Consider the following 126,966-nt stretch of genomic DNA (forward strand, 5'->3'; position numbering starts at 1 on the left):
GATCTTCTCATGACCAGCATCCAAGGCGCCTCTATATCGTTGGGTCTTAGAAAAAGATGTATAAACAGAAGCGTCAGTGTCCATTTGCCATGTAAGATTCATCAAAGCCTGGTCAGTACTGCATCTTCAGCAGTTGTTCACCTCGACCTCTGCCTCATCTTTCGTCTTTTACGCTTCAGCCTGCGCATACGCTTCTTCCGCCACTTTGCTCTCATGTCGACAGGGATCTCAAGACCCCAAAACCGAAAGGCTCCTAACCTTTTTTGGTCACTAAGGGCAATTTATCATGGCCAATCCTCCTAACCTGCACGTCTTTGGACTGTGGGAGGAAACCGGAGCACCCGGGGGAAACCCACGCAGGCACGGGGAGAACGTGCAGACTCCGCACAGACAGTGACCCAGCAGGGAATCGAACCTGGGACCCTGGCACTGTGAAGCCACAGTGCTAATCACTTGTGTTACCATGCTGCCCACAAAGAGGAACAGGAATTAGAGGAGTGCAGATATTTTGGAAGGTTGTTGGCCTCAAGGAGGTTACAGAGATGGGGAGGAGTGAGGCCATGGAGGAAATAATAAACAAGAATGAGAATTTTAAAATCAAGACGTTGCTTTAACCAGAAGTCAATGTGGGCAGCGAGCAGAGGGGTGACAAGCAAAGGGGACTTGATGTGAGTTAAGACATGGGCAGCAGAGCTTTGGATGTACAGCAGGGTTAACTTCAAAGTCTGGTACATCCCTTACCACTTGATCACTATCAAGTCAAGAGACCAACCTTGATTGGGTTAGGGTAGTAGGGTTAGAGGAGTATCAAAAAGTGTGCCAGTGGCCATTACATGGGAAAACCTGGAAATGAAACACAAAAAGAGTATAGTTCGAGTTAGACAGTTCCACAACTAAAATGTAACCCTACACTACGATGTATACATCCAGACAACTAACGTGAACATCAACATCACAATCACCATGGAATCCAGAAAGTGTGCAAGAGATCAGTCTTTGTGAGGAACTTCAGCCAAAATGTTTCAGTGGACAATCCTACTTTGTGCCTGAGAGGTCTTCACTATCATGGATGCCACTGTCCTGCCAATTCAGTCCACTCCAAATTACATTGTATTGACTGAGTGTGCTGGACATACGGAATAAGACATAAGCTCCTAACAACATTCCAGCTGAAGTGTTAATGACCCTGTGTACAAGAACTAGTTTCTCCCTCGGTCAATCTGTTCCATTATAACTGTGATGTGCGGTATCTGCCCAACAATCTTAAAGATTGCCCAGGTATGTATGATCCGCAAAGAAACATGGGATAAATCTAATCTGGCCAATTACTGCTCCATTGGCCTCCTAATTATCAGGACATTGATGATGCAAACTATCAATAGTGCTTGTAGCGCAACAATTCAAGTCGAGAAGCGATGAAATCAATCGAGGCTTTGTTAAGCAAGACTTGTTCCCCAGCAGCTCAGTTACAGAATGCGGCTGCTGGGAGAACTCGAGCTCTTATACTCCGCCTTCAGGGCGGAGCCAGAAGGCGGCAGATCCAACCAGGACCCGGGACCTGTCAGCCAATAGCCTCTCGGCTTCACAGGTACCGTATTACCCCTAATACATACCACCACATTCACCCCTTGTTAAAAAAGAACCCGGCGGGGTGGTGGTTCGCATGGTGGTAGGGGTTTACAAGGCTGGTCCTTGAACAAATTTCGAACAGTGGCTATGCATTTAGCCCAACCGTTAACTATGTACAGGTTTTGTCAGAATCATTATGTACAGGTTTTGTCAGAATCATTATGTACAGGTTTTGTCAGAATCATTATGTACAGGTTTTGTCAGAGTTATTTACAAGTTTTTCTGGTGTCACGCGGATTCCACGAGTCGAGCGGGTGCTCTGGTCGTCCTTGTCAATCGCCTCAGCCCCGGTGGTGGTGCAGGTGCTGGCTCGGGCACTGTCGTCTCTGGGAGCGTTGCGCTGTTCGTTCCTGTTTCTTTACTCCTGGGCGGGCACGGGAGGAGGACCGATCCACCCGGGAAGTGGGCGGTCGTGGGGTGCGCCGGTGGCAGGGAGGGGGTGATCGGTGTCGGGAGTGTGTGTGTGTTTCCGCGGGCGCCAGGTCCCGCAGGGAGACCGTGTCCTGTCGGCCGTCGGGGTACACCACGTAGGCGTACTGAGGGGTTGCGTGGAGAAGGTGAACCCTCTCGACCAATGGGTCCGATTTGTGCGCCCGCACATGCTTTCGGAGCAAGATGGGTCCTGGGGCTGCCAGCCAGGTTGGCAGCGAAGTTCCGGAGGAGGACTTCCTAGGGAAGACAAGGAGGCGCTCGTGGGACATTTGGTTAGTGGTGGTACACAGCAGCGACAGGATGGAGTGGAGGGCATCCAGGAGGACTTCCTGCCACTGGGAAACTGGGAGATTTCTGGACCATAGGGCCAGTAGGGCGGTCTTCCAGACCGTACCGTTCTCCTTCTCTACCCGACCGTTCCCCCGGGGGTTGTAGCTGGTCATCCTGCTCGAGGCAATGCCCCTGCTGAGCAGGAACTGACGCAGCTCGTCACTCATGAAGGAGGACCCCCTGTCGCTATGGATGCATGCGGGGAACCGAACAGTGTAAAGATGGTGCCGAGGGCTTTAATGACTGTGGCCGCTGTCATGTCGGGGCAGGGGATGGCGAAGGGGAAACGGGAGTACTCGTCCACCACGTTCAGGAAGTATGCGTTGCGGTCGGTGGAGGGGAGGGGGCCTTTGAAATCCAAACTGAGGCGTTCAAAGGGACGGGAAGCCTTTATCAGGTGCGCTCTATCTGGCCTGAAAAAGTGCGGTTTGCACTTTGCGCAGATTTGGCAGTTCCTGGTGACTGTACGGACCTCCTCCACAGAGTAGGGGAGGTCGGGGGACTTCACAAAATGGTAGAATCGAGTGACCCCCGGGTGGCAGAGGTCCTCGTGGAGGGCCGAGGCGGTCTACTTGTGCGTTGGCACATGTGCCGTGGGATAGGGCATCGGACGGCTCATTCAGTTTTCTGGGACGATACAAGATCTCATAGTTATAGGTGGAGAGCTCAATCCTCCACCTCAAGATCTTGTCATTCTTGATTTTGCCCCGCTGTGCATTATCGAACATAAAGGCTACCGACCGTTGGTCAGTGAGGAGAGTGAATCTCCTGCCGGCCAGGTAATGCCTCCAATGTCGCACAGCTTCCACTATGGCTTGGGCTTCCTTTTCCACTGAGGAGTGGCAGATTTCTGAGACGTGGAGGGTTCGGGAGAAAAAGGCCACGGGTCTGCCCGCTTGGTTAAGGGTGGCCGCTAGAGCTACATTGGATGCGTCGCTCTCGACCTGGAAGGGGAGGGACTCGTCAATTGCGTGCATCGTGGCCTTTGCGATATCCGCTTTGATGCGGCTGAAGGCCTGGCGGGCCTCTGTCGACAGGGGGAAGGTAGTGGACTGGATTAACGGGCGGGCCTTGTCTGCGTACTGGGGAACCCATTGGGCGTAATACGAAAAGAAGCCCAGGCAGCGTTTCAGGGCTTTGGAGCAGGGGGGGAGGGGAAATTCCATAAGGGGGCGCATGCGTTCGGGGTCGGGGCCTATCACACCATTGCGCACTACGTATCCCAGGATGGCCAGACGGTTGGTGCTAAAAATGCATTTTTCCTCATTAAAGGTGAGGTTCAGGGCATTAGCGGTCTGGAGGAATTTGCGGAGGTTGGCGTTGTGGTCCTGCTGGTCATGCCCGCAGATGGTTATGTTGTCGAGTATGGGAACGTGGCCCGCAACCCGTGCTGGTCAACCATTCAGTCCATCTCCCGTTGGAAGACCGAGACTCCGGTCGTGACGCCAAATGGGACCCTTAAAAAATGGTAGAGCCGCCCGTCTGCCTCGAAGGCCGTGTACCTGCGGTCACTCGGGCGGATGGGGAGCTGGTGGTATGCGGACTTGAGGTCCACGGTGGAAAAGACCTTGTACTGTGCAATTCGATTGACTATGTCAGATATGCGGGGGAGAGGGTACGCATCTAGCTGCGTGTACCTATTGATGGTCTGACTATAGTCTACGACCATCCTCTGCTTCTCCCCGGTCTTCACAACTACCACCTGGGCTCTCCAGGGACTATTGCTGGCCTGGATTATGCCTTCCTTCAGCAGCCGCTGGACTTCGGACCGGATAAAAGTCCGATCCTGGGCGCTGTATTGTCTGCTCCTAGTGGCGACGGGTTTGCAATCCGGGGTGAGGTTCGCAAACAAGGAAGGCGGTTCAACCTTGAGGGTTGCGAGGCTGCAGATAGTGAGTGGGGGTATTGGGCCGCCGAATTGGAACGTTAGGCTCTGGAGGTTACACTGGAAGTCTAACCCCAATAGAGTGGGAGCGCAGAGTTGGGGGAGGACGTAAAGCCTATAATTTTTAAACTCCCTCCCTTGCACTGTTAGGTTCGCGATGCAGAACCCTTTGATCTCTACTGAATGGGACCCCGCTGCCAGGAAAATCTTTTGGGTGCTCGGACGAATGGAAAGAAAACAGCGTCTTACCCTATCCGGGTGGATAAAACTTTCCGTGCTCCCAGAGTCGATCAAGCATGGCGTCTCGTACCCATTGATCAGCACCGTTGTTGTTGCCGTCTGGAGCGTCTGGGGCTGCGATTGGTCCAGGGTCACCGAAGCCAGTCGTGGTTGTTGCGTCGCAGCGTTTTCTTCAGACCCCATGGAGCCGTCTATGCTGGGGTCCTTGGCTATCAGCCAAGATGGCGGCGTCCCTGGATCGCACGCGGTCGGGGGTGGACAAAATGGCCGCCCCCATTGATCGCACGTGGCCGGTGGGTTGCAAGATGGCGGCGCCCATCCTCCCCGCGTGGTGTCCAGGACCCAAAATGGCGGTGCCCGCAGGCCGCACATGGATCGTTGGGGGGGGGCTGAGTCTGCTGTCCCCGTTCTCATCCAGGGATTGCGGCAACCCCCCGGGACTGGCACACCGCTGCGTAATGCCCCTTTTTGCCGCAGCTTTTACAAATAGCTGAGCGGGCCGGGCAGCGCTGCCGGGGGTGTTTAGCCTGCCCGCAAAAATAGCAGCGGGGCCCACCAGGATGGTCTGGTGCTCTAGCCGCGCAGGCTTGCGGGGGATGGGGGGGTGCCGGGGAGTCGGTCGCAATGGGGGTCCATGGAGCCCAAGGGGCTGCCGCGCGGTCGGGGCCGTAGGCGCGGGCGTTTTGTGAGGCCACGTCGAGGGAGGCCGCAAGGGCCCGTGCCTCTGTGAGTCCTAACGAGTCTCTCTCTAACAGTCTTTGGCGAATTTGAGAAGAAGTCATACCTGCCACAAACGCACCTCTGATTAGTAGCTCCGTGTGCTCGATCGCGCTCACCGGCGGGCAGTTGCAGTTCCTCCCCAAAATCAAGAGCGCGCTGTAGAATTCAACGAGCGATTCTCCGGGGATTTGCTGTCTCGTCGCGAGTTGGTGGCGTGCGTAGACCTGGTTTATGGGCCGAAAGTAGGCTCCTTTCACCATGGCGAGCGCCGTCGGGAAATCCTCCACGTCTTCGATGAGTGTGTTGATCTCCGGGCTCACCCTGGAATGCAGGACCTGCATTTTCTGATCTTCCGTGGTCCGGCCGGGGGCCGTTCGAAGGTAACCTTCTAAGCATGCTAGCCAGTGTTTAAACACGGCCGTCGAGTTTGCTGCATGGGGGCTGATTCACAGACACTCCGGGGCGATCCGGAGCTCCATAGTCTTTTAAGCTTGCTTAATAAATTGTAGCGCAACAATTACTCACTCAAGTCGAGAAGAGATGAAATCAATCGAGGCTTTATTAAGCAAGACTTGTTCCCCAGCAGCTCAGTTACAGAATGCGGCTGCTGGGAGAACTCGAGCTCTTATACTCCGCCTTCAGGGCGGAGCCAGAAGGCGGCAGATCCAACCAGGACCCGGGACCTGTCAGCCAATAGCCTCTCGGCTTCACAGGTACCGTATTACCCCTAATACATACCACCACAGTGCTTGATCATCAATAAACTGCATACTCATGCTTAGTTCCATTGGAATCACTTTGTTCCTGATCTCATCATGGTTCTGATTGAGATATAGAAGGGGGATAGAAAAATAGTAAATAAGCAGGAGGAGGCCAATCACCCTTTCAAACCTGTTACCCCATCCATTATGATCTTGGCTGATCATCCAACTCAATAACCTATTATATAATGATATAGATATAGATGGGAGGAGTGATTGTCTAGGATCAGATAGGTTAAAGTAGAGCCAAGTAGGATGGTTATACTAAGAGGACAGTGGAAGTAGATAATGTGAAAAATGATGTCAAAGACTGCAGAGGGATTGGTGTGATAATACACCATGGTTCTAGATTCAGTAAATCAGCCATACATTCTCTTTGAGCAATTGATTATAAAAGCTCAAAGGAGAGACATATTCAAGTCTATAGAATGTTAACTTGCATAAATATCAAGATCATGGGAGAATTGAGGCAGCCATAATAATATCAGCATTTGCTGCAGTATGCAAAAGGCAAAAAACTGTGCACAAGATTGGAAAGTTAAATCATCGCCAATTATTCCGTTCTGAACAGCCACTGTCCAGAATCACAAAAAGGGAAACAAATCTTTGCTTGTCAAATTTCATAAGATAAATTTTAAAAGCTTCAGCATCAAGCACCCAAGTAACTCCAGCACTAGAATGATGAATTCTCTTACTCCAAAGTTGGCTTTGACTGACAGCTGAACTCAACGTTATGGATATATATTATGAATTTGTTGTCAGCTCAGGTCAGGGTAGCAGCTCCGTTTGAGAAAATGTCAAATATTATTATGTGGCTTATCCCACTCCACAAAACAGTCCTTTTGTCCAGTAGTACAGAGCAGCATTGATGGCATCCAGGTACAGTCACCCAATTTTCCATCTGAAAAAACAGAAGCACACATTTGGAAAGGCAGAAGGGGCGACAGAGAGATAAGAGGGAAATGTGTCATTTAAAAAGAATGGGCATGACCTTATACATTGTAAATACTTACAAGATGAATTCTGCATTCAATGGGGAATCACGTTTCTTGCACAGACAGTGGCAATATGGTATCTGAGTCCAGTTCAGTAACATCATTATTACTCTAATTGGACCAAAGTATATAATTGTTACCATTGTAGGATTGAATCCAAGATCTTTTGACTCTCGTGCTATCAACTGAGGCAAGTTGGCATTTTAAAGTTTGAAATGTAATGACATTATGGTTATTGTACTTCAAACTTAAAATGTCCATGTACATCTGAATTTACTTTGTTTTCTTTCAGTCATAGGATGATGCAGACTTTCGAAATATTTGTAGCTGCTGGACTGGAATGGGAAACATTCTTTCTCCGGTGATGTATGGATTCATTTTGTGTGTGGACTATCTGTCCTCTCACTCTGCTGAGAGACTGATGGTTTAACAGCTCGTCTGGCTGCTTCTTCACTTCATCTTTTGTCTCAGTAGTTTTCGTACATTGGGACAGTTGATCCATCAGCTCTTTTATCTTTTGTTCGTTAATGGCTTGCTGAAACTCTAACTCTGTAATTCTCGCCCTTAAATGAATTGCAGTCTCTTTGGATTCCTTAAACTGGAGGAAAAAAACAATTACTACAATTAAATGTGCTTTGTTTAACTTTGCTCCTGAAAATGTTTACTCCTGTGATTTGTTGCAAACTTTGCTGGCATATCCCTACAGGCTATGCCACTATTAACTTCCATACTTTATAGAATCCCTCCAGTGTAGAGGGAGGCCATTTGGCCTATCGAGTCTGCACTGACCCTCTAAAAGAGTACTCTACCTGGGCCCATTTCCCTGCCCTATCCCTATAACCCCACCTAACTTGCACATCTTTGGACTGTGGGAGGAAACTGGAGCACCCGTAGGAAACTCACACAGACACAGGGAGAACATTAAAACTCCACACAGACAGTTACCTAAGTCCGCAATTGAACCCAGGTCCTGGCACTATGAGGCAGCAGTCCTAACCACTGTGCCATCATGCCGTTCCGTATCATATCTTCCACAATCACAGAAATGCAAGTAGGTCTGGGGAAAGGTCATTGACCTGAAACACTAGGCTGAAATTTTATTCTGGTGTTGGGACCAAGCAGGAGGCCAGCAGAGATTGGAAAGTTCCTGCCCCACTAGCCTCGAGTCCCACCCTCTCAGCTGAATGAAAGTTCTGCCCACTTACCTGTTTCTCGCTCCATGGTGGACACGGGGTACTCGGCGATTACAATCGCAGACCATGCTCCGCACTGGGTTGACCTGCAGGTTTGTAAAGACAGTAACCAGCGGCCGCACTGGAGGTTGGATGTGGGACTTTTGGCTGTTTCTCGCTCCACAGATTTTTCACGACCCAATGAGTATTTCCAACATTTTAGGGTCTTACTGCAAGCAAGTATCTTTTTTTTTTAATTTAAATTTTTTTTTTTTAAATTTAGAATACCCAATTTATTTATTTTTAATTAAACGGCAATTTAGCATAGCTAATTTACCTAGCCTGCACATCTTTTGGGTTGTGGGGGCGAAACCCACGCAGACACAGGGAGAATGTGCAAATTCCACACGGACAGTGACCCAGAGCGGGGATCGAACCTGGGACCTTGGCGCCGTGAGGCAGGAGGGCTAACCCACCGTGCCACCGTGCTGCCCTAGCAAGTATCTTTATTGATATTAAAAAACAAATATTGTGGATGCTGAAAATCTGTAAAATGCTGGGAACACTCAACAGGAATCTTTACTGCTACAGTATGAATATGGAGAGAAGGCGAGCAGATTGCTGGCACACCAATTGAGGAAAAGGGGAGCAGCGAGGGAAATAGGGGGGGTGAGAGACGAAGATGGAGAGACGGAGCGGGGAGCGGAGAGAGTGAATGAAGTGTTTAAGACATTTTATAAAAAATTGTATGAAGCTCAACCCCCGGATGGGAGGGGGAGAATGATGGAGTTTTTGGATCGGCTGGAAATTCCCAAGGTGGAAGAGCAGGAAAGGATGGGATTGGGAGCACAGATCACGGTAGAAGAAGTGGTGAAAGGAATTAGGAACATGCAGACGGGAAAGGCCCCGGGACCGGACGGATTCCCAGTTGAATTTTACAGAAAATATTTGGACTTGCTCGCCCCGCTACTGACGAGGACCTTCAACGAGGCAAAGGAAAGGGGACAACTGCCCCCGACTATGTCAGAAGCAACGATATCGCTTCTTTTAAAGAAGGAAAAGGATCCGCTACAATGCGGGTCCTACAGACCAATCTCCCTCCTCAATGTAGATGCCAAGGTCTTGGCCAAGGTAATGGCAATGAGAATAGAGGAATGTGTCCCGGGGGTGGTTCATGAGGACCAAACTGGGTTTGTGAAGGGGAGACAGCTGAACACGAACATACGGAGGTTGTTAGGGGTAATGATGATGGCCCCACCAGAGGGTGAAACGGAGATAGTAGTGGCGATGGATGCCAAGAAAGCGTTTGATAGAGTGGAGTGGGATTATCTGTGGGAGGTGTTGAGGAGATTTGGGTTCGGAGAGGGGTATGTTAGATGGGTGCAGCTGTTGTATAGGGCCCCAGTGGCGAGTGTGGTCACGAATGGACGGGGATCGGCATATTTTCGGCTCCATAGAGGGACAATGCAGGGATGTCCTCTGTCCCCATTACTGTTTGCACTGGCGATTGAGCCCCTGGCGATAGCGCTGAGAGGTTCCAAGGGATGGAGGGGAATACTTAGGGGAGGAGAAGAACACCGGGTATCTTTATATGTGGATGATCTGCTACTATATGTGGCGGATCCAGCGGAGGGGATGCCAGAAATAATGCGGATACTTGGGGAGTTTGGGGATTTTTCAGGGTATAAATTGAACATGGGAAAGAGTGAGCTGTTTGTGGTGCATCCAGGGGAGCAGAGTAGAGAAATAGAAGACCTACCGTTGAGGAAGGTAACAAGAGACTTTCGTTACCTGGGGATCCAGATAGCTAAGAATTGGGGCACATTGCACAGGCTAAATTTGACGCGGTTGGTGGGACAGATGGAGGAAGATTTCAAGAGATGGGATATGGTAGCATTGTCAATGGCAGGGAGGGTGCAGGCAGTTAAGATGGTGGTCCTCCCGAGATTCCTTTTTGTGTTTCAGTGTCTCCCGGTGGTGATCACGAAGGCTTTTTTCAAAAGGATAGAAAAGAGTATTATGGGTTTTGTTTGGGCCGGGAAGACTCCGAGAGTGAGGAAGGGATTCTTACAGCTTAGTAGGGATAGGGGGGGGGCTGGCACTACCGAGCCTAAGTGAGTATTATTGGGCCGCTAATATTTCAATGGTGAGTAAGTGGATGGGAGAGGAGGAAGGAGCGGCGTGGAAGAGATTAGAGAGGGCGTCCTGTAGGGGGACCAGCCTGCAGGCTATGGTGACAGCCCCATTGCCGTTCTCACCAAGGAACTATACCACGAGTCCGGTGGTGGTAGCTACACTGAAGATTTGGGGACAGTGGAGACGACATAGGGGAAAGACCGGAGCACTGGGGGGGTCCCCGATAAGAAACAACCATAGGTTTGCCCCGGGGGGAATGGATGGGGGATATGGAATGTGGCAAAGAGCAGGTATAACGCAATTGAAAGATCTATTTGTGGATGGGAAGTTTGCGAGTCTGGGAGCGCTGACCGAGAAATATGGGTTGCCCCAAGGGAATGCATTCAGGTACATGCAATTGAGGGCTTTTGCGAGGCAGCAGGTGAGGGAATTCCCGCAGCTCCCGACACAAGAGGTGCAGGTCAGAGTCATCTCAAAGAAATGGGTGGGGGACGGTAAGGTGTCGGATATATATAGGGAAATGAGAGATGAAGGGGAGACTATGATGGACGAACTAAAAGGGAAATGGGAAGAAGAGCTAGGGGAGGAGATTGAGGAGGGGATGTGGGCAGATGCCCTAAACAGGGTAAACTCGTCGTCCTCGTGCGCCAGGCTAAGCCTGATTCAGTTTAAGGTATTACACAGGGCACATATGACTGGAACACGGCTCAGTAAATTTTTTGGGGTGGAGGATAGGTGTGCGAGGTGCTCGAGAAGCCCAGCGAATCATACCCATATGTTTTGGTCATGCCCGGCACTACAGGGGTTTTGGATGGGGGTGACAAAGGTGCTTTCGAAAGTAGTAGGAGTCCGGGTCGAATCAAGCTGGGGGTTGGCTATATTTGGGGTTGCACAAGAGCCGGGAGTGCAGGAGGCGAAAGAGGCCGATGTTTTGGCCTTTGCGTCCCTAGTAGCCCGGCGCAGAATATTGCTAATGTGGAAAGAAGCCAAGCCCCCGGGGGTGGAGACCTGGATAAATGATATGGCGGGGTTCATAAAGTTAGAGCGGATTAAGTTCGTCCTAAGGGGGTCGGCTCAAGGGTTTACTAGGCGGTGGCAACCGTTCGTCGAATATCTTGCGGAAAGATAGATAGGGGAGAACAAAGAAGGCAGCAGCAGCGGCCCAGGACTTGGGGGGGGGGGGGGGGGGGGGAGGGATGGGGGGGGGGTGGCCTGAGACAAGGCAGTTGCCAATTAGGGCTAGTTTTTATTTTTTGTTATTTAATATTTATTTATTTGTTGTTGTTTTTGTTTAAATTTAAAAAAGGTCATTATTATCTGTATTGTTACAATGTTGTGTAAAGGATGCACAATGTACTGTGTTGGTTGACCAAAAATTACAATAAAATATTATTTTTTTAAAAAAAAGGAATCTTTACTGCTCTTGCATTTCTGACTAACTCAAACTTCATACAGCATTGGAGAATCAATAATTCTCTTCATGTAATAGATGCAATATGGCATTATTGATAAAGATTTGAGACACTAACACATCAGCCCAAAATGACGAACTTAGAACATGCAGTCAGTACTATTCTTAGAATGGTCAAGGACAGCTCAGTGATTTCAATCAAAATACTTCTATGTTTATATGTGGCCGTTTGAACAGATAGATAGAAAACTAGTGAGCAATTAGAGTTAAAGATTTGGAAACCAAATTCCTGCTGTGCAGGTTAAATTTCAGTAAGAAAAGATTACAATGAATATACCCCTCAATGTAGAAATTCTTCAAATCTTGACAGCTATTGATAACTACCTTTTGGAACATTTTAAAATCCTGATTTTACTACTTAAAATGAACAAAACGATCTCCTGCGCTCTTTAATTTGAACACCCCCAAAACCCAAAAATGTGCAGGCTAGGTGGACTGGCCACTCTAAAATTGCCCCTTAATTGGAAGAAATGAATTGGGTACTCTAAATTTTTTTAAAAATACGAAGAAATTCGACGATACATTTAAGTAATTTTAAAATCTTTATTATCAGCTTCCAATGATTATAAGGAAAAGGTTATTGTATAATTCACTTCAATGTGAATGAAAAGCCTGTGAAGAAGAATCCTGCAAATTCTTGAACATAATCAGTGTTTCTGTGATTTTATTAATGATCCTGGATCATGGGTTTTTTCAGTACAGGTTTAACTGGAAACAACAAAATGCCACTGGCTCAACTTTCATCTTTATTTTTTAAAGAAACAGCTGGGTAAAATGAGCTCACAATATTTTGAAAAGTGTAAAGTAAAAATAATAATTGTTTTGGAATAAAACAATATTTTAGTACCAAAATGTCTTTAATGTAGAAATGATTTTTTTTTTCACTAAGGAAATCCAACTCCACAGAAAACCAAGTCTGAAAATAATGTAATAGTCTTTAAAATTTGACAGATGATATTACTGATACTGACTTGAATAGTTCATTTTATTCATAATTGTTCACTGACAGAATGAAAATCCAGATAGATACATTTCCATTTATTTTACCATTGATTCCCTTTTTTGTAGTATTTAATTCTCAGATTAATCTTTGTTCGATTCATGAAAGCATTATCAGTGTTTTCATAAAGGCCTGAAAGAAAAATCTACAGAAACACAAATAACCAATAGTGTTAAAGAATACATGATCTTAACAATAAAAAAAGTCATTGTGCCTCACTAAACTTATAACTCACGCAATCATTCTCTTTTCTTTCAAACTTGGTATCAATCTTTTGGGTAGAATCTTGCCAGGAAATGGCAAAGTGTCAGTCTCGGTGAGAAAAGCAGAGTGAATCGCGCCGATGGTCATGGAATCTTGAGCCTCTTAGAAAAAAAAAGTGAGTGGGGTGTAGTTAACACCATCACTCTGGCGAGACTGGGCCTCTTCGAACCGGTAATCCGTTTCAAACAGATAGAGGCTCCATCTTTAAAGAGGGCCCCGACCAGCGCTACAGCCAAATGGCACCCAGGCCACATCTCAGAGATCTCAGGGTTCTCCCCCGTCAGTGATCGCTGGCCGATTTTCACCCCGCGCCCCCTCGAAGTCTGCTCCCCCACCCTCCCCCTACCGTGGCCTTTTCCGGATTCAATTCTGGCCTTGTCTGACTGTGCGGAGTTGGCACTCTCTCCCCGTGTCAGCGTGGGTATCCCTCTGGGTGCTCCAGTTTCTTCCCACAGTCCAAAGATATGCAGGTTAGGTGGATTGTCCATGCTAAATTGTCCTTCGTGTCCAACAATGCACAGGTTAAGTGGGGAGAGATGAGTGGATGTGATATGTGGGTTTTGTGGGTCTGTGGGCATCGGTACTGTTTTGCAGGGGCTGGTCCCCATGTGCGAAGGGGGGAGGGGGGGGGCAGGAGGACCTGGGTCGTGCGGAGCTGGAGTGAGGTTGTAGGAGAGAGGAGCTGCGCCATAGGGGGCGGGGCCAGCCCAGGTGGAAACGCAGGCTTTTTCCCACGTTGAGGAAGGAGGGGTGGGGGTAGGGCCTGAGGGGCGAGGCAGTGCTGGAGGGGTGCTCACATCGGCCTGAAGGGGGGAATGGGATGGGGATTCCACACGGGGGGCCGTTGGCAAAGGCGGGAGCGGCTGGGGTCAGCAGGAGTCAGCTGTCTTACAGGAGTGCAAGGGGGGAAGCAAGGGGGCTAGACGGTGGTCTAGCTGGGGGGGGGGGGGGGGGGGGGGGGGGGGAAGAGAGGGGGGACTGGGTTGCTGCTGTACTGACCGAAGGGGAGCTGGAGGTAAAAGGGAGAGTCGGGGCAGGGGTTCACCGCCTGGGGGACCTGAGTGTGCGGGAGGCGTGGGCACGTGGCTGGCCTAAGAAAGGGGATAGATAATCGGCAGGAGGGGGGGGGGTGAGTAGCCCCCTGATCCGGCTGATAACATGGAGGGGCCTAAATGGGCCGGTGAAGAGGGCCCGGGTGTTCACGCACTTAAAGGGACTGAGGCAGAAGTTGTTATGCTTCAGGAGACGCACTTGAAGGTGGCAGATCAGATCAGGCTGAGAAAGGGATGGGTAGGGCAGGTCTTTCATTCTGGGCTGGATGCGAAGAACAGAGGGGTTGCAATACTGGTGGGAAGCGGGTGTCGTTCGAGGCGTTGAATATTGTGGCGGATAATGGGGGTCGATACGTGATGGTGAGTGGTAGGTTGCAGGGGACCCGGGTGGTACTGGTGAATGTGTGTGCCCCGAATTGGGATGATGCACGGTTTATGAAGTGCATGTTGAGTCGGATCCCGGATCTGGAAGTGGGGAGCTTGATAATGGGGGGGGGGGACTTTAATACGGTACTGGACCCAGCATTGGACCGATCCAGGTCAAGGATGGGTAAGAGGCCAGTTGCGGCCAAGGTGCTAAGGGTTTTATGGACCAGATGGGGGCAGTGGATCCGTGGAGGTTTGCCAGGCTGGGGGCCAGAGAGTTTTATTTTTTCTCCCATGTACATAAGGCCTATTCACGGATAGACTTCTTTGTGATGAGCAGGGCACTGATCCCAAGAGTGGAGGGAACGGAATATTCAGCTATAGCGATTTCGGGCCAAGCCCCGCACTGGGTGGAGTTGGGGTTGGGGGAGGAGAGGGACCAGCGCCCGCTGTGGCACCTGGATGTGGGACTGTTAGCGGATGAGGAGGTTTGTGGGCGGGTCCAGGGGGTGCATTCAGAGATACATAGAGGCCAATGATAATGGTGAGGTGCAGGTGGGTGTGGTTTGGGAGGCTCTGAAGGCGGTGGTTAGGGGAGAGCTAATTTCAATTAGGGTTCACAGGGAGAAGAGAGAGAGGATGGAGAGGGAGAGGTTGGTGGGGGAGATAGTAAGGGTGGACAGGTGCTATGCAGAGGCCCCCGAAGAGGGGCTGCTGAGGGAGCGACGGAACCTCCAAACAGAAATTGATTTATTGGCCACATGGAAGGCAGAGGCTCAGTGGAGGAAAATGCAGGGGGCAATGTATGAGTGTGGGGAGAAGGCGAGTCGGATGCTGGCGCATCAGCTACGTAAGAGGGAGGCGGCGAGGGAGATTGGAGGAATCAGGGATGGGGGGGAATACGTTGCGGAGTGCAATTAAAATAAATGAGGTATTTAGGGATTTCTATGGGGACCTGTACAAGTCAGAGCCCCCGGACGGGGGAGAGGGGATGTGGCGGTTCTTAGATCAACTGAGATTCCCGAGGGTGGAGGAAGAGCAGGTGGCTGGCCTGGGGGCCCCGATGGGGCTGGAGGAGCTGGTTAAGGGATTGGGGAGCATGCAGGCGGGCAAGTCCCCGGGACCGGATGGGTTCCCGGTTGAATTTTACAGGAAGTATGTGGATCTGTTGGGCCCGATGCTGGTAAGAACCTTCAATGAGGCGAGGGAGGAAGGGACTCTGCCCCCGATAATGTCTCGGGCGCTGATCTCGCTGATTCTCAAGCGGGATAAGGACCCACTGCAGTGCGGTTCGTATAGGCCGATCTCGCTCCTTAACGTGGATGCCAAGTTGCTGGCGAAGGTCCTCGCTACGAGGATTGTGTCCCAAGAGTGATACATGAGGACCAGACGGGGTTCGTGAAGGGCAGGCAGTTAAATGCGAATGTGCGGAGTCTCCTGAACGTGATTATGATGCCCTCGGTGGGAGGGGAAGCGGATGTGGTGACGGCTATGGACGCGGAGAAGGCCTTTGATGGGTGGAGTGGGAGTACCTATGGGAAGTGCTTAGCAGGTTTGGGTTCGGGGAAGGGTTCATAGGGTGGGTCAGGTTGCTATACAGGGCCCCGGTGGCGAGCGTGTCTACGAACCGGCGGAGATTGGAATATTTCAGATTGTACCGGGGGACGAGACAGGGGTGTCTTCTGTCCACTTTGCTGTTCGCGCTGGCAATTGGGTCGCTGGCCATGGCATTAAGGGAGTCTAGGAACTGGAGGGGGTTGGTCCGTGGAGGGGAGGAACACCGAGTGTCATTGTATGCTGATGACCTGTTGTTATATATTGCAGATCCAATGGAGGGGATGGCGGAGGTCATGCGGATCCTTAGGGTGTTTGGGGACTTCTCGGGCTACAAGCTCAACGTGGGGAAGAGTGAGCTCTTTGTAGTGCATGCGGGGGCCAGGAAAGGGGGCTGTGGAGCTGCCGTTGAAGAGGGCGGGGAGGAGCTTTCGATACCTGGGTATCCAGGTGGCTAGGAGCTGGGGGCCCTGCTTAATTTGACACGGTTGGTGGACCAGATGGAGGAAGACTTTAGGAGATGGGATGTGTTGCCACTTTCCCTGGCGGGTAGGGTGCAGTCGGTCAAGATGACGGTCCTCCCGAGGTTCTTGTTCGTGTTCCAGTGCCTGCCCCTCCTAATGCCCAAGGCTTTTTTCAAGCGGGTAAACAGGAGTATTATGGGGTTTGTATGGGCGAGCAAGACCCCAAGGGTGAAGAGGGTGTTTCTGGAGCGCAGTCGGGACAGGGCGGGCTGGCGCTGCCAAATCTGTGTGGTTATTATTGGGCAGCTAATGTGGCGATGATCCGTAAATGGGTAATGGAGGGAGAGGGGGCGGCGTGGAAGAGGCTAGAGGCGGCGTCTTGTGTGGGTACTAGCTTGGGGGCGCTGGTGACGGCACCGTTGCCGCTACCGCCGACGCGGTACACCACGAGTCTGGTGGTGGCAGCGACATTGAAGATCTGGGGGCAGTGGAAGCGACATAGGGGTGAGGTGGGGGCCTCAATTTGGTCCCCGATACGGGATAATCATAGGTTTGTGTTGGGCAGGATGGATGGAGGGGTTCCTAAGTTGGCATCGGGCAGGAATTAAAGGGCGCATATGACAGGAGTGAGGATGAGTAGGTTTTTTGGGGTGGAGGGCAGATGCGTGAGATGTTCAGGGAGCCCAGCGAATCACGCCCATATGTTCTGGACGTGCCCGGCGCTGGAGGGGTTCTGGAGGGGCTTTGCGAGGGCTGTGTCCAAAGTTGTGAACACCTGGGTCAAGCCGAGCTGGGGGATAGCACTATTTGGGGTATCAGACGAGCCGGGAGTGCAGGAGCCGAAAGAGGCTGGAGTTCTGGCCTTTGCGTCCCTGGTAGCCCGGCGGAGGATCCTGCTAATGTGGAGAGATGCAAAGCCCCCGAGCGTGGAAGCCTGGATCAATGACATGGTGTGGTTAGGTTGGGTTACGGGAAAATTGAGATGGTTGACAGCTTCAAATTCCGAGGTGTGCACATTACCAAAACTCTGTCCTGGTCCACTCACGCCGACGCTACCATCAAGAAAGCACAACAGCGCCTTTACTTCCTCAGGAAACAAAGGAAATTCGGCATGCCCACACTGACTCTTACTAACTTTTACAGATGCATAATCGAAAACATCCTTTTAGTAGGTTCTTTTCCTACTATGCTCAGTGGGTCCCAAACTATGCGGACAAGGCCCGCCCATTCATTCAGTCCACCCAATTCCCCCTTGCGGCCGAGGCACAACATGCTTTCGCCCGCATCAGAGCAGACATCGCAAAGGCCGGGATGCGCGCAGTGGACGAGTCACTGCCTTTCCAAGTAGAAAGCAACGCTTCAGACGTCGCCCTTGCCGCCACTCTAAACCAGGCAGGCAGACCCGTGGCATTCTTTTCCCACACCCTTCATGCCTCTGAAATTCGACACTCATCCGTCGAGAAGGAGGCTCAAGCTATCGTTGAAGCTGTGCGGCATTGGAGGCATTACCTGGCCGGTAAGAGTTTCACTCTCCTTACGGACCAACAGTCGGCATCCTTCATGTTCAATAACACACAGCGGGGCAAGATCAAACATGATAAAATCTTGCAGTGGAGAATCGAGCTCTCCACCTATAATTACAAGATCTTGTATCGCCCCGGTAAACTCGACGAGCCCTCAGACGCCTTCTCCCGAGGTACATGTGCCAGCGCACAAGTGGACCAACTCCGCTTTGTCACCCGGGGGTCACTCGATTGTACCATCTGATCAAAGCTCGCAATCTGCCCTACTCCATCGAGGAAGTAAGGACAGTCACCAGGGACTGCCAGGTTTGTGCGTAGTGCAAGCAGCACTTCTATCGGCCAGACCGTGCGCGCCTGGTGGAGGCTTCCCACCCCTTTGAACGCCTCAGTGTGGATTTCAAAGGGCCCCTCCCCTCCACCGACCGTAACACATATATTCTCAGTGTGGTCGATGAGTACTCCAGATTCCCCTTCGCCATTGTAGTCACCTGGGTTGGCCACTTCCCGACTTAAAATGGAGAACCGCAAAGGCTGAAGGGAAATTCAGCCAACACAGGCAAAGACTAGTAAATACAGAAATCATGTGTATTGAAACCTGTAAGGAACCAGACAGCACTGAAACCAGCATCCATCTGCATAGTAATGAGTGATTCCAGGGCACAATCGCAACAGTTAAAGTGAATAAAGCCAAGCCAGACTCCTCGGCGCCAGCAGGAGCCAAGACAAAGGAAGGCCAACGAACATTTAAAGACCGCCCAATGATCAAGGAACAACTCCAGTATTGAGGAAATCGATCCCAGTGATCGTAAAGCAGTCCAATCATTTGGAAGCAGGTACAGGGTCCGCCCCGAAAGGCGGGAAGCCCCTGGGGACTATAAAGTAAAGCCCCCAAGTTCAAATCATCCTTCTTTGGCAGGGTCACTCAGCAACTTGAACCAACCCTTGACAGTGACCTGTCTTGTTGCCTCCAAGCAAGTAAGTCTCAAGTCAACGCTCGCTACGAGATAGGCGCTCCTAGCTACCAGTCCATACCAGCTTTTGAATCCCGCAGACTCAGGACCTGAACGAAAGGCCATTTGTTCCCCTGACCTGGTGGGCCAGTCCGAAGTTAAGTATAGGCCTGTTAGTGATAGAAATAGCCTGGAAAGTAGAGTTTATGCATGAGTAGTGATTTACTGTGTATAATAAATGTGTTTTGATTTGAATCTTACTAATTGGTGTGTTGAGTTATTGATCATTACTTGAACTTGAACCTCGTGGCGGTATCATAAAGATACCTGGCGACTCTAGAGCGAAGGTTATAAAACAGAGCCAATTGAACCAACCAAAAGTTAGCAACATATTACTGGCGACTCTGGTGGGACCCGATCTAGAAGTGGCTTAACCACTCCAGGAGAATCCAAAATTTGAATTAGAGATCCAATTGGGAACAGAAAAACCACAAGTGTTCAAGCAGTTCTGATCAATCCTCATAATTCGGAAGTGTGTTACTGCATGCGTAAATAACAGGGCTATAAGGTAAACTGATAGATTTTTTTTTGTTGCGACAAAACTGTCGGGAGTTTGTATTCCGGGAAATTGCGAAAGCCGTACCCGTAATTACAGCACCACCTTAATACCCCTTGTTCCAAATTTTAAGAGAAGTATTCAGAGAGGAAAGATGACAATGTAGGCACTGCAACGCCTCATGAACCCCGAAGAATTTGTGGTCGCAGCGACCAGCAGCAGAATAGGACAGTGTCCCGTTTGGGAAGAGGAAATCAGAAAGTACTTCAAAGGGAAAGGATGGCTCACAAATGTGAGGTAATCCATTTTGGTAGGAATAACAGCAAAAGGGATTATTATTTAAATGATAAAATATTAAAACATGCTGCTGTGCAGAGAGACCTGGGTGTGCTAGTGCATGAGTCGCAAAAAGTTGGTTTACAGGTGCAACAGGTGATTAAGAAGGCAAATGGAATTTTGTCCTTCATTGCTAGAGAGATGAAGTTTAAGACTAGGGAGGTTATGCTGCAATTGTGTAAGGTGTTAGTGAGGCCACACCTGGAGTATTGTGTTCAGTTTTGGTCTCCTTACTTGAGAAAGGACGTACTGGCACTGGAGGGTGTGCAGAGGAGATTCACCAGGTTAATCCCAGAGCTGAAGGGGTTGGATTACGATGAGAGGTTGAGTAGGCTGGGACTGTACTTGTTGGAATTTAGAAGGATGAGGGGGGATCTTATAGAAACATATAAAATTATGAAGGGAATAGATAGGATAGATGCGGGCAGGTTGTTTCCACTGGCGGGTGAAAGCAGAACTAGGGGGCATAGACTCAAAATAAGGGGAAGTTGATTTAGGACTAAGTTTAGGAGGAACTTCTTCACCCAAAGGGTTGTGAATCTATGGAATTCCTTGCCCAGTGAAGCAGTAGAGGCTCCTTCATTAAATGTTTTTAAGATAAAGATAGATAGTTTTTTGAAGAATAAAGGGATTAAGGGTTATGGTGTTCGGGCCGGAAAGTGGATCTGAGTCCACAAAAAATCAGCCATGATCTCATTGAATGGTGGAGTAGGCTCGAGGGGCCAGGTGGCCTACTCCTGCTTCTAGTTCTTATGTTCTTTGGAGCGAATTCTGTGAAAATGAGGAAACAGGTCCCGGGAGTATAGGACATGCTTAGTGGGAGAACCTGAGCGAAATCGATAAGAAAAGCTTGGGAAAGGCTCGCAAGCCGATGGCAATCGTGTCCTGTTTGGCACAATTGCGAGGCACAGAGGAGGTCGTTCGGACGCTTCGTAGAGAGATAGAGGAGGCACATCGAATGAGTACGGTTGATGTGAGCGAGATAAAGAGAATCTAGAATTAAGAAGGAAGTTAGCAGCAAAGGACGGAGAGGTGGATGATGCCAAGTGGGCACACCAGTCTTGTCTGGCGCACTTAAGCAGCTTCCAATCCCAGTACGAAAAGGCCTATCAGGACACGCAACGTGCAGTCCTGGTACGAGTGGAAACAGAGAAGCAGGTAGAGGCATTGCAGAGGCAGTGTAGTCACCTGAAGGCAGCGTTAAGAGCACTCCATACGACCACCACGGAGCACAGACAAACCTCACTAGATCACGCAAAGTGCCGGAAGCAGATTGCAGAACTGCAATCTTTGCTTTCAGTTCAGAAAGGATTCCAGAACACCTTTGGATCCCAGTTAGATGAGGAAGACGGCCCTGATTGGGAAGAATTGAGTGAGACAGTGCAGAGATACGTTCTGGGAACATGTGCGCAGGGAAAGCCCCAGAAGAGAAAAGCGCCCCAACCCCCCCACAGAGCAGATAGTTCAGGCTCCAATGAACCCAGTCACCACCCACCGCACAGCCACATCGGACGACACAGAATTTCTGTACACCACCCCCTTAACAGTGACCCAATTACGGGACGCGTGCGATAAAATCAAACCGTTCCTCCCCACCTCAGTGTTAAGTAATGGGTTAAGGGACATTGCAATTAGTTGTCTCATTTATGTTAAGTATCCATTACTTGACACTGATATGTAGAGGGGCTTCAAGTGGCCTCTGTCAGGTGGTGTGTTGTTAAGAGTTTTGTGCAGAGGCTGTGGAAGTGAAATAAATGGTGTTTGGTGAAAAGGGACAAGAACTTTAGACTCTTCATTTCACAGCAACTAAAACGTCTAACAATGGTAGCAGAGGATGGTTCCTGTGCAAATGTGAAGGTTTGAAAGATATAACGTTTCCTGATCAAACCAAGGAGTGAGTGAGAAGGAAAAAAAAAGATACATGGCTGAACCCAGGATAAAGATGGCTGGATATGACTATCCTCCCTTATTTTCTGAAAGGGAATCGTACGACCAATGGAGAACTGCAGTAGTTATGTGGACTAAAGTAACTGCTTTGGGAAAGAGAAAACAAGGTATGGCATTGGCTCTTTCTCTACCATATGGCAGTAAAATCCAAAACAAGTGCTTTCTGAGCTGGAATTGGAAGAGTTAGACTCAGAAGAAGGTCTGGGGACTTTATTACATTATATGGAAAAGATTTATGAGAAAGATGACTTGTTAAGTGCGTATGAAGCATGGTCGGATTTTGATAAGTTCCTGAAAATGGAGGATATCTCCATGGAAGCCTATATAATGGAATTTGGCAGACTATATAAAAGGCTGCAGAAACACAATTTGGAATTTCCACAGTCTGTGTTGGCCTTTAAATTCCTTGACTCTGCTAGAGTGAGCAACATGGATAAGCTCCTGGTTTTGACAGGAGTTCAGTTTACTGATAAGGATACCTTATTCGAACAGATGACAAAAGCTTTACAAAAGTTTCTGGGGAAACATTCGATTCCGATGGCTCTGATGACCCAAATAGGTCAGCCTGCAATAAGGCAGAATATGGAAGATACACTAGTAACAGGATGGCGAAATCGTATGGCTACGAACAGGGCTCAAGACTACAGACGGAGACCGAGACAAGGAAATGATGAAGACAGAAACCCAGTTAGAACCTACAAGAGGAAGATGAACCCCAGAAATGCACGGGGCATGATAAATCGATGTTTTCGATGTGACTCTCAATACCATTATGCTTTCAACTGTCCAACTCGTTATGATAGAGTGTTTGAAGCCACACATGACACGGAAGAGTCAGAAGAGGAAAAAGATAGTGACCAGAAAGAAGGCATTGTCCTATTGACAAGCAGTTTTACGCCGGTAATGAGGGTGTTGGTTGCAGAATCCTTCAATTGTGCTGTATTGGACAGTGGCTGCACATCTACTGTGTGTGGAATTGACTGGTTAAAATGTTACCTGGACTCTTTGAATGCTGAAAATCATAACAAGGTTAAGGAATTTGAAAGTTCCACAAGTTTCACGTTTGGGGATGATAATACTCTGAAGTCGCTGCAAAGAGTGGTGATCCCTTGCAATATTGCCGGAGTGAATCATTTCATTAGCACGGATGTTGTATCAAGTGAGATACCTTTGCTTCTGAGCAGACCATCGATGAAGAAAGTACACATGAAACTGGATATGGAACAGGATAAGGCAACAGTTTTTGGAAAGACTGTGGACTTACAATTTACACAGTCGGGACATTTCTTTCCATTACTGACAAATAATTTTTCAAGTAGAGTGGTTAAGGATGTGTTAATGGCAGTTGAAAATGGGACTTTAGCTGATTAAAAGGCTTGTGGTATTAAAACTGCATAGGCAATTTGCACATCCGTCTCCTTGGAGGCTGAAAAATGTATTAAAGGATGCAGGGGTAAGGGATGACGACTATACTCAACTGATCAAACAGGTTAGTGACCGCTGTGAAGTTTGTAGGAAGTACAGAAGGACACCAGCACGACCGAGAGTAACCCTAACTCTGGCCAGGGATTTTAACAACATTGTGGCCATGAACCTTAAGATCTGGGATAAAGCAAATAATATATTTATTTTGCATTTTGTAGATTTAGCAACCAGATTTAGTCAATCAACGATTGTACGAAGGAAAGAAAAGAGAGTAATTCTGGATCAAATCGTGGAAAAATGGATAGGGACAGGAATGGGTCCACCGGCAAAATTCCTTACGGACAATGGGGGAGAATTTGCTAATGATGAGTTTAGGGATATGTGTGAAAACATGAATATCAGAGTTATGAATACGGATGCAGAAAGCCCATTTAGTAATGGTGTCTGTGAAAGAAATCATGCTGTCATCGATGACATGCTTCGGAAAATTTTGGCAGATCGACCAAATTGCAGACTAAATTCAGCTTTAGCATGGGCAGTACATGCAAAGAATTCATTGCAGATGGTTGGGGGCTATAGTCCTTATCAATTAGTGTTTGGTAGAAATCCTAAAATTCCGTCCATTTTGGATGACCAGCCTCCAGCTTGGGAGGGGATTACAATTAGCTCTGGTTTTGCTGAACATTTAAATGCTTTACGTAGCAGTGGAAAAGCTTTTTTGGAAGCAGAAGTCTCTGAAAGAATTCGCAGAGCTTAAGACATAACGTACGGCCATCAGATGCCATTTTTCAGCAAGGAGGCATGGTATACTATAAGAGAGACAATTCTAATGAATGGAAAGGCCCAGGGAAGATCATAGGCACAGATGGCAAAACAATTATTTTGCAACATGGTAATCAAACTGTTAGGGTCCATTCATCAAGGATAATGGGTACAGATTACAAATTTTCAAATTTAGACAGAGCAGACAGACATGACGAGGAACCAGAGTCATCTGGTACGCATGTGTTACAGAACTATGAGGACCAATTAACTGATATAGACAGGGTTTCTGTGGAGGAACACAACACTTCTGGTGAATTAAAACAGGCCATTTTTCCGAAAGGGCAACTGCCAAAAGTTGGTACAAAAGTGACATACTTGCCTGAAGGGTCTAGTCAATGGAAGGATGCAACTGTTATTAGTAGAGCAGGGACGGCCACTGGAAAGTATAAAAATTGATTGAACGTACAGCATTCAGGGGAAGGAGTCAAGACAATGGATCGGGAAAACAAAGTTCAAAAATGGAGGGCACAGAAACGCAGTGCCAGTTCAGATAGTACATCGGATAGTGAACAGGTCCGCAGGAAAAGGTCAAGAACTATTGAAAGGACATCCCACAGCAGAAAGGAAAGATCAAGCAGTAGCAGTACAGAGCGAGATACCAGGCAGGAGAGGGGACGTAGTTTGCCAAGATCTCGGAACATGAGTAAGACTATGAATACTAATAGTAGAAGCCCACCTGCACGTGAGATTTTGGTGGCTTCAAATAAATTAGATGAAAAAGTTATTAAAGAAGCTAAACAGCAAGAATTGCATAGTTGGTGTGAATTTGGGGTATACACGGAAGTACCGGATAGGGGACAAAGAGCTCTCTCCCACAGATGGATTTGCATGGAAAAGGTTCTTCCGGATGGAACTTATAAGGCAAAGGCCAGGCTCGTGGCAAGGGGAGTTGAAGAAAACTTAGAAGATCAGGATTTAAGGGTAGATTCACCTACAGCAGGAAAGGTTATTTTAAAGATCTTCTTGGCTCTATTAGCCACAAAGGCATGGGAATGCAAATCTATAGATATAAAAGCTGCCTTTTTGCAGGGGCATCAGCTCCAGAGAGACATTTTTCTCCGTCCTCCTAAAGAAGCAGCTAACACAAAAAGGGTACTCTGGAAGTTGAACAAATGTGTATATGGATTAAATGATTCATCTAGAGTCTGGTATTTTTCGGTAAGGTCAGTTTTGTTAAAGTTAGGCTGTTGCCAGTTGAAAGCAGATCCTGCAATGTTTTACTGGCACTATAAAGGAAATCTTTCTGTCATTTTTATGATGCATGTCGATGATTTTTTGCGGGGTGGGACTAGTGATTTTGAAGCTATTGGAATCTCTGGTTTGAGGAAAGAATTCAGGGTTGGAAGTCAGGCTTCCGGTGCATTTAAATATATTGGACTGGAAATTGGACAGACTAAGTTAGGGGCAACATTACGTCAGCATTCTTATTTGGAAAGCATCACCCCAATAGCAATTAGTCGTGGCCGAGTTTCACAAAAAGACGCAATGGTTTCAAAGATAGAAAAAGAGCAACTGCGAAGTTTAATTGGGCAACTAAGCTGGTTAGGTAGACCGGACGTGAGTTTTGATGTCGTAGAGTTGAGTACAAAAATGAATGATCCCAAAGTGGAAGACATAATAAGAGCAAATAAAGCGTTGGCCAAACTAAAAATGCAGGAGTGTGTTTTGAAGTTCCTGGTTTTAGGTGACCTTAAGCACTTGAAACTCATAGTTTATAGTGATGCGTCCTATGCAAATTTATGTGATGGGGTTTCAAGCGCAGGAGGTTTTATAATTTTCCTTTTGGGAAACAATGGTAAATGTTGCCCACTTGTGTGGGAAACAAAGAAAATAAGGAGAATGGTAAAAAGCACTTTGGCTGCTGAGACGTTAAGCCTTGTAGAGGCGGTGGATATGGCTTTTTATATAAGTATGATATTGACAGAAATTTTGGGATTAGGGGATTTGGGTAATATACCTATTGACTGTCACATTGACAATAAATCCCTGTGGGAAAATGTGCACTCTACAAAAAGTGTCAATGAAAAGAGGTTACGGATAGACATCGCAAGTTTGAAGCAGATGTTGGACAGAGGGGAAATAACAAAAATGGGTCGACAGGAGCTATCAACTGTCAGACTGTTTTACGAAAAGAGGGGCGAGTTCACAGAAACTTTTGGATATTGTTAATGAAGGGCGCTTGTTTCTGTGACTGTTTTTTTTTCTTTGTTGTCCAAACAAAACAAAAAAAAGGGGGGGGCATCATGTGTGTGTTTTTGAGTTTCTTGAAATTTTGTTTTCACCTAATTATTTTTTTTCTCCAAGGAAGGGGAAACTGTTAAGTAATGGGTTAAGAGACATTGCAATTAGTTGTCTCATTTATGTTAAGTATCCATTAATTGACACTGACATGTAAAGGGGCTTCAAGTGGCCTCTGTCAGGTGGTGTGTTGTTAAGAGTTTTGTGCGGAGGCTGTGGAAGTGAAATAAATGGTGTTTGGTGAAAAGGAACAAGAACTTTAGACTCTTCATTTCACAGCAACTAAAACGTCTAACACTCAGACCCCCACCACTTCTTTGCCAGAGTAAAACAGCAGGCTACCATGTACGGCCTGGATGAGCGAGAGCAAGTAAAGCTCACAGTTTTGAGTTTAGACCCTTCGGTCGTAGCAGCCCTTCCCGACCCACAGAATGTATGAGGAGGCACCCTTGCAGAAATGCAGACCGCGATCCTAGACGCGATCGGGTATAACAGGGTGACCCCGTAGAAGGCCTCAATAAGTGCAGGCAAAAGAAAACCAAGCACCCCACAGCGTTTGCTGGACGCTTGTGGATCCATTTCGCAGCAGTTTTCGGAGACTGAGACCGCGCCCATTTGTCCCCAGACAACATGACCAAGTGGACCCACGCCCTTATCTCCCATGCCACAGAAACAGGACAAAAAGCCTGTACAAATTATGAACCCTCAGAGGAAGCTCATAATGAGAAATGGGTTGTAAAAAGATTGCCCCGCGCCTGGGAGCAATCTGTTCAAAACAAACCCATGAACAAAAATCCCGAAGAACAGCAGGCAGAAGCAGACATACACACAGTTAAGGCACACCAGAACCCCGCATGGGTAAATAAAGGCAGGAACAGCCCCCCACAAAAGCCACAGGAGTGTTACAACTGTGGACAGTTAGGACACTTTGCACGAGAATGCAATGCCCCACGAAAGCCACAGAGAGCCCAGCAGTCAGGCACTCTGAATAAGAATAGGACAGAGCCCATACGTAGTGTGAGCACCCGTTCAGACTAGACGGACCTGAACGGAACAGACTGACGGTGTTCGGGCTCCCCTAGTTGGGTCTGCGACACCCTTTGGGATAGGTCCGGCCGACCAGTAGTTGCAGCAAAGATACGGGGACAGCCCATCGAATTTCTCTGGGACATAGGAGGGTCCCGCACCACAATCAATTCCTCCACCATATTCCAGAAAGACACGTGGCCCACTACAGCCACCATCACCCTCAGCGGCTTTACAGGCCACTCACAGCAGGGATACGTCACAGCCCCTGTACCCATTCAGATTGGCAATATAATGACAAAGCACCCCATAGTTTTAGTCGATCTACCCCACACAGCAGAACACATTTTGGGCATCGATTTTATGAATTCCCACAACCTGTCCTTTGATCCAGTCAACCAGTGTGTTTGGAGAATGGCAAAATCCGCAAGAGCCCCCGCAACGCTCACCAACGCTTGTTGGTGAATACGCCAACAAGATTAGCGCAGTAGGCGAATTTTGGTTTGACCCGACCACAATTAGCACACACAAGCAGGTTAGGGCAGTTCTGCAGAAGCACAGGAATCACAGGACCTGACCCTAGACCCCAAAAGCAATACGGACTGGTTGGCTACTGCCGAAACCACATTTACGGTTGCGCCAGCAAGGCAGCACCCCTCTTGGAACTCCTAAAGAAAGGAGCCCCTTGGGAATGGCTTCCGCAGCATACGGATGCTGTGGATGCTTTGAAAAGAGCCCTCATTGCAGCCCCCGCACGACAGGTTCCAGACCCGCTATCCCCTTACGCTATAGCGATAGCTAGCACCGACCGCACCCTTCCGGCCGTGCTCCTCCAGGAACGGCACGAACAGCTAAGACCCATGGCTTATGCCTCCAGACTTTTAGATGCTGTGGAGCAGGGATTTTCGGCCTGTGAAAGGCACCTGCTCACAGTTTTCTGGGCAGTTCAGTATTTTTCTTACATAACCGGACTAAACCCCATCACAATCCTCACAGAACACACCCCCACCTAATTTTTACTTGACGGACAACTCAAGGACGGTACAGTTAATCAGATTAGAGCAGCTAGATGGACCCTTCTTTTGCAGGGACGGGACATCACTGTTAAAAGGACCAAGACCCACACTTTCTTAGCAGACAACCTTCAGTACTCAGGCACCCCCCATGAATGTGAAATCATCTCACCGCACCACAACACAGGCCCCTTTATTGCAAAAACAACCCCCAGAAAGATAGGTAGTTCATCCCAGAGCCCCCAGCACACAGACACGTGCGCACCTCTAAGGATATATGTGGACGGTTCTTCCACGATATTAGAAGGGAAGCGCATTACAGGATGCGGCATTTATGTTGAGGACGCACAGGGACGCGCCCTAGAAGAAATATCACTAAAGCTACCAGGCCACTTAGGCGCGCAGGCAGCATAACTAGCAGCCGTTGCGTACATTGTGGATCACCCAGATTCCTTCCCCAGCCCAGCAGACATATACTCGGACAGCCTCTATGTCTGCAATAGCCTTACAGAATTCCTACCCCTGTGGAAAGCAAGAGGATTTGTTTCCGCAGACGGAAAACCCCTCCCTTCAGCCCCATTGCTCCACCACATTTTAGAAAAAGCACAGAACAGGACATTCGGAATCGTTAAAGTTCGAAGTCACCACCGTTCCTCCCCCACTAGAAATGTAAAGGCCGACGCACTGGCAAAAGCAGGTTCCAGGCATGGATATTTTTGGACATCCCCCGAAAGCGCACCAGTGAATGCAGTTCAGGCCTCGCAGACTAATATCGATGATTTAGTGCAGGCCCAGAAGCAGGATAACAATCTCAGGGAGATTTTGAAAGGAACATTTACGGCACCTTACGATAGATTCAAAAATGCACTGACCACATACGACGGTGTGGTGTTAAAAGACACCCTTTATGTGGTTCCTGAACAGGACAGGAATCAGCTCATTTGTTTATTCCATAACAGTCATGGACATCAGTGAATTGATCCCACTGTAGCCCACCTCAGGCAGCTCTGTTGGTGGCCAAGTTTAAAAGAAGACGTAACGTACTACGTTGAGAATTGCCTTATCTGTGCCCAGAACAATCCGGACAGATACGCAAAGAAAGCTCAACTTAGTCACACCCCTGGACTAACCTCCAGATTAATGGCCCCTGGACTAACCTCCAGATTGATTTGATAGGACCCCTTGCAGGAATGGTTATAAGTATGTACTCGTTGTGATAGACACGTTTACGAAATGGGTAGAGGCATTCCCATCCAGAACTAACACGGCAAAGACCACAGCCAAGATCCTAACCCACCACATCTTTACGAGATGGGGACTCCCCCGCAGCATTGAATCCGACCAAGGTTCCCATTTTACGGGACGTGTCATGAAGAACGTCCTCACGATATTTGGCATTACCCAAAGATTCCACATCGCATACCACCCCCAGTCAAGTGGTATCGTGGAGCGCATGAATCGGACCCTAAAATCAACCCTCAGAAAAATGGTCCAGCAAAACAACACCACTTGGGATTCAGTCCTCCCTTTTGCGCTGATGTTTTTGCGAAATACAGTTTCAACATCCACAGGTTACACCCCACACACTCTCATGACCGGACACCCCATGAAAGGCACATAGTTTTTATTAGGATTGGACTTGACCAGCCCCGAAGTGACGGCCCTCACACACGAGAACGTAGTAAAACAGCTAGTGGAAAATGTTAAAACGTCTCAGCTAGCAGCCGCAGTAAGATTAGGTACATGGAAGAAACAGAGCAAGGCCTGTTTCGGTAAGACAGTGCATGCGACTGAGTTTGAGGTAGGACAGCAGGTCATGCTCTCCATTTACAACCCCAGCACATTCCTGTCACTGAAGTATTCGGGCCCGTACTCCATTGCAGACAAAGTAAGCCCCTCCGTCTACAAAATCAAGTACCCCAACGGAAAGACAGCGTGGTTCCATATTAACCAGCTTAAGGCATATGGCCCACAGTCCAACCACGCACATCACGTCATGCTCGATGCAGCAGACCACGCCCCACCCACAGCCAACGTAGCCCTACCCTCCCCCAACACGCCCACCACATCCACGGACTCACCCTCGACTCCACCCCCAAACTCTAGACTCCGCCCCAGAATGCCACAGACAGCAGCAGCACCGACAGCGACTGTGACTCAGACAATAGCCACAGCACGCCTCCCTACTATCCCCAGGCAACAGGACCCACACCCAGCGAATCTGACCACGATTCGAGTGATCCCTTCCTCATCACATTTCTCAACAACCCCACCAAAGACCACCGCCCTACAATGACGATTCTGTCCCCACAGAACTAGACACCACCTTTTGGCACCGAGATAACTCATACAGACTCGTCCGGAACGATGAAATGGACCCCAAATCGCACCATGCAGCCCTATCAGCCCTAATACATTCGAGAGTATGGCATCCGGGAGAAGATGACGACTTTGAGTCTGACTCCCAAAGCGAGAACCCCTTTGCGACCCTGTTCGCAACTGATAACTGAGGTGTCCAGATGGTGTTTTAAAAAGGAACCGCTTGGGAGAAACGGTGTCCTTTCTGATGGAACCTGCAGCATGTTGTTTAATGTTGTTTGTTACTGTTAGTGTTAAATGTTGTTTGTAAGATCGGAAATATTTTCCATGGCCCCACACCTTATTGTCGGCCGAAACCTATGAGAACTTGCCAGCACGCTCATCGGCAGAAACCGCTGAGAGCTTGCCAGCCCCCCGTTCATAACTGCTCTTCTGGTTCGAAGGTAGAACCAATACGGCAACCCTCCCACGATGACTACATTTCTTGCCCGTTCTTGCCGGTTGCTCAGACAGTGGAGAGACGGCATTGGTCTCCACCCTGCCTGAGGACCCCCCTCTGGTCAACTACGCCCGGATAGAGCACACACGGCATTGATCACCGTCCTACCCAGGGATTCCATCCAATTCTTACCCGAACGGTTTGGTTCAAAAAGTTGTTTTGTTTTCCGGCGACCCTTAGGTTGCCATCCCTATGCTATTTACATCCTCAAACATTTGGATGGTAAATCGCACAGCCTGCGAGACGGCTCGCACTGTTTCAGTATTTTTAAGTGTGTCTTGTCCTGAATATTCAGTTTAAAAAAATAAAAAAATGAGGGAGTCACACATGGTGACAAATTGTAAGGGGAGAATTGGCACTGAAGGACAGACATACTAACAGACGAGATATTAAACCAAGATAGTAACAGACACTATGCTTGATCCCGCAGAACCCCAGAAGCTCCAGGAAAAGAGACGAAACAGAAAGGAAAAGAGAAAGAAGAAAACAACGAACACGTCATACGTGTATTTCGTCGTTATTGCAATGTGTATTAGGTTGCGCGCGAACGCGAACCCCCTGACCCCAACCCCCCCCCCAGCCGTTAAGGATTCACTTCCCCATAGCACCCAGAGCCCAGTAACAGGCAACACCACACCATCATGGTGTGATAAGCTCATAACGTGGTACTCCCTTTCCTACGTAGTCAAATCCCTATTAGCATTGGCGATACTCTGCAGCATCGTGCAGACTATCCGCATGAAGAAATGGAGAAGGAGAGCCTTCCGCGCTAGCACCCCGGTATACAGAATGAAATCCCTTATTTTCAGTTTTCACCAGGACCCCGAACACCTTGATTTATAATAGAGGACATTCGGTTGCGTCCTTTTGTAAATAAAGAAATGGAAAGATTGTACACCCCTGTGCTTGACTGCCAAGCCAGGAAAAATGTGAATGCTGCATTTATTTTTGTATTGTTTAGGAAGTTAGTGTGATTGAACGTTTAGTGAGTGTAGTGTATTGAGGACAGTTAGAGGTACCGTTTTTCTTTTCTTTTAGTAATGCATGCCCCTTTATCATTAGGATCACAAGGAGGTAGTGTAGCCACCTGGGTTGACCACTTCTCGACTTAAAATGGAGAACCGCAAAGGCTGAAGGGAAATTCAGCCAACACAGGCAAAGACTAGCAAATACAGAAATCATGTGTATTGAAACCTTTAAGGAACCAGACAGCACTGAAACCAGCAGCCATCTGCATAGTAATGCAGCAGCCATCTGCACAGTAATGAGCAATTCCAGGGCACAATCACAACAGTTAAAGTGAATAAAGCCAAGCCAGACTCCTCGGCGCCAGCAGGATCCAAGACAAAGGAAGGCCAACGAACATTTAGGGACCGCCCAACGATCAGGGAACAACTCCAGTATTGGTGAAATCGATCCCAGTGATCGTAAAGCAGTCCAATCACTTGGAACCAGGTACGCTGTCCGCCCCGAAAGGCGGGAAGCCCCTGGGGACTATAAAGTAAAGCCCCCAAGTTCAAATCATCCTTCTTTGGAAGGGTCACTCAGCAACTTGAACCAACCCTTGACAGTGACCTGACTTGTTGCCTCCAAGCAAGTAAGTCTCAAGCCAACGCTCGCTACGAGATAGGCGCTCCTAGCTACCAGTCCATACCAGCTTTTGAATCCCGCAGACTCAGGACCTGAACGAAAGGCCATTTGTTCCCCTGACCTGGTGGGCCAGTCCGAAGTTAAGTATAGGCCTGTTAGTGATAGAAATAGCCTAGAAAGTAGAGTTTATGCATGAGTAGTGATTTACTGTGTATAATAAATGTGTTTTGATTTGAATCTTACTAATTGGTGTGTTGAGTTATTGATCATTACTTGAACTTGAAACTCGTGGCGGTATCATAAAGATACCTGGCGGCTCTAGAGCGACGCCAATTGAACCAACCAAAAATTAGCAACACCATCCCATGCCACGATATGACGGCTGCCACCGTCATCAAGGCCCTCAGCACCATCTTTGCTCTGTTCGGTTTCCCCGCCTACATCCACAGTGACAGGGGATCCTCATTCATGAGCAATGAGCTGCGTCAGTTCCTGCTCAGCAGGGGTATAGCCTCCAGCAGGACGACCAGCTACAACCCCTGGGGAAACAGGCAAGTAGAACGGGAGAACGGGATGGTTTGGAGGGCCGTCCAGCTAGCCCTATGGTCCAGGAACCTCCCAGCCTCTTGCTGGCAGGAGGTCCTCCCTGACGCTCTGCACTCCATCCGGTCACTATTGTGCATCGCCACTAATAACACACCCCATGAACGTGTTTTTACCTTCCCCAGGAAGTCCACATCCGGTATGTCGCTCCCGACTTGGCTCGCTGCTCCAGGACCGGTCCTTCTCCGTAGGCACGTCCGATCCCACAAGGCGGACCCCTTAGTGGACAGGGTTCACCTGCTCCACGCCAACCCTCAATATGCCTACATTGAGTTCCCCGACGGCCGCCAAGATACTGTCTCACTCAGGGACCTGGCACCGTCAGGTTCCACCCGAACACCCCCCCCCCCCCCCAACAATGCGCCCCCCCCCCACCTTCCACCATGCCCCAATATTGACCCTACCAGACCACCCTTCCCTTTTCCACACAAGAGGACTTCTGCACGCTCCCGGAGTTCCCCGATGACTGGCCAGCATCAAAACTGCCACCACCGCCATCGGGGCCACCTCCACCACTGCCAGCACCGACTTCGCCGCCACCGTTACGCCGATCCCAACGACGCACCAAAGCACCGGACCGGCTGAACCTTTGACAGACTCCGGACCGTCAACATGGACTTTTCTTTTGCTACCACTGTACATAATTGCACTAATTGTATATAGTTTCATGTCACCCCCGCCGGACTCATTTTTAACAGGGGGTGAATGTGGTGATCCACTGTAATTGGAGCTGTAAGGTAGGACCTGAACTACAGGTTCGCCAGTAGCTCCTGCCGGCTGGCTCCACCCAGGGAGAACTGTATAAATATGCATGACCTCCAGTGCCCTGCCATTTCGCCAGCTGCAGCAGGAGGCCTCGCATCTGACTGTAATAAAGCCACAGTTGTACACAACTTTAGTCTTTGTGCAATTGATCGTGCATCACCGGAGGAGGCTATTCAGCCCATCGAGTCTGCACCGGCCCTTACAAAGAGCACCCTACGTTTCTACTCTATCCCCGTAACCCAGTGACCCCCACTTAACATTTTTTTGGACACTAAGGGCAATTTAGCCTGGCCAATCCACCTAACCTGCACATCAATGGACTGTGGGAGGAAACCGGAGCACCTGGAGGAAACCCACGCAGACACAGGGAGAACGTGCAGACTCCGCACAGACAGTGACCCAGCCGGGAATCTAACCTGGGACCCTGGAGCTGTGAAACAACTGTGCTAACCACTAAACTACCATGCTGCCCTTCAATGAGTCATAGTGGCAGGTATGAAGATTGTAAGTCAAAATGTGCAGTGGAATAATCTCATAGCAACTGCACTGGTGGAATCCATGAAATTTATACAACTTTCTAGAAAATCAGCCATCATGGGGGTGCTATATTGTCGATTTTGTTGGCAAGTGTCTGACAGACAGGAAGATCCTAGCTGCAATGGGAATCAGAATCAGGAACACATTGGAGGCTAGCAGAGCAGGCTGGATGTCACCAGGAGCACTGGCTGCCAGGTTTTTGTGCTATTTATTCCTGTAATCCAAACCACTTAAGACGCTAAATGTTCAACAGGGCCCTGATTCCACTAGCTGTGGTGAGGAGGTTCAAGCTCATGAAAGGGATTCTGTCCAGACTTGCCCCTGTTTGAATGAAGTTGCTCAGCATCGTGCAACCATGAAACCTCCTTTGGGAGCCTACACCTTCACCTAACGGGGCCTTCTCCCCGAAATCCCAATCGTGCATATGAATGGCAGGGTGGATCTCCACTATTGATCTTGCACACTCTCCACTTTCTTGCTTTCAGCTTCTTTCTGGCATTGTATTGGTGATCCTCCTCTGCACCATTGAGAGTGGCGCAGCTAGTTGCAAGGGCATGCCCACCATCTTCCTGCCACCATACCATTTTGCCAGCAGCGGGCAAGGTGGCAGATTGGCCACCTTCCGGGAGGCCAGTTGAGGTGGTCAGTTAAGGGATGTTCCCTTCTCCATGTGGAGAGACCACTGAGTGAAACCTGATGGTCTCCAAGTGGATTCAGGTGGGGTCCATCCTTCTTTTGGGCATTCCATCATGGCCCATGTAGTCAATGACCAACATTCAGGCAACAACATCACAATGTCTCACACCACCCCTACCATTGCTAGGACATGCTTCCCCAATTCTGGCACCCTCACAAACGCACTCCCTCCCCCTCCTTAGCCAGTGAGGAGGTCGCTCCCTGGTGTTGTGCCCTTGCCATAGTCTCCTCAGCATGGTCTCTGCTGAGTTGCTGGACCTCCACTGTCCTTAACATGCCCCCCTCCCGGTTTCCGCTGCTGGTGGGAATGGGGTCACCTCCTGCTATGGACTCTGGCAGTGGCAATGCTGCTGCCTCCACAAAATTCAGTCCTATGACTCTGCATAAAAATCCTTTAATAATGTGTAATCTTAAAGAAAGAGAGAAATCTGCAAGAACTTTGTAAGGGCTGACAACTGAGAAGATTTTCAAAAGCAGGTGGGTAGTATTGGGTTTGACAAGTGAATCATCTCACGTTAGAGGCGGTGCACAGGAGGTGGGCCGAGAGAATCGAGTTCCTGGAGAACAGGTCGAGGAGGAAGAATCTCCGGATTCTGGGTCTCCCCGAAGGAGTGGAGGGAGCTGATGCCGGGGCGTATGTGAGTACGATGCTCCAGTCACTGATGGGTGCGGAGGCCTCTCCGAGCCCCCGGGAGCTGGAAGGGGCTCACCGGGTCCTGGCGAGGAGACCCAAGGCTGATGAGCCGCCAAGGGCGATAGTGGCAAGGTTCCATCGCTTCGCGGACAAAGAAAGTGTTCTGAGATGGGCCAAGAAGGTGCGGAGCAGTAGATGGGAGAATGCGGTGATCCGTGTTTACCAGGATTGGAGCGCGGAGGTGGCAAGGAGGAGAGCTGGCTTCAACCGGGCCAAGGCGGTGCTGCACAAAAAAAGAGTCAGGTTCGGCATGCTGCAGCCTGCGCGACTGTGGGTTACTGATCAGGACCGACACCATTATTTTGAAATGCCAGAAGAGGCATGGACCTTTATTCAGACGGAAAAATTGGACTCGAACTGAGGGTATGTGGTTGTGGGGGGAGATGATGGTTGTATACGGGGTTGTAAATATGGGTAAAGATTACTTCATGGGTGGGATGATGGATGGGGATGTGGGTAGAGTTCCGGTTAAAATTCCCCTTTTGTCTTTTCTTTTCTGCAGACGAGACGATGGGGAATGTGGGCGTCGGTGCTGGAGGGAGGCGAGACTAAGGATGAGGGAACTGGGATAATGGCCGCAACAGGAGCTGCGCCATAGGGGGCGGGGCTGGTTCAGGAAAGCACGGGCTTTTTCCCGCGCTAAAAGGGGGGGGGTTGGAGGAAGGCAAGGAGGAGGAGAGACTCCCACACGGGGAGATCAACGGGAAGGCGGGGGAAGCCGGGGTCAGCAGAAGTCAGCTGGGTGTGATTGCTGGGAGGTAAGTCTGTGCTTTAAAAACACTTGTCTTTGCAGGGGCAGGCCAGTCGATTTCGTCGGGAGAACAGCTGGTTTGTCAATTTCAGCGGGGGCAGTGCGGAAGTGATTGCTGGGAGGTAAGTCTGTGCTTTAAAACCACTTACCTGGTCCCGTTTTCGGTCCCTCTTTTCTGTTTTTTTTAAATATTTTAGTATTTAAGGCGGGAACAGGAAGTTCGACCCGCGGACCTCTGGGAAGACCCTCACCAATAAATTCTGGTGGAGAGGAAACCCGACACACTACACGTGTAGTGTCTCCCACCCGCCCTCCTCCTCTAACCTAATAATAAAACCCATTGGTGTGAGGTAAGTACCATATTTTATTATTAACACGAAGAAGGTAAGTAAGTGATTTTTACGCATTTTTACTTTTGTACCTTTTTCAAATTGTGTGTGTGTCGGGGGGGAAACTGAAGTGAAATCACAGAAAAGCTGTGGCCTGAGTGGCTGGTTGGGATTCTACACTAAATTAAAAAAACTGAGCATTGGTAACTAATTAAACATAATTACTTAATTATAATTTAGAGGGATATCTGAGCCAGAGATCGGAGAGTACTATATTTAGCTTTCGCATTTCTATTAGAAATCTAGTGCTAGGAAACAGATAGTCAACAGTAACTTTGAAATTTAAAAAAAAAAAATTTTAATTTTAATTTTAATTAATTGATGCAATGTCAGTTAGAGGGGTGCTGTGCTCTGACTGTGAGATGTGGCAGGTCCGGGAGGCTTCCAGCATCCCGGATGGCTTCATCTGCAGAAAGTGCACCCAACTGGAGCTCCTCACAGATCGCATGGTTCGGTTGGAGCGGCAATTGGATGCACTTAGGAGCATGCAGGTGGCGGAAAGCGTCATAGATCGCAGTTATGTAGATGTGGTCACACCCAAGGTGCAGGCAGAGAAATGGGTGACCACCAGAAAGGGCAGGCAGTCAGTGCAGGAATCCCCTGTGGTTGTCCCCCTCTCGAACAGATATACCCCTTTGGATACTGTCGGGGGGGATAGCCTATCAGGGGAAAACAGCAGCAGCCAGAGCAGTGGCACCACGGCTGGCTCTGATGTTCAGAAGGGAGGGTCAAAGCACAGAAGAGTAATAGTAATAGGGGACTCTATAGTCAGGGGCACAGATAGTCGCTTCTGTGGACGTGAAAGAGACTCCAGGATGGTATGTTGCCTCCCTGGTGCCAGGGTCCAGGATGTCTCCGAACGGGTAGAGGGCAGCCTGAAGGGGGAGGGCAAACAGGCAGAGGTCGTTGTACATATTGGTACTAACGACATAAGCAGGAAGGGGCATGAGGTCCTGCAGCATGAGTTCAGGGAGCTAGGCAGAAAGTTAAAAGACAGGACCTCGAGGGTTGTAATCTCGGGATTACTCCCTGTGCCACGTGCCAGTGAGGCTAGAAATAGGAAGCTAGAGCAGCTAAACACGTGGCTAAACAGCTGGTGTAGGAGGGAGGGTTAACATTATCTGGACCACTGGGAGCTCTTCCGGGGCAGGTGTGACCTGTATAAGAAGGACGGGTTGCATCTAAACCGGAGAGGCATAAATATCCTGGCCGCGAAGTTTGCTAGTGTCACACGGGAGGGTTTAAACTAGTATGACAGGGGGGTGGGCACGGGAGCAATAGGTCAGAAGGTGAGAGCATTGAGGGAGAACTAGGGAATAGGGACAGTGTGGCTCTGAGGCAGAGCAGACAGGGAGAAGTTGCTGAACACAGCGGGTCTGGTGGCCTGAAGTGTGTATGTTTTAATGCAAGATGTATTACGGGTAAGGCAGATGAACTTAGAGCTTGGATTAGTACTTGGAACTATGATATTGTTGCCATTACAGAGACCTGGTTGAGGGAAGGGCAGGATTGGCAGCTAAACGTTCCAGGATTTAGATGTTTCAGGCGGGATAGAGGGGGATGTAAAAGGGGAGGCGGAGTTGCGCTACTGGTTCGGGAGAATATCACAGCTGGACTGCGAGAGGACACCTCAGAGGGCAGTGAGGCTATATGGGTAGAGATCAGGAATAAGTAGGGTGCAGTCACAATGTTGGGGGTTTACTACAGGCCTCCCAACAGCCAGCGGGAGATAGAGGAGCAGATAGGTAGACAGATTTTGGAAAAGAGTAAAAACAACAGGGTTGTGGTGATGGGAGACTTCAACTTCCCCAATATTGACTGGGACTCACTTAGTGCCAGGGGCTTAGACGGGCGGAGTTTGTAAGGAGCATCCAGGAGGGCTTCTTAAAACAATATGTAGACAGTCCAACTAGGGAAGGGGCGGTACTGGACCTGGTATTGGGGAATGAGCCCGGCCAGGTGGTAGATGTTTCAGGAGGGGAGCATTTCGGTAACAGTGACCACAATTCAGTAAGTTTTAAAGTACTGGTGGACAAGGATAAGAGTGGTCCTAGGATGAATGTGCTAAATTGGGGGAAGGCTAATTATAACAATATTAGGCGGGAACTGAAGAACATAGATTGGGGGCGGATGTTTGAGGGCAAATCAACATCTGACATGTGGGAGGGTTTCAAGTGGCAGTTGAAAGGAATTCAGGACCGGCATGTTCCTGTGAGGAAGAAGGATAAATACGGCAATTTTCGGGAACCTTGGATGACGAGAGATATTGTAGGCCTCGTCAAAAAGAAAAAGGAGGCATTTATCAGGGCTAAAAGGCTGGGAACAGACGAAGCCTGCGTGGAATATAAGGAAAGTAGGAAGGAACTTAAGCAAGGAGTCAGGAGGGCTAGAAGGGGTCACGAAAAGTCATTGGCAAATAGGGTTAAGGAAAATCCCAAGGCTTTTTACACGTACATAAAAAGCAAAAGGGTAGCCAGGGAAAGGGTTGGCCCACTGAAGGATAGGCAAGGGAATCTATGTGTGGAGCCAGAGGAAATGGGCGAGGTACTAAATGAATACTTTGCATCAGTATTCACCAAAGAGAAGGAATTGGTAGATGTTGAGTCTGGAGAAGGGTGTGTAGATAGCCTGGGTCACATTGAGATCCAAAAAGAAGAGGTGTTGGGTGTCTTAAAAAATATTAAGGTAGATAAGTCCCCAGGGCCTGATGGGATCTACCCCAGAATACTGAAGGAGGCTGGAGAGGAAATTGCTGAGGCCTTGACGGAAATCTTTGGATCCTCGCTGTCTTCGGGGGATGTCCTGGAGGACTGGAGAATAGCCAATGTTGTTCCTCTGTTTAAGAAGGGTAGCAAGGATAATCCCGGGAACTACAGGCCGGTGAGCCTTACTTCAGTGGTAGGGAAATTACTGGAGAGAATTCTTCGAGACAGGATCTACTCCCATTTGGAAGCAAATGGACGTATTAGTGAGAGGCAGCACGGTTTTGTGAAGGGGAGGTCGTGTCTCACTAACTTGATAGAGTTTTTCGAGGAGGTCACTAAGATGATTGATGCAGGTAGGGCAGTGGATGTTGTCTATATGGACTTCAGTAAGGCCTTTGACAAGGTCCCTCATGGTAGACTAGTACAAAAGGTGAAGTCACACGGGATCAGGGGTGAGCTGGCAAGGTGGATACAGAACTGGCTAGGCCATAGAAGGCAGAGAGTAGCAATGGAAGGATGCTTTTCTAATTGGAGGGCTGTGACCAGTGGTGTTCCACAGGGATCAGTGCTGGGTCCTTTGCTCTTTGTAGTATATATAAATGATTTGGAGGAAAATGTAACTGGTCTGATTAGTAAGTTTGCAGACGACACAATGGTTGGTGGAATTGCAGATAGCGATGAGGACTGTCGGAGGATACAGCAGTATTTAGATTGTTTGGAGACTTGGGCGGAGAGATGGCAGATGGAGTTTAATCCGGACAAATGTGAGGTAATGCATTTTGGAAGGTCTAATGCAGGTAGGGAATATACGGTGAATGGTAGAACCCTCAAGAGTATTGAAAGTCAAAGAGATCTAGGAGTACAGGTCCACAGGTCACTGAAAGGGGCAACACAGGTGGAGAAGGTAGTCAAGAAGGCATACGGCATGCTTGCCTTCATTGGCCGGGGCATTGAGTATAAGAATTGGCAAGTCATGTTGCAGCTGTATAGAACCTTAGTTAGGCCACACTTGGAGTATAGTGTTCAATTCTGGTCGCCACACTACCAGAAGGATGTGGAGGCTTTAGAGAGGGTGCAGAAGAGATTTACCAGAATGTTGCCTGGTATGGAGGGCATTAGCTATGAGGAGCGGTTGAATAAACTCGGTTTATTCTCACTGGAACGAAGGAGGTTGAGGGGAGACCTGATAGAGGTATACAAAATTATGAGGGGCATAGACAGAGTGGATAGTCAGAGGCTTTTCCCCAGGGTAGAGGGGTCAATTACTAGGGGGCATAGGTTTAAGGTGAGAGGGGCAAGGTTTAGAGTAGATGTACGAGGCAAGTTTTTTACGCAGAGGGTAGTGGGTGCCTGGAACTCGCTACCGGAGGAGGTGGTGGAAGCAGGGACGATTGTGACATTTAAGGGGCATCTTGACAAATACATGAATAGGATGGGAATAGAGGGATACGGACCCAGGAAGTGTAGAAGATTGTAGTTTAGTCGGGCAGCATGGTCGGCACGGGCTTGGAGGGCCGAAGGGCCTGTTCCTGTGCTGTACATTTCTTTGTTCTTTGTTCTTTGACTCACGGAAGTAATATGGGGGGAGCAAAAGTGCTAGATGCGGATCTAGCGGGGAGGGGGGGAGGGAAGGGGGAGGGGGGGGACATAAGGGTTGCTGATGCACTGTCCGAGGGGGGAACTGAAAATGGAAGAGGTGGTCGGGACGGGGGTTCCCTGGCTGGGGGACTGGAGGATGCGTGAGGCGCGAGCGGGGGGCTGACCTAGAACAGGGGATGGCTAGTCGGCGGGGGGTGGGGGGGGGGGGGCCCCAATCCGGCTGATCACGTGGAATGTGAGAGGCCTAAATGGGCCGGTTAAGAGGGCCCGAGTGTTCGCGCACCTAAAGGGACTGGAGGCAGACGTGGTCATGCTTCAGGAGACACATCTGAAGGTGGCAGATTAGGTCAGGTTAAGGAAGGGATGGGTAGGACAGGTGTTCCATTCGGGGCTGAATGCGAAGAATAGAGGGGTGGCAATATTGGTGGGGAAGCGGGTGTCGTTTGAGGCCAAGAACATAGTAGCGGACAATGGAGGCCGATACGTGATGGTGAGCGGTAGGTTGCAGGGGACGGAGGTGGTACTGGTGAATGTATACGCCCCGAACTAGGACGATGCTGGATTCATGAAACAGATGTTGGGGCGTATTCCAGACTTGGAGGTAGGGAGCTTGATAATGGGTGGGGATTTTAACACGGTGCTGGACCCAGCATTAGATCGTTCGAGATCTCGGACGGGGAAGAGGCCAGCTGCGGCCAAGGTGCTTAGGGGGTTTATGGACCAGGTGGGGGGAGTAGTTCCGTGGAGATTTGCCAGGCCTTTGGCCAGAGAATTTTCTTTTTTCTCCCACGTACATAAGGCCTACTCCCGGATAGATTTTTTTGTTCTGGGCAGGGCATTGATCCCGAAAGTGGAGGGAACGGAGTATTCGGCCATAGCCATTTCAGACCATGCCCCTCATTGGGTGGAGCTAGAGCTGGGGGAGGAAAGGGACCAACGCCCATTGTGGCGGTTGGATGTGGGACTGCTGGCAGACGAGGAAGTGTGTGGGAGGGTGTGGGGGTGCATCGAAAGGTATCTGGAGGCCAACGACAACGGGGAGGTGCAGGTGGGAGTAGTATGGGAGGCGCTGAAGGCGGTGGTCAGGGGAGAGTTAATCTCCATCAGGGCTCATAGGGTGAAGAGAGAAGGCAGGGAAAGGGAGAGGTTAGTGGGGGAGATTTTAAGGGTGGACAGGAGATATGCAGAGGCCCCTGATGAGGGACTACTCAGGGAGAGACGAAGTCTCCAGACGGAGTTCGACCTGTTGACCACAGGGAAGGCAGAGGCACAGTGGAGGAAGGCACAGGGGGCGATATATGAGTATGGGGAGAAGGCGAGTCGGATGCTGGCACATCAGCTCCGTAAGAGGATGGCAGCGAGGGAAATAGGTGGAGTCAAGGATGGCAGGGGAACTACGGTGCGGAGTGCGGGGAAAGTGAATGAGGCATTCAAGGACTTTTATGAGGAGCTGTATAGGTCCCAGCCCCCAGGGGGAAAAGAGGGGATGCGACGATTCTTGGACCAACTGAGGTTCCCGAGGGTGGAGGAGCAGGAGGTGGCTGGTTTGTGGGCGCCAATTGGGGTGGAGGAGCTGGTTAAAGGACTGGGGAGCATGCAGGCAGGGAAGGCCCCGGGGCCAGATGGGTTCCCGGTGGGGTTTTATAGGAAGTATGTAGACCTGTTAGCCCTGTTGCTGGTAAGGACCTTCAACGAAGCAAGGGAGGGGGGGACCCTGCCCCTGACAATGTCGGAAGCGACGATCTCTTTGGTCTTGAAGCGGGATAAGGACCCACTGCAATGTGGGTCGTATAGACCGATCGCGCTCCTCAACATAGATGCTAAGTTGCTGGCAAAAATGTTGGCTACGAAGATTGAGGATTGTGTCCCAGGGGTAATTCATGAGGACCAGACGGGATTCGTAAAGGGCAGGCAGCTAAATACTAATGTGCGAAGGCTCCTAAATGTGATAATGATGCCATCGGTGGAGGGAGAGGCGGAGATAGTGGCAGCCATGGACGCGGAGAAGGCCTTTGACCGAGTAGAGTGGGAGTATCTCTGGGAAGTGTTGAGGAGGTTTGGGTTCGGGGGAGGGTTTATTAGTTGGGTTAAGCTTCTGTATAGAGCCCCGGTGGCGAGTGTGGTCACGAACCGGCGGAGGTCGGCATATTTCCGGTTGTTTCGAGGGACGAGGCAGGGGTGCCCCCTGTCCCCTCTGCTGTTTGCATTAGCAATTGAACCTTTGCCCATGGCGTTAAGGGAGTCGGGGAAATGGAAGGGGGTGGTTCGAGGGATGGAGGAACAGCGCGTGTCACTGTACGCAGATGACCTGTTGCTATATGTGGTGGATCCAGTGGAGGGGATGGTTGAGATAATGCAGATCCTAAGGGAGTTTGGAGACTTTTCGGACTATAAGCTCAATGTGGGAAAGAGTGAGCTCTTTGTGGTGCATCCGGGGGATCAGGGAAGAGGGATAGATGACCTACCGTTGAGGCGGACGGAAAGGAGCTTTCGATACTTGGGGATTCAGGTGGCTAGGAGCTGGGGGGCACTGCACAAACTCAATTTGACGCGGCTGGTGGAACAGATGGAGGAGGATTTTAAAAGGTGGGACATGTTGCCACTGTCGCTGGCGGGCAGGGTACAGTCGATTAAAATGGTGGTCCTCCCGAGGTTTCTTTTTGTTTTTCAATGCCTCCCAATCGTGATTACCAAGGCTTTCTTTAAGAGGGTAAGCAGGAGCATTATGGGATTTGTGTGGGCGAGTAGATCCCGAGGGTAAGGAGGGGGTTCCTGGAGCATAGCAGAGATAGAGGAGGGTTGGCGTTGCCGAACTTGGGTGGCTACTACTGGGCAGCTAACGTGGCGATGATCCGTAAGTGGGGGGTGGAGGGAGAGGGGGCGGCATGGAAGAGGTTGGAGATGGCATCCTGCAAAGGAACGAGCCTAGAGGCGCTGGTGACGGCACCGCTGCTGCTCTCGTTGACAAGGTACACCACGAGTCCGGTGGTGGCGGCAACGTTAAAGATCTGGGGGCAGTGGAGATGGCACAGGGGTGCGATGGGAGCCTCGGTGTGGTCCCCGATCAGAGATAACCATCGGTTTGTGCCAGGAAGAATGGATGGGGGGCTTCGGAGCTGGCATCGGGCAGGGTTTAGAAGAATAGGGGACCTGTTCATTGATGGGACGTTTGCGAGCTTAGGGGTGCTGGAGGAGAAATTTGGACTACCCCCGGGAAATGCCTTCAGGTACATGCAAGTGAGGGCGTTTGTGAGGCGGCAGGTGAGGGAATGCCCGCTGCTCCCGGCACAGGGGATTCAAGACAGGGTGATTTTGGGCGTATGGGTCGGAGAGGGCAAGGTGTCGGCGATATACCAGGAGATGAAAGAGGGGGAGGTTTTGGTAGAGGAGCTGAAGGGTAAATGGGAAGAGGAGCTGGGGGAGGAGATTGAGGAGGGGCTATGGGTTGATGCCCTAAGTAGGGTTAATTCCTCTTCCTCGTGAGCCAAGCTTAGCCTGATACAATTTAAGGTGGTTCATAGAGCGCATATGACGGGGGCGAGGCTGAGTAGGGTCTTTGGGGTGGAGGACAGATGTGGGAGGTGCTCGGGAAGCCTGGCGAACCATGTCCATATGTTTTGTTCATGCCCGGCACTGGAGGGGTTCTGGAGGGGAGTTGCGGGAACAGTATCTAAGGTGGTGAAAGTCCGGGTCAAGCCAAGCTGGGGGCTAGCAGTATTTGGAGTAGTGGACGAGCCGGGAGTGCAGGAGGCGAAAGAGGCCAGCATTCTGGCCTTTGCGTCCCTAGTAGCCCGGCGAAGGATCTTGTTAATGTGGAAAGAGGTGAAGCCCCCCAGCGTGGAGGCCTGGATAAATGATATGGCAGGGTTTATCAAATTGGTGCGGATAAAGTTTGCCTTGAGAGGGTCTGCGCAGGGGTTCTACAGCGGTGGCAACCGTTCCTGGACTATCTCGCGGAGCGATAGATGAAGGTCGGACAGCAGCAACAGCAACCCGGGGGAGGAGGGGGAGGGGGAGGCCATTCGTTGGGGGGGGGGGGGGGGGGGGGGGGGGGGAGGGAGGGAGGGAGGGGGAAGGTTTTTTTTTCTGGGGGGCATTTGAACAAGGAAACAACTGAACGATCCAGAAAACTGACATGTACAGGAGGAATCCAATGCACAAAGTTCTGTATCGTATTGACTTGCAATGTTCATGTCTTGCTATGCGAGCTTCTTTTTCTTTTTGTAGTGGGGGGGGGGTTCTGTTTGTATGGTTGAAAATTTTTTTGAAAAATTCTTAATAAATATATATTTTTTTAAAAAGAATCTTCAGGGATTGGAGAACAGTACAGCCAGCAATGATTGTCAGTTACAGGGGGATGAGTGCTGTGGAAATCCAACGAAACATAGATTTCAACTGGATTACAATTGTTAAAGGAGAGGTGGGAAATTATATATAAATAAGTAAAAGGTACTAGGCACTGGTCAACACCATAAGATGGTAGAGGTCTCAGAAAGAAAAGCTAATCAGAAAACTAGGGCAGCACGGCGGCGCAGTGGTTATCACAGCTGCCTCACGCCGCCGAGGTCCCAGGTTCGATCCCGGCTCTGGGTCACTGACTGTGTGGAGTTTGCACATTCTCCCGTATTTGCATGGGTATCGGCCTCACAACCCAAAGATGTGCAGGCTAGGTGGATTGGCCTCGCTAAATTGCCCCTTAATTGGAAAAAATTAATTGGGTACTCTAAATTTTGTTTTTTTTAAACTAGCGAGGACAACCAGGAACAAAGATATAGGATGCAGGGCACAAAGATTAAAATCACTGGTAACTCTGCTCAGGAAAATAACTTGTGTGTGTCAGAATTATAATACTTACAAGATGGAGAGCTGTTTGCCTGGAGTTATATCAAGACAGCAATTGAAAATCATTTAAATTAGACAAGTGAAGGTGCAAGGAGGACAGGAAGTAAACAAGCTCCTGAATGAGGTACACTTTAGGGTACAAGGTAATCAAGCAGGAAATAATGCAAACTAACATGATCTGGAGACCGGTTATAAGGACAATGAGGAATATGAGAGGCAGAAAGTCTATTAAATGAATGCTCGAAATTCAAATAAGATGCCAGAACTGTTGTGGCATTTGGGAACTACAATATGCTGGATAGATGAGTAAAATGTGCCTAAACCCCGAGATTACTGTAGAGTGCTTGGAAGGTGAGGGCGGCACGGTAGCACAGTGGTTAGCACTGTTGCTTCACAGCGCCAGGGTCCCAGATTCGATTCCTGGCTTGGATCACTGTCTGTGTGGAGTCTGCACGTTCTCCCTGCGTGAATTTCCTTCGGGTGTTCCGATTTCCTCCCACAAGTCCCGAAAGATGTGCTTGTTAGGTGAATTGGGCATTCTGAATTCTCCCTGTATACTCAAACTGGTACTGGAATGTGGCGACTTGGGGCTTTTCACAGTAACTTCATTGTAGTGTTAATTTAAGCCGACTTGTGACAATAATAAAGATTATTAGATTATTAGATTCTATATGTCAGTTACACATTGGTGGCAAAAGATACCTTTAAATTGAGCTGAGTGGAGCTGGAGAGGACAGGTCTAATTCGGAAACGATATCACTAAAATTCTTCTTCAAACAAGTTGATCAAACTTGCGGAATAAACCTACAAATGAAGAGCGCAATGGTACAGTGGTTAGCACTGCTGTGTCACGGTGCCAGGGACCGGGGTCTGATTCCGACCTCGGGTGGCTGTCTGTGTGGAGTTTGCATATTCTCTCCATGTCGGCGTGGGTTTCCTCCGGGTGCTCCAGTTTTCTCTCACATCCAAAGATGTGCGGGTTAGATGGATATTGGCCTTGCTAAATTGCTTCTTAGTGTCCAAAGGTTATGTGGGTGGTGGTGGTGGGGGGGGGGGGGGGGGGGGGGATAGGAATTGGTGCTCTTTCGGAGGGTTGGTGCAGACTCGATGGGCTGAATGACCTCCTTCTGCAACTGTGAGGTTCTATGAAAGTCGTGGAGGCCAAATACTGGGATCGTTTAAGAATCAATTGAATGTTACACTGGGGGACTTCAGGAGCTGCTTGGTTTGGTGAATTCTGCATATGCAATTGTGCTGAAATAAAAACAGACAGGGCTGGGAAAATTCAGCAGGCCTGGCAGCATGTGTGGAGAGAGACAGACAGATTCCAGTCTGCTTTGCAATTATGCAGCTATGTGAATACTGTTATTGCTAGAAAGCCACGCCGCACACACTTATAAGTTTAAAAAACACGTACTTCAAAACTTGTAATGTACAATAGCAATGATAAATGTAACAATGAACCCATACACGGGGGCAGTACAGTGAATAGCAGCTGTTCTGTAGATTGGATTGGCAGCTTTCACTTCTTACCCTGTGCTGGGCCCAGTGTGCACTGTTACATGTTCCACTTAGTTCTCTGCCACTTACTTTAAATATCAGTTCCTGAGATGATTGTTTCAATTCCTCCAATTGTTCCACTTTGGTTTTGCAGTCAGAGAGCACTCTGATCAGAGCAAAGTTACTTCTTACTTCCTTCTCCAACTCTTCAACTCTGCCTGTTTGCTGCCGGCTCCGTTTCCTTTCAGTCTCCAGCTCCAGTTGCAGCAACTCCACCTGACAGTTGGAACAATTTAACTTGTCAGTCAGCAGTTTGACTTCAGCCTGGCCGGATGCATATTTAACCCGAATGGTCTTTGTTTCCTTTGCAAGTTGCTCAGTTGTCGGGTTGGAAGGACCGGGGGCAGCCTCACTCCCTGGGGGTTCCTGGCCTTGGCTCTCTGCACCGACCCCGTCTGCCTCGCCTGACTTCAAGCAATGGACATCGGCATTAATCTCACCTCCTGCTGGGCTCGTCCTGCCCACGGACTCTTGGGGAAGTCCTTCACATCCCCTCCCTCCACCTTCAGCATCTGTCTCCGCCGATTCGCTGCCCCCAGGGGCAGGGGCTGTGACTCCCACTTTGGGAGCATCAACATTGAGCAGGAGGAGCTCGCTGCCTTCTGCTGTCTCTGCCTCTTGCAGGATGCTGGCAGGCGGCAGGGCTTCTTGGACATGCAGCGAGGAGAGTTCCCCTTCCTCCTGGGCCTCTTCCCCGGGGTATAGTCCACGCTCCATTCCCTTAAGCAGCTCGTTCAGTCCAGGGCAAGTCTCCCCGCTGAAAGTGCAGTTATTTCTCCTCCCCAGCCCCTCCTGTTTGAGGAATGAGCTGCGACTGCTGCCCACACGTTTTCCCAGCTCCCACCCACCCGATCTGCTCTTCCCATTCTCTCAATCCCCCCCCCCACCCCGGGGTCAAAAGTTTATCTGAACTCAATTTCTCGCCAAGGAGGCTTCCTGAAGCAGCTTGGTCCCTTTTGCAAGCTCCCCACACATCGCCTATTTTGCAACCCAACCCTCAAGTACAAAAATATTCTGATCCCAGCAGAACGTCGGGGTAGACAATGGATTGTCAGCAAAAGATCATTTTCAGAAGGGTTCAATTACAGGCTTCCAGCGGTGAGTAATAATCTGGCATTCGGCAATTAGAGATCATTGTGTCAACAGCCTCTGTTGCGTCTTCCATTACATTTATCATCATTTAAGATATTGGAAGGACACAAAAAGAATGCCAAACATTACCGAGGAGTGTCTCCTCTACAAATTTAATTTCAACAATTTCTAACAGGACTAGACATCGTAGATACAGGAAGGGTGTTCCCGATGATGGGGGGTGTCCAGAACCAGGGGTCACAGTCTGAGGATACGGGGTAATCCATTTAGGACAGAGATGTGGAGACATTTCTTCACCCAGAGAGTGGTCGGCCTGTGGAATTGGTTGCCACTGAATGCAGTTGAGGTCAAAACATTGTATGTTTTCAAGGAGTTAGATATGGCTCTTGGGGCTAAAGGGATCAAAAGATAAAGAGGGAACAGGTTACTGAGTTGGATGATCAGCTATGATCCTAATCATAGAATCAAAGAATTTATGCATGGCAGAGCAGGCTCGAAGGGCCGAGTGGCCTCCTCCTGTGCCTATTTTCTATGTTTCTAAATGAGGCTATCACTTGGCTTCAGGAATCTGTATTGGCTAAATAAATAATAAGGTAATGTAATTATGATTTCAAAGCAAAATTTCAGATAAGAATGTTCATAAGCTGGTAGGATCCACAATAAACTGGTTAGTATAGAACAGTACAGCGCAGTACAGGCCCTTTGGCCAACGATGTTGTGCCGACCATTTATCCTAATCTAAGATAACCTAACCTAACCTCATTTTCTGCTGTCCATGTGCCTGTCCAAGAGTCGCTTAAATGTCACTAATGATTGACTCCACCATCTCCCCTGGCAGTGCATTCCATGCACCCACAACTCTCTGTATAAAGAACCTACCTCTGACATCTCCCCTATACCTTCCTCCAATCACCTTAAAATTATGTCCCCTTGTGTCATGTGACAGTACCTTTAAGAAATGGGTGTTTATAAATGGGTGGGTATATACATATCTGTAGTGAGAGTACCTTTAAGAAGTGGGTGTTTATTACTGCAGTGATGTGGAACTTCCGGGTGTGGCTATGCAGAGCTAGGTCGCATCTTCGGTAGCTCCCGCTTGGAACGGACTTTTGGGCTCTTTACAGGGCCCCCATGGCATTTGTTTGACATTTCCCGGTGTGGGAAGAAGATTGCAACATTCCCCCGACAGTGTCCCCCAGGAATGGTATGTCTCTTGGTTACCAGACCCGGCAGAAACAGTAAAAAGATTTGCCTGTAACTGCAGGATAAACAGAGCCTCTTCCAGCATGCAGGCGGGGGAAGGGCAAGCTTAAAGCTGCAAGCTGACTTGAGGGCCTTTATTAAAGGTGAATTCTAGCAGCAGAGGGAACAACTGTGAAAAGATCTACCAAGGCCACTGAAGAAGCGGGGACGAGGCTTCCGGTGGCAGCCATTGAGGAGTAGGTCGCGCATTCGGCAGCTCCCGTCTGGAACGGACTCTCAGACCTTTTTCAGGCGTTTCCACAGACTTTTTGGGGCAGATTGGTGAGGCGAACACTGCCAAAAGGATTCCCTCTCGAGACTTCCGGTTGTGGCTATGCGGAGCTAAGTCGCACATTCGGCGGCTCCCGCAAAAACGGACTTTTGGGCTCTTTTCAGGGACCCCCAAGGGCACTTTTTCGACATTTCCCGGTGTGGGAAGGAGTTAATAATAGCCCCCCGTCAGTATATGGCTTTAACTAGGAGCGGGGCAACAAAAAAGGTGGTGGTGGACCAGAAGAAGGGAGGGAAGAAAGACAAAATGGCAGCGGGCGGAGACCAGGCAGCGTGGAGGCAGTGGGCGGAGGAGCAACAGGAGGGTATCCAGGGCTGCCTCAGAGAGATTAAAACAGACCTACAGACCTGCTAGAGCCGATGAAGGCTTCTATTGATAAGCTGCTGGAGACACAGACGGCCCAGGGGGTGGCGATCCGAGAGGCTCGACAAAAGATCTGTGACAATGAGGGCGAGATCTTAGGCCTGGCGGTAAAGGTGGAGGCGCATGAGGCGCTCCACAAGAGATGGCAGGAGCGGTTCGAGGAGATGGAGAATGAGTCGAGGCGGAAGAATGTGCAGATTCTGGGCCTCCTGGAGGGGCTGGTGGGGGCCTATGTGGTCACCATGTTGAACTCGCTGTTGGGAGCGGGGTCCTTCCAGGGGCCCCTGGAGCTGGAAGGGGCCCATAGAGTGTTGGCGAGGAAGCCCAAGGCTAACGAGCCTCCGCGGGCGCCGCTGGTGCGGTTCCATCGGTTCGTTGATTGGGAGTGTGTGCTCAGGTGGGCCAAGAAGGAGAGGAGCAGCAGGTGGGAGAACGCGGATGTTCGGATATATCAGGAATGGAGTGCGGAGGTGGCGAAGAGGAGGGCCGGGTACAATCGAGCGAAGGCGGTGCTGCACAGGAAGGGGTGAAGTTTGGCATGTTGCAGCCAGCGCGACTGTGGGTTACCTACAAGGACCGGCACCATTATTTTGAGTCTCCGGAGGAGGCGTGGGCCTTTGTTCAGGCCGAGAAGCTGGACACAGAATGAGAGTCGGGATGGGCGATTGGGGACTGCAGTGGATATGTTATGCCTATTTTTGGTTCGGTTGGGGGGGGGGGCCTTTGCATTGTTTTGTGTTTCTTTTTCGGGTTGGGGAGGGTGGATGGGGCGGGTTGGGCACTGTATTGGTTGGTGGCGGGGCCTGGTAGGTGGAGAGCGCGGGCTTTTTTCCCGCGCCGAAGACTTGGGGGCGCGGGGCCGGGACGGGGAAGCGAGGATTGTTTCCCGCGCTTAGAACGGAGGGGGCCGGGGCGGGCCTGTGGATGGGGAGCGGGAGAAGAGGGTGTGCCACACAATGGGAGGAGTCGAAGGGGAGGCGGTAGTGGCCGGGGTCAGCAGGAGTCAGCTGACTTGCGGAAGTGCAATGTGGGGAGTAAACCAGCTAGGATGGGTTCTACCTAGCCGGGGGGGTGGGGGGGGGGATCGAGTTGCTGCTGCTAAGGTCAAGGAGGAGCTGGAGCGAGTGCGGGGGGGGGGGGGGGGGGAGTCGAGATGGGGGTATGCCGCTGTGGGGAACGGGCCGGGTGTGGGGTGCGGGCGCGTGCCTGGCCAAGGAGGGGTCATGGCTAGTCGGCGGGGGAGGGGGGGCGGGTAGCCCCCTGATCCGGCTGATAACCTGGAATGTAAGGGGACTGAATAGGCCGGTTAAGCGGGCCCGCGTGTTCGCGCACCTGAAGGGGCTCAAGGCGGATGTGGTCATGCTCCAGGAGACACACCTGAAGGTGGCAGACCAGGTAAGACTGAGGAAAGGGTGGGTAGGTCAGGTGTTTCATTCGGGGCTAGATGCCAAAAATCAAGGGGTGGCGATCTTGGTGGGAAAGAAGGTGTCATTCGAGGCGTCGAGCATTGTGGCAGATAATGGCGGTGGGTACATAATGGTAAGTGGTAAGTTGCAGGGAGAGAGGGTGGTATTGGTCAATGTGTATACTCCGAACTGGGACGATGCGGGTTTTATGCGGCGTATGTTGGGTCGGATCCCAGACTTAGAAGTGGGGGACCTGATAATGGGGGGAGACTTTAACATGGTGTTGCTCCAGGTCTAGGACGGGTAGGAAGCCGGCGGCGGCTAGAGTGTTATAGAACATAGAACATAGAACGATACAGCGCAGTACAGGCCCTTCGGCCCACGATGTTGCACCGAAACAAAAGCCATCTAACCTACACTATGCCATTATCATCCATATGCTTATCCAATAAACTTTTAAATGCCCTCAATGTTGGCGAGTTCACTACTGTTGCAGGTAGGGCATTCCACGGCCTCACCACTCTTTGCGTAAAGAACCTACCTCTGACCTCTGTCCTATATCTATTACCCCTCAGTTTAAAGCTATGTCCCCCTCGTGCTAGCCATTTCCATCCGCGGGAGAAGGCTCTCACTGTCCACCCTATCTAACCCCCTGATCATTTTGTATGCATCTATTAAGTCTCCTCTTAACCTTCTTCTCTCTAATGAAAACAACCTCAAGTCCATCAGCCTTTCCTCATAAGATTTTCCCTCCATACCAGGCAACATCCTGGTAAATCTCCTCTGCACCTCTCCTCTGCACCTGCTCCAAAGCTTCCACGTCCTTCCTATAATGCGGTGACGAGAACTGTACGCAATACTCCAAATGCGGCCGTACCAGAGTTTTGTACAGCTGCAACATGACCTCCTGACTCCGGAACTCAATCCCTCTACCAATAAAGGCCAACACTCCATAGGCCTTCTTCACAACCCTATCAACCTGGGTGGCAACTTTCAGAGATCTATGTACATGGACAGCTAGATCCCTCTGCTCATCCACACTTCCAAGAACTTTACCATTAGCCAAATATTCCGCATTCCTGTTATTCCTTCCAAAGTGAATCACCTCCCACTTCTCTACATTAAACTCCATTTGCCACCTCTCAGCCCAGCTCTGCAGCTTATCTATGTCCCTCTGTAACCTGCTACATCCTTCCGCACTGTCGACAACACCACCGAATTTAGTGTTGTCTGCAAATTTACTCACCCACCCTTCTGCGCCCTCCTCTAGGTCATTGATAAAAATGACAAACAGCAACGGCCCCAGAACAGATCCTTGTGGTACGCCACTTGTAACTGAACTCCATTCTGAACATTTCCCATCAACCACCACCCTCTGTCTTCTTTCAGCCAGACAATTTCTGATCCACATCTCTAAATCATCCTCAATCCCCATCCTCCGTATTTTCTGCAATAGCCTACCGTGGGGAACCTTATCAAACGCTTTACTGAAATCCATATACACCACATCAACTGCTCTACCCTCGTCTACCTGTTCAGTCACCTTCTCAAAGAAATCGATAAGGTTTGTGAGGCATGACCTACCCTTCACAAAGCCATGCTGACTATCCCTGATCATATTATTCCTATCTAGATGATTATAAATCTTGTCTCTTATAATCCCCTCCAAGACTTTACCCACAACAGACGTGAGGCTCACCGGTCTATAGTTGCCAGGGTTGTCTCTACTCCCCTTTTTGAACAAATGGACCACATTTGCTATCCTCCAGTCCTCTGGCACTATTCCTGTAGCCAATGATGACATAAAAATCAAAGCCAAAGGCCCAGCAATCTCTTCCCTGGCTTCCCAGAGAATCCTAGGATAAATCCCATCAGGCCCCAGGGACTTATCTATTTTCAGCCTGTCCAGAATTGCCAACACCTCTTCCCTACGTACCTCAATGCCATCTATTCTAATAGCCTGGGTCTCAGCATTCTCCTCCACAACATTATCTTTTTCCTGAGTGAATACTGACGAAAAATATTCATTTAGTATCTCGCCTATCCTTAGTAGTATCAATCCTTCTCTGAGCTTACTCCAACACCTAAACCCCGGAACCTGCAACATCCATTCCTGTCCCTGCTCTATCCATGTCTCCGAAATGGCCACAACATCGAAGTCCCAGGTACCAACCCATGCTGCCAGTTCCCCTACCTTATTTCGTATACTCCTGGCATTGAAGTAGACACACTTCAAACCACCTACCTGAACACTGGCCCCCTCCTGCGAAGTCAAATCTGTGCTCCTGACCTCTATACTCTCATTCTCTCGTACCCTAAAACTACAATCCAGGTTCCCATGCCCCTGCTGCATTAGTTTAAACCCCCCCAAAGAGCACTAACAAATCTCCCCCCCAGGATATTTGTGCCCCTCAGGTTCAGATGTAGACCATCCTGTCTGTAGAGGTCCCACCTTCCCCAGAAAGAGCCCCAGTTATCCAGAAATCTGAATCCCTCCCGCCTGCACCATCCCTGTAGCCACGTGTTTAATTGCTCTCTCTCCCTATTCCTCATCTCACTATCACGTGGCTCGGGCAACAACCCAGAGATAACAACTCTGTTTGTTCTCGTTCTGAGCTTCCATCCTAGCTCCCTGAAAGCCTGCCTGACATCCTTGTCCCCTTTCCTACCTATGTCGTTAGTGCCAATGTGGACCACGACTTGGGGCTGCTCCCCCTCCCCCTTAAGGACCCGGAAAACACGATCCGAGACATCACGTACCCTTGCACCTGGGAGGCAACATACCAAACGTGAGTCTCTCTCGCTCCCACAAAATCTCCTATCTGTGCCCCTGACTATCGAGTCCCCAATTACTAATGCTCTGCTCCTCTCCCCCCTTCCCTTCTGAGCAACAGGGACAGACTCCGTGCCAGAGGCCCGTACCCCATGGCTTATGGGGATTTATGGACCAAATGGGAGGGGTGGACCCTTGGAGATTTGCAAGGACGGGGGCTTGTGAATTTTCATTCTTCTCACATGTCCATAAGGCTTATTCTCGAATCGACTTTTTCATTTTGAGTAGGGCGCTGATAACGAGAGTAGAGGATACCGAGTATTCGGCAATAGCCATTTCGGACCACGCCCCGCATTGGGTGGACTTGGAGATGGGGGAGGAGAGGGACCAGCGCCCGCTGTGGCGCTTGGAGGTGGGGCTGTTGACGGACGAGGAGGTGAGCGAGCCGGTCCGAGGAAGTATAGAGAGGTACTTGGAGACCAACGACAATGGGGAGGTCCGAGTGGGGATGGTATGGGAGGCACGGAAGGCGGTGGTGAGGGGAGAGCTGATCTCCATTAGGGCCCACAAGGAGCAGAGGGGGAGGGAGAGCCTGGTGGGGGAGATGGTGAGCGTAGACAGGAGGTATGCGGCAGAGCCGGAGGAAGGATTGTTGAGGAAGAGGCGCAGCCTCCAGGCCGAATTCGACCTGGTGACCACCAGGAAGGCGGAGGTGCAGTGGAGGAAGGCCCAGGAGGCGGTCTACGAGTATGGGGAAAAGGCAAGCCGGATGCTGGCGCATCAGCTTCGGAAGCATGACTCAGCTAGGGAGATCGGGGGAGTTAAGGACAGAGGAGGGAGCGTGGTGCGGAGTGGGGTTGGCATCAATGGGGTCTTCAGGGACTTCTACGGGGAATTGTACCGATCCAAGCCCCCACGGGAGGAGGGAGGGATGGGTCGTTTCCTGGACCAATTGAGGTTTCCAAAGGTGACGAGGGACTGGTGGCGGGACTGTGGGCCCCGATTGGGCTGGAGGAGCTGATCAAAGGGATAGGAAGCATGCAGGCGGGAAGGCACCGGGGCCGGACGGTTTCCCGGTCGAGTTCTATAAAAAATATATGGACCTGTTGGGCCCGCAGTTAGTTAGGACCTTTAATGAGGCAAGGGAGGGGGGGGCTTTACCCCCGACGATGTCCCGGGCACTGATCTCCTTGATCCTGAAGCGGGACAAGGATCCCCTGCAATGTGGGTCTTACAGACCGATTTCCTTGTTAAATGTAGATGCCAAGGTGCTGGCGAAGGTCTTAGACACGAGGATTGAGGATTGTGTGCCACAGATCATCCATGAAGACCAGACGGGGTTTGTGAAGGGGAGACAGTTGAACGCGAATGTGCGGAGGCTTTTGAACGTTATCATGATGCCGGCGAGGGAGGGAGAGGCGGAGATAGTGGTGGCGATGGACGCTGAGAAAGCCTTCGTTAGGGTAGAGTAGGGGTACCTGTGGGAGGTGCTGAAGAGGTTCGGATTTGGGGAGGGGTTTGTCAGGTGGGTTAGGCTGTTGTATGAGGTCCCGAAGGTGAGTGTGGCCACAAATAGGAGGAGGTCCGAGTACTTTCGGTTGCACCGAGGGACGAGACAGGGGTGTCCCCTGTCCCCCCTGCTCTTCGCACTGGCGATTGAACCCCTGGCTATGGCACTGAAAGATTCGAGGAACTGGAGGGGGTTGGTGCGGGGTGGGGAGGAGCATAGGGTGTCGCTTTATGCGGACGCCCTGCTGCTGTATGTGGCGGACCCGGTGGGAGGAATGCCAGAGGTAATGAGGATCCTTATGGAATTCGGGAACTTTTCGGGGTACAAGCTCAATATGGGGAAGAGCGAGCTGTTCGTAGTTCAGCTAGGGGACCAGGAGATGGGGATTGGCGAGCTCCCACTAAAAAGGGCAGAGAGGAGCTTCAGATATTTTGGGGTCCAGGTGGCCCGGGGCTGGGGGGCCCTGCATAGGCTTAACTTTACAAGGCTGGTGGAGCAAATGGAGGAGGAGGTGGGACGCGTTGCCGCTGTCCTTGGCGGGTAGGGTGCAGTCAATCAAAATGACGGTGCTCCCAAGGTTTTTGATCATGTTCCAGTGCCTCCCCGTGTTTATTCCGAAGGCTTTTTTCAGGCGGGTTAACAGGAGTATAATGGGGTTTTTGTCGGCGAGAGGGACTCCGAGGGTGAGAAGGGTGTTCCTGGAGCGGAGTAGAGATAGGGGGGGGGCTGGCGCTGCCCAACCTCTGTGGGTACTACTGGGCCGCCAATGTGACAATGGTGCGCAAGTGGGTGATGGAGGGGGAGGGGGCTGCATGGAAGAGGCTGGAGACGGCGTCCTGTGTGGGTATGAGTCTGGGGGCACTGGCAACGGCACCGCTGCCGCTCCCTCCAAGGAGGTATACCACGAGCCCGGTGGTGGTGGCAGCCCTCAAAATTTTGGGGCAGTGGAGGCGGCATTGGGGGGGAAGTTGGGGCCTCGGCGTGGACCCCATTACGGGGGAACCACCGGTTTGCCCCAGGAAGGACAAGTGGAGGGTTTTCGGGGTGGCACACGGCAGGGATACGAAAGTTGGGGGACCTGTTTGTGGACGGGAAGTTCGCGAGCTTGGGTGAGCTGGAGGAGAAGTACGGGCTCCCCCCAGGGAACACCTTCAGGTACTTACAGGTAAGGGCGATTGCCAGACGGCAGGTGGTGGAATTCCTGCGGCTACTGCCACACACAGTACAGGACAGGGTGCTCTCGGGGGGATGGGTGGGAGTGGGGAAGATCTCGGAAACTTACCAGGTGATGCAGGAGGAGGAGGAGGCCTCGGTGGTGGATTTGAAAGGTAAGTGGGAGGAGGAGTTGGGAGAGGAGATCGAAGAGGGGACGTGGGCAGATGCCCTAGGGAGGGTGAATTCTTCCTCTTCGTGCGCGAGGCTCAGCCTCATACAGTTTAAGGTGCTGCACAGGGCACACATGACCGGGACACGGATTACCGTTTTTTTGGGGGTGAGGACAGGTGTGTTAGGTGCTCAGGGAGCCCAGCAAACCACACCCATATGTTCTGGGCATGCCCAGCGCTGGAGGAATTTTGGAAGGGCATAGCGAGGACGGTGTCGAGGGTGGTCTGATCCAGGGTCAAACTGGGCTGGGGGCTTGCAATATTTGGGGTGGCAGAGGAGCCGGGAGTGCAGGAGGTGAAAGAGGCCGGAATTTTAGCCTTTGCGTCCCTGGTAGCCCGGCGAAGGATTCTCCTTCAGTGGAAAGATGCGAGGCCCCCAAGCGTGGAATCCTGGTTCAGCGATATGGCAGGGTTCATTAAATTGGAGAGGGTGAAATTCGCCTTGAGAGGGTCAGTACAAGGGTTCTTTAGGCGGTGGCAACCGTTCTTAGACTTTCTGGCAGAACGATAGACATTGGTCAATGGCAGCAGCAGCTCGGGGCGGGGGGGGGGGGGTTACTTTATTTTTGTTTATGTTATTTACACTGGAGGGTCTGAGGGGGTGTATACACCTGTTGTGTTAAGTCGGGGTGTTAATGTTAATTTATTATTTATGTACGGGGTGGGAGGAGTTTGCTTTTTTTAGATTGTGTTTTGTACTTAACCCTGTTGGGTTCTTTTTTCTTTCTCATTTTGTTATTGATATTTTATGAAAACCTTTAATAAAAATTATTTTTATAAAAAATAAAAATTACTGCAGTGCTGTCAGAGAGTGGGTGGAGCTGGGCTGTCTGTCAGCTTTTTACTTTCGTTTTAGGCTGCTGCAGGGTGTGTTTTAGTTTCGTTTTCAGTGTTGGAGCTGAAGCCAGGCAGAGCAGGTGTACTGTTGATCTCTCTGCCATGAAAAGACTATCTCTTGATCATTTGGTGAATTTAGAATTATTAAATGTTCTCAGTAGTGAATGTAAACCTAATGTGCTTCTGTTAAAAGTTGTTTCTTTTGTCTTCTGGATGTTGTTTGGGAAGTTATTAAGGATTACTTAGTGTTGTATTCTTTGGGGGTTGTATTTGAATTGATGGTTGCTAAGATGTTCACTGTATGTTTTAAAAAGGTTAACTTGAGTTCATATAATAAACATTGTTTTGCTTTAAAAAATACTTTTCCATTTCTGCTGTGTGCTCCCCATACCACAATCTATTAAAAGTTGTGGGTCAGGTGAACTCCACGATACACTTTGGGGTTCTCTAAACACCCGGTGACAGCCATTTCAGCCCTGGGGAAAAGTCTCTGGCTATCCACTCTATCCATGCCTCTCATCACCTTGTACACCTCTATCGTGTCCCCTGTCTTCCTTCTGCACTCCAGTGAGAAAAGCCCTATCCCCCTCAACCTTTCTTCATAAGACATGCCCTCCAGTCCAGGCAGCATCCTGGTAAATCTCCTCTGCACCCTCTCCAAAGCATCCACATCCTTTCTATAATGAGGCGACCAGAACTGGACACAATATTCCAAGTGTGATCTAACCAGGGTTTTATAAAGCTGCAGCAAAACCTTGCGGCTCTTAAACTCAATCCCCCTGTTAATGAAAGCCAACAAGCCATACGCCTTCTTAATAACCCTATTAACCTGGGTGGCACCTTTGAGGGATCTATGTGCGTGGACCCCACGATCCCTCTGTTCCTACACACTTCCAAGAATCCTGCCTTTAACCCTGTATTCAGCATTCAAATTCGACCTTCCAAAATGAATCACTTCACATATAGTCAATAGCTTCGGGGACTCGACCTTAAACAGAAGCGAACAGAATGATAGGAATCATCACATTTCTTCCTCTCTTCAACTCAGAAGAGCCCTGTGGACTCAAAAGTTAACTGTGCTTCTCTCTCCACAGATAATGCCAGACCTGCTGAGTTTACCCAGCATTTTCTGTTTTTGTTTCAGATTCCAGAATCTGCAGTATTTTGCTTTTACTTATAGAAGAATCATAGAATTAACAGTGCAGAAGGAGGCCTTTTGGCCCATTGAGTCTACACCGGCCTTTGAACGAGTGCTCTACGTAATCCCACACCTCCACCCTATCCCCATAATCAGTAACCCCACCTAACCAACCTACCTAACCTGCACATTTTTGGATTGTGGGCAGAAACCGAAGCGCCCAGAGGAAACCCACACAGACACGGGGAGAAAGTGCAAACTGCATACAGTCACCCAAGGTCGGAATTGAACCCAGGTCCCTGGAGCTGTGAGGCATCAGTGCTAACCACTGTGCCACCCATATAATGTCACTGTGAAGGCCGGGAATGGAATAAATGAGAGTTCCATTGCTTAACATTACTCTCTGGTATCGAACTGCCAGGTATTTTATTCTATAGTTATTTAGGATGCAAATCCTGTATGAATAAGACAATCCAGGCTTGGAAATCATGATAAAATCCACTTTGTCCATAACTGAAAAATATCCAACGATCTAGAATTTGGAATAACGTGCATATACAGTGAATCACCTGCTCCCCAGGCCAGCAGAAATGATTGTTATATTGGGCTCTTTACTAGAATAGGATTGTCAATTTGCTGCATCAGAAACATAAACTCATTGGAACTCTCATTTATTAAGTTTGAATACGCTCTACGCTATTATGATTGCATACCTTTTGTACTTTTCTCTTTGCATACTGTTCTATCTTTCAAACTATCCAAAAAGATCCTCAAATATAGAAAGTGTCAGGTTTTGCTATCTGATCTATGCTGAGTAAGCTGGAAGTAAGGGAATAATTGGCACACTGGAATAGAGATGGGGCAAAATTTATCAGGGTACTCACTGGATTATTAGTTACCGATTCCTGTTGGGAAGTACTCATATGTAAACATCTATCTGCGTCAGCTGTAATATTTCCGATAGGAAGAAGAAATAAAGTAACTGCAATTATTTAGGAATTTTCACATCCGCATTCTTTTTTAACCGTTTCCGGCATGTGAGTCTTGCGGGCGAGGCTAATATTTATTGCCCAACCCTAATTGCCCTCAGGAAGGTGGTAGTGAGCCACCTTCTTGAACCCACTGCGTCCCTGTGCAATTGGTATACCCACAATGCTGTAAGGCAGTTCCAGCCACAGTGAAAGAATGTTAATATATGGGCCATGTTCCCATGAATCTGCTGTCCTTGTTATTCTAGGTGGTAGAAGTCATTGGTTTGGAAGGTGTTGTGGAAGGAGACGTGGCAATTTTAAAGCACACTTGTATATAGTAAACACTAGTGTCACTGTGCACTGATGGCAGAGAGAATGAATATTTAATAGGGGTGATAGGGTACCCATCAAGTAGGCTGCTTTGTTCTGGATGTTGTCAAGCTTCTAGAATGGTGTTGGAGCTGCACGCATCTAGGTAAGTGGAGCATATTCCATTACACTCAACTTGAGCTGTGTAAATTTGGGACGTCAGGAGATCATGTCACAATGGTGCATTACAAACCCAAATTACTTATTTTAAAAAATATTTTAATAAAATGTTAATCATTTTACAACCAAAAAACATACAGAAAGTACACAAATTACAAACAATAACAGTAAAGCAAATAATAAAAGCAATAACCAGAACATGTGCATGTGGTTGACAGGCCCTCTCAAACAGCTTTCCCACCTATCCTCAACCGCCTCAAAGAAACAACTCATTCTGGCCTTGGTGAGGTGCGCCCTAAAGACTCCCTTGAGCTGGATCAGAGTCAGCTTTGCACAGGATGATGTGGCGTTCACCGTGCGGAGGCACTCACTCCAAACCTCCTCCTCCACTATGAGTCCCAGCTCCTCCTCCCATTTGGCCTTCATCCCCTTCACCGAGACCAACATTTCCCCCAAAATCCATCCATATATACCGGACAAACTAGCCTCTTCCGACCCCGAGCAGGAAAAAATCCTATCCGCTAAAGTTGAAAGCGGTGCCACCGGAAATGTCAGGAACGTCCGTCGAACAAAATTTCAAAGCTGGAGGTACCTAAACGCACCCGAGCACACAAGCCTAACATTCTCTTTCAGCTCTGGATAAAAGCAAATTACTGCGATGCTGGAATCTGAAACGAAAGAGAAAATGCTGGAAAATCTCAGCAGGTCTGGCAGCATCTGTAGGGAGAGAAAACAGCTAACGTTTCGAGTCCAATGACTCTTTGTCAAGCTTGACAAAATGACTTGGGTAAAAATACTGGAAGACACTGAAATAAGAACGAGAACCTTGGTAAGATGTTAATTTTGATGGATTGAACCCGGATCGCCAAGGACACCGGGAGGCTGTCCCACCTTTACAGGTCAGCCTTAACCCCACCCGTTAAGCTGGTAAAATTCAGTTTACGTTGCTGCGCACAATCCTGTACCCAAATACTGAAAACTAGTCCCTGCCAAGCAGAAAGGTAGCCCTCCCAGAACGGCTACCCTCCCTGAGGTGCTGACCACAAAGTACTCACTCTTCCCTAAATTTAACTTGTATCCAGAGAAGGAGCCAATGCTCTTCAATATATTCATTATGTCCCCCATAACTGGCTCAGATACCTCACCTATAGTCGGTCATCCGCATACATGGACACCATGTGTCCCACCACACCACGGACAATTCCTCTCCAGTTACTTGGGGTCCTCAGTGCAATAGCCAATGGCTCAATCGCCAGTGCGAATAAGAGGGGAGATAAGGACACCACTGCCTCAACCCCTATGTAGCCAAAACGACCCCAAATTCAGCACGCTGGTGAAGGGAGCCTCATACTGCAACCACACCCATGACACAAACCCAGGGCACAGCCCAAATTTCTCCAACACCGCAAAGAGGTACCTCCACTCAACCCTATCAAATGCTTTTTCTGTGTCCGGCGACACGATTATCTTTGGTTCCGACCCAGTTGCTGGGGTGAGAACCACATTGAGCAACCGCCTCACATTGGGTGACAACTGTCGTCCCTTCACAAAACCCGCCTGCTCCTCCCCAACTACCTCCGGGAGACAACGTTCTAACCGCACTGCCAGGATCTTGGCCAAATGCTTCACGTCAATGAGCATTGAAGTCGGATGATATGACCCACATTCTGTGGGATCCTTATCCTTTTTCAGAAGGATGCCTACCCCAACGTCTCAGGGAGAGAACCCCGCTCCAGGGAATCATTATACATTCCCATCAGTAAAGGAACCAATTTATCCGCAAACTTCTACCCCTCTGGCCCTGGCGTCTTCCCTGTTTGCATCTTTCCTAAGGCTGTTCGGACCTCCTCCAATCCCAGTGGCACCTCCAGCTCTTCCGGCAATTCCTCCCCCACCGTGGGAAACAGACCCTCTAAATACTCTGCCATTCTCCGCTCGTCCCTGCAGGCTCCAACCTATAAAGCCTCTCATAAACGGCTCGAAATGCCCCATTCACCTTGCCTGGGGCGGAGATCAACCTCCCCTTGAAATCCCGAACCTGAACGATCTCCGGAGCAGCAGCCAGTCGCTGGTGAGCCAAAAGACGACTGGTCTTCTCCTCGTACTCTTACACCACCCTCTTCAACCTCCTCAACTGACGCAGGACGCCCTGTCTGCGGTGCGTCAGACTGCATTTGCTGCTTTTTCCTGCGTGCCAATAGTTCTGGAGTTGGGTCGCTCACATACCCACGATCCACTCCCAGGATCTCATACACTAACCTCTTTCTCTCCTTCTTGACCGCCCCATCCACGTGTGCTATGATCTCCCCTCTAATCACTGCATTCAATGCCTCCCACAGAGCAGAGGATGAGACCGTCTCATTCTCATTAAACTCTACATATTCCCTTATGGCTCTCTCTAGAGACCTTCCCGCATAACCCAATGTCTGATAAAAGACCTACTACCAACCTCCATCCTATGTGCTACGTCCAATCCATCTCTAACATCAGATCTACCAGGTGCGTAGCATGGTCAGGAATAACCACTGCCAAATATTCCTCCTTTTTCTCCCTGGGGAGAAGTCTATCCTCGAATATATCTTATGCACTAGGGGGAAAAATGAAAATCCCTTACCTTATGGTGCATTAACCGGCAAGTGTCCACATCTCCTGTCTCTTCCATGAATGCAGCTAACACCCTTGCCATCCTCAATGGGATCAGGGAATTTGGCCTGGAATGATCCAGCTCTGATGGGAGCCACCTTTTGCGCGACTTCCTCTCACATGACATGAACATGCGTATATTGAATTTTTTTAAGGGAGAGGTTATGGGGAGAAGGCAGGAGAATGGGAATGAGAAAATATCAGCCATGATTGAGTGGCGGAGCAGGCTCAATGGGCCGAGTGGTCTAATTCTGCTCCTATGTCTTATGGTCTTATGGTTATGGACGCCTAGTCAGCTCTCAACAGTGGATAAGATGCTGAAACAGACAAGTAACACTTTTAAGTTTTAATGCGATGCACAAAGATTGATTTGTTCCAGGATTGATAATATACGAAATAGGGCTTGGTTTATTAAACTTTATTAAAACAAAAGAAGATAAAACAATATTTAAACTTTTACTTCAGCTGTCACACTAACAGATTACATGCAGTATCTTAACCTTAACCCAATAGACAACACTAACAGAACATTCAGCTCTCATGCCACTTTCACAGGCAGTCAAATGCAATATTTGCATTTACAAAGCAACTTTCCATCTGATAGGGACATCCAAAGCCTGCCTCAGTGGCAACTTTCATAACCTTTCAGTTCGATTTTAACAGCCTTCTCTTGCGATTGTTCAAAACAGCATTTCTTCCTCTCTCTCTCTAAACTGTGGTGACCAGAATTCTACACAATATTCCAAATGAGGCCTAAGGTCCTGTACAGCTGCAACATGAGTCACCAATTTTTATATTCAGTGCCCCGGCCGATGAAGGCCAGTATGCTTTCTTGACCACCTTATCCATATGCATTGCCACTTTCAGTGATCGGTGGACATGCACGCCCAGATCTCTCTGCCGGTCAGCACTCGCAAGAGTTCTACCAGTTATTGTGTAATTCCAACACACATTGGATCTTCCAAAGTGCATTACCTCACACTTGTCCGGTTGAAACTACATCTGCCATTTCTCCGCCAAGGCTCCAAACAATTTATATCCTGCTGCATCTTGGCTGATTGTCCACTCTTGTTCATACAAAACACAGCTATGCCATCCATATGCAACTAACCTTCCCTTGATGGACAAATCAGACTATGTGATAATAGTTGTCAAGCAAGGTTGTCCCAAATGACAATGGATCTTGAAGGGATCATGCTGGATCTGCACGTTCTCCCAGTGTCTGCATGGGCTTTCTCCAGGGGCTCCGATTTCCTCCTACATCCAGAAAGACAGGCTTGTTGGGTAATTTGGACATTCTGAATTATCCCAGTGTACCCGAGCAGGCGCCAGAGTGTGGTGACTGGGGGATTTTCACAGTAACTTCATTGCAGTGTTAATGTAAGTCTACAAGTGTCACTAATAAATATTATTATAGATTTATCAAGCATATGCCAGGGGTTTTGAGGTCAAAGGTTAAATAGTTACCAGTTTGCAAACAATTGGACGTATCAAACCCAGATTGAGCATGACAGGATGATCGATCTGCTTGTATATGTTTGCCACATTTGGTTAGTATGAACTAAATAAAGGGCAATGGTTACAAAGGACTAGACACGGGCTTTTCAAGGTCGCGACCCGCAGGTGTCAGAGGGATCACGAAGTGCAGGGTTGCATAAACATGCAAACAAGGACCAGAATGAAAGAGGGCACACAAAGAACAGAGAATGTAATTCGAAATTTAGGTAAGAAATGGGAGAATAGGGCAGGGCGGTGGCACAATGGTAAGCATTGCTGCTTCACAGAGTCGATGTCCCAGGTTCGATCCCAGCTCTGGGTCATTGTTCATGTGGAGTTTGCACATTCTCCCTGTGTTTGCATGGGTTTCACCCCCACAACTCTGAAAGATGTGCAGGGTAGGTGGATTGGCCACACTAAATTGCCCGTTAATTGAAAAAATTAATTGGGTACTCTAAATTTATTTTTTTTAAATAGGAGAACAGATCAGGAATGAAGCAGTGATTGATTGTACAGAAAAATGTGGGGAGGATTGGCAGCTCAACATCCTGGGATATAGAATCCTAAGGCAAGACAGGAGGGGGTAAAAGAGGAAGAGGCATTGCATCATTAGTTAAGGAGGCAGTTACTTTGAGATCTTGGAGGAGGAGGAGGCATCAAATGAAGCTTTGTGGGTAGAGCTTGGGAATAAAAAAGTGACAGCTCCGTTGCTAGGTGTTTATTACAGACCCCCAGATAGCAAGAAATTGAGGAGCAAATATGTGCACTATTTGCAGAGGGGTGTAAAAAATTATGATAGTTATATTAGGTGATATCAACTTTTCCTAAATTAATTGGGATAACCATCAGGTTAAGGACTTAAGAGGTAGTAGAGTTCTTAAAATGTACACAGGATAACCTTTTAGCTCAATATGTAGAGGATCCAACAAGGGATGGTGCAGTGCTGGACCTAATTCTGGGGAATGAAGCCAGACAGGTGGTTGATGTGTTAGTGATAACGACCACATGGTTCAATTTAAATTTGTTATGGACAAAAATAGGCAAGTTGCCAAAAAAAAAAAAAAAAAAAGTTTTGGATTGGGGGAAACGGTAGATTTTACAAAATAAGGCAGGATCTGGCCTAGGTAGACTGGAAAGAGTTACAATCCTCAGAAGAGTAGTGGGGAACACTCAAAAGATGAAATTGGGAGGGTACAGGCCCAATATGTTCCCTCTCGGGGAATAGGAAGGTGTAACAAATCCAGAGAACCATGGATGACCAGAGACATTCAGGAAACGATGAGGAGGAAAAGAGACACTTTAACAAATATAAGGGAACAAGTCTGCAGAGGCATTAGTGGAGTATAGAAAGTGCAGGATGGAATTTAAGAAATCAATTAGGAGAGCAAAGAGGGGATAGGAGAATATGCTGGCTGGTAAAAGTAAGGAAAATCCCAAGATATTCTATATCAATGTGAAGACTATAACCAGGGAAAGAATAGGGCCCATTAAGGACAGAGGGGGAAATCTGTGGTTGGAGCCAGATGACATTGGTAGGGTGTTGAATTAATATTTTGCATGTCTTCACCCAAGAGAATGAGGTGGTAATTCTAGAACTCGGGAGAGAGATTGTGAAATTCTTGAGCAAATTGTCATAGGGAGTGACAAGGTATTGGAGGTATTAGCGGGCTTAAAAGTGGACAAATCTCCAGGTCTAGATCAATTGTGTTCCAGGCTGCAGTGGGAGGCGAGGGAGATTGCCGGGGCTATGACCCAAATTTTTAGTCCCTCTCTGGCCACGGGGAGGTGCCAGAGGACTGGAGAACAGCTAATGTGGTCCCATTATTTAAGAAAGGTTGTAGAGACAAGCCAGGGAACTACAGAGTCTCACGTCAGTGGTTGGGAAACTACTGGAAAGGATTATGAAGGAGAGAATTCATCTTCACTTGGAGAGGCAAGGTTTGATAAGGGAGTGTCAGTATGGCTTTGTCAGACGGAGGATTATGCCTAACAAATGTGAATTTTTTTTGAGCACGTAACCAAGTGTGTAGATGAGGGTAGTACAGTTGATGTAGTTTACATGGATTTCAGCAAAGCCTTTGACAAGGTCCCACATGGGATTAAGGCGGCAATGCACATGGGACACAGGGCGATTTGATAAGATGGATTCATAATTGGCTTAGTGGTAGGAGACAGAGGGTGATGAGACGCTGCTTCAATGTCTGGAAGCCAGTGACGAACCACAGGGATCGGTGTCGGGTCCCCTATCACTTGACATTTATATCAATTACATAGATGATGATGTGTGGGGGGGGGGGGGGAGGTAGGAGCAATAAGTTTGTGGATGACATAAATTGGCCGGGTGGTCAACAGTAAAGTTCAGTGTTTTGGGTTACTGGAAGATATAGATGAGATGGTCAAAAGGGCAGATAAATGGCAGGTGAAAAGTGAGGTGATTCACTTTGGAAGGAAGGAGTATTTTGAGGAAAAGCTTTTTTACCCAGAGAGTGGTCACTGTCTGGAATGCACTGCCTGGGAGGGTGGTAGAGGCAGGATGCCTCACATCCTTTAATAAGTACCTGGATGAGTACTTGGCACACGCTAACATTCAAGGCTATGGGTCAAGTGGGATTGGGTGAGGTCAGGGCCTTTCATGCGTCGGTGCACTTTTATGGGCTGAAGGGCCTCTTCTGCACTATAGCATTCTGTGAAGGAAGGCAATGCTGGCTGCAGAGGGAATCAGATATACTTTATGGTAATCCTCAGCAATTCTTTCCCATTGGTTAGTCAGTGCCCAGCTGGGTGTGCATGCAAGAAATGCATTGCCTTGTCAATTTACTGTCTATGAAATTGGGAGCTTGTGATTTAATGTTTTCAACATTTTACTGCAGTTGGGAAGGGGTGGTCTTTTCAAAGGGATAAAATGTTTATGCAGAGTCCAATTTAGGATTTCAAACATTTGAGGGAAATACAATCGTGTATTTTTTTTTAAAGAGTTAGTTAGCACCCAGTGATTCATTAGGACCTAATGCATTAGTTAAGCGAACGTGGTGTGGGCCCTAAAAGTCGGCCAGTGGGTCCCGGGGGGAAAAAAGTTTTAAAAAACATCAGACGAGACAATATAGCTTCGACTGAAGATGTAGCAGCAGAATAAGCCCAAAGAGCCACCTTCCACACAATTTCCAGATTCTATGTTATGCTAAAAATTAAGAGGTTCTCAATTGCAAGAAATATTCACTGTTCGTGGTAGTTACAACCAGCCCCAGGTGAGGCTCCACAAGCCTCAGTTGGGATACCCCACCAAAATGTCATAAACCAGGGTGAGGAGAGATGACTGGTCACGTGTATTTCTTCAATCCACTGTTGTCTTTAAATTATTAAGACATTTCGACCAGTTTACCCGGGTATCCTTATTTGCAATGAACAATGACACCAGGTTCACGATTCAATCCAAATTTATTCACAAACAAAAGTTATTCTCCCAAATGTAATCTGCCCAAGATTTTAATACTACCCGTACTGGATCCAGCTGAAAGTCATTTTCTGGGCCTGTCATCTCAGGGCCTTCATATGCAAAGGTGGGCCTCACACCTCATCCATACATTCTCTGGTCCACCATTGTCTCTTAGATGGGAGGGTCTCTGGGCATCGTTTTTAATTCCTCTTTGTGCCCTTCTAGATGTTTCTCTGGCCCTCAGCCAATGAGGTCACTGAGCAGAGGTCGCAACACCCAATGGATTGCAACTCGGCAGAAAACCATAAACCCAGAGGTCCATCCTCAGGTGCATTGTGCACACAACCTTCCACGGTGATCTAGGTGCCAGAAAGTCAGTCTTCATCTGGGCAATCCACACCAATCAACCCATTTGAATGGAGCCGATTAGTTTCCGCAGTCCAGTTTACAACAAGCCTAAACTTGCCTCAGCTGTCTGTATTAGAGTTTGGCTGTTTGGACTTCCCATCAGGCCTGTCTGTTCTGAATGTGATTAAGTGCCCAAACTATCAAATTCTCCATTTGGCCACACCACCATCTGCTGGTAACCACAAAAGGTTCAATCTCACAATATTCCCTTTTCCTTGGATTACTGTTTGCAGACCAAATAATTACATTTAACATTGAACCAGGCTTTCTTGAGTTGAGTAAAATTATTAACTACTGAAAGGGAAGGTATTTAGTCATACAGATTAGATATTGGAGTCCACAGTAAATTGCAACATGTCATACGGAAGTTGGAGTTGCAACCGATAGCATAGTAGGCAAGAGTTGATTCTTTACTTCAGGTGTCCTGTAGTTCAGATTGTTATTTTCCAGCTGCGATCATTCTGGCTTATTGACTTAAAAGATGTTCCTGCAAAAGCTGGCCCTGCACATGCACACAAACTCCTTAAGGTACAGGTGGACAGTGGTTAAGGCCTACGATATACTTTCCTTTATTTGCCAATGCATTAAGAGGTTATTATGAAACGGTGTAAAACATTGATTAGACCACAACTAAGAGTATTGTGTGCAGTTCTGAAATCTACATTTAGGATGGCTGAAATCCTCAAAGTGCTATGAAGAGACTGTATAGACAGGGGCTGATTCCCTTGGAACAGAGGATATTGGGGGGGGGGGGGGGGGGGGGGGGGAAGAAAGATTATGGGACACAGGCATTAAAAAAAAAGTTACCCTTGATGCATTAAAAAAAAGTTACCCTTGATGGCAGTATCAATGACAAGGGAGCATGGATTAGGAGGTTTGAGGGGAATGTGAGAAAAAACAGGGTGGTGGGAGCCTGGAACTCTCATTTAAGTATTTAGATGTGTAGTTGTGATGCCAAGGCATACAAGGCCAAGTGCTGGAAAATAGGGTTAGCAGACTTAAGTGGTTGTTTTTGACCAGCAGACACAATGGGCCAAAGGGCCTTTCCTGTACTGTACACCTTCCATTCCCAAGTTCTCTCAAGATAATCACATTCATACTTAATAGAATTCTCTGACCCAAAGATTTATCTTCAAGTAGGTCAAGTTCTCATTCTTGAAGTTTAAAAAATGCACAAGTACAAGTTGGTTGCTTGCTGAAGCCAAGTCATCATTTCAGAGCTGCAAATTCTACAAACACCTGGTTTGAGTCCAACCTTGAATCAGCTCTACCAGCCAGTCCAGTTTTTGCAACCAACAGAAGGCGGCCACACCAGGTGGTCAAATTAAAGTAACCCAGCCAATGATATTCATTCCGAAAAGAATAGGAAAACACAAGAAACTATTCTTAAATATTGGACATAGTAATATATTGCGAACAGGGTTCAGTAGACCAAACACTAAACATTCAAGGGGCATTGTTATTTAAGTTTTCCACTTATTCCAGAGAAATCATAGGATGTGAGCGTCACTTGGAATTTAATTTCTGTCCACGTGTTCTGACCGTTAGGCCAGCTGTAGAAAAGATCTTTCTACACAGCCAGTCTAAACGGTTGCTTGCAGTACCTCAAAAGATGTAGGCAAAACACCCCAAATGGTAATCCCATGGCTGTTTCAAAGGATCACCCGTTACTGGAACTACAATGAAGTTTGGAATGAATAGTAGCCTTCAAGCATTGAGAATACAAAGCAAAAAGACTACCATTACGGGAATAAACATCAAACAATTCAATATGCCATAATCCTCGTGTTTGTAACTAATTATTAAATCAAGGGCGTCAAAATCAAGGGCTGCAGGCTGCACCAGGCCCATGCAATGGCCTGCCAAAAATTACAAGAACTTTTGTGGCTACGGTAGCACAAGTGGATAGCACTGTGGCTTCACAGCGCCAAGGTCCCAGGTTTGATTCCCCACTGGGTCACTGTCTGTGGGGAGTCTGCACATTCTCCCCATGTCTGCGTGGGTTTCCTCCCACTGTCCAAAGACATGCAGGTTAGGTGGATTGGCCACGATAAATTGCCCTTAGTGACCAAAAAGGGTAGGAGGGGTTATTGGGTTACGGGGATAGGGTGGGAGGGCGTAAGTGGGTCGGTGCAGACTCGATGGGCCGAATGGCCTCCTTCTGCACTGCATGTTCTACGTTCTACAAATGTTAATGGCAATGAGGCAGCAGGTGCCTGGGCACAGAACGAACTGTGCAGGCAGTTAGCTTTTAAGCAGAAGCCATCAGTCGGTCTTACACACACTTCCAACAGGACAAGCAGATGCAGCTTTAAAGCAGAAGCCTGTTTCGCTGCCTTGGGCATGCTTCGAACTGGAAATCAGCAAGTGCATTTGCACACATGGAGATAGCTTACTTGATGCTACTTGTAATATACCGAAGTTAGATAAAGAATGTCATGCATTCAAGTAGAAATACTCATGGGCAATTTACATTTGTCAATTTTGAGAGAATTAAATATTTTACAGAACAGTACAGGCCCACAATGTTGTGCCGACCACTTATCCTAATCTGAGATCAACCTAACCTACACCCATTCAATTTAATAGAACAGTACAGCACAGTACAGGCCCTTCGACCCATGATGTTGTGCTGACCACTTGTCCTAATCTAAGATTAACTTAACCTACACCCCTTCAACTTAATAGAACATAGAACAGTACAACAGGCCCTTAAGCTCACAATGTTGTGCTGACCACTTATCGTAATCCAAGATCAACCTAACCTGTTGTTCATGATCATTCAATAGCTTTTGTAATGCACACAGAACCTAAAGTTCTTATATCTGGAATATCTAGCTCTTATTTCCATAAATCGTTCAGCCCACCATACTTTCATACAAAGAAATGTAACTCTTTGGGTCAGAGTTCAACACCCTTGATACAAATATTTTTGTTCTTTTGCTACTTCCAATTTTGTATCTCAAGCAGTTTTTGCTGGTCTAGTCAATTACTACACATACTTTCCACTGTTAATTTTTGGCATGAAATCTACAATCCATCAACTGTTGGGATGAAAGTAGAAATTACACATGGACAGTCAAAAGAATTATCCAATTAGTTTGGAGAATTGGGTGAATTAGTATTATAGGGTTGAGACCGCCAGGCTGAATCATGAAGCTACCAGTTCCCTTAACATGCGAAGAAAATTCTGTTTTCATTTTAAAAAATCTCAATTTCTGATTCTCTCTCGATTCACTGTTGACCCAATTTTGTATCACCTCATTTAACCAAGTTATGTAGTCTCCACTTCCTAGGGCAGAAAGTACCAAAAAGCAATTCTCCTTGGGTATATCTCCTCCCCACCCCCCCCAACCCACAAAATATTATTTCCCAACTTCTTTAGAGGGCACAATAAAGACCCACACGTCAACAGGAAACAATTCAATCTACTTCTAAATCCTTATGAAGCAACAAAGCAGCTAAAATCAATCTAAACCCAGCAGAGCTGTCTAATGCCAGTTAGAATTCTCATTTTAAACAGCACATGCTTTGGACTTACCTCGAGTGCAAAGTACTCAAACCAGGTTTATACTCTTTTCCTCAAAATTAAATACAAAACAGCTATGCAAGTTGTACACTGAATACTCTGCAATAATCAAAGATCAGTCAGACAAGCTTTCCCCTTCCTCCTCCAGCTTTATTGATAGTTTAAAATTACATTTCTATAGTTCTAAGACTTCAGTTGCTTTTACCTTCTGTCTTAAAAAACTGATTTCAAGCAAATGATTCTTTACAGTAGTCTAATTGTATTATACAAAAATAACATCTTGATTTCTGTGAAAACACATTCAGCTGCTGTGTAGTTCCAATCCTGTTTGCTGTGTGTGTTGTGGTATTTCATAATGGGTATAATAGCTGCTAAACTACATTCAAAAATTTATTCAAACCTCTGCTTGAACATCTGTATCTCCAACACGGAGTCTGGTTTCAGCTACTGCAAGTTGGTTACTCCTATGATGCTTTTAAAAAAAGAAAACTGTACTTTTCAGCTGCAGACAGGTTTGGTCTTTGCTTCTCTGTTTACTCCCACTTTGCTGTTTACTGTACATAGGGCCCCGATACAGATGTTGGTTTATGTGATGAACTGCTCCCAAGATCAAACAATTCAAAGCCAACATTTCAAGAAATCACATGCGGAAGTTTTCAAAGACACTTCCAGGTTTGGTTTCCTCTCAGAATCACTTCCAGAACCCAAAGTGTCACTTATTGGGCTCATCGCTTACCACTCATTAATCCCTATACACCAGTGGCATGGAAAGGGGGTTCTTTTACAAAGCATTATACATAACACCTCTACCAAACTAAACATAAACATTTGTAGTTAAATGCAGAAAGTCAATTTCCACCCCTTTCCCCTCCTTTTACATTTTCACGTAAAGCTCACTTGGCCTGGGACTAGCCTCTATCTGCCAATCGTTGGCCAGTGAAGAGGATTCAGAGGAAATAATACAACCATCAATCAGAAAAAGGAGGGGCGACAAAGAAAGATTTAAGCTGTAGCCTCGATCGTGCATTCCCGTGCAAGATGTCCAGCTTCACCACAGCGGTAGCAGTTCACTTCACTTGCCTTGCTGCAATTGATGGCAACATGACCAGTTTCACCACACCTGTAATTTAAACAAGATAATTTTGACGCTTAAGCTCCAATATGCAAACTGAAAATAAACACTCAGTTTAAATTCATTATTAGAAGTAAATACACAAAAGTCCATAGCAAGAAACAGAAAGCATCATGCTCGGTCCATCCAGTGCCCGATTATAGTGGGCATGGTAGCGATGCTGTTTACTCACTATCTGTGATGGCTAGTGCATCAGGAATAGTTTTAAATCTTCAGATACTAAAATGCAACTTGTTTAAGTAACAGCTTCGGCATTCAGAGCTCCATCCCATAGTCGGGTGATTCCATTATTCGCGATTAATTATGAGGTGGATGTTTTTCAATCTAGGTAGAAGTGTAAAGCCGCCTTTTCATCTTCACTACTACCAGCATATAGTGTAAATGCATCTCTAATCTCAGCAAACATTGGGAAGCTCAAAGAACGCAACAAGTAATTGCACTTTCAACATGTTAACAGCTACTTGAGCTGCCCAAAACTGTTAGCGCACTTAGTTTAAACATCACCGTTATAACTGACACTTGTGGTAATAGCAAATGACAGTCACTCAATAAGAGTGGCTGCCTAGGATAAACAGGAATACAAGAAACTTTCTCTGCTACCCACCCCCAACCCAGTAGCTAGCATATAAATCTGGGGAAAACACAGCACCATTAATTCTCCACTCACAATCAAGTTAGCAAAGTCAACTACAAGAATTACTGCAAAATGTTTTTCTGCAAAAAATAGATATGCTGTCAAAAGCTTTTGCCTTGCCCTCTTAAATACATAATCATTGTCACAAGTAGGCCTACATTAACACTGCAATGGAGTTTTAAAAGCCCCTAGTCGCCATATTCCAGCACCTGTTCAGCTGGTAAGGGAATTGAATCCACGCTGCTTGCCTTGTTCTGCATCACAAACCAGCTGTCTAGCCCACTGGGCTAAACCAACTTCAGGATAGAATGTAGAAGTTCAAAGGGAGCAACAATTTGTATTGCATGGGAAAGAGAGAGAAGCTGGCAAGTCAACTTTTGATTGATCAGTGTTACCATGGAGAATGCATCTGGGAACTATTGCTCCCCCACTTTTGTTTCATTCAAACAAATAAATGGAATACTTGGGCATGACCCCTTTTGCCTGCAAAGGACAGATCCTTGCTTCCGAATATATTGCGAGCCTCACTGACGATCTTAAATTGGTTAACATTAGATGTGATACAATTCAGAATGCATTAATTATGTTAACAACGATTTACATTTGGGCTCAGAATGTGGTTCACCTGCACATCGCAAATCTGATTTACAACTATTTCAGGGATGTTACTTATGGTGGATCCTCCCCTTGACTGTTTCTCTCCTCGTTGGAATTTATCTATTGTATATTCTGAAATAGCCCTTTTTACATGCCACTGCATCTCGACTGATGAACACCCAAATTGCCAGTTCACTTCATTCGCTCAATTTTCATGCCCTTGTATTTGCCCTGAAGTTTAAAATACTAGTCTTAGCCCCACTCTTCTCTCCCTCAAAACTAAATGCAATATTTTGAACACTTATCTCGGGTCTCCTTCACAGAGGTCATTAATTAATCCCATCTTTTAAAATATTTGTTTAAAAATCCAAAGAATTGGGCAGACAGGAGATGAAATTTGACGTGCGCAAGGGATTCATTTTGGTGGCATAAAATAAATCAAGCAGCGTGGAAACATACCTGGGAGGTGTACATACATAAACCTTTAGATGAGATGGCAGGACGTTGAGATGGCTATTTAAAAAGGCTAAATAGCACATCAGCTTTACAAACTTAATTAAACACCGGTTAGGCACCAGCTGGAATATTGTGGTCAATTCTGAGCACTGCATTTTAACATGAATGCCAGGGCCCAAGGAGGTGCAAAGATCATCTATTGGAATGCCACCAGAGCCAAAAGGTTTCAGTTATGCGTGTGATGTGGAGAGATTGTGGTTGAGTAGGGTTGATAAGAGGTTTTCAAGATCAAGAATGGTCAGTAATCAGAGAACACAAACTAAAGTAGTTGGCAAAAAGAATCAGATTTCATAAGGGGAAAACTACGCAGCGAGTTTAGATGACCTGGAAAACACTGCCTGAAAAGGTGTGGTGAAACGGACTTGATAACAATGGCTGGAAAAAATTTCAGGGCTGTGGGAGGAAGAACAGGGAACTGGTACAACAGCTTTCTTTCATGGCTGAAGCAGTGTCCATATGCAGCAAGGCTTGGACAATCTTTCAAGTCTGGGCTGATATGTAACAGGTAACATTTGTGCCACAAGTGTCAGACAATGATGATCTTCAAGGAGAGAATTTAACCATCATTCGAAGACATTACCATGCTGAACCCCCCACTTTGGGAGGGTCAACATCCTGGAATTACCATTGACCACCATCACCGACAGTGTATACCATCTACAACATGCACTGCAGCAACTCACCAAGGTTCCTTCGATGACACCCTTCAAACCAGTGTCCTCCATCACCTAGAAGGATGAGGGCAGCAGATGCATGGGAACACGACTTGCAAATTCCCCTCCAAGTCATACACCATCCTGACTTGGGAACTAGATTACTCTTCTGTTACTGTCGCTGGGTCAAAAGCCCAGAACTCATTCCGTAACGGCACGGTGGTTGTTCCTACAACACATGGACTGCAGCAGTTCAAGAAGGCAGCTCATTACCACCTTCTCAAGGGCAATTAGTAATAGGCAACAAATGCTGGTCTGGCCAATAGTCCGCAGATCGCGTCACAAATGTTAAAAATTTCTAGGAATCCGCTGTGCAATGAAAGTTATAGTTTATTGGCTACAATTCCTCCTTCTGTAAATGAACCTTTTTTGCACCAGTGTCACCTTCACGGAAATCAAAGGTGGTTTGTTTTAGGCCAGGAAGTGGCATGGCTGGTTTGGCAGGTATGTAGAGGGAGAAGCACGATATTGGGTAGGCCACAAGAAATTGTGAGACCCCCAACTGGTTTCCTTCAATGTTTACATCATACACAATCCTTTCCTTCCACCCTGCCTCCTATATTCCATTTTCCCTTGTGCACAAAGCCTCCCTTTAAAAGGAAATATGGCAGCTAGTTCCACATTTCCATGTTAGAAAGCTCCCAAATTCTTTTGACCTATTAATGATCATGTCCAATGTTACCTGTGTCAGGATAGAGATTTCTAATCATTGTCATTAAATTCCAATGTGTATAATAACTAAAAACAAATTCAAATCCCAGATTAAATTTCTCAATTATTTTGATGCACAGAACCTAAACAATTTCAAACCTTAAGAAATAATGCAATTCAGTCCCAATTTTTAAAATCTTGTCTTTTTAAAGAGATTTTAGTACATGTATACTCAAATGCAAAACAGTAATTTGGGAGCAAAAGTCTAGGTGTTTGTCTAGTAAAAGCCAAGGAGCTACAAGTCAAAATTAAGATGTAACAACACTACTGACATGAAAAGAATTCCAATACGACAAGTTTATTTAAGCATTTTCCATTCTAAATGTGTGCAGACAAAACTTCAATAGATACATTGAACACCTAGTTTTTGTTTTAGCGGAGCTAAACTCATGACAAGTACTAGATGATAACCTCCATTTCTTTTCAGGTTTGACAAAGATGCAGTTTGTATATGGTTGACATGCTAACCAATGGTTATTTATCCTTCAAATCTCATACATTACCACACGATCAAATTTGAAGATCAGCTGATCTCATTTCAGTTACTTATGTAATATTTTAGTAATGCATAGTCGGTAGCCCTGAAATGTACTGGTGTAGCAAGCATACAGTACCTCCGTGATATGCCAATGTACTGGAATTTTAGTCGTTTAATTTCCTTTGGTTTGCCAGATGTACCAATTTATTCAGCATTTTTCAAATTAAAAATTTGAAACAGTGACCAGCTAATGCTTCCTTGACGGCAATTTGGTGCTGGAGCCTTAGGTTTGACAGGCAAGCTCCACAACTGGCTCAGAAACCTCCCCCGAAGATTACATTTACAGTTGGCATTCCACGAAAGGCTCACATCAGACTCGGTTGGCTTTGCGAAGTGGTTGGGCCATACAAGACCAGAAGATTTCAGACCTGGTCCACTCAGCCAGGATAACACTTGAAGCAATGGCATCAAGAACACAAGTAATAGGAGGACGACGACATACAGCCACTCAAGTGTGCTCTGCCATTCAGAAAGATTATGGTCTTCTACCCGACTCCACCACTTGTCCCACATCCATAAACCCTAATGCATATTCAATGACCGAGCGCCTAAAGCCCTCATGGCAGATAACAATATTTATCTTCAAAGTGACTGGGGTGAGGAGAAACGAGAGAAAAGAGGACATAACTCAGTAACAGCCCCCATCTTGTATGCACTCATGTAGACTTGGGCTCAGCTGTAATGCCTGGTTTTTGGAATAACCAGAGAACGGCTCATTTAATGGGATGGCCATATGGGCAAACCTCAGGAAGGCACTCCCTTTTAGCCTAGTAGAGTCAATACTGGCATTAGCCAACGGGTAGAGCCAATATTGACATTAGACAAAGGGGCAAGGTGTGCAGAAAACTATCGTCACAAAAATATTACTGCCCAACATCACTGATTTCACAAGTCTAAATGCTTTTCTAACATCCCATTGACGACATGAATTTTTATATACCCTGCACTTTCATGAATGCTTCACTACTTTTATCTACACAGTAGTGATGTTTTTAAAACCAAGGCAGCAAATGGACAGTTGCACAAATAAAGTATTCAAAGTATGAATGTCCAGTGTGTGTTTGGATTGTGTAAAGTTATTCTTCCAGCAGACATTCACAGTCCAAGCGAAATGTTGCTTATTTTCAGAAGATATTTATTATTAGATGATTAGCAGATTAATCTACAACACACCAGCCAGGATTAAAATTCATCAAAATTGGCCACCTGCTTCATACCTATAGCACTTGACTTTGGTGCAATCCTTTTGAATATGCCCAAATTCTCCACATGAATAACATTTCTGCTCATCAGCATGATCACAGTCACGGGCCAGATGTCCAGGTCTGCCACAGTTATAGCAGCATTGCTCCCTCTCCTTCTTTGGCTCCTTGCAATCTTTGGCAATGTGGCCACCCTTGCCACAGTTGTAGCAGGCTGAAATGTGACAGCATAACAATTACTTTTGTTGCAACAAATTATTTTGGCCCACCACCACCAAAAATGTTTGTATATTTACCATCTTCCTGGAGCTCACAATCCTTTGCAAGGTGGCCCGATTCACCACAGCGATAGCAGATATCTGAAAATGGGAGTATATAGATTTAAAATGAGTTAATCAGCAAGTAATGAAAAAAATGCATGAGATAACAGGAGCATGTGTAGCAGATATTTAATTATCACTTGGAATCCTCTAATTCTATTTAGAGAATGACAAACGCTGAAAACAATACTGAATACAAAATGTAGGCTACTGCATCAGAATAGAATTTAAAGTTTTCTAATATTGTGTACATGTGCAATTCTAATTTCTTTACCCACACAAGTTAGCTCCATTTTGTTGAAACATGCACCTGTGTCATGGGATATGCCCCAATACTTGATTGCCGTTATGTGGAGACCATGATCACTAGTGGAACTATTTATTTCCAGTGAATGCGTCTAAATTTAGCTCAGAGGGAATGAGTATTTGTTTGCCATTGGTAGGCATGGTCTCAATCAAGTGTTTGGTGAGCATTACTTGTCAAAAAGTACTAAAAATTATGTAACTGAAAGAGTTACCATGCTTTCCATGAAAGATACCCATACTAATTCAGATGATAATTTGAAGCTGCAGGACAATGGAAGGAACTTCCCTTTCCACCTGAGGTTTATCCATCTTGGGCATACTTTGACATCCAAGGGGGGAGAAAAACTTTCCACTTGCAGCCTTAATGCAATATTTATTTATTTTTAATACAGTTAGATCCAGAGTGGTCAAACTCCACTTGGATTACTGATGCCATCATAAAAAAAGAGACACCAAACATTTGATGGCTTTTGCCACAGGAGAGATGACAAGTTACCAAATAATTTGACAGAGCCTGCCCATGTTATGGGTCCATTTAATTGGGAAAACACCATCACCGAGACAACCTCACTATTTGCGACTTTGTACTCTTGCAGGGCGTGGGCCAGGAGTAGTTTATTTTCAAATGTAGGTTAGTCATAGCAGAATCAGAAAAAAATACTGGCTAGTGGAGAAACAATGTCACTTGCCAGTGCCCTGGAAGAAAGCTGCCCACAAAAGATGGAATGATCGATGGTATGGATTTCCCCTTTCCCGATGTCAGTTCGAATCTGGCACTAAACGAAGGGGATTTCCAGATGTATGGCATGAAGGTAAAGTAGCCAATGACATTGAATTTTAACTTTTAATTAAAATGCGTGTGAAATATATACATGTGATTATGGTAAAAAGCTGAAATATCAATAAGTAATTTTAAAAATATGTGAATTTCATAAACGGAAACATTTTGCATTGCACTTTTTTAGGACATTGAAATTATTCAGCAGTGATTATGAACTTCGTCTGCCATTAAAAACGGAGTGACACAAGATTTCTCTTGAGGATTTACCCCCCCCCCCCAGTCACATTAATAGTATGAAAGGGCAGATTTGTCACTTCGATGACTGTTACTCGACTGCAAGCACACCTACACAAAGCCATGCCCATCTTTCGTGGAATTCCATGGCTGAATCTGAGCTCAAATTAGGACAGCCAAGTCTGAATAAACAACCAACCTCAGACTGCGCCAGGGAGAGGGATGCCATCAGTGACTAGGGAGCAGTCAGTGGTAAGGACAGAAGGCAATGGCTTCAGTCATCCTAATATTTAAATGGATGAACTGTTGCTCATCCACACTGGATGTCAGATAAGCAGCACTTTTAGAGATTACGCAGAGGTGATGGGGAGATAGAATCAGTGCAGGAGACCATTCAGCCCATCAAGTCTGCACAGGCCCTTTGAAAGAGTACCCAACTTGAGGCCACAAAGGGGCTATTTAGCATTGCCAATCCACTTAACCTATACATCTTTGGACTGGGTGTTGTCAGTGCACTCACTGAAGTCATGTTTGTGGATGTCACCAAGGGACAGCATGTAGGTGGGAAATAGAAGCAGACCTAGGACAGATTCGAAGGAGACATCAGAGGGAACCATGTAGCAACAAGTAGAGGGGCATTACAGGTGATTCCCTGCCTACCATGAGAATAACTAAAATCAAGAGCATGTAGTCCCTCACAGGTGGATATCAGTGGAGTGGTCACCATTGAGAAGGATAGAGGATAGATATGTCAGTCATAAATTGTACAAGAGCCATCTGGTAACTTGGGCAGATGTGGAAACCCAATGGAAGGGATTCGACCATGGAGTTTCAGGAAAGATGGGTTATGGATTTGACTAGTTAACAACATGCTCAAGGGGTTTTCACACTTCAAAATCCTCAAATATTTTCACAGCATGTAACCCATTATTTGACAAAGGAAAACTTTTAACTTCAAATTACAAAGTAATTTCTATAGAAATGGGCTGTAACACATTTAGTTATGAAAAGTAAAACCACATCCTTCAATTAGTTAAATTAGATCAGAACTATCAAATCCAATATCAAAATATATGTCTGAAATCAGCAGGCTTATTTTATTTCAGACTCCACCGATTCATGCTTAAAAATAGGAATGATTATTCAATTACACTGACAAAACTAGGGCTATATTCAAGTTGAGATTATGGACCAGCTAATTTGGGATTCCAAACAAGACTCCTTATGTATGAGCTGCGAGGAAGAACTCGGGACATCCTAGAACACTTTTGATCTTCTGGTTTAATAGGCTCGCTAGTATTGCTCCAAGCTTCTCTGCCAAGACTAAAAGCAAATCCTTATGTTACCTCTTGAAGCAGTGAAACTTCCTCTGCCACGACCTCTAATCCGACTGCGGCCACCAGCACTTGGGCAGTCACGTGCCCAATGCCCAGTATACCCACATGCAAAGCACTCCTGGTTGCTCATGGTGAAGTATATTCAGTCTAAAAGGGGGGAGAAAATAGGACACTTCGTCAAAATCATGCTTTATTTTCTTTAAAAAGTTTTATATCTCTACTTGGCAGCTTGAGGATAGATCATGTTTGCATTCTTGGGACTAGAAATTGTTCAATGCCAACTAAATCAATCTTAAGAAATATTGTCCTAAGATACAACTTCACAATAGTTCTTTTTAAAAGTACCTACAGATTATCGAGAAATGCAACAGTAATGCCACCCACTGAATGCATAAGCAACTTGTTGTAAATGGTATTCACAGCAAAATCCAGCCACGGTATAATAAGATTAATCTGCGCCTTTTCTCATTTGTTCAACATTTAGGTCAAAGAGACACATATTACCAATATTTTCATATCACTGCACTTTGAACTCCTCCTTTCTTGGGCGTGCAGAGTTTGGCCAGCACCAGTGGGTAGACTGGATGCAGCCAATATGCAACTGGTAGGATGCATTCTTCACCAGTTACCACATACTATGGAGGCATTAGCTCCTGGTCTGTTTGCACGGATTCATCCATGCAATGATTCACCCGTACAATACAAAAAACTTAGCAATCACTGCTAAAAAGAAACATAGAACAGAACAGTACAGCACAGGCCCTTCAGCCCACGATGTTGTGCCGACCATTTATCTTAATCTAAGATCAACCCAACCTTCAATTTACTGCTGTCCATGTGCCTGCCTAAGAGTTGCTTAAATGTCCCTAATGACTCTGACTCCACCACCAAGTGGTGGCAGTGCATTCCACACACCCACCACTGTGTAAAGAACCTACCTTTGACATCTTCCCCTATACTCTCCTCCAATCACCTTAAAATTATGTCCCCTCTTGACAGCCATTTCCACCCTGGGGAAAAGTCTGACAGTTGTGGAAATTTTTATTTGCACAATATTTTTGATGTATAGGAGAGCCCAAAACCAATAGGTTGACACAAGTAGTACCAATCATCAAATTAAAATACAAGATGTAGACACAAGGGCATGCTGGGATCTGTAGCCTTGAATCTGGGACTTCAGTGGAGTGTGATGATTTTGAAAACCTTAATGAAATCCAGATTGAGCATCTCATGCCCTGCAACTTTCAATTCAACATACTTGCAAGCATTTCAGAAATAAATTATGTTGCATTAGATTTAATTTTGTCGTCTTAGAATTTTCAACTTTGTTTTCCATACAGTTCCTAAGCCAGCAGATAAGGCATTAAAATATTTGCAACTATTGATTTCCCCCAATATTGCTCAACTTTAACCAATTGTTTGATTCTTTGAAATGAATATTTTTCCATTGTTGTTTGATTTGGCCCAGTCCTGTTACTACTGTGATTTGTTGCCGTTTAAAAATGAAGGAAATCTTCAAATGCAAACATATAAACACAAACACGCAGTAGTTGCCGCATAAGTGATAAAATCGCACTTCCAGCAGCTGAATTTGATATTTCCATTTTTCCAGATATCCACATTGCAGTTATAAAAACTTATTGTCTGCAATTAGTCCATTTGGACACTCTGCTGAATGTACCAATTTCAGCTGAACTTGGGTAGGGTTATATTGAAATTAGGTTCAATGATTCAGCTTGTCCTATGCTCAACAGTTACCTAGAAAAACCTCCGCCAGTGCCACGGTACATAAATAAAAATTTGAAAAAGATTGGCCCAAACAGTGAGGCAGTGCTCTTACCATTAGAGAACATCCACACATGAACAGAAACGTAGAAGTCAAGAAACTGCAGTTCAAATTGTTTTGCACTTAGAAAACCAAAACTGCACTATACCAATATCTCACCCAAGAGACTTGCCATCGAAAGACTAAGAACATGAAGTTGCATCACTTAAAACAATAAATACTTGAATTCAAGTATAACTGAGCTTTGACAAATGACAAAGTTATCCAGACTGGAAAAGTTAGCTCCCTTTGCTTGCCACTGATGCTGTCAGGCCTGCTGAGATTGTCCAGTATTTTCACTTTTTGTTTCAGATTCCAGCAGCCACGGTAATTTGCTTTTATAACTGAACTTGGATTGGATCAAGTCTTGATTACTGCCAAACAACTTCAGTTTAATTATTCTGGGTGATTTTTAAACAATTAGATATAATTTCATATTCCCAGACACACTATTGCTTACATAGTTCACATGTTCCAGCAGGGAGCCTCGCTGTTTCAGCTTTCTAATTACAAGTTGCAGTTTATTGGTCTGGGGACAAGCACATGGGTAATGAATGATAAGTGCTGTCAGTTCACCACTGATCACAGAACCCAAGCCATTGAGGATATATTTAGTTACATATTCCTAGCCAGAAAGCCTTAGCTCAAATGAACAAAGGATACCATAGCTGACCCACCAGTTGGTTACTAGCACATTTGGAACTGCCCCCAGCAATACTAATTGCCAAGGGAGAAAGGAAAACAAAAATTGACGAAAAGAATTAATACAATCGGACAGCTCCCCCCTGAAAAAGAGAGCTGGGTGAATGCAATTAAACCTACATTTGATTAAATGGCAGCAAAAAACATCGACATGAGGCCTGCATGGCAAACAATTATATCCAGTCAATGCCAACATGCTGTTAAATTAAACCTTGCTCATGCATCTAGCCTATCTCGAGTGGCTAGCACCACTTAAGGGGAAGCAACCAGGGAAGACTATTTTAAAACTGGCAATGTGTAAATGAGACAGGGTTAATTAATTGCCTCATTGTAAAAGGAACCTCTAGGCAGTGGTTTTTCAAAGTGGTGGGTGAAAAATTCCTTTTGATGTTGAGACTCCATAGTTAGTTATTAACATAGTAAGCTCCAAATTAAAATGCTACGCTGCTGAAGCTGACCCATGACACCACATTATAAACACAAAAGGGCAGCACGGTGGCACAAGTTAGCACTGCTGCTTCTTAGCAAGGTCCCAGATTCAATTCCTGCTTGGGTCACTTGTCTGTGCAGAGTCTGCATGCTCCCCCAGTGTCTCCGTGGGTTTCCTCCAGGTGCTCTGGTTTTCTCCAACAAAACAAAGACGTGCTAGATGGTGAATTGGACATTGAATTCTCCCTCTACCTGGACAGGCGCTGGAGTGTGGCGACTAGAGGATTTTCACAATAACTTCATTGCAGTGTTAATCTAAGCCTACTTGTGACAATAATTAAGATTATTAGTAAAGCCCCATGAGACTGTCAGCATTCTGTAGTAGGCTTTTCCACGCGAAAGATGCCCCTGGCTAAAGATTTATTGCACCCGTCTCCCGAGGAGAAGCGGAAACACAAGAAGCGTCTGGTGCAAAGTCCCAACTCTTACTTCATGGATGTCAAATGTCCCGGTTGCTACAAAATCACTACTGTGTTCAGCCACGCAGACTGTCGTGCTGTGCGTCGGCTACTCCACTGTTCTCTGCCAGCCCACCAGAGGAAAAGCTAGGTTAACAGAAGGCTGTTCCTTCAGAAGAAAGCAGCACTAAAAATGAAAGTTGGCCTTTGAGGGTGGGCAAGACGCCACACAGCCAGGCATCGAGAGACTGGCTGAGGGGTACTGATTCGCTCCCTTGGCATCTGGATGGCGGCACACTGGAGATGGACGGGGGAGAGTGTCATGTCCCGAAGCTTTGCCCACCCTGGTTTATAGAAGCATTTTTGGACCTTGCTGGGTTTGTGAGATTTGTGAAGAATTGTCAAATAAAATTACATAAAATTATTTTTTTAAATGTTTAAGCATTCTGTAGTAGTATCTCCCTGTAGTCTCCAGTAAACAGGCATTTCTTTTGCTATTCCCCTTCACGGCGAGCTACAAGGGGTTAGATTTTCCATTTTCATAAAGATAAAGACAGCACAAAGGAACTGGCTGAAGTCTACACCTGATGTGCATTGCCCTCACCTCCTTTGAACCAGATTAAAGGGAGATGGTGAGGAGAAAGCAGGCTACCCTTTTACATTAAAAGCAGCCACTACATGTGTCGAGAATATCAGCCAGCTGGCAAAAATGGGCCCCGGGGGAAAGAGTTTGAAAAACAGTACTTTAGATAAAATGATAACATGATGAATTTGTTTTGAGTGAAATATGGGTCTGAAACTAGTGCCATAAACTTAAATAAAAGTAATTACAAAAGCATGACGGTGGAGGTGTCCAAAATAGACTTGAGAGGCAAGGTGGTAGAAAGTGGCGTGAAACATTGAGGAATTTCTCATTCTTTAAAACTCTACAATGCTAACTAAGGACATTGTCTATGGATTTACCTTGTGTTGCCCTATTATGTATTTTCTTTTCTTCTAGAAACGATCTGTTTAAGCTGCTCGGACAAAATCCTGTAACTCCTCAGTCCACGTGACAAACAAATCCAATAGGGGGGGAAAAATATCAAAGGAGAAATCATAAGAGTAAATTATGAAAGATATGAAAGAGCTTCTGCAGGGGCAGCACGTTTGGATGTTCCCCGTGTTTGCGTGAGTTTCTCCCCCAGTCCAAAGATGGGCAATTACCCCTTAGTATCCCAAGGTGAGCAGGTTAGGTTACAGGGGTGGGAGGCAGTGGACCTGGATAGTGCGCTCCTAAGGAGGGTTGGTGCAGACTTGGATGGGCCAAATAGCCTCCTACTACACTTAGGGATTCTATATGTAAACACCATTAAATACTGAAAATGGAGAAAGAAAACTTCAAGATGCTGAACAAGTATTTTCTATCTGTCTTGACAATAAGACTCTTGTAGTGATGGCATGTGCTAAAACTGGAGCCTGGGTTCATATCACACCATGGCAGCTGCTACTATTTAAATTAAAATCTGGAATTAAAAAAAAAAAATTGTGGAGTACACGGGGAGAATGTGCAAACTCCACATGGACAGTGACCCAGAGGCGGAGCGAACCTTGGACCTCCGCACCGTGAGGCAGCAGTGCTAACCAATGCACCATGTTGCCCTTAATAAAAACTATCTTGAGCAGTAGTCTCAGTAATGGTTACTGCAATGTCATTAGTCTTCTGAAATCTAGAGCTTCTACAGCTCTCTAGGGCAAGAGAATTCCAAAGATTCACCACCCTCAGTGAAGAAATTCCCTCAGTCTTAACATGGCATATCCCTTATTCTGAGGCTATGTCCTCTGGTTTTAGACTTACCAGCCAATGGAAACATCTTTTCTACACCTACCTGCCAGCCTGTAAATCATTCAAGTTTTGAGTGTCCCTTGTATCTGTGCAGGTCCACTGAAAGAGCAAGTCACCCAGTACTATTCTTCTGCAAATCTTTCCCATTTCAGATAATTGCCTTCTGAAAGCTTCAACTAACCCAGCACCATACTCAGGCAATGCATTCCAGATTGTAGCCATTTGCTCCAAGAGATGGCTTTCCCTCATGCCATCAATGCTTTTGTTTCACCAATTACATTAGTCTGTGGTTCATATCCCTCCACCAATGGAATTTCTTCCTACCTACACCTGGAGCTGTGTAGTCTGATCTCCTGGAGGAATACACTTGCATTAGTTCAAAAAAGTTTCACACATTAATTCCTGTGCTGAAGTGATGGTCTTATGGTTGAGCAGGTTGAACCTCCAATGCCAGGAATCATGCTAGAGAAAGCTGGCCACGGTATCACAAGAATTGGAACCATGAGTGGTTAACTTCAATGCATGTCTCTTCAATTACCATATTTCAGGCTTAGTGCACTGTCAGGTATTTCAACCATGACAGCCAAACACAGACTACATTCACGGAATTCTATCTTCTAAGACAGGATGGCACAGGTGTGCATATTTGCATGTCCCAATCCCCATTAAGGACCACTACAGGCCAATATTGGGATGCCCATTGCAGAGCCCAGTTACAGGGTTGAAACCACAGAAATAACTATCCTCATCCCTAATCCTCCCCATTTTCCCCCCAATAGAAGAAATGCAGATGGCGCAAGCATGCAACTATTTCATGCTCCTCCCTCCGAACACAGCTCTACACTTGTGCAATTTTCCTTTCATTACAGTTTTTCCTTTAATTAGTCAAGGAATGGAGTCAAGATGCAGCACCCAATCATGATTTCACACATTAGTTCAGGCACTGACATTGCACGTAACTAGGTGGTGGGATAGACGAGACATGGAGCACAAATGGATTGCAGCCAGTGGGTTAAGGGCAGTGCAGGTGTCAGTTCACTGGAGTGAGGTCTTTGATGGGGCAGCTTGAAGAGCACTGACAGGTACAATCATTGGAGGATTAGGTCTCCCATGGGCAATGGCAAATAGTAGGGAAAGAGTAAAGCACCAACTGAGACTCGACGATGATGCATGGAAAGTTCAAGTGCAGCAGAGGCAGCCACCCAATGAGTGACATCTAATCATCCGTCCCCCACATTACTAACATTGCTGAGATGTCACACTGGGTGAACGAGCGGCTGTCCTCTCAAAAACACTGAACAAGACCTCTCACCCTACCACTGCCAGTAGCTGTGCCACAGCCGGCCACCCCAGGCTGCTGCCTCCCATGTAAGCTTTCTGCAGTCTCCTCCACTGGAAGGCAGCAGCTTTCTGCATTCACCTGGGTAGCATTATATAGCATGGCACTATCACCATCCTGGAGTTGGGCCAAGGGGAAATTGGCTGTCTGCAAAATGGCATGATTTCATTTCTAAATCTAGTTTGAAAGGTTTATTTTGTGGTGTTGTTTTGTTTGTGTGGCCTTGTGGACACTGATGGTCAGTAAGAGCGCAATGGGTGAAAGGGGTTGCGGTTACTGTTATCACATGAAAACAAGCAGAAAAGGGACAGTGTATATTGTCTCCTGACTTTCTCGCTGTGTAGCCAGCAAGGACTGTACTTTTGCACTTGTATGGTTGCACAACATGCAGCAGACTGCCATGAATCTCGAAAAGTCCTGAGCTGCCAAGTAGATTGGCTAGGGCAAAACCATAGCATTCACAGTGCAGGCCATTTGGCAAATCGAGTCTCCACTGGCCCTTGGAAAAAGAACCTTACCTCCACCGTATCCCCACTGTACTTTTTTGGACACTAGGGGAAATTTATCCTTAATTAACTAAGCCATCCCAAGAGTTGTAAGACAAATAGTAATAATAATCTTTGTCACAAGTAGGCTTACATTAACACTACAATGAAGTTACTGTGAAAAGCCCCTAGTCGCCACACTTCGGCGCCTGTTCGGATACACAGAGGGAGATTTCAGAATGTCCAAATTACCTAACAGCACGTCTTTCGGGACTTATGAGAGGAAACCGGAGCACCCGGAAGAAACCCACAGACACGGGGAGAACATGCAGACTCCGCACTGACAGTGACCCAAGCCGGGAATCGAACCTGGGACTCTGGAACTGTGAAACAACTGTGCTAACCACTGCTACTATGCTGAAAAATAGTTTCAACAAGTAATATTCAGTTCTATCTATGAAGGCTGCAGTCAGCCGTGTCATCAATGGGTATCCATTGCTGTCCAGTAGCCATTCTTATATCCTGTAGCAGCTCAATGTGATATAGTTCACCCCACAATGTGCGCAGCAAACCCAACGTGATGGAATGAGGCTTCCGGAACTCAAAAAACAGGCGCTTCCATCAAGATCAGGACTATAGACATTACAGATAGAGGCGTGGGATCTTTCAATTAATAGATCAGGTCAAAGATCGCATGGTTCGATCCCGGCTCTGGGTCACTGTCCGTGTGGAGTTTGCACATTCTCCCCATGTTTGCGTGGTTTTTGCCCCCATAACCCCCAAAAAATGTGCAAGCTATATGGATTGGCCACACTAAATTGCCCGGAATTGAAAAAATGAATCGGGTACTCTAAATTTATGCCCTGTCGCATCAGCCATTTACGACTAACAGGAGGTTCCACAAACATCCCCATGCTTAATGATGAAAGTCTAGCATGCAGATGCAAAAGGCAAAGCAGAATCATTTGCAGTCATCTCCAGCCAGGAGCTTCAAGTTGATGATCCAACCAACAAGTTAGGAGTTGAATGGCAATGACCATCTCCAGATGGTCTGGTCATCGTCCTATGACATTCAACAGTATCATTACCGAACACCCAACATCAACATCCTGGCAGTTACGAATTATTAGAACTTCAACCTGATGAGCAATAACTCTGGCTTCAGGAGATCAGAGGGCTGGAATTTTGCAAGGAGTAATTTAATTCACCATCCGAGTCTCAAATCCTATCTACCAACAAAACACCTCAGTAGTGTGATGGAATACTCTACACTTGCCTGGATGAGTGCAGCTCCTGTAAGTTTAATACCATCCAGACCAAAGGAGCTTGCTTGACCAGCATCCAATTTGTTACTTGCAAAGTAGTTGGAGTGTACCGTCTGCAAGATTCACTGTGAAACCCCCCTCTATGGGTGTACCTAAATCAAACTGCAGTGCTCAAGGTGACCAACACCTTCGACAGCAATTAAAGCTCACATTCTATAAACAAAATGTAATTTTCCATTAATCTACAATATTGAAAACATGCATACATAAGCTCAATGCGCATATTGTTACGTAGAAAATAATGTTTTTTTACTCGCCCCTCCAACCCAAATAGCATTCAATTTTGAAATAAGTACGGGGCAGCACAAGTGGCGTAGTGTTCCCCCCTTTACAACCCAAAGATGTACAGGTCAGGTGGATTGGCCGTGCTAAAATTGCCCGTTTATTGGAAAAGAATTGGGCACTTTAAACTTATAAAAATAAATTTGAAATAAATATATGCTTAATAGTTAACGGTCAGATCTTAATTTAAATCCATGAACACAAGATCCAACATGATTGCAACAAAGCTTTTATATCAAAATCATGTGCACACGTAAGAAGTCAAGCTCTGCTGATGAGTAAAATGGCACTCACGGAATCCCAAATAACAATTACAAAGTCACTGCAACTGTACACTAAATACTGATGCAGTAAATTCAATGTTTGAGATTCTCAATTGTAACTGATAGTTGAGATAACTGGTTAGCACAGTTGTTTCACAGCTCCAGGATCCCAGGTTCGATTCCCAGCTCGGGCCACCTTCTGTGCAGAGTCTGTACGTTCTTCCCATCTGTGTGGGTTTCCTCCGGGTGCTCCGGTTTCCTCCCAGTCCAAAGATGTGCAGGTTAGCTGGATTGGCCATGCTAAATTGCCTAGCGTCCAAAAAGATTAGGTGGGGTTACTAGGATAGGGTGGAGGTTTGGGGTGCTCTTTCCAAGGGTTGTTGCAGACTCGATGGGCCGAATGGCTTTCTTCTGCATTGTAAATTCTATATATCTATAAGATATTGCAGCACGTAAGGATAAGAGAGACTATTGAAACTAATCCCTCTAGCACACTCCCACCCAGAATCCAACTGTACCTGGAATACTGCCCCATTTCAGATATCATTTTTTAAATGTAAACCGGTGAGTTCTTAGATATGTTGAGAAGGGTGGTTTACTAATTTCCTAGGTACTGCATTTGTTACATATTCCGAAGTGCTCAAGCTGACAATATTAATCTAACTTCTATTCAATAAAACTTCTAATTCCATCCTACTCTATTAAGTCATTCTCTCTCTCCCCCCCCCGTTTGACTAGAACCAAAAAAAATGCTTTAAAAGGCGTTTTCAATCTCTCTACTAGACTTCTAGATTTCTGTGTCTAGAGATCAATATTTAATTCCTGGAGACTTGGCATCCATAGCTACAATGACATGTAGTATTTTTCTGCATTTTGGGCAATTGGTAGAGTGCGAGGAGGTAGTCTCTAACAATGTTTGACACCATGACTCAATTCGCACAAGATTTTGTAAATGCAATAAGCCATCCACCCATACAACGCAAGTCAACCCAAATGCAAAATGCCTACCCCTTAACTAGTTTGATATAAATCACTTTAATTGAGACAAACAGTTCCACATCTCAATTCCAATTCAACTAAGATTAGTTGAAAGGATATTACAAAGCCATCCTCTTGTACAAACCAAATGCAGTTTTACAAATGCTCATCTCAGGAAATCCTGTAGCATGTATAATACTCATTACTAACTTAACAATATCAGAGTTGTGGGCACCAGACCAAGAAATCTTAAAATTAGACATTTACAAGCGAGAGCTAAGTAACAGAGAATGACTCAAGTTACAAAATGGAAACTTAATAGTATTGGTTGAGCAAATTGCTCATCAAATGCACCCAAGTTGAAGCCAAATTTGCAGGTGGGCAAATTGATACAAGTGGCAAAATGTTAAATACCTATTCCACCCCAAAATATTTAATGCCCAATTCTTCTCTCCCCCCCCCCCCCCCCAATTAAGGGGAAATTTATCATGGACAATTTACGGGGGGGGGGGGGGGAAGAAAGGGAAAGAGACCCACAGACATGGGGAGAGTTGTGCACACGGACTATGACTGGGATCGAAACTGGAACTTCAGCACCGTGAGGCAGCAGTGCTAACCACTGCACGGTCCTTTAAATACCTCTTAATTGCATCTAACTTCCCAAATAGATCGTCCAACCTGGCTGTGCAGAACAGCAATAAACAAAACTGGTTTTGTACATTCCTCTTCTGGAATTAGGCTGCTTAGACACATTTATTGTAGGGGCTGCACTAAGTTTAACAGCAAGACTTGCTTTGGAAACGTCACTCCCATCAGACCGGGTGGCACAGTGGCCAGCACTGCAGTGTCTCATCTGCGTGGGTTTCCACTGGGTGCTCCATTTTCCTCCAATGTTCAAAGATGTGTGGGTTACGTGGATTGACCATGCTAAAATTGCCCCTCAAGTGTCCAACGGTTAGGTGGGGTTATGGGGATAGGATGGAGTGGGCCTAGGTAGTGCTCTTTCGGAAGGCCAGCGCAGATTCGATGGGCTGAATGGCCTCCTTCTGCACTGCAGGAATTCTATGAGACTAAGCTGATCACTCACCTGTTAAGACTGGTCTTCGGTTAAGAGTAAACATCCATATATCAATGGCAATGATTTATAATCAAATTTAATAAAGCAGCAAATATGACATAGCTCAAACTTTGGCTGCATATGCATTTATTTTCACAGCGAGGTTTAAATACAGCAATCTTTGAGATAGCACAAACTGCAGCCTCCTGTGCATGCCAGGTTTCCTTCACCCCATTATTGGCAGCCATGCCATCAGCTGTCTAAGCCTCAAAGCTCTAGAATTCCTTCCCTGAACCCCCCTGCCCTCAAGAAGCTCATTAAAACGTCTGACCAACACCTGTCCCAATATCTCCTTACGTGGTTTAGTGTCAATTTTGTGTCCCATAGTTCTCCTGTGAAAGAGGAATATTTTGCTGTTAAAAGCACTATGCTGGTGCTATTTCAAATGTCATCAAGAACAGTTAAACCAAAACAAGGGTGACAGTTACAGTTGAATGCAAAGACATGGAATGTAGTAAATTTTGGAAAAGATACAACGGTCACCTCTAAAGAGCAAGGCTAGGTGAAAAAACAGCAACCCATGGGTGCATAACATATTTAGAGAGATGTAGCTGTAAGTAGAAGTTCCATTTTTCACAAAGTGAATTATAAAAGCAAAGATGTGATGCTCTATTTAGCAAAGACGTAAGCTAGACCAGTTAGAATGCGGCTTTTGTTTGAAGAGAGAAAGAAGTCTAATCAAGGTGTCCAAGATTCTTCTGGTCAAATTAAGCATCCTTACATTTTTATTAATTCTTGGGGTGCAACCATTGCTGCATCTCCAAGTGTCCTTGAGTTGAATGGCTTGCCAGGCCATTGCAGTTGAATATCAATCACTCTGCTGCAGGCCTGGCATTGTGTAGAAGCAGACCAGGCAAAAGTGGCAGAATTTAAATTCCGCTAGTTCCCGAGGTGGGATCTGAACTCCAGCCTTTGGATATTATACCAGTAACATTATCACTAAACTACCACTCCAGTCAGTGGAGTCAGGATTATCACAAGAGCAAGAACTAGTGAATATCACAAGATCAGGTAAATGCAGCTTGGTAGTACAGTTGAAAAACACCGACATGGTAGGTCAAAACGATCTCCGTTACTTTCCCCCTGGATTGGAATAATTACTCAAAATGAATAAAGAACAAACAATATCCCAAAACGTGTATTAACATTTTCTAGGAGCAGCATGGTCAGCCACTGCAGATTAGAGCACGGTCTAATATTAATTGGCATCAATTATAAGGTCCAACAATGGGAGCTTTTAACAAGTTGATAAATATAATTATGTAATTTATTCATGGACTCATACTTACCTTTTATTCCCTCCACCCCACTCCAAATAAATTACAACATTCACAAGTATAACTAAAGTGTTTTTTTTTGGGGGGGGGGGGTGCAAGACGACAAATAATAAGAATTCGCATTTGCCAAGTAGATAGAAAATAGTACTTTATCCACTCTCGGCAGAAACACCCGAGAACGGGTGGCTCTGGGCCAAAAGAGAGCGGACAGCAGATGTGGCCAGTATAGGCCACCGCCCCACGCGGAATATCTCAATTCATTTTCCCGCCAAAGCCCAGCTCACTGCAGGTTTTGGGCTAAAACGCGCTTTTTTTTGGGGGGGGGGGGGGGGGGGAGGAGAAAGAGAGAACCGTCGTTTAACGCTCCCCCAACTCACCCCCCTCCCCAAAAATGAATCTGCTCACACGGCCAACCGAAGCCATGTGGCGCATGAAACGTGGCCTCGAGGTCGACTTGGAAGCCAGGAGAATGGCGCACACGGGCCTACAGGTCCAGCCCGTTTCAACTCGGCCTTCCCCGGATGTCAAGCGTGGCGGCGCCAAAAGGCGGTTACGGAAGCAGCAGCGCCCCCCTCCAAAAAAAAAACCCTCTGTGAAAAAAATTCAGTGGTAAAAATGACGGTTCCCCAGAGTCAGAGCCCCGAGTCTAAGGCCGGAGAAGAAAGCTGCGCGAGGGAGGTGGAGGGCCTGGGGGAGGGCGGCTCGACACGGACCACGCAGCTTGTATTTTCGGGCCTAGCGGCAAACACGCGCCTAGCCGCCGCCCACACCCACCAGGGACACCGCCGCGTTGTGAGTTGAAGCGGCCTCGGCTTGGGAGATTTTCCAGGCTGAAGACCCGTTAGATGATCGATGGTTTGAGGCGGGCGGCGGCCGGGGGGGGGGGGGGGGGAGGCTCGAGCCGCCAGCCTGACGCACAGGCCGCAATGCGCCGTCAGAAATTCACTTGTTTACCTCAGCACTTCTCCAGAGTTTAACCCTCGGGAGCCCGGCCAGCCTAGGGAGGGGGTGGGAGAGATGGGAAAAGACAGGTTTCACGGTGTCGCACTCAAGGCCGTAACGCGGTTTCGTCTTTATTTTTCTCTCGCCCTTCTGATCTACTCACGGTCTCAGCACTGCGCGCTCTCCTTTTTTTTCCTCCCCCCTCTCAGCCTCACGACCGCTGACTTTCGGTTTTTTCTCTCTCTGACTCTCTCCCTCTGCCCGCGTCACGCGCTTTGCACACGAGGGGAAAAAGGGCGGGGCCCTCTGCACACGGAACCTGTGGGGGGGGGGAACCACCAATCAGGTCAGCCCAATCGCCGAAGTTCCTCCTTCTGATTGGGCGCCTTGACTGCCACTCCTCCTCACCAAGTCCCGCCCTCCGCCGCCGGACCAATCAGACGTCACATTCTCCGCAGTTGCGCAGTGCTGCGGCCTGGCTGCTTTTCAAGTCCTTTTTCAGGTGCGTTTTGCTCCTTTGATGATTCTGGCAGCGGTGTCGTTGTTCTTTTTTCTTCTTTTAAGCGAGAAATCCAACCGATTGCACGTCGGAATTATAAGCACGTTACTTTGTGCTTATCTCTAAATTAACTCAAATTATTATGTGTATGGTCTGCTGGGACTTGTAGTTTCTGACTGAGTGACAAATCCACATGGAACTGAGCCCAGATTTTCCCAATCCACCACGCCCAATTTCCGCAATACTCTCAAGGCCGGGGCTTTTTTTTGGTGGAGGGGTGGGAAGAAAGGAGATATGGGGTTAGAGGACGGGGCATCGTTGCACCAGGACCGCTGATGATATTCAGCTTGCATTTGAAGTCTATCCCTTTTGAAATATGCTTCCATTTTATATTATTATTGACAATTGATTAGGAAAATAGACCGCATTTTCGGGACATAATGGAAAATTGCTCAGTTTAGGAGTTTTTACTGTTACATGTTTCTTTTAGTGAAGGTTGGTAAAATGTATGGACATATCAGTGGGCTTTTGGTAAAGTACACCATCCTAACATTACTTCGTTTTGATATCTTCCACTACTGCAGTGTTAAAGATTAGCAATTCATCTACACTGCCCCTTCTGACTCGAGATTTTCACTATCCTGTATGTGACTTGCTTCAATTTAGGACCGACAAAATATGACATAATTCAGAATGCAAATCAAATTTATTTGGTTGCTGTCCAACAATCTGGCTTTAGCTAACTACAGATCTGTTTGTCTGGTTCACATGAAATCTTGCATTGTCTCCATCTAGTTTTCTGCTATTAAATGCATTATCTACACTGGTGTAAAAGTTAAGTTCTGAGATCTAAAGTTTTCATAAAACTGCAAATCTTAAACTGGTACTTATAATGCATTTCTTTGGAAGCATTCCAACAACAGCTGACATTGATATAGTACCTTTAATGTAGTAAAACGTTGAGAGGCACTTCACAGGAAAATAATCAGTCAAGAAGGAGATTAAAAAAACATGTCAAAATAGGTTTTAAGGACTGATGTAAAGTATGAGAATGGGGATGGTAACATAATGGGAAAATAAATTGATTAGTAATCTATAGAGACCCGGAAAATAATCTGAAGGTGTGAGTTCTAAATCCCACCATGAAAGAATTTAAATTCAGTTAATTAAATAGGTCTGGAATTGGACAAAATGCTGGTATCAGTAGTGGCAGTCATGTAACCACCAGATTGTTGTGAAATCCACCCGGTTCATAATGACCCTTTTTCGGGGAGGAAACTTGCCATCATTACGTGACCTGCAGGATTTCTTCCACTATCCTTTCTATCTCCGCATGAATCAAAATAAACTCCCCACTGCCTTTAGTGCCTCCCATACCGTACCTGCCGAGATCTCCCCCGCATCATTAATCTCCACATATCCCCGGATGGCCTTCCTCACCCACTCACACACCTCTTCCTCCACCAACAGTCCTACGCCCAGCCTCCATTGCAGGCACTGGGCCCTCCCTTTGCTCACCCATAGGACCACCCAGTGCGGGGCATGATCCAACACCACTATTGCCGAGTACTTGACATCAACCACCCCCGCCAGCAACGTCTTATCGAACACAAAAAAGTCCATTATGGGGTTCATCTTGTGCCCATGGGGAAGAATAAGAATTCTTTCACCCTTGGTCTCCCAAATCTCCACCGATTTGCCCCCCATGTGCTCCATGAACCCCCTTAGCTCCTTTAGTGTTGCCGACACCCTCTCCGAACTCGAGCACGACCGGTCCAGTATCAGATCTAGAACCGCATTAAAATCCCACCCCCGCCCCATAATTAACCGATGGGAGTCCAGGTCGGGGATCCTCCCCAGCACCCACCTCATAAATTCAACGTTGTCTCAGTTCGGAGCATAAATGTTCACTAATACCTCCGGCATCCCCTCCCGTTTCCCAATCACCATAACATACTTCCTCCCAGAGTCCGCCACTATGTTTCCCACTTCAAAGGCCACCCGCTTATTAATCAAAATTGTCACCCCCTTCGTTTAGAATCCAAACCCGAGTGAAATACTTGACCTACCCATTCCTTCAGTCTAGTCTGGTCCCCCACCTCAGGTGAGTCTCCTGTAGCATAGCCACATCCGCCTTCAATCTTTTAAAAAATATATATTTATTCAAATTTTTCAACAAACCCCCCCCATCCCCAACAAAAAGAAAGAAACAAGAACACAACAATCAGAAATTATACATTGGATTTCCCCCATATACAATAACCCCCCATATAACATTTAAAAACACAAATAGGGAGAAAAAAAACACCTTCACCCAAACACCACACCAAGAGAACCCCCCCCCCCCCCCCCCCCGCCCTTAGGCTGCTGCTGCTGACCTCCTAACGCTCCGCAAGATCGTCTAGGAACGGTTGCCACCGCCTGAGGAACCCTTGCACAGACTCTCGCAAGGCAAACTTTATCCTCTCCAGCTTGATGAACCCTGCCATCTCATTGATCCAAGCTTCCACATTAGGGGGCTTCGCATCTTTCCATTGTAGCAAAATCCTCCGCCAACCTACCAGGGACGCAAAGGCCAAAATACCGGTCTCTTTCGCCTCCTGCACTCCCGGCTCGTCCGATACCCCAAATAATGGCAATCCCCAGCTCGGCTTGACCCAGGCGTTCACCACCTTGGACATAGTCCTCGCAAAACCCCTCCAAAACCCATCTAACGCCGGGCACGACCAGAACATATGGACGTGATTTGCCGGGCTCCCCGAGCACCTACCACATCTGTCCTCCACCCCAAAGAACCTACTCAACCACGCCCCTGTCATATACGCTCTGTGAGTAACTTTGAACTGTATTAGGCTGAGCCTGGCGCAAGAGGAGGAAGAATTAACCCTATTCAGGGCATCAGCCCACAGACCCTCATCTATCTCCTCCCCAAACTCCTCCTCCCACTTGCCCTTTAACTCCTCCACCGAGGCCTCCTCCTTTCTTCAGCTCCTGGTAAATCGCCGAAACCTTGCCTTCTCCAACCCACACACCCGAAATCACCCTGTCCTGAATCCCACGTGCCGGAAGCAGCGGGAATTCCCTCACCTGCCGCCTCACAAACACCCTCACTTGCATGTACCTGAAAGCGTTTCCCGGGGGTAGCCCAAATTTCTCCTCCAGCGCCCCTAGGCTCGCAAACGTCCCATCGATGAACAGGTCCCCCATTCTTCTAATCCCTGCCCGATGCCAGCTCCGAAACCCCCCATCCATCCTTCCCGGGACAAACCGATGATTCTCCCGAATCGGGGACCAAACCGAGGCTCCCACCTCGCCCCTGTGTCGCCTCCACTGCCCCAAGATCTTCAGCGTCGCCGCCACCACCGGACTCGTGTGTACCTTGTCGGCGAGAGCAGCGGCGGTGCTGTCACCAGCGCCCTCAGGCTCGTGCCCACACAGGACGCCATCTCTAGCCTCTTCCACGCCGCCCCTTCTCCCTCCATTACCCACTTACGAATCATCGCCACATTGGCTGCCCAATAAAAACAACAAAAATTCGGCAGCGCCAGCCCCCCCCCTGTCCCTGCTACGCTGCAGAAACACTCTCTTCACCCTCGGGGTCTTATTCGCCCACACAAATCCCATGATGCTCCTGCTTACCCGTTTGAAAAAGACCTTGGGGATCAGAATGGGAAGGCACTGAAATACAAAGAGAAACCTCAGGAGGACCGTCATTTTAACTGACTGCACCCTACCCGCCAGTGAGAGTGGCAACATATCCCATCTTTTAAAATCCTCCTCCATCTGCTCCACCAACCGCGTCAAATTGAGCTTGTGCAGGGCCCCCCAATTCCTATCCCTAGGTACCGAAAGCTCCTTTCCGCCCTCTTCAGCAGTAGCTCGTCTATCCTACCTTCCCTGGTCCCCTGAATGCACCACAAAGAGCTCACTCTTCCCCACGTTGAGTTTATACCCCGAAAAGTCCCCAAACTCCCTAAGGATCCGCATGACCTCCGCCATCCCCTCCACTGGATCCGCCACATACAACAACAGGTCGTCGGCATATAACGAACGACACCCGGTGTTCCTCCCCCCCCTGGACCAGTCCCCTCCATTTCCTGGACTCCCTCTGTGCCATGGCCAACGGCTCAATTGACAGTGCAAACAACAAGGGGGATAAGGGGCACCCCTGCCTCGTCCCCCGGTACAGCCAAAAGTACTCCGACCTCCGCCGGTTCGTAGCTACACTCGCCATTGGGGCTCTATATAGCAGCCTGACCCAACTAATGAACCCCTCCCCGAACCCAAACCTCCGCAACACTTCCCAAAGATACTCCCACTCCACCCGATCAAAGGCCTTCTCCGCGTCCATAGGTGCCACTACCTCCGCTTCCCCCTCCACCGAGGGCATCATAATCACATTGAGGAGCCTCCGCACATTTGTGTTTAGCTGCCTACCCTTCACAAATCCCATCTGGTCCTCATGAATCACCCCCGGGACACAGTCCTCAATTCTCGTAGCCAGCACCTTCGCCAGCAACTTAGCGTCAACATTGAGGAGCGAGATCAGTCTATACGACCCACATTGCAATGGATCCTTGTCCCGCTTCAGGATCAAAGAAATCAGCGCCCTGGACATTGTCGGGGGCAAGGTCCCCCCTCCCTCACCTTGTTAAAAGTCCTCACTAGCAACGGGCCCAGCAGGTCCAGTATTTCCTGTAGGATTCAACCGGGAACGCATCCGGCCCCGGATCCTTCCCCGCCTGCATGCTCCGCAATCCTTTAACCAGCTCCTCCAGCCCAATCGGCGCCCCCAAACCAGCCACCTCCTCCTCCTCCACCCTCGGAAACCTCAGCTGATCTGGGAATCGTCACATCCCCTCCTCCCCCGCTGGGGGCTCAGACCTGTACAGATCCCCGTAGAAGTCCCCAAATACCTTGTTTATTCTCACCGCACTCCGCGCCATATTCCCCCCTCTATCCTTAACTCCACCAATCTCCCTCGCTGCCTCCCTTTTACGAAGCTGATGTGCCAGCATCCGACTCGTCTTCTCCCCAGACTCATACGTCGCCCCCTGCGCTTTCCTCCACTGTGCCTCTGCTTTCCATGTGGTCAACAGGTCGAATTCCGTCTGGAGGTTCCGTCGCTCCCTAAGTAGCCCCTCTTCGGGGGCCTCTGCATACCTCCTGTCTGCCCTTGGAATCTCCCCCACCAACCTCTCCCTCTCCCTCCCCTCTCTCTTCTCCCTGTGGGCCCTAATGGAGATTAGCTGTTTCCTGACCACCGCCTTCAACGCCTCCCAGACTACCCCCACCTGCACCTCCCCGTTGTCGTTGGCCTCCAAATAGCTTTCAATACACCCCCACACCCGTCCGCACACCTCCCCATCCGCCATCAGTCCCACATCGAGGCGCCACAGCGGGCGCTGGTCCCTCTCCTCCCCCAACTCCAGCTCCACCCAATGCGCGGCGTGGTCTGAGATGGCTATGGCCGAATATTCCGTTCCCTCCGCTTTCGGGATTAACGCCCTACTCAAATCTATCCGGGAGTAGGCCCTATGGACGTGGGAAAAGAAGGAAAATTCCCTGGCCAGCGGCCTGGCAAACCTCCATGGATCCACTCCCCCCATCTGGTCCATAAACCCCCTGAGCACTTTGGCCGCAGCCGGCCTCTTACCCGTCCTGGACCTAGAACGGTCCAGTGCTGGGTCCAGCACCGTGTTGAAGTCCCCCCCCATTTTCAAGCTTCCTACCTCCAGATCCGGAATCCGACCCAGCATGCGTTTCATAAATTTGGCATCATCCCAATTCGGGGCATATATATTCACCAGTACCACCCGCACCCCCTGCAACCTACCACTCACCATCACATATCGACCTCCATTATCCACTACAATATTCAGTGCCTCGAACGACATCCTTTCCCCACCAGTATTGCAACCCCTCTCTTCTTCGCATCCAGCCCTGAATGAAAGACCTGCCCTACCCATCCCTTTCTCAGCCTAACCTGATCTGCCACCTTCAGATGTGTCTCCTGGAGCATAACCACGTCTGCCTTCAGTCCCTTTAAGTGCGCGAACACCTGGGCACTCTTGACCGGCCCGTTCAGGCCCCTCACATTCCAAGTTATCAGCTGGATCGGGGGGCTACTCGCCCCCCCCCCCCCTCCCCTTGCCGACTAGCCATCTCCTTTTCTAGGCCATACACGTGCCCGCGCCTCCGGCACCCTCCAGTCCCTCAGGCGGCGGACCCCCGCCCCGACTACCTCTCCTACTTCCAGCTCCCTTTTGGCCAATGCAGCAGCAACCCAGTTCGCCCCCCGCTAGATCCTCATCTAGCCAATTTGCTCCCCCCATGACACTCCCATAAGTCAGCTGACTCCTGCTGACCCCGACCTCTCCCGCCATTCCATCGACCCCCCAGTGTGAGAATCCCCCCACCCCTTGGCAGTCAGTGTGCGCTCCTCTCCAGCACCGCCCTTCCCCCCGGCCCCGCCCACATCCTTCCCTAACGCGGGAAAAAGCCCGCGGTTTCCTGAGCCGGCCCCGCATCCTCTGGCGCAGCTCCTTTTCGTGGCTTTACCCCAACTCTCCATCCCCGGGCCTCCACCCCCCCTTTTCCTCCGAGGGGCCCTTACCCTCCAACACCCGACGCCCACACTCACCCACAACCCCCACATCAAATCCATTCACCCATCCCCACCCAGCACTCAAACAAAAAGAACATTCCCCAAACATGGTAAACACCATGGGGCTGGTTTAGCACACTGGGCTAAATCGCTGGCTTTTAAAGCAGGCCAGCAGCACGGTTCAATTCCCATACCAGCCTCCCCGAACAGGCGCCGGAATGTGGCGACTAGGGGCTTTTCACAGTAACTTCATTGAAGCTTACTTGTGACAATAAGCGATTTTCATTTTTTCAGTAAACATCCCCCCACGACAAACCCTCAATTTGAGTCCAACTTTTCAGTCTGTATAACGTTCCATGCCTCATCAGGCGTTTCAAAATAGCGGTGCCGATCTTGGAACATGACCCACAATCACGCTGGCTGCAGCATCCCAAACTTCAACCCCTTCCGATGGAGCACCGCCTTAGCCCGGTTGAAACCAGCCCAGTTCTTAGTCACCTCCGCACTCCAGTCCTGATAAATTCAGATCTCCGTGTTCTCCCACGTGCTGCTCCGCTCTTTTTTGGCCCATCTCAGGACACACTCTCTGTCCATAAGGTGGTGGAACCTCACCACTACAGCCCTTGGCGGCTCGTTGGCTTTGGGTCTCCTTGCCAGGACCCGAATAGCCCCATCCAGCTTCAGGGGCCTCGGGAAAGCTCTCGCGCCCATCAGCGAATTGAGCATCGTGCTCATATATGCCCCGGCATCGGGCCCTTCCACTCCTTCAGGGAGACCCAGAATCCGAAGATTCTTCCTCCACGACCTATTTTCCAGGTCCTTAAATTTTTCCACCCACCTCTTGTGCAGCGCCTCGTGCGCCTCCACCTTCACCTTCACCGCCAGGCCCAAGATCTTGTCCTCGTTCTCCAAAGCTTTTTGCCGCACCTCCCGGATCGCTGCCCCTTGGGCCTTCTGGGTCTCCACAAACTTCTCAATCGCCGCCTTCATTGGTGCCAGCATTTCTGTCTTCAGGGGTGAAATTCTCCGGTATCGACGCGATGTCCGCCGACTGGCGCCCAAAATGGTGCAAATCAGTCGGGCATCGCGCCGCCCCAAAGGTGCGGAATGCTCCGCATCTTTGGGGGCCGAGCCCCAACCTTAAGGGGCTAGGCCCGCGCCGGACGAATTTCCGCCCCGCCAGCTGGCGGAAAAGGCCTTTGGTGCCCCGCCGGCTGGCGCGGAAATGACATCTCCGGGCGGCGCATGCGCGGGAGCGTTAGCGGCCGCTGACGGCATTCCCGCGCATGCGCAGTGGAGGGAGTCTCTTCCACCTCCGCCATGATGGAGACCGTGGCGAAGGCGGAAGGGAAAGAGTGCCCCCACGGCACAGGCCCGCCCGCGGATCGGTGGGCCCCGATTGCGGGCCAGGCCACCGTGGGGGCACCCCTCGGGGCCAGATCGCCCCGCGCCCCCCCCCCAGGACCCCGGAGCCCACCCGTGCCGCCTTGTCCCGCCGCTAAGGTAGGTGGTATAATCTACGCCGGCGGGACAGGCATTTTAGCGGCGGGATGGGCCGGAGAATCGCGGGGGGGGGGGCCCGCCAACCGGCGCGCCGCGATTTCCACCCCCGGAGAATATCTGGTGCCGGAGAATTCGGCAACTGGCGGGGGCGGGATTCACGCCAGCCCCCGGCGATTCTCCGACCCGGCGGGGGGTCGGAGAGTCTCGCCCCAGCTCCTCAAAGCAGCGTTTAAGAAACTCCTGCTGCTCCTTCGACCACTGCGCCCACGCTGCTTGGTCTCCACCCGCCACCATCTTGCTTTTCCTCCCTCGCACTTTTCGCTGCACCAGGATCACTTTTTTAGCCGCTCCACTCCTGGTCCAATCCATATAATGTCGGGGGGACCTTGCTGTCACCTTCCCACACTGGAAGCCGTCGAACAATTACATTTGGGGCCCCTCTGAAGAGCCCAAAAGTCCGTTCCCGGCAGGAGCTGCCGAACGTGCGACCTACCTAGGCATAGCCGCAACCGGAAGTCGCCTTCAATCTTTTTAAATGTGCGAGCACACAGGCCCTCTTGACCGGCCCATTCAACCCTTGCACGTTCCACATGATCAGCCTGGTCGGGGGTCCCTACCCCTCTTCCCCCGCTGATCAACCATAGCCCCTCTTGTGCCAGCCTCCATCTCACGTCCGACACCTCCTCAGGCCTGTCCTCGGGCGCCCACCGTTATCGATCCTCCTCCTATTACCTTTTAGAAGCCTTACCCCTGTCAGCAGTATGCTCCCCCCACTCCCCGCCAAGTCTCCAAAACAACCCCTACCCTACCCCACCCCCCAACCTTCTGCTCACCTCCCACTGCGCTTCTGTGAACTAGCCCGCCCAGCTAGCTTGGCAGCCCCTGCCCATGGCACCTACCATCCTATCCCCCACTGATTGATCTCCCCTCCCCGTCCAACCAACCCAATAGTGCAAACAAAATCAGCACTCCCCCCAAGCCCAATCAAAGAGAACAACCCCCCTCCTTCCAACAAAGAACAGCAACAAACCTGAAGCAAAACAATGGCCCCAAACACAGATTAAACACAGCGTCAAAGCATCTCCAGCAAAGTTCAATGTTCTCCTTCTCCTGCCAGTCCATTGCCTTTGATAAACTCCATCGCCTCCTCCGATGTCCCGAAGTATTGTTCCCGGCCTCCATAGGTCACCCACAAATGTGCCGGGTACAGCATCCTGAAGTTCACCCCCTTGAAGAGGGCCGCCTTGGCCTTATTGAAGTTCACTCTCTTCTTGGCCAGCTCTGCACCCAGGTCCTGGTATACTCGAAGTTCACTGCCCTCACAGGTGCAACGTCTGGGCTACCTGGCCCAGCTCAAGATCCATCTCCACGTGTGTCGCAGATGCCGCACCAGCTTTTGCAATCTGTTCCCCTCTTTTGCGATCGCTCCTGGTCCTCAGCTCCATGCACCAGTTGGCCACTCTCTTCTACTAGCACATTTTATCCTCCTCACATCCACCCGTTAACCAGGGAAAAGGTCCGAAAAAAACCACCATGAGTGGGAGCCACCAAATGTGCGACTACTCACACCGTGGCCACCATGTCTCTCAGACTTACAGAGCCTTTAATTAAGTTCCTCATAAGTGTCTGTTAGCTCAAGTCAAAGCTTATGGAAGTGAAGGTAAATTGTTGGCCTTGTTAGGAAATTGGGTGAGGAGACAGTAACAATAATGGGCATATACTCTAATTGGCTAGATGTGACTGGTGGTCTGTTTTGGGGCCTTAATAATTCACCATTTAATAACTTAGATAATTGGATAGAAAGCCACATGCACAATGTGTAACAGACTGCTTCATGATACAAAGATAGGCAGCATTTTAAGCAGTCTCGGTAGAAAAGCAGAAAATTACAGGGAGGTGTCGATATATTAAGTGAATGAGAAGAACTGTGGTAAATGAATTTCAATAGATGCAAACAATTTGATTGAATTATGGAAGTGAACCAATAAAATAAATAGAAATAACCTACTTTTATTAGTTGACCAGCCTGGGATAAGAGAGCATTGTTTAAAAATTAGAACAAGATCATTCAGGGGTGAAATTGGGAATTATTTTTACACATAAAATATGATAAAAGCTTGGAACTTGCTATCTTAATCAATTGTTACTTTTAATTCTTGAGATTTATACATTTTTGTATTAAGGGATATGGGACAATGGTAGGTATGTAGTTAGGTCTCAGATCAGCCATATTCTCAATGAATGGAGCAACAGGCTCAAGGGGCTAAATGGCCTACTCCTATTCCTGTGTTTGCCGCAAGAATTCCTTAAGTCAGTGTTCCAGGCCCAGCCATCTTGAGCTGCTTCACCAATCACCTTCCCTCCATCATAAGGTCACAGGTGCTGCAAGTGTTCAGTTTCATTCACAATTTCTCAGATAGTGAAGCAGTCTGTTCCTGTATACAAGGCCCGGACAACATTCAGGGTAGGGTTGATAAGTGGCAAGTAACACTCTCACCTCGCAAGTGCTAGCTGGCCTAGATTTCAGATTTTATTTTAGAAGGATTTAGTGTGCCTCCTAAACTTGACCATTTTCTACTAATGAAGTCATTCACATTGATGCTAGTAACCTTTTTTACAACAAGTAAACTTAATATAGTACCATGAAGTAGTAGCAACAGATGATGTTAATAGAAGGGAGTACCTCAATTAATTAATAAATTAGTTGGATTTCTATAATTTTCTTTTTCCACTTCTGTGTAAGGATTAAAAATGCTGTCACAGTCTGGAGAACATAAAAAGAATCTGAATTATCCATGGGACACTCGTATCAAGGACACACTGACTTTGACTTAGTTTGATCAATGAGTTGCCTGTAAGCCTTAAAATAGGGGATACACCTTGAAGCAAACCATTGCCTTAAGTTTAAGGCAATTGGCTTAAACCAATTAAATTATTCCTCACAACAACCAATTAGCCATTTCCAGCAATGTGGGCTAAAGTGGGTGACAATACTTTTTTTTCAGATATAACTTGGAGTTACTGGAACCATTTTGTTATGTAAACCAAGTGATGGGAAACCAGTTTAAATCTTTTGGGAAAGAGGTGACATTCCTGACAGCGCAGAGATCATGCGTGCCACACTGGGATCAGGGACAGAGTTGAACGCCTGTCAGCGTGGATCCCAGATAGCAAAGTTGCCATTGGAGGCAGCAGCAGATAGCTGTCGATGCGAAGAATAGAGATAATTAATTTCATCGGGGACAAAGGAAGTTTCCTGTGAGCACTGTGATCGAGTATGTTTTCTTTTTATGAGTTAATTGATGACCCTTCGGTTAGATGACAAGTGTATTGTTCTACTTTATGTTCAATAAACTTTGGTATGATTTGCTCAATCAGTGTCTGAGTCTTTGATGTTTATACCTCTGTTAAACTCAACTAAATCTGTTGCCTCACGGCGCCGAGGTCCCAGATTCAATCCTGTGGAGTTTGCACATTCTCCCTGTGATTGCGTGGATTTTCCCCCACAACCCAAAGATGTGCAGGGTAGGTGGATTGGCCACGCTAAATTGCCCCTTAATTGGAAATAATGGATTGGGTACACTAAATTTATAAGGAACAAAAAAAACTCAACTAAATCAAATTTAAATTTATCAAATACCCTTTTGTAAAACTTATTTAAATGCCAGGCCAAGACCATCTTCAACAGAAGAGGGTTGTCATCAAATCTCCCACCATCATTCTGGGCATTACCATTGGCCAGAATGTATTTAGTTTAGCCACATCTGCAAGGTCAGATCAGAAGTGGATACGCTGCAGCGAGTGATTCACCTCCTGACTCCCAGAACCTTTCCACCACCTAAAAGACACAGCGCTGCACTATTGAACTCTATGGGAGCCGTTTTGGTGTCAAATGGCATCTGTGCTGTCCATGCACATTTCTGGGTGGCCTGTATGAAAGGCATCTGGTGAGGGCATTAGCAGGGCACACCAAATATATGTAGAATAGGCAGAAACGTACACAGAATCCATAACTCCAGCATGCCAACAATTTGATTGCACTGTCATTTTGACCTCACCACTCTATCTAAGGAGGAAGTAGTGCTGCACATGGCTTTGATGGTGTGCTCAGATCCCTTGCAGTCACAACTTGCTCCTAGTCCTGAGTGTTATAGTTCTTCTTGGGCTGCAGCATTACAAGGAGTTGGGGCAGAGACAGCAAAGAGAACATACAACAGAATAATTAATCCTTATTAGTGCCACAAGTAGGCTTACATTACACTGCAATTAACTTGCTGTGAAAATCCCCTAGTCGACACACTCCGGCGCCTGTTCGGGTACACTGAGGGAGAATTCAGAATGTCCAATTCACCTAACAAGCACGTCATGCGGAACTTGTGGGAGGAAGCCAGAGCACCCGGAGAAAACCCATGCAGACACGGGGAGAACATGTCGACTCCGCACAGACAGTGACCCAAGCTGGAATCGAACCTGGGACCCTGGAGCTGTGAAGCAATTGTGCTATCCACAAGGCTACTGTGCTGCTATTAATATGCCGCTATTAATACCTGCTTTAGACTTAATATCATCATTACCACTCCCTCTGTCTTGTATCCATGACATCTTTGTCACTTAATCTCTTGAACTCCAGCCTATACTTGACCTATTTTGTTACACCTGTCACACTCTCCCCCCCCCTTCCCCCCACACTCTTCAACAGCCTAAAACTAATCACATTTCCAACTCTCTTCAGTTCTAAAGGAGAATCGCACAGGCTAAAAACATTAACTCTGTTTCTTTCTCTACAGATGCTGTCAGACCTCCTGGGTTTTTCCTGTTTTTATTATGGAAATTCTTTGGTCTTTGAAAGTAGAAAGGCACAGGGTAGAGTTGTATTGAAGGGGGTTGTGGGAAGTAAGTGGTGCATGCTGATTCTTGTAACAAATTTCTGATTTTATGATTCATATGTTTTAGGAATTCAACATTTAGTTAATCTCTCATTCTCTATGATATGAAATGCAAAATAAATAAAATTGCCTGGTTTTGGGACGCCGGAAAAAATCCCTAAGGCAATTACAATTTAAAGGATGGCCTTCGTACACTTAAAAGTTAGATGTGTGAAAACGATAAACAACAGGTTGCCGTCTATTCATTTTGTTATGGAGCTAGCGAGTCTGGTAAGATTGCAGTTGTCCATCTAAGATATACAAATTATTCATGTGGATCCCAGAATCAAACGGATGTTATTTCATTATTTCATTATTTGTTTTTGGGGAAAAAAGGGCAGCACGGTAGCATAGTGGTTAGCACAATTGCTTCACCGCTCCAGTGTCCCAGGTTCGATTCCCGGCTTGGGTCACTGTCTGTGCGGAGTCTGCACGTTCTCCCCTTGTGTGCGTGGGTTTCCTCCGGGTCCTCCGGTTTCCTCCCACAGCCCAAAGATGTGCAGGTTAGGTGGATTGGCCATGCTAAATTGCCCTTAGTGTCCAAAATTGCCCTTAGTATTGGGTGGGGTTACTGGGTTATGGGGATAGGGTGGGGGGGTGGGCTTGGGTAGGGTGCTCTTTCCAAGAGCCGGTGCAGACTCGATGGGCCGAATGGCCTCCTTCTGCACTGTAAATTCTATGATTCTATGATATGATTCTATTGAAGGTAAAATTAATTGGTTTGAATCTTTATCAGAGACATCCCAAGGGTGCCTCTTTGCTGCGGGGATAGATTACAGGGAGGTTTCTTTTTATATTCTGTTCTTACCTGTGTTCTCTCAAAAAATACAGGCAGTTACAATTTGGATTAACCTGGAAACAGCATTGAGACAAGCAGAGAGATAGAGAGAGGAACTGTAGACCATGAATAGAGGGCTACCAGAAACCACAGGTGTTTTCTGATGTTGAGTCTCTTAGCAAGAGTGCAATGCGGCCCATGCTTGAGCTGAGGAGTCCATAATCATGAGTTGCTGAAGGAGAATTGGAGGGTAACCTAGCTGGATGTTCATGCAACAAACCCAAGGAATTTCATACATTGGAGAATAGTAGGGATGTTGAGGAGAATCAAAGTGAATTCCTGAGAGCTGTGGCACACCTTGGTTTGGTCCCAGGAGAAGTGAAGGAACCCTTAAGATCCCATAAAGCATAGATAAATCTTGGGTGGCAGCAGAGTGGGGACCATCCTGTTGAGTGTTTTGTTTAAAGTCTTTACAAAGTATGGGCCCAGATCATCTGGTCTCAATCAGAGATTGGACATACACTGGGGACGGCACATGGGGCAGGGTTAGCACTGCTGTCTCACGGTGCTGAGGACCTGGGTTCAATCCCAGCCCCAGGTCAATATCCGTGTGGAGTTTGCACATTCTCCCCGTGCCTGCATGGATCTCACCCCCACAACCAAAAGATGTGCAGGGTAGGTGGATTGGTCGCATTAAAATGCCCCTCAATTGGGAAAAAAAACCAGGGCAGCACAGTGGCGCAGTGGCTGCCTCACGACACTGAGGTCCCAGGTTCGATCCCGGCTCTGGGTCACTGTCTGTGTGGAGTTTGCACATTCTCCCCATGTTTGTGTGGGTTTCGCCCCCACTACCCAAAGATGTGCGGGGTAGGTGGATTTGCCATGCTAAATTGCCCCTTAAATGGAAAAAATGAATTGGACACTAAAAATTTATAAAAATTAAAAAAATAATTGCCCAGGAAGTTTGAACTGCAGATGGGTAGTTCATGTTAGTGAGTCCGAAAAGTTCCAACTTGCTTATTTGGATAGTTACCCAGGAATATTAGACAGAAAATCCTCGTTCAAATAGAACGGCACGATGGTATAGTGGTTGCACTGGGGTCCACTGTTACCTCACCGCGCCAGGGACCTGGGTTCGATTCCGACCAAGGATGATTGTGTGGAGTTTGCATGATCTCCCTGTGTCTGCGTGGGTTTCCTCCAGGCACTCCGGTTTCCTCCCACAGTCCAAAGATGTGCAGGCTCAGTGAATTGGCCATGCTAAATTCCCCTAAGTTTCCAAAAGAATAGATGGGTTATGGGGATAGGGTGTGGGCCTGGGAAGGTAGCTCTTATGTAGGGTTGGTGCAGACATGATGGGCCAAATGGCCTCCTGCATTGCAGGGATTCTATGAACTCCCGGGAAACTATACAACTGACATTTCAGGACCCCTGACTACCCTCCCTGATCACCCGACTTCCCCAACTCCCTTCTGACCACACCTGACTAGCCCCCACCACCCAACCTCCCGTCTGACCTGATCTGACTAGCCCTCACTAACCTGACCTGGAACTCCATGGTCACCAATGTCTTCTTTTTTTTCTTAAAAATTTAAGAGTACCCAATTCATTTTTACAATTAAGGGGCAATTTAGAGTTGCCAATCCACCTAACCTGCACATCTTTTGGGTTGTGGGGGCGAAACCCACGCAGACAGGGGGAGAACGTGCAAACTCCACATGGACAGTGACCCAGAGCCGCGAACCTGGGACCTCGACGCCGTGAGACATCAGGGCTAACCCACTGCGCCACCGTGCTGCACTTACCAATGTCTTCTGAGGGCATGTAACTCGAAGGAGGAGGAAGCTGTCCTTTTAAACCTTCACAATGGAAGCTGGTTGCATCACTAGACCTGGATGGATTCAAAGCTGCACCACCATATATGTCAGATTCATGGTGCACAAAAGTTCCTGCTCGCTCCAAGAGTATGATAAGCTGGGAAGAATTGGAAAATTAAGAACAAGAGAAATACAGAAATGAAGTAATAACATATAGAGAGATTTTTTTTCTGAAAAACAAAGTAAAATTAGATTAAAGAAGACTCACTCGCCAATTAATTTGTTTTTCAAAGCTTTCATAACATTAAATAAAAGTTACAAGAGTATAGGTAAGTGACTCCAACCCTAACGGGGGAGCTCGTAGTCCTCAAGAAGCACGGGGAAAACAATCATCCCCACACCATGGGCGGGATTCTCCCGCAACTGGCCGGATGGCCCGGCGCCAAGAGCAGCGGGGACCACTCCGGCGTCGAGCCGACCGGAAGGTGCGGAATCCTTCGCACTTCCAGGGGCCAGGCTGGCGCTGGAGGGGTTGGCGCCGCGCCAACCGGTGCCGAAGGGCCGACGCAAGTTGGCGCAGACCGGCCGGCATGGTCCTGCGCATGCGCAGGAGGGTTCTCCGCGCCGGCCATGGCAGAGCCATACTAAGGCCGGCGGGGAAGGAAAGAGTGCCCCTACGGCACAGGCCCGCCCGCAGATCGGTGGGCCCCGATCGCGGGCCAGGCCACCGTGGGGGCCCCCCTGGGGCCGGATCGAACCGCACCCCCCCCGAAGACTCACCTAGCCGGCCTACATGCCAGGTCCTGCCGTGATGGACCATCTCCATTTCACGCCGGCGGGACTGGCCGAAAACGGGCGGACGCTCGGCCATCAGGGCCCGGAGAATGGTTGGGGGGGGCTGCTGCCAACGGCTCCTGACCGACGCGGTGTGATCCACACCCGAAAACCGGCGCCGGAGAATTCGGCAGCCGGCGGTGGGGCGGGTTTCACGCCGCCCCCCGGGGATTCTCCGACCCGGCGGGGGGGTCGGAGTATCCCGCCCCATATGTCCCGTCCTGGTTATTACAGAAACATTATAAGAACCAGCCGAGACTGGTGTAGTGAGGATTCCCCCACAATAGTGTGTCCCCCACCCCACATTTAATATACAAGATTTAAAAGGCAGGGTGTGATTTTAAAACAACAGCTAATTGTACGGTGAAGGCTATATGAACTAACCCTTTTTGCATATCTGAGCACAGGGAGATATTGTACCACCACATCATGATGAGAATAAACTCCATGGGAATCACTTATTCCATTGACGAGCCGCACTGTGTGTTTGCACCCGCAGGTGGCGCCGCCCAGGTGGAGGGGGAATCGAACTGGTGGATATCCACAAACGGGAGATGGCTTACAGGTTATGGAAGATACAAAGGTAACCTGATACAATACATTAACCAGTTCTCTTCCCAAATTCCCCCTCTACCCGAACACCTGACTGAAATATGGAGGGAACTGGAGAAGGTGCAGAGGGATTATTACACATTGCAATAGAAAAGAAAGGACACAGATGAAGATATAGACCAAATGGATACAACCACTTCCTTAGAGGACCTCTGAAATTGGGGCCTCAATGTGCAGATCCATCCATGGATAAGGATTATCCCCCATGGCTTGGTAGTGGCCTAGTTGGTAATGTTGCTATACCTGACATGCCTCATGTGTAACCTGAGGAGACCGAGGATTATGGGCTGCACGGTGGCACAGTGGTTAGCACTGCTGCATCACAGCTCCAGGGTTCTGGGTTCAATTCCGGCCTCAGGTTACTGTCTGTATGGAGTTTGCACTTTCTCCGCGTGTCTGTGTGGGTTTCCTCCGGGTGCTACGGTTTCCTCCCACAGTCCAAAGATGTGCAGATTAGGTGGATTGACCATGCTAAATTGCCTCTTTGTGTGCAAAAAGGTTAAGTGCGGTTACTGGCTTACGGGCCTAGGGTGGAGGCATGGACTTAAGTAGGGTGCTCTTTCCAACGGCTGGTGCAGACTTGATGGGCCGAATGGCCTCCTTCTGCACTGTAAATTCTATGATTCTACGTCTCTGACACTGGCCACAATTCTGAAGAGCGTAAAAGAGAAACCTTTAAAGATTGGGTACACGTGAGGAGGATGAGTGTAGTTTGCCAGCTTAGATAGGGGCAATGTAGCATATTAGTGCTCATCAGGACAGCTCCAGCTTGGATATATCGGCTAGCAATAAAGTGCAGCGTAAAATAGCGTAGGACTGCGATATGACCACCTCACCAAGCAGCTGACCACTGAAAAGGGGTATGTATAGAATCATGGCTTGGAACCCAGCTGGTTTACTCTGCCACCTGGGGGGGATCATTTGGGGGAAAGAAAGGCTTAAAAACAATTAACTGGAAACTAAAAAACAAAACTTGCTGGTGATGTGATTTACTGGTTAATGTTTTTGAATGGAAACAAGGGTGCTGGACAGTATCTTAGCTGATAACAATAAATAAGTGATAACAAACGCACAATGGAAGGTTATATGTAAATAAGTGAGCGATAATCAACACAGATACACATGTCTTTTACTCTATAAAATGCCTGTGATCACTTGTATCTGTGGACCATTGACTTTGGGTTCAGTGCCCTCAATATATGTTGAATAAACCAGCTTTACTCTTCCGGACTCCATGTGGTGATTGAAATATTTCACAATAGTGACTATACATTGCTGTGCACTCACTGTCGGTCAAGATAACCTTCAACTTTGGCAGCGCATTGGATCAGCCATCTTTTATGCAAGCCACACAATTTTCCTTTTTATTGATTTCAATGGCTGTCTTTCGCTTTTTAAAAATAATAATAATCACTTATTGTCACAAGTAGGCTTCAATGAAGTTACTGTGAAAAGCCCCTAGTCGCCACATTCCGGTGCCTGTTCGGGGAGGCCAGTACGGGAATTGAACCCGCGCTGCTGGCGTTGTTCTGCATTACAAGCCAGCTGTTTAGCCCACTGTGCTAAACCAGCCCCTAATATAAAGATTGTGTAACTAACAAAGGGTGAATTTTTTTTTCAAGTATGGCATTTAGTGTATGAATCTAGAGTTTGTGATATGGGCAGCACGGTAGCACAGTGGTTAGCACTGTTGCTTGCCAGGGTCCCGTGAGTTCGATTTCTGCTTGGGTCACTGTCTGTGCGGAGACTGCATGTTCTCCCCATGTCTGCGTGGGTTTCCTCTGGGTGCTCTGGTTTCCTCCCACAAGTCCCAAAAGAAGAGCTTGTTAGGTGAATTGGACATTCTGAATTCTCCCTCAGTGTACCTGAACAGGTGCTGGAATGTGGCGACTAGGGGATTTTCACAGTAACTTCATGGCAGTTTTAATGTAAGCTTACTTGTGACAATAATAAAGATTCTTATTATAGTTGCAAATTCTTTATTTAGTGATATACAGGCAGATAGTGGCTGTAGAAAATTGAGACATTTTCACTTAGCTGATTAAATTTGTAAATGCATTTCCCTGAACATGATATTTCGTCAATCAGTAATTTTGTTTTGTGAATGGGACTTCTGAAACATTTAGCATGCTTTGCTAAACAGCAAAATAAAACTATGGTTGAATTTTCACTCCTGAATCTGGTTTGGAGAGTCGGGAATTTTCCTGTCTCAGGAGGAAGTGACCCAGACAGTCGTATTTTAATTTAGTTTGGGGGGGAGGTGAATGGGTGATAACTGAAGTTGTTCCTGACCCTGAAAACAATTTGGAAGTAGCCAGAATGGCTGTCAGGTGCAGAGGCTGGCCTTGGTGCTCTGGGACTTAGTCCCAGCTTTAAAAAACCCAATAAAACTAAAAACAGCCTTCAACCCTTACACTCCCCATTCCTCATCCATGCCAACTCATGCCATCCACACCCCCCCATGATCTCTCATATTCTCCATGACAAACCATGCTCCTCTACACTCTTCCGTGGTCCTTTCTAACCCCTGTGCCAAGTTAGTGCCAACCCATGTCCCTAAGCACCACCCTTTTGCCTTACACCCTCCGTGCCAAATCATCCAGTATCCACCATGGGCAGCCCTCAAGAGCCATTCTAGAGATCAGAGAAAATAAATTTTTGAGTGTTTATTGCAAACTTTGGGCGTGTTTCAACCACCGCGTTGCACCAGGTGCTGATGCAGGATGCCAGGTGAATCGCAGGAGACCAAAATCGAGTTTTGTGCTGGGTGCGATTCATTATGCAATTCTCCCGGCCCGCACCCGATGGTGAGTTCCAGATCACACCTAAAAATGGCATGAAGGTCATTAACCCTAATTTGAATTTTCAATCTCATTAGTGAGATTGTGTGATTAGTGATCATTAGTGGCCTCCCAAGAGTCAGCCGACTCCCCAGCGAGACGTCACGCGGATGTCGTTTAGTACTCCTTTACAAAAATGGGAACCTAGCGCAATGGCCACTGACGGAAAGGGAGTACCCCATTCCGCTTATTAGCATGCAGCCCAAGGGCACCGGAACTACTAACCCAGTGTTTGTGGGAGGAGCGGCGGGGGGCAACAGGGCGATTGGTTTTGTTCAGGAGGCTGGAGGGGACAAGGTCGGGGTCGCCCCTGGGCTGGGGGGGGGTGAAGAGCTTTGCATCTGTGAGGCCTCCAAGCCATCTTCAACTTATAACAGGGGCAACCACAACTGCAGCCTGTCCTACCAAAAACGTCCAGGATAGAGACCTGCTGCAGCTTATCTCCTGAAAGTCAATTTCACTCCCTTTGACTGTGAGTGACCTCTGGCATCACAACTGAAGGCTATTTCAAAGGGGATATTAGCCTAGTTAGTTGTGAGAGCGCTTCATGCTACTGAACTCTCAAGTGCTTCCTCGAAGGAACAGGTGCCCTGTCTGAGAGGATGTTTGGTAGATTGGATGTACTGCATGAACAATGTGCCTGCACTTTAGGATTGTCAGCACCATAGAGGCAGCTGCCAAAAATCAAACACTAAAGAACAGGGCTTCACCACTGAGGACCCTCTCACAGCCAAAGGATGCCTGGATAAGCAGAGGGCAGCACAATCTCCCTAATGTTGCTGGCAGAGGTTTGGGATCTAGGGGCTCCTGATCTGGCTGGGAGTGAGTATGCAGAGAGAGGTTTGCCAGCACAACTGGCTCGCTGGGTAGTACTCTGAGAGAAGGCGGGCCAGTCATGGTGAGAGTGGAAGAGGCTTGGGGAATTTGAAAGTCCAAGGATGGAAGCCCGAACTGATTGTCGGTGTCTCTCTTCCAATTCCTTCCAAATACAAATATGTTTGCTGGTGTGGATCCCGCTGAGGCCTCCCTCACTGTGCTTGTCACAGCCTAGGCAGGCAGGTGCCAAAAACAGTGTCAAGGGTGGCAAGCTGTAGGCGTCACCACATGTGGACGGGGCCGCTGCACACGCTGAAGACCCGGCCGTCCATCAGGCTAAGCAGGGAACCATAAGGGGAGGCCAGGAACAGCCCAAGGCTTCCAGGAGTTGTTGGTCCTTCCATGAGCTGACAGACACCATATGCTGCTGAAGAGTGCTTCTCGGGGCAGCACGGTGGCGCAGTGGGTAGCACTGCAGTCTCACGGCACCGAGGTCCAAGGTTCGATCCCGGCTCTGGGTCACTGGCCGTGTGGAGTTTGCACATTCTCCCCGCGTTTGCGTGCATTTCGCCCCCACAACACAAAGATGTGCAGAATAGGTGGATTGGCCATGATAAATGGCCCTTTAATTGGAAAAAATGAATTGGGTACTCTAAATTTATTTTTAAAATGAAAACAAAAGAGTGCGTCTCAACAAAGGGAGAGTGCGGCACCTGTGCCACCCCATAGAGGAAGAGCACACCTACACCTGATGACCGTGAACATCACTGAAGCCCTAAATTTCAATGCCACCGGTCTCGCGCTCGAGCGGGGACCTGTATGACATATCACAATCTTCAGCCCACAGGTGCATCCGGGAGGTGACAGATGCTCGGTATGCCCAGGCATCTTCGACCTGGACCAGGCCCATCAAGATGCCCGGGTTGCCGGATTTGTCACTGTCGCCAGGATGCCCCAGGTCCAGACGGCCATCATCGATGGCATGCATATTGTCCTGTGAGCACCAGGGCACCAGGGAGTGTCCTATATTAACAGGAAGGGGTTCACTCCCTGAATGTTTAGATCACGTGTGACAACTGCCTGAGGATCATGTACGTGTGTACCCGCTACCCTGGAAGTGTGCATGACAGCGACATCCTAGGGCACTTGGAGATCCTTGGTGTCTTTGAGGATCACCCCAGGATGATTGGTTGGATCATGGGGGACAAGGGATATCCGCTGAGGTCATGGTTGATGACACCAGTGCAGAGGCCTGAGACCGAAGTGATGACCGGTTCCAATGAGGCCCACCCATGGTATCATTGGTGGTGCATCGTGCTGCTCAAAAGTGCGGTTTCGCTGTCTGGACTGCTCTGGTGGGGCTCTACAGTACAGCCCACAGCGGGCCTCCCACTTTGTGATGGTCTGCTACGCCCTCACCCAATCTGATACATGCTGGAGGAAGAACATAAGGCCTCTTCTAAGGAGCAGGCAGACTAGGAGGGGCTGTAGAATGAATCCAGGAAGGAGCCGGAGGATGGAGGACAGGTGGCGGCAAGAGTCCAAAATGCCAGGAGGACCAAGGAGGCCCTCATCATCTTCAGATTCTGCTGAGCTGAGGCTGTGTCCGTCAGCTCAACACTCTTCACCCTATCACACAGCCCCCTCCCCGACCACCCTGTTTCCCCCTCCAAGGGCTGATGTAACATCAATCCTGGGTGATGGGCCTGTATTCGCTCTGTCAGCGGTTCACTATTCAAGGCAGGAGAGTGATGACCAGTGGCTGTGAGGAAAGCTGTACTGCTCCCCAGGATCTGAATAATTCTGACTCCAGTCTTTCTGCTGACAGTGCGCTCCCACCCATCCACTCTATCCATGCCCCTCATAACCTCTATCAGGTCACACCTCAACCTCCGTCTTTCTTATTTTATTTAAAAAAAAAGAAATTTAGAGTACCCAATTAATTTTTACCAATTAAGGGGCAATTTAGCGTGGCCAATCCACCTGCCCTGCACATCTTTTGCGTTGTGGGGACCAAACCCACAAAAACACAGGGAGAATGTGCAAACGCCACATGGACAGTGACCCAGGGCTGGGATCGAATCTGGGACCTCGCCCTGTGAGGCAGCAGGGCTAACCACGGTGCCAACGTGCTGCACAACCTCTCCACATAGCTAACACCCTCCAGACTAGGCAACATCCTAGTAAACTACTCTGCACCCTCTCCAAAGTTTCCACATCCTTCTGGTAGTGTGGCAACCAGAATTGTGCGCAATATTCCAAGTGCGGCCGAACCAAGGTTCTATACAACTGTGGCATGAATTGCCAGTTTTTATACTCGATGCCCCGTCCAATGAAGGAAAGCATTCTATATGCTTTCTTGATTACCTTGTCTACTTGTGTGCCACCTTCAAAGAGCTGTGGACATGCACGCCTAGATCTCTCTGACTTTCTATATTCCTAAGAGTTTTGCCATTTACGGTATATTTCCCATCTGTGTTGGACCTACCAAAATGCATTACCTCCCATTTGTCTGGATTAAACTCTATTTTTTAAAAAATATACATATTTAAGAATTTTTTAACAACATTTTTCACCCTGACAAACAAAGCCCCCCCCCCCCCCGTAACAAAAAGAAAGAAAGCTCACATAGCAAGACATGAACATGGTAAATCGATATGATACAGAGCTTTGTACATTGGATTCCTCCCGTACATGTCAGTTTTCCGGTTCATTCATGTATTTTCTTGCTCGAATGCCCCCCAAATAAACCCCCCTTCCCCCTCCCTCCCTCCTCCCCCCCCACGAAAGATATTCCCCCCCCTCGCCCCCCGCCCCCCCCTCCCCCCCTGGGTTGCTGCTGCTGCTGACCGACCTTCATCTAACTCTCCGCGAGATAGTCTAGGAACGGTTGCCACCGCCTGTAGAACCCCTGCGCAGACCCTCTCAAGGCAAACTTTATCCTCTCCAACTTGATATCCCTGCCATATCATTTATCCAGGCCTCCACGCCAGGGGGGCTTCGCCTCCTTCCACATCAGCAAGATCCTTCGCCGGGCTACTAGGAACGCAAAGGCCGGAATGCCGGCCTCTTTCACCTCCTGCACTCCCGGCTCGTCCACTACTCCAAATACTGCTAGCCCCCAGCTTGGCTTGACCCGGACTTTCACCACCTTAGATACTGTTCCCGCCACTCCCCTCCAGAACCCCTCCAGTGCCGGGCATGACCAAAACATATGGACATGGTTTGCCGGACTTCCTGAGCACCTCCCACATCTGTCCTCCACCGCAAAGAACCTACTCAGCCTCGCCCCCGTCATCTGCGCTCTATGAACCACCTTAAATTGTATCAGGCTAAGCCTGGCACATGAAGAAGAGGAATTAACCCTACTTAGGGCATCAGCCCATAGCCCCTCCTCAATCTCCTCCCCCAACTCCTCCTCCCATTTACCCTTCAGCTCCTCTACCAACGCCTCCCCCTCTTTCATCTCCTGGTATATCGCCGACACCTTGCCCTCTCCGACCCATACACCCGAAATCGCCCTATCTTGAATCTGCTGTGCTGGGAGCAACGGGAATTCCCTCACCTGTCGCCTCACAAACGCCCTCACTTGCATGTACCTGAAAGCATTTCCCGGGGGTAGCCCAAACTTCTCCTCCAGTGCCCCTCGCTCGCAAACGTCCCATCAATGAACAGGTCCCCCATTCTTCTAATCCCTGCCTGATACCAGCTCTGAAACCCCCCGTCCATCCTCCCTGGGACAAACCGATGGTTATCCCTGATCGGGGACCACACCGAGGCTCCCACTGCACCCCTGTGCCATCTCCACTGGCCCCAGATCTTTAGCGTTGCCGCCACCACCGGACTCGTGGTGTACCTTGTCGGCGAGAGCGGCAGCGGTGCCGTCACCAGCGCCCCCAGGCTCGTTCCTTTGCAGGACGCCATCTCCAACCTCTTCCATGCCGCCCCCTCACCCTCCATCCCCCACTTACGGATCATCGCCACATTGGCTGCCCACTAGTAGCCACCCAGATTCGGCAACGCCAAACCTCCTCTGTCCCTACAGCGCTCCAGAAACCCCCTCCTTACCCTCGGGGTCTTATTCGCCCACAGAAACCCCATAATGCTCCTGCCTACCCTCCTGCCTACAGGCCTTGGTGATCACGATTGGAAGGCACTGGAACACAAAAAGAAACCTCGGGAGGACCACCATTTTGACCGAATGCACTCTACCCGCTAGCGAGAGCGCCAACATGTCCCATCGTTTGAAGTCCTCCTCCATCTGCTCCACCAGCCTCGTCAAATTAAGTTTATGTAGGGCCCCCCAACTCCTAGCTATTTGGATCCCCAAGTACCGAAAGCTCCTTTCCGCCCTCCTCAACGGTAGATCGTCTATCCCCCTTTCCTGGTCTCCTGACTGTACTACAAAGAGCTCACTCTTCCCTGCATTGAGCTTATAGCCCGAAAAATCCCCAAACTCCCTTAGAGTCTGCATGACCTCCACCATCCCCTCCACTGGATCCGCCACATACAACAACAGGTCGTCTGCGTAAAGCAGCACTCGATGCTCCTCTCCCCCTCGGACCACCCCCCTCCATTTCCTAGACTCCCTTAATGATATGGCCAAGGTTCAATTGCTAATGCAAACAACAGGGGGGACAGGGGGGTCCCTTGATACAGCCGGAAATACTCCGACCTCCGCCGATTCGTAACCACACTCGCCACCGGGGCTCTATATAGGAGCTTAACCCAGCTAATAAACCCTCCCCCGAACCCAAACCTCCGCAGCACTTCCCAAAGGTACTCCCACTCTACTCGGTCAAAGGCCTCCGCGTCCATAGCCGCCACTATCTCCACCTCTCCCTCCACCGATGGCATCATTATCACGTTTAGGAGCCGCCGCACATCGGTGTTTAGCTGCCTGCCCTTTACAAATCCCGTCTGGTCCTCGTGAATCACCCCCGGGACACAGTCCTCGATCCTCGTAGCCAGCACTTTTGCCAGCAACTTAGCATCCACGTTGAGGAGCAGTGGGTCCTTATCCCGCTTTAGGATCAAAGAGATCGTCGCCTCAGACATTGTCGGGGGCAGGGTCCCTCCCTCCCTTGCCTCATTAAAAGTCCTCACCAGCAACGGGGCTAACAGGTCTATGTACTTCCTATAGAACTCAACCGGGAACCCATCCGGTCCCGGGGCCTTCCCTGCCTGCATACTCCCCAGACCTTTAATCAGCTCCTCCAACCCAATTGGTGCCCCCAAACCAGCCACCTCCTGCACCTCCACCCTCGGGAACCTCAGTTGGTCCAAGAATCGTCGCATCCCCTCTTCCCCCGCTGGGGGCTGGGATCTGTACAGCGCCTCATAGAAGGCCTTGAATGCCTCGTTTACTTTCATCGCACTCCGCACCGTAGCTCCCCTTCCATCCTTGACTCCACCTATCTCCCTCGCTGCCATCCTCTTAAGGAGCTGGTGTGCCAGCATCCGGCTCGCCTTCTCCCCATACTCATACGTCGCCCACTGCGCTTTCCTCCACTGTGCCTCTGCTTTCCCTGTGGTCAACAGGTCGAACTCCGTCTGGAGATTTCGCCTTTCCCTAAGTAGTCCCTCTTCAGGGGCCTCTGCGTATCTCCTGTCCACTCTTAAAATCTCCCCCACTAACCTCTCCCTTTCCCTGCCCTCTCTCTTCTCCCTATGAGCCCTGATGGAGATTAACTCTCCCCTGACCACCACCTTCAGCGCCTCCCATACTACCCCCACCTGCACCTCCCCATTGTCGTTGGCCTCCAAGTACCTTTCAATGCACCCCCTCACCCTCCCGCACACCGCCTCATCTGCCAGCAGTCCCACATCCAACCGCCACAACGGGCGTTGGTCCCTCTCCTCTCCCAACTCCAGTTCCACCCAGTGCGGGGCGTGATCTGAAATGGCTATGGCCGAATACTCCGTTCCCTCCACTTTCGGGATCAGCGCCCTGCCCAGAACAAAAAAATCTATCCGGGAGTAGGCTTTGTGCACGTGGGAGAAAAAAGAAAATTCCCTGGCCTGCGGCCTGGCAAACCTCCACGGATCCACTCCCCCCATCTGGTCCATAAACCCCCTAAGCACCTTGGTCGCAGCCGGCCTCTTTCCGGTCCTAGATCTGGAGCGATCTAATGCTGGGTCCAACATCGTGTTGAAATCCCCACCCATTATCAAGCTTCCTACCTCCAGGTCCGGAATGCGCCCCAACATACGCTTCATGAATCCAGCATCGTCCCAGTTCGGGGACCAATACCACCCACGTCCCCTGCAACCTACTGCTCACCATCACGTATCGACCTCCATTGTCCACTACAATATTCTTGGCCTCAAACGACAATAGCTTCCCCACCAATGTTGCCACCCCTCTGTTCTTCGCATCCAGCCCCGAATGGAATACCTGTCCTACCCATCCCTTTCTTAACCTGACCTGGTCTGCCACCTTCAAATGTGTCTCCTGGAGCATGACCACATCTGCCTTCAGTCCCTTTAATGCGCGAACACTCGGGCCCTCTTTACCGGCCCATTCAGGCCCCTCACATTCCACGTTATCAGCCGGATTGGGGGGCCTCCCCCCACCCCCCGCCGACTAGCCATCACCTTTTCTAGGCCCATTCCCGTGCCCGCGCTGCCCTCACCCTCCAGCCCTCCAGACGGGGGACCCCCGCCCCGACCACCTCTTCTGTGTCCAATTCCCCCTCGACCAGTACAGCAGCAACCCTATTTCCCCCCCCCCACCCCCCTAGACCCGAGTCTAGCTCTTTTGCTCCCCCCATAACACTCCCGTAAGTCAGCTGACTCCTGCTGACCCCGGCTTCCCCCGCCGTCCCATTGACCACCCCCGTGTGGGAATCTTCCCTCCCCAACAATCCGTGGGAATCTCCCCTCCCCAACAATCCGTGCGCGCTCCTCCACTCCCCCCCCCCCCCCCCCGCCGTCCTTCCCTAGCGCGGGAAAAAGCCCGCGCTTTACTGAGCGTGCCCCGCCCCCTCTCGCGCAGCTCCTGTCGCGGCCTTATCTCATTTCCCCCATCCCCGAGCCTCCCCTCCCTCCAGCACCGGCGCCCACCTTCTCGCACAGTCTTCTCACCCGATCCCTTTCCCCATCCCCATCCATCACCCAACCCGTGGAACATTTCCTGCGCGTGATTAAAACCCTGTGTACAACAAACATCCAACATCCCCCCCACCCCCACAAACCCTCAGTTTGAGTCCAACTTTTCAGTTTGGATAAAGGTCCAAGCCTCCTCAGGCGTTTCAAAGTAGTGATGTTGATCCTGGAATGTGACCCACAATCGCGCTGGCTGCAGCATTCCGAACCTCACTCCCTTCCGGTGCAGCACCGCCTTGGTCCGGTTGCAACCCGCTCTCTTCTTTGCCACCTCCGTGCTCCAGTCCGGGTAGATTCGGATCTCCGCATTCTCCCAGCTGCTGCTCCGCTCTTTCTTGGCCCATCTCAAGACCCTCTCTCTGTCCATGAAACGGTGAAACCTGACCACAATCGCCCTTGGCGGCTCGTTGGCCTTGGGCCTCCTCGCCAGCACCCGATGTGCCCCATCCAGCTCCAGAGGCCTCGAAGGGGCCTCCGCACCCATCAGCGACTCAAGCATCGTGCTCGCATCGGCCCCCTCCACTCCTTCAGGGAGACCCAAGATCCGAAGATTCTTTCTCCTCGACCTGTTCTCCAGGTCTTCGAATCTTTCCGCCCACCTTTTGTGCAGCGCCTCGTGCCTCTCCAACTTCACCGCCAGGCCCAAGATCTCATCCTCGTTCTCATCGACTTTTTTCTGCACCTCCTGGATCTTTCCCTCGTGGGCCTTCTGGGTCATCCCTAATCCTTCGATCGCCGACAGCATAGGCGCCAGCATCTCTTTCCGCAGCTCCTCAAAACAGCGCTTGATAAACTCTTGCAGCTCCAGCCCGCATTCCACTTTATCTCCGGCCGCCGCCATCTTGTTTTTCTTCCCTCGCTTCCCTCGCTGCTCCAACGCCGCTTTTTTAGCCGTTCCACTTCTTGTCCGTTTCATATACAGTGAAGGGGGACCTTTCTCTCACCTTCCCACACGGGACGTCTTCGAAAAATTCCCGTTGGGGCTCCTCTGGAGAGCCCGAAAGTCCGTAATCGCGGGAGCTGCCGAAACATGCGGCTTGGCTCCGCATCGCCGCAACCGGAAGTCCTCGGATTAAACACTATTTACCACTTCTCTGCCCAAGTCTCCAACCTACCCTCAACACTATCTGCCACTCCACCAACATTGGTGTCATCCGCGAACTTACTAATCAGACCGGCTACATTTTCCTCCAAATCGTTTATGCATACTACAAACAACAGAGGCCCCAGCACCGATCCCTGTGGAACACCACTAGTCACAACCTTCCATTCAAATAAACACTCTTCTACTGCTACCCTTTGCCTTCTGTGACCGAGCCAGTTCTGTATCCATCTTACCACCTCACCTCTGATCCCGTGTGACTTCACCTTTTGTACCAGTCTGCCATGAGGCACCTTGTCAAAGGCTTTACTGAAGTCCTTGTAAATAACATCCACCGCCCTCCCCTCATCAATCATCTTTGTCACCCCCTCAAAAAACCCGACCAAGTTAGTGAGACATGACCTCCCCTTCACAAAACCATGCTGTCTAGCGCTTATGTGTCCATTTGTTTCTAAATGGGTATAAATCCTGTCCCTGAGAATTCTCTCTAATAATTTACCTACTATCGACGTGAGGCTCACCGGCCTATAGTTTTCAGGATTATCTCTGCTACCTTTCTTAAACAGCGGTACCACATTAGCTGTTCTCCAGTCCTCTGGGATATCATATGTTACCAATGAGGATACAAAGATGTCAGTCAAGACTCCAGCAATTTCCTCAGTATTCTGGGGTAAATCCCATCCGGCCCAGGAGACTTATCTACCTTAATGTCTTTTAAAACACCCAATACCGCCTCCTTTTTGATGTCAACATGACCGAGACTATCCACACACCCTACCCAAGAATCATCTTCCAGCAAGTCGTTTCTTTGATGAACACTGATGCAAACTAATGATTTAGTACCATTTCCTCTGGCTCAACACGTAGATTCTCCCCACTATCCTTAAATGGTCCAATCTTTTCCCTGGCCACCCTCTTGCTTTTTACATATGAATAAAAAGCTTTGGAATTCACCTTAATCCTACTTGCCAAGGACTTTTCATGATCCCTCCTAGCCCTCCTAATTTGCCGCTTGACAAAGAGTCATCAGACTTGAAACGTTAGCTCTTTTCTCTCCCTACAGATGCTGCCAGACCTGCTGAGATTGTCCAGCATTTTCTCTTTCGATATACTTCCTGCAGACGTAGTCGACCGGAACGCTGGCGCGTCACGGATCACCCACATCTCAGTTACAGCACTGCACCCCGCTGAGTGATATTTAAGCACTAGTTAATTAATTTAAAATAAATACTTATTAAATTGTTTTTAGATTAAGTTACAATTAACTATATGGCCCCTGGCACTAGATTTCTACTGTAAAATTAAATGCTAAATACTAATCTCCGTCCTCAGGTTTAGTTACTCCTCTACCTAGTTAATTAATTAGTTTTAATTATTTTTTTCAATGTTTTTTTACAAATTTAACACAGATTCCCTGCCAGCCAATCAGGTCACAGCTTTATTGTGATGTCACTTCTCAGTTGTCCCCCCCCCCCCCCCCCCCCCCACACACACACACACACACACACACACACACAATTTAAAAACACAGAGAGAGAGAAAGTGAGAGACACAGACAGACAGAGTCAGACACAGACACAAAGAGAGACACAGACACTGTCACAAATCCCACTTACCTTCACAGACTGCACTTCAGATTTACCTCGCTCAGCTCCATTCCCGATGTGGAGGACTTACCTGCCTTACCTGCTCCTGACAAATCAGCTCTCTCCCTTGTAATCACCTGCAGCAGGGCAAGGCCCACTCACTGGACATTTGAGAGTAACAAATCAAGGTATAAAAAGCACCTCCTCCCACCCAGCCTCGAAATCCCACCTAGCTTCAATTTAACAGCTCCCAAACTCGCTCTTTGATGTGTCTCACTCTGGATGTGTCTTCTCTGTCTCGCTGGACCTTTCCCAAAAGGCACTTTACCTCTCCCAAAGAATTATTCTCCAAAAGGGTACCCTACGTATCCACACAACTCTGCCAGGTTTAGATCCATTTCTCAAATGTCTCAAACCCATCAGTCATGTTTTGGACATCCCATTAATAAAGATTGGATCTGTTTGAAGGCAGCTGCACTTTACATTTGTAGCTGCCTCTGTGAAGCATGGATGTGCAAACTACAACCTGTTCCCATTCCCATCTGGTGAAAATGGTCAATGCAGCACCATTTTGGCTAAGGCGCAGAGCCCTACCTACTGCCTGCAAATTCGACACAAAAACCTGGATTTTATATGATACCTAATTGTCTTCCTCGGAAATGTCTCAAAGTATTTTATAATAAAGGCATGAGGTTTGGGGTGTACCCTGTGCAACTACAGGTTACAATGGATTTAGCTTATCACTCTTTTTGACACTCTAAGCAGAGGCCTTCATCAGAGAGAAGAAGTTGGGGCTGCTCTGAAG

General features: G+C 48.2%; 2 protein-coding genes, 1 long non-coding RNA gene and 1 pseudogene across 7 annotated transcripts; 2 read left to right on the forward strand and 2 right to left on the reverse strand.

Annotated features, from left to right (window-relative positions):
- Positions 1-5,252: 5,252 nt before the first annotated feature.
- Positions 5,253-48,576, reverse strand: LOC140388420 (uncharacterized). Of its 2 annotated transcripts, XR_011934182.1 has the most exons (3): positions 47,890-48,576; positions 7,011-7,590; positions 5,253-6,898 (listed from the first exon to the last, which is right to left on the reverse strand). XR_011934182.1 is itself a non-coding variant. In XM_072472560.1 (2 exons), exons 1-2 carry the CDS (start codon positions 48,574-48,576, stop codon positions 7,285-7,287), a joined length of 993 nt encoding a protein of 330 aa, XP_072328661.1. In that variant the 3' UTR covers positions 5,253-7,284. The 2 variants fall into 2 exon arrangements, 1 of the variants encoding a protein (XP_072328661.1); XM_072472560.1 differs by having other exon boundaries at positions 5,253-7,590.
- Positions 48,577-72,996: 24,420 nt separating this feature from the next.
- cnbpb (CCHC-type zinc finger, nucleic acid binding protein b) lies at positions 72,997-95,466 on the reverse strand. 3 transcript variants are annotated; one of them, XM_072472565.1, is made up of 5 exons: positions 95,299-95,466; positions 81,898-82,035; positions 79,207-79,269; positions 78,926-79,124; positions 72,997-73,987 (listed from the first exon to the last, which is right to left on the reverse strand). In XM_072472565.1, the coding sequence occupies exons 2-5, from the start codon at positions 82,016-82,018 to the stop codon at positions 73,870-73,872; spliced, it is 501 nt and encodes a 166-aa protein (XP_072328666.1). In that variant the 5' UTR covers positions 82,019-82,035; positions 95,299-95,466; the 3' UTR covers positions 72,997-73,869. The 3 variants fall into 3 exon arrangements, with proteins under 3 accessions (XP_072328666.1, XP_072328667.1, XP_072328668.1); XM_072472566.1 differs by lacking the exon at positions 95,299-95,466 and adding an exon at positions 95,148-95,292; XM_072472567.1 differs by lacking the exon at positions 95,299-95,466 and adding an exon at positions 94,968-94,986.
- On the forward strand, positions 85,247-85,607 carry LOC140388426 (small ribosomal subunit protein eS27-like; annotated as a pseudogene).
- A 50-nt stretch (positions 95,467-95,516) lies between the features above and the next one.
- Positions 95,517-113,940, forward strand: LOC140388427 (uncharacterized). Of its 2 annotated transcripts, none has more exons than XR_011934184.1 (2): positions 95,517-95,637; positions 112,598-113,940. It is a non-coding gene; the product is annotated as an uncharacterized lncRNA (long non-coding RNA). The 2 variants fall into 2 exon arrangements; XR_011934185.1 differs by lacking the exon at positions 95,517-95,637 and adding an exon at positions 108,585-108,637.
- Positions 113,941-126,966: the final 13,026 nt, after the last annotated feature.

The sequence above is a fragment of the Scyliorhinus torazame genome, chromosome 13 (genome assembly GCF_047496885.1).
Source record: "Scyliorhinus torazame isolate Kashiwa2021f chromosome 13, sScyTor2.1, whole genome shotgun sequence".
Classification (NCBI taxonomy): domain Eukaryota; kingdom Metazoa; phylum Chordata; class Chondrichthyes; order Carcharhiniformes; family Scyliorhinidae; genus Scyliorhinus; species Scyliorhinus torazame.

Excerpts from the sequence above, each read along its gene's own strand:
- LOC140388420 (XM_072472560.1), bottom strand. The coding sequence starts at position 48,576 with ATGGAGCGTGGACTATACCCCGGGGAAGAGGCCCAGGAGGAAGGGGAA. Across the intron at positions 7,591-47,889 it reads CTCAGGAACTGATATTTAAA|TTTAAGGAATCCAAAGAGAC; the intron begins GTAAGTGGCAGA and ends TTTTTCCTCCAG.
- cnbpb (XM_072472565.1), bottom strand. The coding sequence starts at position 82,018 with ATGAGCAACCAGGAGTGCTTTGCATGTGGGTATACTGGGCATTGGGCA. Across the intron at positions 79,270-81,897 it reads AAGTTTCACTGCTTCAAGAG|ATATCTGCTATCGCTGTGGT; the intron begins GTAACATAAGGA and ends TCCCATTTTCAG. Across the intron at positions 79,125-79,206 it reads TTGTGAGCTCCAGGAAGATG|CCTGCTACAACTGTGGCAAG; the intron begins GTAAATATACAA and ends GTCACATTTCAG.